The sequence below is a fragment of the Leucopleurus acutus genome (assembly GCF_964270905.1).
Source record: "Leucopleurus acutus genome assembly, chromosome: 18".
Classification (NCBI taxonomy): Eukaryota; Metazoa; Chordata; class Mammalia; order Artiodactyla; family Delphinidae; genus Leucopleurus; species Leucopleurus acutus.
This window is the reverse complement of record NC_139160.1, coordinates 15,708,069-15,847,089: the sequence shown is the minus strand read 5'-3', so window position 1 is coordinate 15,847,089 and position 139,021 is coordinate 15,708,069. Positions and strand designations below refer to the sequence as shown.

Sequence of the window (139,021 nt, the reverse complement as noted above, 5' to 3'; positions counted from 1 at the left end):
CAAGTTGACACTATGAGAAAGAGCTTCCCCTCTTTGGAAGAAATATCCGTAACTTTTAAAATAGGGACTTCCCTAGCGGTCCAGTGGTTGGGACTCCACCCTTCCACTGCCGGGGGTGGCGGGGGTTCGATCCCTGGTCGTCGGGGAACTAAGATCCCACAGGCCTCGCAGCGAGGTCAAATAAATAAATTAATAAAATAAAATACACAACCAAAATCCAACCGATCAGGTAGGACAGCAAATTCTCCCGCCCAGGGAATGAGGTAGCCCTGTAGAGGCAGCAGGTTGGGAGCAGAGGTAGATGCTCTGTCCCTTTGCCCCTAGTGCCTGAGTGTGGGACAGTCCTGCAATTTTCTACCATTTTGTTGCTTGGGAGAGGTCAGCTCCGGGGGTGAAGGGTGGGGTGCTGGCTGATCCTGACAGGACCTGGGGCAAACATCCTCACTTCATACGCAAAGTCCCTCCAGGAACCTGTCCTGAAAGGGCACAGCTCCATTTTCAAGCACACTTTTAGAAAGGCCTCATTGCTGGTACCGCAGAGATTTGCAGACCAGGGGACCGCGGCATTCGGCAGTGCCGCCCGCCGGCTCTCCCAGGTGGAAGGACCTGAGCGCAGCGGATGCTGGCAGTGAGTGACGGGATACGCGTGGAAGTGATAACTAAGGAGAAGAGCACACGGCCGGAGGCTGCCGCTCGCCGTGATTTCCTCCACCGCCGTCGCTCAGCGTGGGCCTGCCGGCGGGGGGCCACCCTGGCAGGCTCGCTCTGGCAGCTTCTCTCAGCTGCTGATCCTCTGTTAGCTCGCAGGCAGGGCGATTCAGCCAGTGCTTTCAGCTCCAGGGATTACAATGAGATAACGGAGCTTTTATTCCCTATCGCTTTGCTTCTAGGATGTGTCACACTCAGAAGCTGGCTTGGTATCTGCAGGAGCCCCTTTACAGCAAGTCGGAGTCGATGTGATGGGAGACGGGTCAGTCTGAAATCAGAGGCATATCCCCAGCGCCCTGCCAAGGTCTTCCACGTGTCACCTCATTTCGTCCCCCTGGCTGCCCAGGAGGCACAGGGAGAACCGAGATCCAGACAGTTCATATGCTCAAAGCTGCTTAACTACTGAGTGGTAGAACTGGGATTTGAAATGAGGCTTCTGTGACTCATTTGAAACCTGGCCTCTGAGACTTCCAAGCCCAGCCTGTCCTTCTTACCACCGAGCAGGAGGAAAGGGGAAGAAACCGAGAAAGGAAGGGCTTCCCAGGGAGAGTCAGGGGCTGCAAGGAGGTGGGCGCACCTTCTCCATCAGTCCTGTGGGTTTGCAATCGTGTTTCACCAGGTAAGGAGTATCGTGCCCATTTCACAGATGAGGACATGGAGCGCCAGGAGAGTTAAGAACGTGCCCAAGGTAACACGGCTAGATTAGAAGGCAGGGGTCGTAACATCTGTCAAGCCTGAGAAGCCTGCTCTCACTTGAGCAGAACTGGCTTTCATAGTTTTGAGTGCAGTGAGAAAACAGGACGCGAAGCATCCGAGCTGAGCACGAGGGTGTCACACGCCCTTTCTCCCACAGAACGCGGTGCTGGGCAATTCCCAGCTATCCCCTGATGATCCTGCCTCCTTCTGCTGCCTTTCCAGAAACAACTGTGGAAGACGTGCGTGCACAGCCCGTAGCAGGTCTTCAATACACATTTAATGAAGGATTCCGAGAACTACTGTTAGAATGTCTCTTCACGAGGATTCGTTCTTTCTACAATGTGCTTGCAAAACCTGTCGCCTTGGTGGCCCTACACACAGAAAATCAGGGGAACTGAAGCCCAGATTAAACAACAGCTTCCTCCCCATCACTGACTTGGCTTTTCACCAGGAGACATGAAACTAGGCCAGTTCCCTGGCCGGATGGGGTTTACCAGGTGTGCACCCTTTTGTCAAACAGAAAGGAGGCCCCCGGTCGTGGACAACTAGTTACTGAACGAATTACAGATTTTTTTTGTTGGTGTCCACACTTGTTGAGGTCGATGACCACAGGGGTACCACGTAAGCTAAGCCACTAAAACCCCATCTAGAAAAACAACTGTCCTGTACCCAGGGACAAACCCGGTCTCAAAGGGCAGGAGGGGGTTATGGCCCAGCAGGGCTCCTAAGGGTCTTTCCTAACCTCACTTTTCTAGATGAAGAACAGGTGTGTCCCTGGTTATGACGCAAAGCACTTGCTCCGGGCGAGTCTCATCATCGGTGGGGTGTCCGGGGGAGAGAAAGCCCCTCCCTGTGTCACTGGCAACATCACCGAACATGTCAGCAGTCCCCACACACCTCTCTTCCCGTCTCAGCTCCAGATGCTCCGCATCCTGCCCTCAGACAGCCCTCTGGAGTTTCAGGACTTGTAAGCTTCAGTAGCACAGGGAGCAGCACATAAATAACACTGAGAAGGTAGTGGAATTCTCTCCTCAGGGGTTGGTGTGGACTTCACATCTAGCCAGGGGCCAACACTTTCCTTCTGTGTCATGGAAGGGACATAACAGGGGGAAAAGAAGGGCAAACTGTTCATATTCGTGTGGTGGAGTTGCCACAAATGTATAAATTTTCTTTAAAACAACATGTGAATTGTTCCTATCATACCTACAACCCAAGATATTACACCTTCAAATCCACAGCAGCTTTTGTGGAAACCACCTGTATTTGTCTGTGTTACATCATAACACAAGCATTTGTACCTTGGGCCACTAACTGGGCTAAGAGGCACATGCTTTAGTTTCCTGTGAACTTTGAAGAAAACAAACAAACAAAAACAGTGTAGGGATACAGAGAGATTTAAAAAAAAATTTGAATATCCCAAATGGACTGCTTTCTTTAGTCACTAACTGCAAACAGTGGTAGAAACATCCATTTAAAAAAAATAATGATACCCTTATCGGTTATAACATCAGACCCAATGAGACAAACCAACACAGGGTACAGGTATTAGATCCATCTTATAAATGAGGCCATTCTTATTCCTTCAGGCTTTTACTTTATAAACTGGCAAGATGGATGAGAGGTAAAAAAGAATGATGTGCTGCTAATTCTGTCACACCTTAAAGAATGTTCCTTAGGAGACAGGTGGCTCTGATGTGGGCAACGAGCTTTAGCCCCAGCCAGAAGGAGGAGACAGAATTCCCGCATAAGGTCCCAAATGCTGGACAATCGACTTCGTAAATTATGTTCAACGTCACACAGTGATAAGGAATGAAGTGTTAATTAAAACAACCATGAGGTATCAGCAAAGATGAAGAACAGTTTAGGATTCCAGTGAGGGGGGGGGGAACAGCCAGGCTACGTCGTTGGTGGCACCACTTCTTTGGAGGGCAATTCGACACAACTTACCACAAGCAGAGGGGGCAGAGGGGTGTGTCCAGTACAATCTCATCAATGTAAATGATGTCCACATGTGTACCGACAGGCCTAGGACGAGATGCAGCACACACAGCAAGCCATGGTTAATACCCGTCACCTGTGGAGAGAAGCAGCCAGGTATAGGGCCACAGGGGTTGGGCCAGAGGAAAGTGCTGGAGTTAGGTGTGAGAAGTATGTTCATTTCTACTTTTTACCCTAATACTGCTTTGCTTTTTCACCCATGGGCAGGTTTATGTTTATAATTTAAAACATTCAAGAAGCGTCACTGGATTGAATTTTTAATTAAAAAAAGAGGAGTGAACCCTCTCTCCAGCAAATACATGTGTACACAAATGCACAATTAGAGAAAACTCATGAATTCCCAGAAAGTTGTTTTCTCCATTTCCACCAAGAAAATGTCATGAAGTCTCAATGCCAGTATTTTGGCAGAATTAAGCCTGTAGATCTCTCCTCCCTGGAGTTATGAAACATGGATCATTCATGTAAATTAATTTGAAATAAATGGATCTACTCCAAAAGAAAAAAAAAAGTGTCATTGAAAAGGAAACGTAAATTATTTCCCCAAATTCCAGAGCCAATAAGTAGCTTGTAGGGGCACAGATAAGCAGAAATAAGTCCCCCAAGAGGAAAAACAAAAAGAGGGGCTATGATGTGATGGCGGAGGGGAAATATTTTTTCCTCTTTTGTAATATTTTCTTTAAAATTATGAAAGTAAAGCAACAAAAATTAGGTCATAGAGAAAAGAAAACCATTTGTCATTATAAACAACTGCAGGACTCTAGCCCAACAACTGGTGGTATTTTGGAGCTTTTCTTTCAAGTATATATGTATGTATGTATATGTACGTGTGTACACACACACACACACACACACACACACATTTTAGATGGTTGTATTCATAGGGCACATTAAATTAACACTTCACATTTTTTTGGGGGGTGGGGGCTGTGCTACACAGCTTGTGGGATCTTAGTTCCCCTACCAAGGACTGAACAGGGGCCACGGCAGTGAAAGCGCTGAGTCCTAACCACTGGACTGCCTGGGAATTCCCTTTTTTTTTCCGCATTTTGACACAAGAATTCTTTCTATAACTGTGTGGTCTTTGTAACCATCATTTTAACACTTCTATCAATATCACATTCTACAGAGCAGGATATATCATACTATACCCAACCTATACCTTATTGTTGGTTACTTACTTACAATTTTTCACTATTTTGACTAATCCCAAGAGACATATCTTTCCATTAGAATAAATAATTTGATATGAGATTACGGAATTAAAAAGCATGAGCTTTTTTTTTGGTTTTTGAGGTAAAATTAATTTCCAAAGGACTTGTATCCATTTACAGTGTCACTAGCCAATATATGGAAGCGCCAGTTTCGCCGCACCACAGCCAGCATTGGGTGTTAGGAAGACTAGATCATTTAAATTACTTTCATAGGCAAAGATGAAAGTTAATTGTTATTTTAGTTTACATTTTGGATTACCAGTGATATTGCACATTCTTTCACTGATTGTTTTCTGGTTAATGTCCCCCTTTGTGAATTACATTTACGACCTTTGATAATGGATTTATTTCAATTCAAAGCAAAAATAAATGTTTTGAGTGCCAAACCCACAAAAAAGCTGCAGTTTGAGAAAATAATAGTCAATCTGCTTTTTTATTCACAGAACTCACTGTGTGAATTTACCGATTCAAATATGCTATGATAGGTATACACTTATTGTCATGCTGTTAATCGTTTTGACTGTTTTGTAGTCCCTCTGCTCCTTCCTCTTCTCTCGCTCTCTTCCTTTGTGGTTTGAAGACTTTCTTGAGTGGTCTGCTTATATTACTTTCTCTTTATCTTTTATGTATTTACTATAGGTTTTTGCTTTGTGGTTACCATGAGGCTTACATATATAACAATTTGTATCTATAGCAGTCTATGTTAAGTCGATAACCTAAGTTTGATTGCATTCTAAAGCTCAATATTTTTACTCTCCCCTGCAAGTTTTGTTTTAGATGTCACATTTTAGGTCTTTTTATTTTGTGCATCCCTTAAGTAATTATTCTAATCATAGTTATTTTTACCACTTTTGTCTTTTAACCTTCATACTAGCTCTCTAAGGGATTAATCCACTACTTTTACTGTATACTACCTTTCCAGTGGGATTTATTGTTTCATATATTGTCAATTAATTTATGACAAAAGAACCAAGAATATACAATGGGGAAAGGACAGTCTCTTCAATAAATGGTGTTGGGAAAACTGGACAGCCACTTGCAAAAGAATGAAACTAGACCACTATCTTACATCATACACAAAAATTAATTCAAAATGGATAAAAGACTTGAATGTAAGACCTGAGACTGTATAACTCCTAGAAGAAAACTTAGGTGGAAGGCTCCTTGACATAGGTGTTGTCAATGATTTTTTGGATCTGACACCAAAAGTAAAAGCAACAAAAGCAAAAATCAGTGGGACTGCATCAAACTAAAAGCTTCCGCACAGCAAAGGAAACCATCAACAAAAGGAAAAGGTAACCTACAGAATGGGAGAAAATATTTGCAAATCGTATATCTGAGAAGGGGTTAATATCCAAAATATATAAGGAACTCATACAACTCAATAGCAAAAAACAAACAATATGATTAAAAAGTGGGTAGATTTGAATAGTCATTTTTCAAAGAAGACATGCAGATGGCTAATAAGTACATGAAAAGATGTGCAACATCATTAATCATCAGGGAAATGAAAATCAAAACCACAATGAGATATCACCTCACACCTGTCAGAATGGGTATTATCAAAAAGACAAGAAATAACAAGTGTTAGCGAGGATGTGGAGAATAGGAAACTCTCATACGCTGTTGGCTGGAATGTAAATTGGTGGAGCCAGTGTGGAAAACAGTATGGAGTTTCCTCAAAAAATTAAAAATAGAAGTCCCATACAATCCAACAATTCCACTTCCAGGTATTTACCTGAAGGAAACAAAAACACTCACTCAAAAAGATATATGCACCCCCATGCTCACTGTAGCATTATTTATAAAAGCCAGATGTAGAAACAACCGAAGAGTCCATCAACGGATGAATGGATAAAGAAATTGTGGTATATAAAAACAGAATATTATTCAGCCTTAAAAAAGAAGGAAATCTTGCCATTTGTGACAACATGGATGGATTTTTCAAGGCCATTAAGTGAAATAAGTCAGACAGAGAAAGACAAATACGATATGGTCTATATATGGAATCTCCAACAACAACAACAAAAAAACCCCACAAGCTCATAGAGTCACAGAACAGATTGGTGGTTGCCAGAGGTGGCAGGTGTAGGGGCAGAGGAGTGTGTAGAAATGAGAAATGGGTTCAGGGAGTCAAAAGGTAAAAAAAAAAAAAACCAAACAAAAATACGCTATGAAAGATCTATTCACTATTATGCTGAAAACATGCAAAATTCACAAGACTGAACCACATGCTCCCCCTGGCCCTTTCACATGGAAGCTCTTCTAAGAGAGGGTGGACCCCTCATTCACAACAGAAGCTCAACAGAGTAGATCCATGATAATTATGGTGGTAAGGACCATTTTAGGCAATTTCTAAACTTTCCAAGTACTAAGAAAATGAATATGTTTCTTGCTGGGTAGAAAGTTTCCCTATTTGGTAGAAATCTGAAACAGGAAGAGATTGCGGGAGTGGGCTGGGCAGCCCCTTCTCTCCAGTGGGAATAAACAGTGACTTGTGTATGACAGTGATGGGATTGTTTGTCTCTCATTTGCTTCTGCATCAATAAGAGCAGTGATAATAGCCCCTGGTGTGTCCTCTCCTATAAGTTTAGTGATAATAAAGGGCATTAACTGATAAGAGGGAATTAACTGATAACAGTTACTGAATGACAATTCTTCACACACTTTCACTTTTCAATCCAATTGGTGTATCTCAGTGGTAAGCAACCAGGGGTAATTTTGCCTCTCAGGGGACAGCTGGCAATGTCTGGAGGCAGTTTTGATTGTCATGACGTGGTTAGTAACTAGCAGACGGAGACAAGGGGATGCTGCTAAGTACCTTGCAAGGAACAGGGCAGCTCCCCACGACAAAGCATTAGCTGGCCCAAAATGCCAGTAATTCTGAGTTTGACCCTTTTATAACTAACATTCCCAGTTTCAGTGTTCAATTTTATAAAATACTACTTTACCTTAAACCTCTGGTTTGTGTCCTAATTCCACAGCGAGACTGTATCTGCAGACATCTAAGTTTTTCTTAACATTTAGCACTTCGACAGTACTTAGCATTACCTATTTTCACCTCAAAGCTCCAATCTGAGCACATTTTTGACTTGGTGAGTGTGGTTTTTAGTGATTGACTTGGTAAATTACACTGTTTATTCCTAAATCAGATGTGATGGGAACCCCAGCTCATCACTTGGTTTTGAATAACGTTAAATGCTAAACATTAGCCACCTCCATACCTGTTCCTCCAAAGGCAGGTGTTAACCACAGTTGTTGAATATTTCCAACAAATGTTCTGGGTGCTCAGGACACAAATCCTTTACTATCTGCAGCTCTTTATGTAGCCTCTGCTCCATTTCCCCTCCTAACTATCCCATCCTGCATGAATTCCGTGGAGGTAACTGCGTATCTGTGTGCCAGAGTGACCCCACCACTTCCCTATGTGTCCTTCACTATTCGGTCCCTATGAAATGGAAAATGTACTTCCTCTGAGCTCTACCACACTTTTATAATGACCACGTCAAAGTCACCTGCTCAGAGACCCAATAGGGGATCCCTCCTCACTGCTCTGTAGTTACCAAGATGTTTCTAAGAGCCCAGCACAACTTGCTTTCACTCTGAAGTTCGTTGTTCCTTTACAACTGTTCTTTCCACGAGAAAAACCATTTTCCTTAGACTCAGTGAAGATGAATATTTTCTTTCCCTCCGCACAATTAAGAAAAGCACTTTCATAATGTAGTTATTTTCTTTCCAGGAAGCACAAATCAGCACATTGTCATCTTTCCCTGAATGACTCTGAGAAACCACCTGCTAGGATTCTTTCTCCAACTTGAAAGGCTGCACAGGGCTGTCCCAACTCACCTTTTGAGCTGACGAAAGAGCCAGATCCAGAACCGGGCAGAACTGGGCCACTGTGGGTTCGGGGTGGTCCAGGTCTACATCTTCCAGGTCTTCTCTTCGCTGGCGGGTCCCCCCCTCCCCAACGCACGCTTCCTTTCTCTGTTTCTCGTCTCGGATTTCTCGCCTCCTGCAGGACAGCAACTCCTGGCTTTCCCTGGGAGGGACGGATTATCTCGCGTTCCCACTCCCACGTGTGAGGAAAGCGCATCCCCATCGCCAGCTTCGACAGCCTGCAGTACTACCCAGGGCCGGAAGGGGGCAGCAGCGCAACCCCGGGAAGCGTTTGAAAGGTGGGCTGTTAAAATTCAGGGCCGAAGTTATAATTTAGTGGAGTTGTGAATTAGTGCTGGAAACAGTCCATCTCAGGGCCTTAACTTTAGTTGGTAGTGCAGGCGTATCTGGCAGCCTCTTCTCCTTTCTTGCTCTCTCTACGTGCTGGTGGATTGTGAGGAAGAGTCGACTGAACACCAACTGTTTAACTTAAAGAGGCTTAAGGTCCTTGAAGAGGGCTGAGGACCCGAGAGACACCTTAGTGCTCGAGGACTGAGATGCAGAAAAGAGATGAAACCTATACAGCGTCATTCCAGACTCTGGATCTGAGATAGAGTGAAGTTACAGGGAGACAGAATTGTGCCCAGTGTGATAGACTAACCGCCGTTTTTTTTAGATCTAAAACAGGCTACTTCGGGAGGCTGGGTAAGGTATGCTGTGACAGGTGAGCATCAAGGAGAAGCTCTCCACTGTTAGTTTATCAGAAGTGCCTGAGGCTCCTTATTAAAATGCAGGTTCCCGCCCCACCTCCCGAAGATTCTGAATCTGTTGGTCTGGGCTTGGGCCCAGGAATCTACATTGAAGACCCTGCTACGTCTCCATGGACCACATGTGGAGAAGCAGGGGAGTCCTAGGACATTAAAGGCCTCCTCCAACATTTTTTTTTTTCTTTTTTTGTGGCCGTGAAGCGCGGCATGCGGGATCTTAGTTCCCCCACCAGGGATCCAACCCGCGTCCCCTGCAGTGGAAGCCTGGAGTCTTAACCACTGGACCCAAGGAAGTCCTGCCTCCTCCAACCCTGACATTCTCAGTTTTGTGTTGTTCTCGTGGAAAAGGATGGTATAAAGGGGTGAGACCAGGTGGGGCAGAAAGGCACCTGTTGTCCAAAATGTAAGGAAGGGCTCCTTTTTCACGCTGACCCTGCACTTGCGTGGCCCTGAGGGTGACATCTCCTTCAGTCTTGACTCTCTTGTCTCACCATGGTCCTGGCCGTGCCAGTCTCCAGCCCTGAACCCACGCTGAAGACTTCACACCACGTGGTGGGTTGGTGGAACCTGTTGGAGGAAAGAGTGGCATGTGAGGTGACTTGAATCTTCTCTGCAATGTTTGGCCGCACCTCCCCCGAGCAGGTTGAAGTGGGGTGACTGGCTGTGAGCAGGGAGGACAGAGCCTCCCGACTCCCAGACCCACTGTCGTAGCCTGGGGCTGCCTGAAGGACAGTAGCCCTTTTTGAGCATGTTTTAGCCCAGGGCTCAAAACAGACTAAACTTCGGATTATAGGGCCGTCCTCCCAGGAGGTCAGTAAGGGAAGGAATCAGGGCTGGTCTCTCAGTAGCTTTTCCAGGTGGCCCTGCAGATGCAGCAAAGAGGGAATGTTTTCTCCCAAACCAGATGATACATATTTTAAGTACAGAAATAGAGGAATTTTTTGAAAAAGCAGGAGTCTTTGGAAAGTGATTATGAGGTTCAGAGGCTAGATGTCAGTAATAATAAAAATAGTTTTATCACTTAAGAAAACAGAGGGAATTTAATATGGGCAGTTAGTTACAAACGTGATGGAAGGAGGGAAAAGCTGAAAAGAAGACGTGGTGGTCAGGGGTGGGGGGCAGCCCAGAGATGAGCAACAGAGTGGAAGCAGCTACTGTTGGAAGTGAGTGGAAAACCACTGTTGAAAATACTGCCCAAAGCAAACTAGGTGCTATTATTATCCCCATTTCACAGATGAGCAGAGTGAGGTACAGAGAGATTAAGTAACTACCTAAGGTCACCAAGCTACCAAGTGTATAATGAACTTGAACTTAGGCAATGCAATCCAGAGTCCAAGCTTTTGGCCACTACAATCATTGCCATGTGAATAAAGGTCACGTGTTAGTACAACTGAGTTGCAAGCTGAATTCAGAGTATAGATTTTATTATGCATGTTGTTCCGTATAAGCCTTGAGGTGGCCTACTTAGTGGGGCTCTGCTGGTAAAAGTGAGCTCACTCATCCATCGAATAAGTAGTGCTCACTCCAAGCCAGACATTGTAAAAGGATTATTTTATAAAATCTAATGTATCCCATGAGGAAATTTAATTCAAAAGAGTAATGAGTTAATGAGCGTATGCTTGAGTTTAATTACAAAGGAGTCTGTGAGTTAATGAGGGTGCGCCTGACTTCTTGACAGAAGCCATGGAAATGAAGGGAGGTATCAAAGTCGGCCAAAGGCCAATCTGTGCACCACATGACAAGTGATCAGGGGACGAGTCAACACGGACTCCCCCGTTCCCAAGTGTTCCTTCCCACCGGCCTCCCCCAGACTGTGCAGAAGGCTGTCTTTTATTGTGTGTTATTCTCAAACAAATTAGTTCTGTGTAACCACTCTCATTCTCTTCAGGCTTTCCTTGGAGAACTTTCCATTCTCACGTTACCCTTCTATTTGAGTCATTTTTTTCTGTATTTACCATCGGCTAATCCTGATGGCTTCCTAACTGGGGAGAAACCGTCAGGGACCCTTCTTTCAACTTCCACCTGAATCACAAAGCATTTCATTTTCTTTTTGACTTTTCTCAGCGTTATAATTTTCCTGAAGATAATTTGAGAAAAAACAGAAGCAAACTATCTCAGTCCCGAACTAATTCATAGAAGGAGAAGAACGAAAACACAATCAACTCAAGCTATAGCCTGGATGAACCTTGAGGATATTGTACTAAGTATAATACGCCAGGCACAACAGTACGAATTCTGTATGATTCCATCTCTCTGAGGTATTCAGAGCAGTCCCAGTCACAGAGACAGAAAGCAGAATGGTGGTTGCCAGGGGCTGAGGGGAGGAAGGGATGGGAGCGCTGTTTAATGGGTACCATTTCAGTTTTGCAAGATGGAAAAGAGTTGTGGAGATGGATGGTGGTGTTGGTTGCACACCAGGGTGAATGTATTTAACATCACTAAACTGCGCACTTAAAAATGGTCAAGATGGTCAATTTTATGTTATGTATATTTTACTGCAATTTTATAAATAAAGAAACTCCTGGGTCTAGGAGAAAAAAGAAAAAAGACAGTCAAACTTTCAGATTCTAAGGGCCCTGTGGAACTGGGCAACCACCCCAGGTGCTCCAGGAAAATACTGGGGTGTCCCTGAGCCCCGGTTTCAGCGGTCCCAGGGGTTCTGGGGAGGATGTGAGGACACGCCCCGAGAGACTGGTTCCCTCCTCCCTGAAAGGTTTCCAGCCTCAGCCCTGCCACTCAGTTCTAGCTGGCGCCTTAGAGCGGGCTTGGGGAAAAGGAATAGTACCCGTCCTCAGGTCGCTGTTCTAGCTGCTGAGTCAGCAGTGTATCAGCATCCCCGGGACCCGGGTCAACGATGGGAAAGGCATAGCACCAGCTGCACAGGTTCTCCCCCCAAAACCCCACCTCCTCCCACCGGCTGTTCGCCTTTCTCTGAGGCCCTGGCCTCTGACAAGAAACAGTTGCCTTCCCTACCACTTGGGCTCCAGCCCTGGCAACCCGTTTGCTGTCCTCGCCTGGAATCCTGAGACCAGAGACTGGGGCCAGGCTCCTCGTTTTCCTCACATGTTTATTTTTCCAGATTACTTTTTCAAAGATGATTTAATCAAGTTTCCCCAGGGGGAAAATCCTGGGGTAATTTTGTTCCAGATTGCATTAACTGTACAAATCCCTGGGGAGAGAGCCGGCATTCTACGCTTATTTTTTTCTGAATAGTTATCAGTTCTAAAATTTCACGTTGATGCTCTGCCTCTTTTTTTTTAAGGTATAAAGTCAAATCATCTGCAGATAATGATGGTTTTACCCCTTTTTTCCTAATTATTTACACCTCTTGTTTTATTTCCTTCACAAAATGGTGAATGCTACCTCCTTTGTCCTGTTCTTGATTCTAATCATGCTTTCAGGGATGATATTTTTTAAATATTTAAAAACTAGACAAGGGCCCTGACCAGTCAGAATAGAAGGGACAACCAATCAGAACACGTGTCATGTGTGCAGTGACAGACACGACAGGCATAGTAAGCCCTGAGTGTTTTCTCACTGAGCATGACGTCATTTGTTGATTTGCAATAGATTTTAAGTAATATTTTAACTTTATTTTACCAAGAGCTTTTTCAGGAGAGAGCCAGGCTCTTCCTAGCCTGGTCTCAACCTATCTCCTCAGCCTGCCATTTCTCAACACGCCCCAGTGTGCACTTGCTTACTCAGGATTCTTCAGCAACCGTCTAGCATTCCTGGGGCGCTGTCTAGTCACACAAAACAAGGGCTTCAGGATCCCAGGGTTCCATTCCTTCTCGTGGGGCTGCTCTCTGTTCGGGCAACCCTCCCCACCTATAACCTGGGAAACTGCCTCACTTTTCAGGACTCAGCCCAGACATCATTTCTGAAGTCTTCCTCGACTGTCACCCACTTTCTGCGCACCTCCAATCAACAGTCAAGAGCTGGTCCCTTTCTGAACCCTCTTACACTGCTGGTGGGAATGTAAATTGGTGCAGCCATTATGGAAAACAGTATGGAGGTTCCTCAAAGAACAAAAAAATAAGAGTTACCATATGATCCAGCAGTCCCACTCCTAGGCATATATCTGGACAAAACTGTAATTCGAAAAGATACATGCATCCCAATGTTCACTGCAGCACTATTTATAATAGCCAAGACATGGAAACAACCGAAATGTCCATCGAGAGATGAATGGATAAAGAAGATGTGGTACATATATACAGTGGAATACTACTCAGCCATAAAAAAGAATGAAATAATGCCATTTGCAGCAAAATGGATGGATCTGGAGATTATCACACTAAATGAAGTAAACCAGACAGAGAAAGACAAATATCATGTGATATCACTTATGAGTGGAATCTAAACTACGACACAAATGAATATATCTACAAAACAGAAACAGACTCACAGACATAGAGAACAGACTTGGGGTTGCCAAGGGGGAGAGGGGATGAGGGAGGGAAGGATTGGGAGTTTGGGATTAGCAGATGCAAACTATTATATATAGGACGGATAAACAAGGTCCTACTGTATAGCACAAGGAACTATATTCAATATCCTGTGATAAACCATAATGGAAAAGAATATGAAAAAGAATGTATATAGGGCTTCCCTGGTGGCGCAGTGGTTGAGAGTCCGCCTGCCAATGCAGGGGACACAGGTTCGTGCCCCGGTCCGGGAAGATCCCACATGCCGCGGAGCGGCTGGGCCCGTGAGCCATGGCCGCTGAGCCTGCGCGTCTGGAGCCTGTGCTCCGCAACGGGAGAGGCCACAGCAGTGAGAGGCCCGCGTACCGCAAAAAAAAGAAAAAAAAAAGAATGTATATATGTATAACTGATTCACTTTTCTGTACAGCAGAAATTAATTAACACAACATTGTAAATCAACTCTATACTTCAACACAATTTTTTAAAAAAAGAGTTGGCCCCTTTCTCCTTTGTGCCTCCCCAGTGGACCCTACACACACTTCTAATGCAGTGCCTTTCACACTACACTTGTATCTGGTTGTTTCCACTTTGTCTCCATTTGCATACTGGGGGCTCCTCCACCCTTAACACAGAGTGAGTGCAGGGTTTGCCGCTTAATTAGCACTCAGTAAATATTTGTTGAATAAATGAGTGAATGAGTGACTCTTACTCTGAGCATGAAGATTTATCATGTAAAACAGATATATTTTTTTCAGTGTGAAACATGCATTTTCATTCCTCTTAACTTATGACGTCTTGTGAAGAGCAGTGCAAGTATCATTGTTCAGATTATCTATAATTGCACAACTGCTCCAAGTGGTGTAAAACAACAATGATCATTTATTATTGTTATATCTGGGGGCTGACTGGGCGCAGCAGACACACAGATGGTGGCTGGCGCTGTGGTCATCAGTAAGCTTCCTCATTCACGTGGCTCGTGGTCACTGACGCTCGCTGGAGCTGGGACCTCGGCTGTCAGCCAGAACAGCACACAGGGCCCTGGGCTTCTTCACAGCATGGAGACAAGGATTTAAGAGCACATGTACTGAGAGAAGGGGAACCCAAGGAAGCTGTACCACTTACGATTTAGCCTCAGAAATGGTGGTTTGCTGGTAAATGTTTAACAACCAGCTCGGTGTGTGCGTATGATTGTGATTGTAGCATGTGCTGGCTTCTGCAATATAAATAATCTCACCATGGCCGTCTTCAGGCTACTGACATGACTCCACTGGGCGTGGAGCTGGGGAAAATGTGCAAGATCATTGGCTCCCTGGCAGCAAGGGCTCCAGCACACGACAGCTCAGCAGTCACACAGCACCGCTCTCTCTGTGGCTTGTTGGTTGAAGCAATCCAAAGATCCACCCAGGTTCAAGGGGAGGAGACAGATTCTGCTTCCTGATGGGGCACTGGCGAGGTCACAGTGTTAGAAGAGAATATGGGATGAGGCGGTCTTGTTAAGGCCACCTTTGGAAAACCTAATCTACCCCAACCACCAAAACCAAAAAATCCCAAGAACTGCACAGAAGAAAGTGTGATGTACACAGAGCCTCCAGAGGATAGGCCGGTGAGGAAGTCTTTCTTCCGCTGGAAGAAGGTGGGAGGGGCAGGTAAGAGCAAAACCTCCCCTGGGATAAACAATATGATGGAGAGGAGCGAAAGAATAGAAACCACAGTTACACAGAGAGAAAATCTGCAAGTACAGATCTTTTCTCCTGCTTTGATTTAAAACTCTAGGAGTAGAACATTCATTCATTCGGTAACTGTGTTTACTGCATGACAGACACTGTTCTAAGTGCTGGAATGAAGCAGTAAACAAAACAGAAATCCCTACTGTATTAGTTTGCAGGAGCAGCCATAACAGACTACCACATCGGGGAGCTTAAACAACAGAAATTTATTTTTCTCACTGTCCTGGAGGCTTGGAGTCCAAGATCAAGGTGTTGTCAGGGTTGGTTTCTTCTGAGATCTCTCTCCTTGGCTTGTAGATGTCCAGCTTCTCCTACCTGTGTCTTCATGTGATCTTTCCTCTCTGTGTCCTAATTTCCTCTTCTTGTAAGGACACCAGTTGTATTGGATTAGGGCCCACCCTAGTGACCTCCTTTTAACTTTTAAACTTACCTCTTTAAAGACACAATCTCCAAATACAGCTACATTCTGAGGGGTTAGGACTTCACCATACGAAATTTGGGGGCACACAACACATCCTGTAACACCCACCTTCATGAAGGTTCTATTCTAGGACGTCACATGGTGCCCTCTTAGCAACACCATGTGGTTGTGGCCGCAGAAACGGTGGCATGGGATGCCCAGGGGAAGCCTGCAGGTATTGGCACGGACTTCAAGGTGGGATCAACTCGGGGGAACAGTTCACGCTCCCCAGCTACCCAGTGGATCAGGCTGTTGCTATTCTCCAACGGAGACACATTCCTACACAGTTTTGCCCCTGTCCTTTCCTGCTTCCCTCGTTCTCCTTCTCCCAAGAACCCTCCCCCAATAGACCTCAGGCTCTGCTTCTGGAGAATCTTACATATATAAGACAGTCACACTGCATTACACCAAGAGGCACGTGATAGATGGTCGACCCACACTTTGTGGTGTTAAATTAACCTCTAGATAAAGATGATAGACTGATCCCTCCACCATACAATGGTATATTTCACTTAGACACAGAATCTGTGGTGCTATTTGGGGCAATACAAATGTCTAGTTTCCCCATCAATCATTCATCTAGTGGTTTTAAAAACGATGAATAAAAATGCCAAAAATATCATTAGGTATGTGAAATAGTGGTTTCTTTCTGATTCTGTCACTTCTACATATATCAGCCAAGGTTCTTCTGCAAAGCTTTCCCACAACAACAGGGGCTGTTTGATAGCATGGTCTACAGTTTCTAAATGAAAGGCGGCATAAGTTGTTCATTCTTTCAACTGTCCTTTAATTTTCAAATATTCCTTTAATTTTCAAATTTTCAGAGAAGTTAGTTAATAGCCTTAATTGCACTTTAAATGGTGACAAGTGAGTTTTCTCTGTCTTTTTAAATCATTAGTATCATTGTAGATTCATGGATTTTAGAGATTGAATAGATTTCAATTAACCACAAACATTATTCTTTTTGATGGTCAAATTCTCACAGTTTTGGTCAGTGGCAGCCTACTCAAGTTGGCTCCTTTTGACATGACAAGAAAACTTCCTTGATTTCTGGAAAAACATGTCTCAGGTTCACTTTGTACCTTCCTTTTCCTACGCCCAGAAACAGTCACTTATCAGTGGAGCCCAGGTAGGGGATGGTATTAGCGGCTAAGATCTGTGCACAAGGGCGATATTCATGGCTCCTGGGATATTGTTGCTATTAGCCCATCACAATAAGCAGAAGTATGCATGCATATTTTTTAAAGTCATGAGTTCATTAAAATTTTTTAATTTAAATTTAATACTATATAGTATTTTATATAGCTTATTTGATGTTATAATTGTATCCCTTTTCTTTTACATTGAAAATCTTGATTCCTAATCTTATTAATACAATTACTTGTATGCTTTGTGATACAATAGAAAGTTTCAAAATAACAATACAAACACTACTAAAAAAATAAAACGACCAAGGTGAGATTCCAAATTTCTTTGTAGTTTTTTTATCCTTCAATTACATCCCACTAAGGAGGCAGAGTCAAAATACTGTGCCCTAAAGTCAGTTGAAATAACTCCTTCCTCCTCTGTGTGGGTACAGTACTATTAGATGTATGATTATGCTCATGCGTTTGTTTCCAATTTTAAGAATTGTTTTCAGGGTTATTCAAAGACCAAAACCTTCCAGAAAGGTATTCACAAAGGGGTCTTGCTTCTACCCCTGCTTCCTCTATTGTTTCCCTCATAAATAACTGTTTTTATTAATTTGGTATTTTTCTTCAAGTATTTCTTTGTGAAAATGTAAACAAATACCTAGGTATATATTCTTATTTTCTTTCTTACACAATATGTAGCAGTATCCTAGACCTTGCTGTTTGTTTCACTTCGTATATATTGGAGGTTTCTTCATATCAGCCATTGAAGCCTTTGCTCAATTTTTTACAGCTGCGTAGTACTCTGCCGTGCAGACATGCCATAGTTTACTTAAGTTATTCCCTATTGCTGGAAAATTGGATTCTTTCCAATCTTTTGCAGTTTCAAACAATACTCCAGTTAGTTGAATAACCTTCAGCAAGTATCACTTTGTACTTGTATAAGCGTACCCGTGGGATAGACGTCTAGAAATGGAATTGCTGAGTCAACAGGTAAATGCATCTACAATTTCACTAGTACTGGCAAACGCACCGCTATAGGGTTTGTAACATTTTGCATTCCTACCAGCACTGTATAAGGGAGCCTATTTTCTCACAGTTTTGCTAACAGAGGGTATTGTCAAACTTCTGCATTTTTGCCAATCTGATAGAAGAGAAATGCAATATTTATTTTCAACTGCACTTCCCTATAATTGATGCTGGAAATTTTTTCTTTTGTTAAAGAGTCATTTGCATTTGTCTGCAATCAATGTATTCATATCCTTTGGCCATTTATCTATTGGTTTATTAGTCTTTTTCTGCTTGATTTCAGAAGCTCTTTGTAAAATGAGCATGGTGGATATAGCAGGAACACAACAAAGTCTGTCTTCACGGAGCCAGCTTCCCAGGAATGATCCCTTTCTGTGACTAGTGCTGCCAGAAAGAATTCTCTATTTTCAACACGGAGACTGAGGCCATAGCAGTGATGATGAATTATGTTGCCATTGCCTTCATTTGTGAGCAATTTTCCAATTTGACCTACTCTTCCAGGAACATAATCTATATTCCTAATGGAATAAATCAATTTCCAGAAGTAGGGGAAAGTGTACTCTTGCAGTTGTAGAAAATCACATTCTCAGAAATATTTAAAGAAATGGGGAAGTTTTATGACATATTATTACATGAAAAGGCAAGACACAAAACAGTATGCACAGTATAAAACCAACTGTTTAGAATATACCTAACTGCAAGTGCAGGAAAAAGATTGGAAGACTATACGTCAAAGTGTTTACACTACTTACCTCTGAGTATTGGGATTACGGCTGATTTTAATTTTCTTCTTCATCTTTGTTCTATTTTCTAACTTTTTTTTATCATGAACATGTATTGCTTTGAAGACTAACAAGAATGATGACACCATTTTTAAAAATAAGAGTACTGAACAAAATTTAAGCTAAACTCTTATCTTGAGTAAAAAGGAGCTGTTGATTTGGTGCAAAGTATGGGAGAGGGAAGCTTGTCCTTTTCAATTATGTGAGCTCATTGATGTTGAAGTTCAATTTATTTTTAGTGCCCGTTCACATTTAGCAATAGTAATCTCTTACTATTTCTTTACTATTACCTATCTATTACTATCTAATACTCTTTCCTTACTATTTCCTTACTATTACCTATTAACTATCTTACTATCTCCTCCAGAGACTTTAAGATTTACTTGGAGTAGCAAACACGAATTGTGCATCACTGAGGATCCCAAGGTTTTATGTAAGAATACTCTACCAACTCATCTAAATCAACTCTATTTCAACGTCAAATTTCTAACTGGTGCACAGTTCTAGGCACTGAGACCAGGTACCTTAGCCCTGTCCTTGCTTCCTCTACCTTCCTCCCATGCAACCACCTGATCACCTGTTGAGTCTCTCTTTGAAATACTCCTTGTAGCATCTATTCCTCTCTGATTCCCCAGCTACAATACTACTCATGTCTCAGACTGTCTGCCGCCTCCATTATTAGATCAATCTTCTGCATTAGAAAAGAAGAACGGGGCTTCCCTGGTGGCCCAGTGTTTAGGAATCCGCCTGCCAATGCAGGGGACATGGATTCGAGCCCTGGTCCAGGAAGATCCCACATGCCGCAGAGCAACGAAGCCCGCGTACCACAACAACTGAGCCTGCGCTCTAGAGCCTACAAGCCACAACTACTGAGCCCACGTGCCACAACCACTGAAGCCCACGCGCCTAGAGCCCGTGCTCCGCAACAAGAGAAGCCACTGCAATGAGAAACCCGTCGACACCACTAGAGAAAGCCCACGCGCAGCAACGAAGACCCAACGCAGCCAAAAATAAATAAATAAATATTTTTTTAAAAAAGAAGAATGCTTAAAAAACAATAAATTAGGAATCTTAGAATGACTAAGTAAGGGCACAGGATGGGTTTAGAGCCCCCCTAAATCTTCATCTCCAAAGAACTGTTAACAGTTGACTGGTTTGGGCAGTTCACTGAAAAGCTCCACCCACAAAACTTGTCTTTATTTGACCTAACTTAATGCTTGGTTTACGCAAACAGCCCTAGCCTCAGGGCATTTGTCAAAAAAATGAGTGTAATTGTTTAATATCACAGCTGTCTGAGGCTGTGTTACCAGCTGGGGCTAATAAGAGGCTGACCAATAATTTAAGAATAACTGGGGAGTAAGATGGAAGCTTTTAAAAGTTCTAACATATTTCTGAGAATCTGGAAGGTCACATGCGTGTGAGTGTGCACATGCCCCAAAAAGACCTGAGGAAGCTGTCATTCCTCACTTCAGGCTGACCTTGAGGCCCTGCACAAGTAGGAAGTGAAGGCTCAGGCAGAATTGTAAACTGTCTGCCTGAGCATTGAAGGCATGTCCACACACACACACCACACAGACCCTCAGCAAAGGGAGACTAATCAGTTCAAGGAGAGCTCTTAGTTCAATCATTAGCTGACCACTAAGCTAATTAAGCAGACTTCAGTGGCCACACACAACAGAAAATACAGACTGTACAGAATTAGTCCGGGAAAGTCACTAAACAAACAAATAGTGATAATAACAAAACAACAACAAGCCTGAGGAGGGGGAAACCTCATTTCAAGAATTATCACATTATATTGTTTGCAATGTATTATTTAAGATTATATTATTTTAAATGTTCACTTTTAACATAAAGTTATATGACATGCAAAGAAGCAAAAAAGAATGGCTCACAATCGGGGGAGAAGGCAGGCAATAGAAACTATGATTCTGAGTTATTTTCTTTTTGGTTAAAAACTGTCTCTGAGGAACTACAAATGTTGACTTACTAGACCAACTAGCTGTTATAAACATGATCAAAGGACTAAAAGAGACCTTGCTTAAAGAATTAAAGGAAAGAATGAGAATGATGTATGACCAAATAGAGAATATCAATAAAGAGATAGAAATTATTTTTAAAAAAGAACCAAATAGAAATTCTGGCCTTGAAAATAAAAAAATAGAGGGGCTCACAGCAGATTTGAGCTGGCAGAAGAAAAAATCAGTGAACTTGAAGACAGGTCAATTAAGATTATCCAGTCTAAGCAACAGAAAGGCAAAAGAATGAAGAAAACTGAACAGAGCCTCAGAGACCTGTGGGGCACCATCAAGCTACTAACATAAATATAATAGGAATCCTAGGAGGAGAGGAGAGAATGAAAGAGGAAGAAAGAATATATGAATAAATAAACTTCTCAAATGTGAGGAAAATCTGCATCAAATCTGTACATTTAAGAAGCTCAACGAACTCTAAGTAGTATAAACTCAAAGAGGTCCACATTTAGACACACCATAGTCAAACTGTCAAAAGACAGAGACAAAGAGGGAATCTTGAAAGCAGCAAGAGAAATGATTCATCACATACAACCCCTCCCCGCCACACTGAAACACGATTCCCCGGAAGCCTGCTCCTGGACACAGTCCAGGTAGAATGTGAAGTAACGATCATTTGCGAGGCATCAACAGCACCAGCCTATTGGTGAAGTCAAAGACGGAAGATGAAGTCTTTCCAGCCTTTCACGTTCTCCCTCAACTTTTTAGAGTCTCTCATTTGGTTCCCTATCTTGGCCCTCTCCACCCTGTGACTCAGGACTGAGAGGGCTCTTTGCAAACAGTGTTAAAGGAGCCTATGAAAGTGACATCACTAGGGATCTGATGTGACAATGACTGCCGGTCCTCTGAGGGCTACAGGACTTGCCCAGTTGGGAAATATAGCTAAGCAGTAAGTAACTGTTGGCTTTAGATTGGAGAGGATTGGCTGTAAACATAGCTTGATATATAACATTTCCTTTAAAAATAAGTTCCTAGCCTTGAATTATAAGATTGAAGGTTAGGCATGCGTCTTTGACTCATGTTTTTATATCTATATAGACACACGTTTACAGTTTTATATTGTACTTTATATCTAAATAGGCATCAATGTATTTGATATTGTACTTATTTTATCTCTTTCTCAAAGATAATTTAAGTGGAATGATAAAAACTTTGGAGATAAATTTTTTTCCAGCATTCTAACCCAGAAGACTGCCATTCAGTCAATGGGCATTTACTGAACATCTATTATGTACCAGACATTGTGCTAGATGCTGGACATAGAGATGGGGGATGAAGTGTTCCTAGCGGGACAGGAGGGGTGTATGCTCAGTCTGAACTTGGTGGGAGAGTTTCAGAAGAAGCTGCCTAGGAGAGCGGACTCCTTATCTGAGTCTTGAAGTGTTAGTTAGCTGGACAAAGTGAAGTGGGCTTAGGCCAGACATCCAGTGAGAGAGAATAGCATGGCATGGAAGCGGGGAAAACTCGGCACATTTGAGGAATTCCAGGTGGCCAGAGCCTAGGTATCAGGGGTGATGGCTGAAAGGTAAGTCTAAAATTTGTAGGGGCAAGTCATGATTATCCCAGCATGCCATTCTAAGACGACTGAAAATGACACAAAATAGTAATTACAGTTATTCTTATTTCCTATTTATTGAGCACTTGCTGTGTGCCAGGCACTGTGCTAGGCACTCAAGATACCAATTTATTCCCCACAAGAGCCCTACGAGGTAGGTTCTGCTTTAAATGGATAAAGTATACTCTGTTGGGAAAAGGAGTCCACAAAGAGACTAGAACCAAAAGGGAAGTAGGAGGAGAACAGAATGGCCTGGCCTTATAGACGTCAAGAGGGATAAGGACTAAACAACTAGCGGCGAGTGGTGATCTTGAGAGGTACAGTGTCAGTGGAGTTAGGGGACAGAAGACCGCTGTAGGACAAGGGTACGGATGTAACACATGAATGGGGATAGTGATCGCCAACTGCTCTTTTAAGAAGACTATTTACTTTTTCCTTTTTTTTTTTTTTAACCACAAGGCGCAGCATGTGGGATCTTAGTTCCCCGACCAAGGATTAAACCCGTGCCCCCTGCAGGGGCAGCATGGAGCCCTAACCACTGGACCACGAGGGAAGCCCCTAAGAAGACTATTTAAGGAGGAGAGGGCTAGCCATAGGTAGAGGGAGTCAGAGGATTCTGTTTTGGGTTGGTTGGTTGGTTTTAAAATGAGACAGACTTGAGCACGTTTTTGTGCTGAGATGTCAGGATGAGCAGAGGGTGAGATGTGGATGGCCCATGAGTGAGGGATCACTGACGAAACAAGGCCACTGTGCAGTCAGCAGGAGATGGGGGGAAGGCCTGGCCTTGCCTGGGAGCCCAGAGGAGGACATTAAAGATGGCTGTGGATGCCAAGAGGGTGAGCTGCGAGTTTCAGCTCATGGACCTGTTTTCTCCGCGAGTAGGAACCCAGGTTCTCTGAGAACAAGGGGTGTCCCTGAATACCTGACTTACGATATGAGTCTTTCTATAATACGTTTATTCAACGAGTGCCATAAGCAGATCTCTCCTGCTGCTGCTCAAGTGGGGAGCTCGATCCAGGGGGAAAATTGTGTACCGTGAACCCTGAGTGCTCACTGACTTACAGTCTGTAGTTCTATTCTCAAGGGACTCCGTGGACTGGGCCAGCGACCTTGAATTGAATTCACTCATCTTTGCAGCTGTCTCCTCTTCATAAAGGCAGACACACTCTGTTTCTTTGTGGAGAGCAGCCCTAAAAGGAAAGGCCACTAAAAGCAACAACTGGTGTTAGACCTGCAGAAAGTGTGAAGCCACAAAGGGCCAGAAAATAATGGCTGGGGTAACGTGGATGGGGTGAAATGTAGAACTGGGTGATAGCTGGTATCTGTGGTAAAAAGGAAAGAGGAATTTATTAAACTGTTTCAGCAAGTTGTCTAGTTAGTGCAAACATTGCTTATGGAGTAAGAAATAAAGCTCTAGTGTAATTTGGAAGGTGATCACTTTCGGCACAGGGATATGTCCAGGAAACACATAGAAGAAAGTCAGAAGCCTGCACAAATGTTTCCTTATTGTGTAGGGGACACACTGGGGACAAACAGGTCTCACACAGGAAAGGGGACTTCTGTAAACCTTATTTTTTTGTTTGTTGGAAAATATAGTTATTTTCTTTAGTGATAGCGTTCAGTGTTTTTAAATTTGCTTCTTAGTGTGGGTGTCTGTATATTTTCCTTCAGTTGGAGGGTTGTATGAGGAGGGGAGGTTTCATTTGAAATTAGTGACCAAGTTGCTAAATGCTTTTACTATCAATCAGTCCAGTGCTTGATACAAACATCTCTTAGACACACACAAACACACACACACACAGCCATGCACATGCCAGCTATGTGTCCTTCCTTCTCCCCTACTGCCTGTTCCCAAGTCAGAAAGTAGAAAAACAAGGAGGAAACCTAGAAATCGCCTGAAGGGACTCACGGTGCTCTAGGGTGTGGTGCTCAGCGAGGCCCACGGAGTGACGCCAGACCCTGGCAGCTGCTTCCAAAACAGCTCAACATGGAAATCAATGCCCTTGCCTTGTGTACACACCCGTTGTCTCCCCTGCACTCCAACTGCTGTCCCGTGTCCAGTCCTTTTTCTCATCTCTCAACCCATCTTGGTTACCAGAATTTTGGGGATAGTTCTGAGATCTGATACCTCAGATAATGGCAATGTGTGGAGATCCTCCCTCCCTCTCTCTCCTTCTTTCCTTCTCTTCTTTCTTTCTTTCTGCCATTCCTTTCCTTTCTTTATTTCCTTCCTTCCTTTCTTTCTTTCCTTCTTTGTTCCTCCCTCCCTCCCCCCCTTCTTCCCTCCTTTCTTTCTTTCTTCCCTCCTTTCTTCCTTTGTTTCCTTCCTTCTTTCTTTCTTTCTTCCTAGCTTTATTTTACTGTGATATACAATGCATTTACTGGAGTAAATAGAACATTTGTATACAGCTTAGCACTTCTTAATTATAACATACAGGCAACTACCACCAAGTAAAGAAGAGGGACACTACTGGCCCCTCAGAAGCCCCTCTCATGTCCTCACCCAATCACAACCCTCAGTATCCCACCTCCCCACTCCCTCCCTCACACACAAGTAATTACTTTTTAAAAAAAATTTTTATTTTATATTGGAGTATATTTGACTCACAATGTTGTGGTAGTTTCAGGTGTACAGCAAAGTGATTCAGTTATGCATACACATATATCTATTCTTTTTCAGATTCTTTTCCCATATAGATTATTACAGAGTATTGAGTAGAGTTCCCTGTGCTATATAGTATCAATAGGTCCTTGTTAGTTATCTGTTTTATATACAGTAGTGTATATATGTTAATCTCAACTTCCTAAGTAATTATTATCTTGACTTAATGGGACTTACTTCCTTGCTTGTCTTTTTGTGTTGTCACTTAAGTATATTTCCTTAAACAACAGAGTTTAATTTTGCTTGTTTTGGAACTTTTTCTTTCAAAGTCTTTGATCCTGATTCTTTCTTTCAATATTACAAAGTTCATCCACACTGTTGCACGTAGCTATGCTCTCCATTGCATGAACAGACCACCACACTTGAACTCCATTCTATTGTGACAGTCATTGGATTGCTTGCAGTGTTGAGCTCTTGTGAACATAGCTGCTTGAACATTCCTGTACACGTAACCTGGACACAATTTAGAAGTTCCCTCAGGGAACTATCTGGGAGTGGAGCAGCTGAGTCATAATGTGTCCTCATTATTGTTCAATATTACTGGCTACCATGTGAGAATTCCTCTTTCCCACATCCTAGCCAACATTCAGTGTCATCTTTCACCTTTTGGTTTTAAACTTCTGTTCCCAAAATAGATTCTTCTACTAAACTCGACTCCTCCAGGTCTGTGGGTCTCACCTTCTGTTTCCCACATGGCTTATAACAGAAGATATGCACACATGTGGCCCCCTGCTGTGAGCACACCCAATAGGAAGGTTATGAACAATTCCCAAGTGAGAAAGCCAAAACCTCAGATGTATTCTGGTTGACGTAACACAAATAAATCACTTGGGGCTGTGGCACTTGATTATTTAAAAGCAAAACAAAACTGTGACTCACCTCTAAAGTGATCATGTCACACGTGTGTGTCCTGACACTCTGAGAACCATTGTCCTTGTTGTTTGATATTCTATTATTTCAGTAGCCTTGAGCTTGAACGTACTGACTACCTCTTCAGTGCAAAACCATGACCAGCCAGGGTCTTTCTCTACCACAGCTTATCCCTCACAAATGCCACCAAGGGGACAAAGAGAACAATGGTTAAAGTGTCCCAATAATGAACCCTCTTACACTGTTGGTGGAAATGTAAATTGATACAGCCACTATGGAGACCAGTATGGAGGTTCCTTAAAAAACTAAAAACAGAGCTACTGTATGACCCAGCAATCCCACTTCTGGGCATATATCCAGAGAAAAACATGGTGCAAAAGGATACATGCACCCCAATGTTCATTGCAGCACTGTTTACAATAGCCAAGACATGGAAGCAACCTAAATGTCCATCGACAGAGGAATGGATAAAGAAGATGTGGTACATATATACAATGGAATATTACCCAGCCATTAAAAAGAATGAAATAATGCCATTTGCAGCAACATGGATGGACCTAGAGATGATCATTCTAAGTGAAGTAGGTCAGACAGAGAGAGAGAAATATCATATGATATTGCTCACATGTGGAATCTTTACAAAATGACACAAATGAACTTATTTACAAAACAGAAACCGACTCACAGACTTAGAGAACGAACTTATGGTTACCAGGGGGGAAGGGTGAGGGGAAGGGTTAGATTGGGAGTTTGGGATTGACATGTACACACTGCTATACGTAAAATACGTAACCAACAAGGACCTACTGTATAGCACAAGGAACTAAACTCAATACTCTATAGTAACCTAAATGGGAAAAGAATTTGAAAAAGAATAGATACATGTATATGTAAAAAAAAAAAATTGTAAGATTAAAAAATCATTCCCAGTAATGGCACAGACTCCAGGGCTTGCGCTCTGGGATGTGATACTCAAGGGACATATTCTCTCTGGTGCCCCCACAGGGTTGGACCAGATGACCTGTCCTCCATCACAGTCACCCCAGCATCCTGGCTGACCAAGACCATGTTTCCCTTCAAGGTGAGCAAGTGGAAGGAGCTTGCCTGCTTCCACTCACTGGTGGTCTCCTCACCCAGCATTCTCCAGAAGAAATTAATCCACAAGCCGCAGGAACAAAAGGTGTTTCAGGAAGAGATGAGACACTTCCGTGAGAAGATAGAAGGCTTCAGGGAAGAGATGCGGAATTTCCGTGGCAAGATCTGCGCTTTCAGGGGCCAGATCTTGGGCATTTGGGAAGAGGAGAGACCTTTCTGGGAAGAGGAGAAAGCCTTTTGGAAAAAGTACCGAATCTTCTGGAAGGAAGATAAGGCCTTCTGGAAGGAGGACAATGCCTTGTGGGAAAGAGACAAGGCCCTGTGGGGGGAAGAAAAGGCCCTGTGGGAGGAGGAAAGCGCCCTTCTGGAGGAGGAGAAGGCCCTCTGGTGGAAGGGGGTGCTCAGGCTGTGGAGAAGCAGAGGCTGGCAGGGGGGCACTGCAACATCATGAGCACAGGAGACGAAGGGCTGGGGGGTCCACACTGCTGGATTGGGACTCGAGTCCGGGGTGACCCCATGTGCTGAAGAAAATATGCTCTTATTTGTCTCCTGGCTTCAAAAGATCTAATAAAGTTCTGAGGAGAGGTCTGGAAAACCAACTTCTGTAAGGAGCCCAGCTGCATTTTTTCAGGTTTTGTGATTCTCAGAGGTCGTACTCCCATCCTCCAGGCTGCACTGCTGTCCACAGAGCTTGGTTCCGTGAGCAGCTCCCCGTGAGCGCGGCATGTATGGGTAGGTGTAAGTGGAGACCCTGGACTCTCCTGAAAAGAGTCAGAACGGAGATGGGGGTGAGGGCAATGCCAGCGAGAGACACGTAGGGACCGGGGGTGGAAATATCTCTGCCTCTGCGGAGCTGTGGGGCAGTCATTTCTCCTCCACTCTGGGCAGTCTTGGAGGCTGGGAGCGGGCTGACAGCTTCCCAGAAAAGGCTGCAGCGCTGTTAACAATTCATCTGTGGTTTCCTCACCTGGCAGGCCATTTAGAACACAGAGGCAGCATTCCCCCCAACTCACTCACTCACGGATCCAGGTTTCCACCAAACTTCTCAACTGCCCATTCTCCGTAGCGTGCCATTAGGCTAAGGCTCTAGAGCTCCGCCCACAAGAGCACTGCCCTTCCCTGATGGAGTCCTGTGGACCAGGCAGGGCCATCTGGGAGGTGTCAGGGAGACCTCCCTGGCCTGATACTCCCATTCACGCAGGTCTCACATACCTGTATTTCTGCATTATCAATTCCCTCCTTTGTCTTTCCCTCATTCCATTCACTTAAAATTAAAATGCCCCAGGGAGGTAGTACATTAAATGAATGTACACTAATGTGGTCAGCAATTTACATGCCTAACTTCTCCTCTGGGCTTAGACCATCCATATGGGCATTGGTATGGAAGGCACCAGAATGTGGGCAGAAAGAAAGGTAAAGGCCAGCATCGCCTGCTTCCCCTTTTCTTGGGCCTGGCCCTCACTGTCATTCACGCAGCAACTTACCTTGCCTTTGTGCATCCCTTACTATTTGATAAACACGTTCACATCTGCCAACTCATGTAAGCTTCACCACAACTCTGTGGGTTGACAGGGAAGGTACATAAACCCATTGTACAGGTGAGGAAACAGAGACCTGGAAAAGCAGAGGGACTGCACATGGCCAGGCAAGTGGCAAATGGAAGGTCCAGGACTAGAGCTCACATCGTCTGCCCACTGGTCCCACTCCTTTTCTAACACAGCCAGGTCATGGGATGTGGCTTTAGAGTAGTTCAGCCAATGACGGCATCAGGGCTGGAGGAGCCTAAAGCGCTTGGGGATTTCACTGTGGTTTGGGGTGGTGGTCGACAAACAGGGAAAGGAGGGGACAGGATCCGCCTCGGTGTGCTGAGCAGACGTCCGGGTGCAGGAGAGTGGGCCAACTCCAAGAGCCGTCTCCATGGCTCCGTGTCACTCTGAGAAAGCTGGTGTTCCGTGCAAGGCCTCTGACCCTCAGGAGTCACGGCTAGGGCGCTGGGAGCCGCTTTCTCCTTTGCCACAAACCGAGTTTTGCATCCTCAGCTCCCAGCAGGCCCCTGGGCAAAGACGTCAGAAGCGGAGGGAACAAGATGCTGGTGTAGAGAATCAGATTTCAAGGGGAGACAGCTAGGGGCCCTCATGCAAGGAGACCTGTCCAGTGGACGGTGTGCAGGATGGTGGGAACCCCAGTGCAGCAAGAGCTGCAGATTCAGCAAGTCCAGTGGTTCTGCCCCAAACAAAAGCAAACAGATTGTTGACCTTAAGCCCAGGTGCAGGCAGGAACCGGGAATGTGCATTTCCCTCCCCCAACAGCATCCCACAGAAACCACTGGGAGAGACAGCTGTCATTTGAAGGACTGGAGGAGGACAGGTGGGTCCCTCTGTGAGTCCACCCTTCTTCCAGCCAACTGATATACACGTCCACTGTTCCAGCTCTGTCCTCTTAGGTCTCAGTGGTGAACACACCAGTGCATCCCAGCGTGACGTGCGTAGCTCGTCTTTGGGACTTGTGACATAGTTTTAACATCTAATTCAGAACCAGAAGAACAAAGGGTCATGTATAACTGATTACTGCTAAAAGTCATGCAAGTAGCATGAACTGATGAAACGGACTTAGCTTATGGTCCGACAGGGATGGCCAGGAGCCAGTGTTACCTCCATCATTTACCAGAATATGACTGTATGAGTTTCCTAGGGCTGCCCTCACAAATTACCACAAACAACCAAAATGTATTCGCTCGTAGCTGCGGATCACGCTGTTGGCGGTGCTGGGTCTCTCCGGGGTCTCTGAGGGAGAACCCATCCCATGCTACTGTCCCAGCTTCCACTGGCTACCCGCAGTTGCCGGCGACTTGGAGGTCGGCTACCACTAGGGTGGTGGGGACACGGTGCTCCTTGACTCTGTTTCTCTGGAGAACTCTGACTGATAGAGCACTACCCGGGGGGCCCCAGGACAGCTGACCTCTAGAGCCTTGCTGTCGGTCACCATGTGACACCCACCACAATCAAACCTCTGGAACAACTTCATGTCTCACTTTTATCCAGAAGTAGAGGGCCAAGGAGGGAAGGACTGACCAATCCTTTAACAACAGGTGGTCTACCGGGAAGCCCTATTTCCTCATCAGCAAACCCGGGGCTCTCTACTCTGATGCCACTGGCTGTCTGGCCAGCTCCTCACTCTTTGAATTTCTCAGGCATGACTCAGACCACCATGCTACCCAAACTTTAGGTGCCATGTTTTAAGCCTCTCAGTGATCTCCTTAAAGCCCTCCTCTGTCTTGACTTGGGGTAAGATGTAGCCCAGAAGAAGCAGGGATGAAAAGAGAAGAGGAAGGGATTTCCAGTTAAAGATCACATACAGATGCATTCACCAGCTTCTACTCCCTCCCCAAATCCCAGTAAAACACGGTAAAGAGATTGTTAAAAAGACGGAAATCCACAAGAATAAAGAATAGGAGAGAAGCCAGTTGCAACCAACATTTTGAAAGCAGAAAAGCAGATGGATGAATGGAGCTGACTTAGCAGAAACACAGCTGAATTTTCAACTGGCAGCGGCGGGGTGGGGGGGGTGGGGGGGGTGGGGGGGGTGGGGGGTGGGGGTGGGGGTGGGGGTGGGGGTGGGGGTGGGGGGGGTGGGGGGGGTGGGGGGTGGGGGTGGGGGTGGGGGGAGGGACAAGGACCAGCCCAATTTACACGGCAGAGCCACCTTCCTCCAGAAAGACATAGGAATTAGCAGGTCAAATACTTCCTGAGGCATAGGTAAAGGTGGAGCTGATAATGGGAAGACCGGATGAAAGTCTTTTTAAGAAGCAAACTCCTAGGTCCTCTCCCCAACTCAGTAGAGCCGGAGGCTGTTGCTCCTCCGTTATGTAGGAGGTTAGAGATTTACTCTTTGAAGAGGACAAAACTCAGGGTCTTAGAACTAGAGATATCAGGTCTAGCTGAAGATGGTGATACCTTGCTAAAAATGGCTGAAGAGTGAAGATGTACCTGAAAAGTGCTGAGACACCCCACCCATCCCTAGTGGTCGCCAACCTCTAAGGTGGCTCCCAGTGGATCTGCCCTCCTGGTATGCATGCCCTGGGGCAGTCGCCTCCCACAGTGAAAAGGGCTGATCTGCGTAACCAATGGGGTATTGTGGACAATGATGGAATATGACTGCTGAGACAGGTCATAAAAGACATTACAGCTCTGCCTTGCTCTCTCTTAAATCACTCACTCTAGGTAAGGCTGCTGTCATGTCATGAGGACACATGGGGAGGAAATGAGGCCTCCTGCAGACAACCAGCAACTTGCCAGGAATGTAAGTGAGCCACTTTGGAAGCAGAACCTCTAGACCCAGGTAGATGACTTTGGACCCAGCCCATATCTCACTGTGACCTCATGAGAGACCTGGGCCAGAACCATTCAGTTAAGCTGTCCTGGAATTTCTAACCCACAGAAACTTTGAGATGATAAAACTTTTGGAGTAGTCTGTTATGCAGTAATAGATTTATCTCTCTCTCTCTCTCTCTCTCTCTCTCTCTCTCTCTCTCTCTCTCACACACACACACACACACACACACACACACACACACACACACCATTTTTTCTCCACTCAGTTCCCAAAATGCTGGCAGCCAAGCCAGCATTCTGGGAGGGAGACGCAAGAGGGAGGAGATATGGGGATATATGTATACGTATAACTGATTCACTTTGTTGTACAGCAGAAACTAACACAACATTGTAACGCAATTATACTCCAATAAAGATGTGAAAAAAAAAGATGAAATTGGTGGAATACTTAAAGTGACTGAACGGATTGAGAGGATATTAACACTGCTGGGGGAGAGTCTGAGGGTAAATAACTAACTGTTGAGTAGGGAGAAAACTGAGCAACTGGAAGAAAGCAACAGTTGTACAGTAACGTGAAACAAAGACGTGTGCAGAAAAGGGAAAACAGCAGTAGAATGCTGCTCGCTCGGCCGTGAAGAGCATTCACATAGTTAGGTAAATGTAAATACTGACTGTGATCTATCCAAAATTACAATACACAATATTAGAATAAGAGGGGGGATGGGAACCTGCCTTTTTTCCTTATCGTGAGAAGTCAGTATGTAATGCCTAAAATTAAAATGCAAAAAGCAGGTGACACAAGCATATTATTTACAGCAGTGTTTCTCGCACTTTTGCCTACATCAGCCCCATCCTTTCTCCAGCCACCCAGAATGTCTCTCCTTCCCTGAACTTGACCTCCTTAGTGAATCTGAGCTCTTGCACCTGTCACACCTGTAATCAGAAGGCTTCTCCTTCCCTCATCCTTCACCTTTGCTGATAAGCTCACACTCGTCGTCAAGGATCAGCCTCGTATCACTCGCCCTAGGTTGCCTTCCCTGACGCTGGGTGGGGATCCTTCTGTGGTCCCTCTCGCACCTGTACCCGCCCTGGTCACTCTGGGCTGTCCCCTCTGGTGTATTTGCCTGAATCCTCCAGAAGACTGTGAAGGTTAAGAGGGCACAGACAATGCATGTCTGAAGGCTTTGTGGCTGCCCTGGGATCCCTGGATCCCAGGATCCCAGCACCTTTGGAATACCCTTCTTATGTCTGGGGAATTTCTCACCTTATAAGGGAAGGTCAGAAATTTATTTCCCAGCCTCCCTTGCAATCATGGCTCACACATGCGACCCAGGCTCCACCAATCACTCTCATCCATGCCGGACTTCAGTGAAGAAAAAGATGCCAGGCAGAAGTCATCATGTGACAGTGGCAGGAAACGAGTTCTTAGAGACAGCAGAGCTGAGGCCCCGGCAGAAGGGTCCCTGTCTGGCACAGCGGCGTGAGCCTCAAAGCCCAAAGCCCAACTGCAGGGATGACAGGAGCTCATCTGGGGTGATTCAGAACAGTGTTCTGGGCAACGTGCCCAGCTGCGTAGCCACCAGCCCCAGTTCTCTGACTATTGGGGAGATTCTGTAAGCAACCTATTATCTTTCAATAAATACTTTGATAAACCAGCTAGAGTGTGTTGTTTTGTTTTTTAACTAAGTACTAGGACAAGATGGAGAGTAACTGTCCCACTTTAGGCTTTATTCTCAGTGCTTAGCAAATCTTGGGCACTTAGTACTCAATACATATTTAATGATATAGATGAATGAATGAATGAGGGGAGAACACCTCCCCTGAAGTCAGTGGCCCTGACCCCTGACTTCCCGGAGGGGAGGAATGTGGATGGCTGTAGGTGTTTCCAGCCCTGCCCCTTCTCAGCTTGGAACCACATATCCAGGTTCCCACTCAGGCCATGCAACCCCAGACCCCAAGAGGTGAGTAAGAGATACTCCGTTGTTCTACAGAGGATACGACACTGAAGATGTATGACAATCTCTTTCACCCCAGAGAAGGGGAAATCATATGGGTGATTTCTCTCCCTCCAGCAGGTGGGTGCAAGCACACATCATCACTTCTTTTCTTTTTTTGCCCATTGTGAGCCCCTCCAGCTGGAAAGACTGGTTTTGCTCATGCTTTAGGACTGTGCTGTCTGTGCATGCCTCCCTCCTCCTCCACACTTGAAATGAGCCTTGGGTAACATAAAACAATGCTTAGCAACAGCCTGACTGGGGCTCAATTGCTAGGGGGTCACTACACACCAAGCTGCACTTTTTGCAGAACTCAGAGCTGGTTGCTTAGCAACAAAATGCGAGGCTGGTTTAACTAGTTCTAGATCTACATTTTCCTAATCAATGCAGGCAAAAGACACAGCTGAGCCCTGAGAAGAGCAAACGCTTGCTGATGTTGGTTGAGAGCTCACTCGGCTTTAGGCACTGATCTAAGCGCTGCCCACTGCATGTGTTACATCTCAGTTAATCCTCACCACAACCTGGTGAGGTAGCACCAGTATTAGCTTCAATTACAAATGAGGAAATTGAGCACAGGGAGTCCAGGGTGACACAATCAATAAGAGGTAGAATGGGGATTTGAACCCAGGTTGTCTCTGCTCCAGAACCCAAGCTTTTGTCAACTCAATTCAAATGGCCCCACTCGGTGGGCACTCCCAGAAGCCTTTCCCTTAAAACAGCTAAGGCAGAAAGCTCTTCCAATGGACCAGATGGGCATTCTCAGCCACGTAAAAAGTTAAGCAGATCTTGGGGACTTCCCTGGTGGCGCAGTGGTTAAGAATCCACCTGCCAATGGAGGGGACACGGGTTCAGGCCCTGGTCCGGGAAGATCCACACATGCCGCAGAGCAACTAGCCCCGTGCGCCACAACTACTGAGCCTGCGCTCTAGAGCCCGTGAGCCACAACTACTGAGCCCACGCACCACAACTACTGAAGCCAGTGCGCCTAGACCCCATGCTCCGCAACAAGAGAAGCCACCGCAATGAGACACCCGTGCACCGCAACGAAGAGTAGCCCCCACTCGCTGCAACTAGAAAAAGCCCGCGCGCAGCAACGAAGACCCAACGCAGCCAAAAATAAATACATAAAATAAATAAATTTTAAAAACAGAGTTAAGCTGATCTTAACATATTCCTTATATCTTAAGAACTCTCATCAATGAATGACCTGGTTTATTTTGTTTTGTTTTGCGGTACGCGGGCCTCTCACTGCTGTGGCCTCTCCCGTCACGGAGCACAGGCTCCGGACGCGCAGGCTCAGCGGCCATGGCTCACGGGCCCAGCCGCTCTGCGGCATGTGGGATCTTCCCGGACCGGGGCACGAACCCGTGTCCCCTGCCTCGGCAGGCGGACTCTCAACCACTGTGCCACCAGGGAAGCCCAATGACCTGGTTTTGATGGCAAGCCCCCTCTACCCCCTGCCACACACGCGCATGATATTCTAATGACAGTTCCCTTGACTCTCCACCACCTGCCCCTCTCCAAACGCAGTAGAGTGTCAACCAAATTCTGACATGGCCCAGGGGACATTTCTTGGCCCGAGTGTCCCTGGGGGATTTGACCTGGTTCAGGGTGATGGGAGGCTGTGGCTCCATGGGGGGGTGGTCTAGCTGGAGAGAGAGAATTGGGAGGAAAGAACCTCCTTGCAGGAGCTGCTGACCTGGGGTAACCACACGCCTCTCCAATGCCCACGAACAGTCTCCCGGTGAGACTCGGCCGGCACCCAGGACACCCCTCACTGAAGGCCCCAGGGAATGCGCCCTGTCTCTTCCTCCTCAGACCCCAACTCCGAAACCAAAGCCTTTTACCTTCAGCCCTGTCCTTCCTCCACCTTGGGTGTTTAGCCCAAGGCAATTCTGTTCTAGCTGCTTTTCAGGTCTGCCTTTGGTCACCTGGGCTGCTGCTTCCTAGCCCAGAACTCTTCTTCTAAGTTGGGGCTTCTCTACTTCTTTTTCATCCTCATCCCCGGACCCTCCTCCAGTTTGTTCTTTGCAACTCTCCTGGCTGGGGTGGGGATGCCCTCCGGGAAACAAGAGAGCAGGAGGGCGACCAAACCACTTGTCAGAGCATTGTTCTATTGGCTTCTGGAACATCTCCCACATCCTCCCTAGACTCTACCATGACCTCTTCCCTTTTGAAATTCCCTGTTGGGTTTTCCCTTAAAGTGTGGTCATCAGACCGCCGTTGGCCCCTTAGGTTTGGGAACCAGGGAGTCGTGAAATCATTTCATTAGCATACGTGTCACCAGTTTGAAACTAAGTTTAAGTGTGAGGACCAGAAATCCTGTCGGGTTCTTCATAATCATTACATACGTAGCAACTTACACAGGCTACAAAGATTACCCTGTTCGTGTCTTGGGTAACACTCAGTTAACTTCATTTCATATCATTTGCATACTTTCATTATTTACTGTTAAATTTGCATGTTTGATTTTATTACTGTGTTGTCTTATATCTTCATTTCTAAAATTGAGTCACTGGCTCCAAAGTGGCTCACTAAATGGAATGTGATGGAATGGAGGTGATGTTTTAGGGAGTAACGGGTGGTGAGAAAGTGGGTAACGAAGGGTCTGGAAAAAAATCAACGTTAAGTGTCTAAGTTTGTTATTAGGTATTGGAAAGCCATTAAAGGTTTTTGTCTGTTTGCTGGCACGTTTTTGTATGTGAAAATTTCTTTTGCTATTTATAATCCCAACTAGTTTACAGGAGATGGGATTCTGTCAAAAGAGTAACATTTGTTGGCAGAATACTCTGAGGAGTTTGAGATGCAAGCTGGAGGGCAGGGCAGGAAGAGAGCAATTCCTTGGGATGCTAACAGGAAAAACCTTTGGAATGCTTAGCTGGTGGTGGCTCTAGAATTTCTACCCTGCAGGGGATTAGAGATTTAGTTGGCAGGGAGCTCTGAAGCTAAAGCCCCTTCTTCCAGCAAAAACTTGTCACCCACCATTGTTCCCAGGGCTGACCTGAGAGGCAGGGAGTGAGGACCAGAGACGGACGAGAGAAAGAACGCGGCGCAGGCCGGCTCTGTATGAGTGGCGCTGTATGGCTCCTCTCTACTCTCCCTCAAGGGCTATGCAGCTCAGGACTTCAGAGGATGAAATGTGGTGATGTTTGTAAAATGCCAAACACATAGCTCCTCAATAAATGTCTGCTCCCTACTTTTTCTCCCCTCCACCTCATGTAATATGCCCCATTACACTGTAAGGCAGGGCAGAGAATCTGTCTGGTCCATGTTTGTTTCTTCAGCTCCTTCCACAGACCCTGGCCAATAGGAGGTGCTCAGTAAATGTTTGTGTGCATGACAGAATGGGACATAATTTGCTAAGTGCTTCTACCAGCATTGAACCTTATGTTTGTTTTAAATTTTTCTTCTTTATCGATATCACTACAATGAATATATTTGTTCCTATGTTGGAGTTGGACTCAAGGAAGTAGAAATAGCGAGTCAAGGAGTAAATTTCCCCAAATTATTTTCTGAAGTGTTTGTATTAATTGATCATTTTACCAGCCTTGTATAAATGGCATTGGTTTTTCTACCTTCTCAAGAACTTTGGGTATTTCCATTAAAAAAAAAAAGATGCAAATGTGTGGAAAATGGGACCTTGTTCCGGATTTTAAATTTGTATTAATTTGACTTGCGAGACTACACATTTTCTAATGCCTGTTTACTAGTTTTACTTCCTCTTTCGTGTTGATTGTCAGTTTACATCCTTTGTTTATTAAACTACAGGATTTTAAGGAATTTTCCTATCAGTTTGTATGAAGTTTTTTAAAAAATTTATTTATTTTTGGCTGTGTTGGGTCTTCGTTGCTGCGCGTGAGCTTTCTCTAGTTGCAGCGAGCGGGGGCTACTCTTCATTGCAGTGCATGGGCTTCTCATTGCGGTGGCTTCTCTTGTTGCAGAGCACGGGCTTCAGTAGCTGTGGCACGCAGGCTCAGTAGTTGTGGCCTGTGGGCTCTAGAGCGCAGGCTCAGTACTTGTGGCACACGGGCTTAACTGCTCCGCAACATGTGGGATCTTCTGGACCATGGCTCGAACCCGTGTCCCCGGCATTGGCAGGCAGATTCTTAATCCACGCCACCAGGGAAGCCCCTGTATGAAGTATTTACAGACTAAAGATATTAACTCCTATCTGGTTTGCTGCAAATTCTTTTTCCACTCTGCTGTTGGCTGTGTTATTTAAGTTCTGCTGTATGATTTTATTTCAGCTATACTGTGGTCACTTAATTTTTAAAAAACTTGCAGTTGTGTTTTTTGCTTTTCTGTGTTTTTTTCTGGAAAATTTACACTTAAAAACTTCTCCTCCGGAACTCCCCTGGTGGGTCAGTGGTAAAGAATCTGCCTTCTGATGCAGGGGACGTGGGTTCGATCCCTGGTCAGGGAACTAAGATCCCACATGCCGTGAGGCATCTAAGCCCGTGTGCTGCAACTACTGAGCTCGACTGCGAGCCTCAACTAGAAAGAAGCCCACGTGCCACAATGAAGACCTGACGCAACCAAAAAAAATAAAAATAAAGTTCTCCTCCATATACAGATTTGATAAATATTCACTTTTATTTTCTTCTGGTTTTTCTCCCTCCAATAGCTCATTGTTAAGTGTGTAACTCTTGAACGTATATGGAATTACATTAGTATCTGGTGTATGGAGAGAGGTCAGGGACAAAGATATGCTTCTGAATTGTCAATTAGGAATTCCTTCACAATGTATCAAATGACTCTTCCTTCTCTATGTGAAGCCTCCTTAGTTATATATTAAATTTATATATAATATGATGTTTGTGTCCCTTCTATTTAATGTTTTAATGCATTAGTGAGAATTTCTAAAAGGACATTATATAAAAATGGTAACACTGGGTTTCCTGGTTTTGTTTTTGGTACTAATAGTGGGTTGATCTGAATTTACTCAGAGATTCTGGGAATTTAAGCAAACCTCCCTTAGCTGGGCAAGAGAGGCCCCGAGCCCCACGGATCACAAATACCAGCCAACAAAATTGTTATAACTACGATTTTTCAATCTTGTTAGAATTATTTTTGAGTTTTGTGACTGCTTTGGTAAATGGGAGTTACAAAAGGCGAGCTATGAGCAGAACTGGGTCTCCCAGAGCAGGTGACGGTAAGCACCCCAGCCTTGGTCTGACAGAAGAGAGACGCTGTAAACTCAAGAGTTCTCCTGTTCACGTGGGCTGAGAAGCAGAGCCGACCAGCCTGCAGCACAGAGAGAAGCAGAGGGAGAGCCAGGGACAGGGACCCCCGGGTTCCTGGGAGCTCACTGCTTTCTGGTCTCTGACTTTTCATGACTGCGCTGCTCTATGAGATACTCTGGTGTCCTTACAAGACTTTCTCCTTTTTACTTACATTAGTTCAAGTGATTTCTATTTCCTGAACCTGAAAAAGTCCTAAGGAACAAGACCTCACCTTCGCGAGCGACCACAGGTTTTGCTGTCTCCACCAGGAACTGGACAAGCTGTCTCCTGCCGCTGTTCACAGAAGCAATCCAGCAAATCAGTGATTGGGAACATTGCTGGGATGACTCTAAGGTGTTCCTGCATCACCCAAACCTGCAAACAGAGAATGCAGTGATCAGAAATTTCTAAAATTCAGAGAAGACTTGGAACATGGGTGAAGTTACGATCAGCAGTGCGTATAAAGGCAAATGAAAAATGTGTCCTTCATCTTCTCATCACCCATGCCTCACCACACACACACAATCCTTCTCTTTCCATCAGGAATTTCAGATCACCTGTTTTGTGCCAGGCACTAAGGAGAGTGAGACTTAATTTCAACAGATTGTTACACAAGCTCAGGGAGAGCTTTACAGAGGGTGCTTTGGAGTGTGGAGAAGGGTCATTTAGCCCAACAAGGGGGTCAGGAAGGGCTTCCTAAAGAATAAAAGGAAGGATAAACAGGGCATCAGGTCAGCCTCACTGACAGCAGAGTCTGGTGATCCAAACAGCTTCTTGGCCACGTTGAACGTGCAATGAGGGGGGATGGGAGGTCAACAAAGCTGTTTTCAAGCTTAAATTTGATTTGAGAACATTAGTAATAGAACAGATATGGGTAATAAATAACAGAGTCTGGGGGGTGGGAGGTGGGATGAATTGGGAGATTGGGATTGACATATATACACTAATATGTATAAAACAGATAACGAATAAGAACCTGCTGTATAGCACAGGGAACTCCACTTCGCTGTACAGTAGAAACTAAGCACAACTTTATAAAACAACTATATCCCAATTTAAAAAAGAGAGGCAGGAAAAGAAAACAGAGTCTGTAGTCTTCGTGGGCGCTTATTTCTGGAAGGTAGTAGGCGGCTGCAATAATTCTGAAGCTCCTAGATTGTTGACTTTTAAATTCAATTCCTTCTACCCAAAAGAAGTAAGAATTCTACGTTGAGCTGTGAACAAAGAAGAACTGAGAATCAACTGAAACACTTGAAGAGACTGCTGTAGTTATTATCCTCCTCTGGATGTTATCACCCTGAGGCATGGGCTGTAGTAGTAAAATATTTGGAAGTAAGAATTGGTGGTTTTTTAGAACCTGACTGGGATGTCCAAGACATTAAGTAATGATGATACACTTAGGGGAATAATTTTTTTTTAAGTAATACTTTTTGTTGTACAAAGTTAAACAACAAAGAAGAAACAAAGAAAAAAGTCTCCACTCCGACCTCCACATAGCAATCCCAATATAGTGAAAAAACAAATACAGTCCTCCTTCAGTATGGGGGCATGAGGGCAGATTTAGAAACAAACCACAGCAGACTTCCTGGGCCAGAGGGAAGAGCTGGGAGAGAGAGAAACTGGGGGAGAGAGACTAGATTTGGGAGGCGTTCTTCCCCACTGCTCCTCCCAGGTCCTGTCCTCCACCTGGAGAAGAAGGAATCTTAGAACAGTATGAACTTGAGTCTGTGAAGCCTCCAGGAGAAGCCTGCGTCTCACAGAGAGAGGAATCTGTGTCTCACAGATCCTGTGCATGTCATGTCTCTTGGCTTGGAGGTGAGGGCCCAGGGGAGGTGTCACTGAGGCCACATCTCTTTCAGGAGGGCTCTACCGAGGGAAGTGGCCAGGTCACTGTTCAGACATGAACCTAAGTGATGAGCCTGTGTTTAGGGCCTACGTGGAACTCACTGGCATGTGTCACCCAGTGGTCATTCAGCCGCTTATATCAAAGTAAGAGCCCCCACTGTAATGTTCTTTCATGCTCTTTCTCTTCAATCTTCTTGAAAGTTTCCGTCAAGGAAGGAAAATTACCAAAGGAAAAACCTCGCTATCCGTTTAGAGTTTACAGTTTGCAAACCACTTTCAAATTGATTATTTCATTTGATTCTTTCCCACAAAGCCTTTGTCTAGTGCATAGGGATTTCTTGCCTCAGCTGTCAGATTTGCCAAAGGGCACAGAGATCTTAAATTTAGCAATGTTTGCGGCAAGCCTAATTTATGTTTTTTCTGTCTCCCAACAGTTTTGCTAAGGAGTTTATGTTATTTTCCGGATTGCCCTGGAGAGGAGTTTACAAAATCTGCTTGGCAAAGGCCCAGGGATTCCAAGACTGTGCCCAAGGGTCCCTGGGTTGGGGGGGAGGGGCGCTGGGGGTGGCAGCACTGAGGTTTCTGTGTCTTGCTTTGTGTGCTATTTTCCTTCGGGAGGTACCACCTGCGGAGAGGATTCTGCAGTGGTGGCTTGGGGAGGAGGGCCAACTATCATTACAGGGAAACAGAAGGGGGAAGAGGCAGGTGCCTCATTTATTTTCAAATCCCTAGCTTCAAGCCTTTAGCAGGTGCTCAATTAACATTTTTGGAAAGAATATTTGGAGGAGGAGAGGGTGAACTTGATCATCGTTGTTGAGGAGTCGGGCAGGGGACAATGAAATGGACCTGAAAGTCAAATGAAAGCTTTGTAAGGTCAATGATTTTTGAAAAATATTTGTAAACTTGGGCTAACCAAACTCTGAAAATCAGGTGGATTAGTCGTGTAATGCAAAAATCATTTTTAGGGATTTAGCTTTCTCCCAGTAGCAATACAGTCTTTTGTTTTTCCTTTTTTTGTTTTTTTAAGATAAATACTGTCTTATTTTCATGCCCAGAGGTGGAAGGGGTGAAAGAGATTTGGGTCAGGGAGGGGAGCTGAAAGACTATCCTTTTCCTGCCTCATCTGAGTCCCTGTAGCAGCTGCTGGCTGTGGGAAAACTGAGGGAGAGCAGGATTGTCTGACACGCTTGGGAAACGGGGCTTTTGCTCCCGTAAGCCGTCTGTAGATCTACTGGTTTGTGTCCACCGAAGCCTGGAGGGGGAGCCCCCACTCACCAGAACACTGCATTTGTCACCTCACCGCCGCCGAGCCCCCGCAGTACACCAGACTCGTGTGGTCGGGAAACAGCTGGCACAGGTGAGCAGCTTACCTGCTTACTTGCTTTCAGGCCCACCCCCTCCCTGTTCCTCTCAGATTGCGGGGACTGGCCAAGTTTCCAGGTTCCTGTTCCCACTCGCCTTCCATTAGGTTGGGCCAGTGGGAGGCACGGGTGAATGAAGGGGAGAAGCTGGCATACACCAGCCCATCCTGGCCACCCCCCTTTCCAGCCTTGCCTGGGGCAGTGGCTGCATCGCTGGCAGTGACCACTTTTCCTCCTTGGACCCAGGTCTGCCACACAGCCCCTGCCCTCTCCCTCCCCACTCTCCACCACCACCATGGCCTTCCCCTTCCAGCTGCAGCCGGGCAGCCAAAACCCTGGGGCCTCAGGCAGCCCCTACCCCATAGTTCCAGCTTTCAGTTCCTCTAGTCCTAGGAGTGGTAGCAGCTTCCTGAAGTTGTTAATCTCTGGGTTACCTCCACCGCCCCTACCTCCTCACATCCCCCCACCCCATTTCAGCTCTTGCAACCCCTTATAGCTAGCATGCTGTATTAATTCCTTCTCCTAAACTCCCTGCCCTGGGATCTCCTTTCTTGACAGCACCCAGACTGAAACATAGGATTAACCCAGTAAGTGTTCTCAGCTAATCTGTTCATAACTCTTTCTAATCTCTGACAAACGGTGTAAGTCCACCCTTCCTTCTCTTTGTTTGTTTGGGATTTTTTATTTGTTTGTTTTTGGCCGTACCATGTGACTTGTGGGATCCTAGCTCCCAGACTAGGGATCGAACCTGCGCCCTTGGCAATGAAAGCACGGAGTCCTAACCACCAGGGAATTCCCCATCCTTCCTTCTCTTTGAATTGTAGGCGAAAAAATTTTTTATTAAAAAATAAAAAAAGAATTGTAGGCACACACTCAGTAAACACCGACCCATCTTGCCACCCTGGCAGGAGCTCTGCACAAGGCTTCCTTTCTCCAAAGGTCCACAGAAGGGAAGGCCACCAAGGAAGACCTTCTTGAGTGGAGATTAGCTTAATCTGCCTTATTTGCATTTCTCAAATGTTTGCTCAGGAGATCAAGAAAGTTTAAACTGTATCTATTGTTTTGGCCATCTAAAAAGTATTTGCCTGTATTAAATGCATCAAAAGCTCTGTCTCCCTCAGTAAGAAAGTAGATGCAAAAACGGATCTCAAATCAGAAAATTTTGGCTTTCCATAGACAGACCAAGAAGACGTCAAAGGTTCAGCCATGGGTTCTTTCTGTGCCACCGACCTTCCCCCATCTCAGACCCTGCTCCTTTCTTCCAGCTGAACCAGGGTCTGCTGTCTCACAATCACTCTGGTCCTGCAGCAAGTCAGAAAAACAACGACGAACGTGTGCTTTACTGGAGCTTTCCAAAGACAATTTTCATTTTAGAGAAGTTGTGCAAACATCTCTTCCTCTGGCTTTTTTCCACATGTACCTCTGCTCAGCCACTCCACCCCAAGAATATGAGCATCAAATGATCGCCACCAGCCAAGGGCTTGACCACCAGGGAATGTGATACTGTTTAGAGGAGGCAGTGGGTTCGGTTCTATGTTTTGGAAAAATGTTTCTTATTTAATTAATATTATTTATTGAATATGTGTTCAGAATGAAGGTCATCTTGAAAGAGATGTTTTTAAAAATGTAAACATCATCCTGAAGAAGTCTGCTATCTTTTGCAGAAAACAACCTGTTAAATCATCAATCAGAACTTTATATGACTTTAATAATAATAATAATAATAATGAATGGCAAAGACAGCAATGCTGTAAGCAGAGTGAAGAAGAAAGGGTTCATCACACAGGACAGAGCCTGAAAGACCTGGGGGGCCAGCCAACATTTGTTTATTATCAGAGGTTAAATGGATAGAGACATATCAACACCTGCACTGGAGAACTGCATGGGGAACACGTTTGTATTAATCACAACTTTAAAGGTTAGAAATGACAGAAACAGCGCAAATCATTAAGCAGAGTGTGGAACTTACTGGTTCAGGTAACTGAAAGGGCAGCTACAGACGTGGCCTCAGGCACCACTGGATTCAAGAACTAAAGCAACGACTCAGCATATTCTCTTTTGGTGTCGGTCTCCTTTTCCCGCGTGTCAGGGGACAAGGACATGAGCTCAGGGAACCCCAGCTCGACGCCATCCCCGTTAAGGACGAGCCAAAATGAAAGAGTAGACAAAAAGGGCGGAAATTCCGTAGGAGGGCTCTGATTCGCTGGGTGTGGGTGACGTATTCAGCCCTAGAGCCAATTACTGTGGCTGAGGATGAGGTGATGGTGATTGGCCGAGTCTGCGTCACATGTCCACGCATTTGGCTCTGTAATTTATCGCCCAGTCCCAATTCCAGGTAGCTGGAGGGTGGGAATCGGATGACTGGTAGTGTCCTCTCAAAAGGCGTGAAAGGACTGAGAAATTGGCAAAAGAGCAAACCCAAATGTGTGGATGGTAGTTACAGCCACTCTGAGGGAAAAAAAGCAGGGTTGGCCTGGCTGAGATGCCTGTGGTCTTGGGGGCGGTTTGAGGGGAGAGGCCGACAGCCCATAACCAGCGTGGCCTTTGATAGCACTGCCCCCTTCAGCTGCAGTCTCGGGGTGGGAAGCTGTGTCTGGAGGTGGTTTTCTGGATCCTTCCACATGTGGGAGTGGTCGCCCTGCAGGTAGAGATCCCATGCTGTGATAACTGCTGGGAAATCGAGCCTCCAGACAAAAGATTCAAGTCAGATTCCCAGGTGGGAAATGGGTGGAGGGGGTGGAGTGGAGTGTTCACCAGGGGATCCACCTGGGGACAGTGGCACAGAGATCTGCAGAACAGGGCTGAAGCTAGAACTCCCGAGGAGGGGCAGGGGCGGCATTTCTTCATCTGCAATCTCTTCCCACCCCACCCCTCCCAGCTAGACACCTACACCACTGCCCACTTTCCTGATCCTCTGCCCTGGGATGGGGGTGGAAAGGGAAAACCGCTGAGAGGGCAGCTAATAATCGTCTTTATGACTACCACTATGGAGTATTTCCTACGTGTTGAATGCTTAACACACATTATCTGAAAGTACCCTGTGATGTTAAATATTCTCTCTGGGCTTCCCTGGTGGCGCAGTGGTTGAGAGTCTGCCTGCCGATGCAGCGGACACGGGTTCGTGCCCCGGTCCGGGAGGATCCCACATGCCGCGGAGCCGCTGGGCCTGCGCGTCCGGAGCCTGTGCTCCGCAACGCGAGAGGCCACAACAGTGAGAGGCCCGCGTACTGCAAAAAAAAAAAAAAAAAAAAAAAATTCTCTCCACTTTTCAGATTAGAATACAGGATCCCTGAGGCTCAGGACGCTCTTGGCATGAGTCTCTCTCAAGGGTTGTCTGATCCTCCTCCTTTCTGTAGTTATACCTCATCCCTTTCCTGTGGATGCTGCCTGCTTTAGAGAAGCTCTTTTCATCAGGGAGAACAAAGTATGTTAAGGTTCTAGGAGCATTCAGCAAACACTGGGACCTCACCACAACCGGCATAGGAAAAGTCCAACATTCCACATCCCAGGAAAAGCCAGCCTGTGGGAAATCTAACTCAGCACACAAGAAAGCTTCAGACGGACTTTGTTTATTCTCCAGCTCCCTGCAGCAGAGCCATCAAGGACAGTTTGGTGAATACAAAAGGTGTTCAAAGCATATAACAAGCCATACAGCTCGAGAGGGGTGTGTGTGTGTGTGTGTGTGTGTGTGTGTGTGTGTGTGTGTGTGTGTGTGTGTGTGTGTGTGTGTGTGTGTGTGTGTGTGTGTGTGTGAGAGAGAGAGAGAGAGAGAGAGAGAGAGAGATGCATATGACACAAATAGAAGGTTCTTGTTGTAAATATTGAAATTGTTATCATTTCAGAGACTGTTTTAAATTTGAGAGGCACGTATCAGCAGCAGAATTTCCAGGAGAGAGTCCTCCCACAGCTAAAATGCTCAGGGCCAAGTCCACGGTCAGCGCCATCACTGCCGTCTGGGGAAGGCTGTTCTCTGAGGAGCTGTGGATGCACATTCCCTACCACCTCACCCGAACGATGTTAGCAGGCAGAGCCCGCTGAGACTGTCAGACAGGCCCAGCTGGCCCTAGGCGACACCACTGCACCCGCCTTCTTACCGTGCAGTGTCTCCAGAGCCCTGCTGGGTACCTCTGACTGTAAACTGTTCCCTGTTAGCAGCTCAGCCAGCCTCCGAGGCCTGCCTGCCTGACCACCAAGAGAACAGTGGTTCCCAACTAGACACATGCATCAGAGCCACCCATGGAACTTACGTACACATATATAAGTATATATATACATATATATAACTTACACACATATATACTGAATCTGAATCTCGGGAGTCTGCCACAACTTAGCCACCACAGTTGCACGGGTGCCAGAGAAGAATGAGACTCCTGGGTCAGAGGCAAAGGACCTTATTACTCATGGCACGGCAAGCAACATAAGCTTCATGTTCGAGTTGGTCCCCTTGTTTCTCAAGTACTGCAGGGTAATACAGAGTGGCCAGGCAGATAACTGGGCACATACTGGGTTTGTGTCAAAGCAGAGGAACCCCAAGTTCAAGAAACCCACATCTTTTCAAGGGACTGCAAGCAAACCTACCCAACACTGACACCAGAGTGAGACATTATCTTCATTACCCTAGACATCAAGTAAATCTGCCCTCTGCCCTGGAAGGAGACAATATTTCTGTCTCTCAAGGCAATTTGCTTTATAATCTTCCATGAAAAGACAGTTGAAAAGATAGTCTGAACAAAAGTACAGTGCCCCCAGCTCACAAAACATGTCAAAACACAAGAGATCCATGGAGAATTTTCTCCTAAAACACTCCTGGTTAAGAATCACTGATGTAGGGTATTGTTTATATATCTATATGCTGTTCATTTTTTCAAACAACTAATTGACAAATGAGCTCTTTCGATCCTGTCTTATGACTGGGGAAATGGGCAAGTGCCTTATGGTTGAGCTACCACTACACAAATACAGTTTATTTGTATATAAAAAATAAACACCAATTCAAATTTGCAGCTGTAAAAAATACTGTGAGGGTTAAGCAATACATGCAAAATGTTGGTACACAGCAGGCAATAAAATTTAGTTCTTCTCTTCTTCTACGCTTTGCCTGCTTCATAGCCTTGCCTGAAACTATCCTGAACATCAAGAATGGCTTAGATTTATGTCTTTTTCCTGCCACTGGTGACGCAGCTGAAAGGAGTCCATTGAATCCTTTAAATGAGTCCCAGGAGAGGCACCCAGAATTCTATAAGGGCAATGAAACCGACTGAGCTGCTGACAACCAGTTACCTGTGATTTTATGACCTGCCACTCACCTGACTCTACCATTCCTCCTGACTTATTTTCCTACCTCCATCTGCATCCCATTCTGTTGGCTTCTCAAGCCCACCTTTGGAGACTGTCTCCACCTTATGTTCTTTACAGCCACAGCTCTTACTTGTTTATTCACTCAGTAATAATTTGCCGATGACATGATCTCTTATATAGAAATGTCTAAGGAATTCCACTAAAAGAATGATCAGAACCAACAAACAAGTATAGTAAGGTGACAGGCTACAAGATCAATATACAAAAATCAATTGTATTTCTATACACTAGCAATGAACAATCTGAAAATAAAATTAAGAAGACAATTCTATTTGCAATAGCATCAAAAAGAATACAATACTAGAGAATAGATATAAGAATTGCAAGGCTTGTACAATAAAACCCATGAAATATTGTTGAAAGAAAGAAAATAAAGCCTAAATAAATAGGAAGACTTCATGAATCAGAAGACTTAGGTATTGTCAAAATGACAATACTCCCCAAATTGACCTACTGATTCAACACAACCTCATCAAAATCCCAGCTGGCTTCTTTATAGAAATTGACATGTTGACCCTAAAATTCATATGGAAATTCAAGTGATCCAGAATAGCAAACAACAACAGCAAACAAACTTTAAAAAGAAAAAATATATATGTAAAAAGGAGAATAAGGTGTGGCTTCTAATGAATACCAGGGTTTTGGGGGTGGAGTCGGGGGGAGAGCTGAAAATGCTCTAAAATTCAAAAGTGGTGATGGTTGCACAACTTTATGAATATATTAAGAACCACTGGGGACTTCCCTGGCAGTCCAGTGGTCAAGACCGCGTGCTTCCACTGCAGGGGGCACAGGTTTGATCCCTAGTCGGGGAGCTAAGATCCCACATGCATGAACACAATAAAAATACTAAGCATTAAAAAAAGGAACGTGGGGGCTTCCCTGGTGGCGCAGTGGTTGAGGGTCCGCCTGCCGATGCAGGGGACATGGGTTCGTGCCCTGGTCTGGGAAGATCCCACATGCCACGGAGCGGCTGGGCCCGTGAGCCATGGCCGCTGAGCCTGCGCGTCTGGAGCCTGTGCTCTGCAACGGGAGAGGCCACAACAGTGAGAGGCCCGCGTACCGCAAAAAAACAACAACAAAAACGGAACGTAACTATATACTCAAAGGAGATTTTTTTAAAAATTAAAAAAAGAGAACCACTGAATTATAATCTTTAAAAGGCTGAATTTTATGGCATGTGCATTATATCTCAATAAAACTGTTATTTTTTAAAGAGCAAGGCTTCAAACTTCTGAGACTTGTGATATTGATGTAACCTCATGTGTCCTCACAAGGTTGTGAAGGAAGAGAATCTAGTTCTGTTACACACTTTAATGGGGTGTGTTTACTGGGTGCAGTCTCATTCGGCCCAGCCAGAAAACTGTGCCTGGTACCTGACCTACTAAGAAGTCAAGTTTCTGGCATTCAGTGCAGAAATACTCCTGGTTCTACAAGGAAACCCACTGCAGCTAGAGGGGATGGTGCCCTGGCAGAGCTGCTTATAGCCACCTGCTCATTCATGCCTCACACCTCTCTCAGCAGTCGATGGCCCTTGGAACAGGTACTTCTAGAAGTTAATAAAGCCAAGGAAGCTCAGAAACAAAGAATAACCCTCCCCCCCCCCCCGACCCGGCAAAAATACAAAAACACATGAGTTTATCCAGGTAAATGGCATCACTGGCCACCCAAGGAGGAGTCTTAGACACGTCTTCAGTGCCTCCATTTTCCTCACTCCCCTCCCCCGGTGCCCACTCCACCCAAAGTCCCCTCACTGAACCCTATGACAGTGGCTCTTCCAAGTCTGTAGACTCCACTGCTCCAGGCCAGGCTCTATCAACCCTCATCTACATGTAGCCTCCTCCCTGCTCTCCCTGCCTCCAGTCCATCCTGGCTACAGTCTACCCTGCAGAAGGCCTCAGAGGATTCATTCACATTCCAGCATTGCTCAGAAACTATGTACTACTCCACTGGGCTTATCCGTCTAACACAAACATACCACGCCTTTCTCATTCTGTCCTCCTATTTCAAAATCCAAGAGAGGAGCATTTTAAGAAGAAGTCAGTCACCTGGGTCAGAGAGCACAGAGAGGCCACGTAATTAAAGGACTGAAGTGAATGGCTTGGGATGGGGAGACCTCCTCTTAGGAAGGTCCAAAGGAAGGAGCTGTTTCAGCGATGAGGTAAGAAGCCAAAGTGCATTGGATGAAAGAATAACACAAATATACATGGATTCTTGGTCTTACGAGATGCTAAACTCAAGAGAGCAAACGAATAGAGCACTGGTGTTGAATATAGTTTCCACGCTGCCTTGTTGTATTTCCTCGGTGGGACCCAGGGAGGGTGGGGCCTTGCTTCAACCTCCTCAGACCACATTTTGCTCTTCCCTGGCCTTGTATGTAAAGACTTAGGAAACGCTGCTGCCGTGCCATCGAAGGCAAGAGGTCATCTCCCCACATGCCTCTGAACCAGAACTTCAAACCCTTCAGCTCCTGGATGGCTAAAAAGAATTGCTGAGAGAAATGCTGCAAATCTGGAAATTGGAGGAAAGTTATCATTTTATTAAATACTTTAGAACACAGGTTTTCTAAAGAATGTGCTGTCTCAGGTCGGATTCTCTAAAAGGTGAGCCCAAGATGGGGATTCTTGTTCAAGTGAGTGTTAGGGGAGGGCTCTAGGGAGAAGGAGAGGGAAGGAAACAAGATGAGCAGAGAAGAGAGCTAAGCAAGCATGTGGTCGCAGCTGGAAACTAACAACAGCCTGTCCCACAGGGAAGCTCTGATGTCTGTGAATTGCTCCATAGAGTTGGTCCCAGTCACGCTTTAAAAATATGTTCCAATTTCTTTGGCCCTCCTCCCTTCAAAAGGTGGAGCTTAATTCCTCTCCCCTTGGTGGTGAGCAGGACTTAGTGACTTGCATCTAAGGATACGAACGAGGCATGTGTCATGCCATGTGACTTCTGAGGTGAAATCATAAAAAGCTTTGCCACTCTGCCTTGCTCTCCTGGACTGCTCACTCACCCGGGGGGAAGCCAGTTGCAGCTCATAAGGATTCTCAGGCAGCCCTGGGAGAGGCCGCGTTAGAAGAACGGAACATCCCATCTACAAAGAGGGCCATCTTGCCAGCCAGGTGAGGGAGTCGCCCTGGAAGCAAGTCCTCCCTCCTTAGTCAAGCCTTCAGATGACTGCAACCTCACAAGAGACCCACTCAGAACCACTCAGCTAAGCTGTCCCAGAATCCCCGACCCCCAGAAACTGTGAGATAATAAAAGTCTATTGTTGTCTTAAGCCACTAAGTTATACTCTGAGGAATAGATAACTAATAGAGCCCTGACGGCAATCAGTCATTGCTTATGGATGCCAGCGAGTGGGTAACTCCTGAGCACTGTGCCTTCTGTTCTGCAGAAGGGGACAGCTACTGGGGCCAACGCTCATAGCAGCTGGGATATGAGGGAAGTAACAGGGACCTGGGCAGGGAACCAACTGCATCCACCATAGGTGTTGCTTATGAACTAAATATGATTTTGATAGTTCTGTGTGCACACACACACACACGATTATGGAAATATACTCTTTTGTGGGTCCCACCTCTTTAGCTGGTTAACCAGGAGGCACGCAATTAGAGTGGCACTGATGAAAAGCAGCCCAGAGATGGAGCAGATGGAGGCAGTGAGGTAGCGCAGAGCACTTCATGTGTGACTAACCGGGTCCTGAAAGGTCCTTGCAAATATATAACTCCATGTGTGACTAACTGGGTCCTGAAAGGTGCTTGCAAATACGTAAAGTGCACACAGAGATGATCAGTAATAACGAATTACAGTGTTTTCTGTTCATTACTAGTCAAGCCTTGCTTCCCAGTGAGACACTTCATAACTCATCCCTAAGTGTGTGTGGAGGGAGGGAGGGGCACAGGGGGAGGCGGACGAGCGGAGAGACTCCACAGCACATCATGGCTGACCACGCCTCAGCTGTCACATGAGCTTCCGGTTGCTTTCTCCACTGGACAGGCTGAGAAGGTCACCCAGTAGAGGGCAAACTGCCCTCCAAGTACCTGCCCCTCCCCCAGCACACTGTTTATCCCAATCCCCAGGGGTAGAGACAGGAGGCCGTGCTATCTCATGAGACAGAAGCTAAGTTAAAACACCCCAGAGTCTCACTTTCTGGAGGGCTAGAGGAAGAGGCAATGGCCAGGCTCTATTAATGGTAACTGAAAATTTTTTTTAAAAAAGCAGCACGTGTGTGTGTGTGTGTGTGTGTGTGTGACAAAGGCTGCTCCACAATGCCCAAACTTTGGCTTCAACAGGTTGATGGTAACCATAATGAAGCAGGGGCAGGGGCAGGAAAGAAGAACCTGAGTAGCTTAGGCTCTGGCAGAATCAGACCTAGCTGGGCAGCCAAAGCCTCTCCACCAGCCTGCCTGCTCTGATGTGCAGACTTAGTGACGTCATTTGAGTTTCTCCAACAGTCTTCCGTGTGTGTGCGCGCGTGCACATGCATGCTTAGAAAATAAGACCTGGTCACCAGGGGCTCAGATGCCAATAACTCCTTATAAAAATGTGTCTATACTGGGCGAAGTGAACACTCAAGGCCAGAACAGAGTGTCTGTGGCTTGTGGCCGCTGGGAGTTCAGTGGTCTCTGCAGAGCTGCTTCCTATTCACCATCATCATCATCCTCATCATGGACTTCAAGATTACTTGTTGGCTGGCTTGCCATGATAACAACAACGATGATGGTGATGGTGATGACGATGATGGGGATGAGCCCATGGACCGGTTTTAGTGCTGCCTCCTGTAGAGTTAAGGAATACACAGTGGCAGGAACTGTATTCAGTAGCACTGGGTTTCAGGCAATTGACTAATGACTGCTTGTTACTAGCATATATGCAGCTCTTACGATGACTATGAGGTCATTGTTGTCGATGATGGTGATGATAATGAATAACAGGTAGATCTGGGAAAACATCACCTTGCCTCCAGTAGCTAACGGATGGTGATAGATAGTGGTAATGGGTAATTCTCCCTAGGCTTGAATAGGAATTACAGGTCTGTGCATGGGGAAAAGGAGGCTCTAAATCAAAAGAGATGAAATAAGCATGGCCCGTTTTCAAGGTATTGCGGAAAGTACCAGTGCAGAGGGGGAGAATCTTGGACTTTATCTGCTGGGGGAAGGGATGCCATCATCAGCCAGGTTTCTTAACCTCATCACTGGTAGCCTTTTGGACTGGATCATTCTGCGTTGTGAAGGGCGGTCCTGTGCATCTCTGGCCTTTAACCACTTGATGCCAGCAGTTACAATAAAAATGTCTCCAAACACTGACGAATGTTTCCTGGGGGAGGTCAAAATCACCTCTAGTTGAGAACCGTAAGGAGAAAGGGAGACACTGCAAAGCACTTGGCAGAGAAGATCCCCTCGCAGAAGAAAAGTCAAGCTGAAGGTGGCTTGTGCAGGAAGAAAGAGATGGTTCCTCTCTGGAGAAAAGAGCCATCAGTAGGAGCAGGCCCCGAAGCAGGACTGCAGGAGCAAAAACCACAGAGGTTCAAGATTTCAGAGCAGCCTCGGCACCCGCCGTCCCCACAGCTGGGTGCGGCAGGGCAGCGGGGCCCCGCTCACCATGTGGGCTAGATCAGCACCAGACCCTTCCCCCCAGACAGGGAGATGCTTTTGCCCCCTTGGGACCCATTTGTTTGGACAGCATCTTCTTCAAGGTTCCGAAGGAAAGCCTGGATTCTTCTTTAGCAGCTCTCTGAGATTTTTTTTTTTTCCGGCTGGCAAGTTATCTCTGAGAGCAGAGCAAGGGGGCAAGTCCTAGTAGCAGAGTCACCATCCAAGCTGGAAATGGAATCCTGAAGTGTAACCCCTGCCTCTGGACCCCTCTGGGTCCCTGTAAGAAGCCTCTGAGTTCTAGGATGCACAATGTGATCACGGGCTATGCATTTAAAAGACTGCACTCTGGTTTCCAAAGAAACAGGATATCACGGTGAAAGACGGTCCTTATTATCCCTGGTTAATGTCCGTGCGCGTCTAAGGACAGGGGCCCATGGTGCTGCGCTAGAGAGTGACTCACAGGACTCAGCCTTCTTTTCTGGGGCAGCTTCACTTGTTGGGGTTCTGAAGCAGACAGGTGGGCATCTACCTCAGACTCTTAGAAGGAGAACAAATGACTCACCCGGATGAATCTACCGCTGTACCTCAGAGGTGATTAAGGGGTCTGGAGTTGAGAGCCAGTTTGGCTTTTCCCAGGCTGTGTTTTCTTGAGGGACTGAAATCCACGCCCGGCAAATGGTCAGCCCAGCTGCGGTTTTTGGAGCAAGAGCTGGGCAGAGCCGTGGGCAGGGTGGGCTATATCTGGGGGTGTCAGAGCAGGACCCCCAGCCAAGGAGAACTCCTCAGTCACTAAGGGGACTCTGAAGCATCTGATTCAAAGGGAGAAATAATCCCCTAATGAGTACAGCCTGACAGAAGAGAGGGTAACTGAGGACAGAACTGACTCGCTGAAGTCCGCATGTGAAACAGCAGAGGGTTTGTAGGGCTCCGGTGGCCTCACCCGTGGGCCCCAAGCCAATACAGACATCCCAGGGAATCCCTGAGACCCCAGCGCCTCGGTGTCCTCCCATGAAAGATCATATGAGAAAGTGCTTCACGGCCTTGAAGTGTTATGTGAATGCTGGCTAGTTGGTCCAATTCCACATGCTGTACAAATGGCACTTTTATAATAAAGCATCTGCACTTCTATGGGAGAAGTTACAGGGTGACTTTAACTCCTGATGAGAAGATAAGACAAGAGAGCCCGACCCTAAGGCATTCAAACAGTTGGCAAACAGGCCTGGGCTCCCGGCCAAAGCAGGCAGGCACTTTCCCGGGTTGCCAGGCCTTGAGGTGGTGGGAGGGACAGCAGCTCAGAGCCTTGCCCACCCTCCCCTAAATGTGCAAGAGTTCCCTGTGGGCTCCTGAGCAAACACCCAACTGCCCTTCAATGCTGGGACCAACTGAGGGGAGGGAAGTGACGCCCGGTCCACACACCAGCAAAGGCAAATGAGCTGGAACTCCACTTCTTTCTGCCCTTCCTCTTGGATCTGATCAATTCAGAAAGGCCTTGGTAACATTCTAGAACCAACCGGTCTGTGGCAGATCGTCTGCAAAGATGGCTACAACAACCGGCCCATCCCACAGGGTAAGTGTTCCTCCCCTCCCATCAAGAGCATCTGGGGTGACTCTGTGATTTACTCTGACCAAACGGAAGTGACGTCACACACCTTCCAAGCCTTAAGAGCCTTGTGGCTTCTGCTCTTGCTCCTTTTTTTTTTTTTTCGCGTACGCGCAGGCTCAGCGGCCATGGCTCACGGGCCCAGCTGCTCCGCGGCATGTGGGATCTTCCCGGACCGGGGCACGAACCCGCGTCCCCTGCATCGGCAGGCGGACTCTCAACCACTGCGCCACCGGGGAAGCCCTGCTCTTGCTCCTTTGAGCTGCCCCTGCCATCCTCTAAGGAAGCCACCTCTAGAGCCCTTAATGAGAGGCCCTGAGACCTAGATTGACCGTGTCTTTTGTTTTCTGTATCTGATGCTTTGACATCCGGGGCTCACTGACCAGGAGGGACTGCCCCTCCCAGGGCTGGCCAGTTCCTAGATATAGGAAGCTGCATTCCCATGAGTGTGCCTTTCATACACAACACCAACCAATCCAGGGTCCACACCCCAATCACCTCCTTTATTGGGGTCTCACACTCTGGGCCACTTTCCACCTGCCTTCCACACCCTAGACAACTAGGGACAGTCCCTAAGCCCCAGAGCCTGATGAAATGATTCAAACTCACCAATCCGAAACCTGCACACCCTGCCTCACCTGTTCCTTCCCATGGAAACCACAGGAAAGGCTCTGGTCCTTCACTCCCTCTGCCTCCTGCCTGACTCTAGAGTTTGCCCATGTGGCCCTGTGGGACAGGCGCCTATGCCTCCTTCTCTTGGGATCTGTGAGCAAAACAAACTCTCTTTTCAATGGCAATCATCTCCTGATCTGGAGATGCAGAGGTACTGGCCTCGCTGTACCTGAATATCAATAAAACCTATATTGTGAAACACTACTGCATAGAAAGGTCCAGATGGCCCAGCAAACCAGCTGTGCCCATCCCTGGGCTGAACCCCCTGCCCTGCTCCAGTTGAACACAACAGCATGAGTGAGCCCAGGCAAGACCCGCACAAGAATCTCCGAGGCAGCAGAATCACGAGGAATAACAAATCATTGTTTTCAGTCACTAAGTCCTGGGGTCATTTGTTAAGTAATGATCGCTAACTAAACCGCACACCACCTTATCACCTTGGTGTTCCAGTGTTTCTGGTCTGAAATCATTGATTTGGATCCTTGTCTGAGATTTCTCCCCAAGGCAAAGCCTGGTAGGTAGTTTTACAAGTAAAATTCAAATTTTCTTATTGACCTTTGCTTTACTGAAAAGATGTTTACTTAGCCCCTCCCAAAGGAAACATCATGCTTTCCAGATTTACCCCTCCAGGAACGGGCAAGTGGCTCGCCTCTGCCTAACACGATCCTCAACTATCCCACGTGCAACTGAAACACACTAACCCCACCCCCAGCAGGAGATCCAAGGTGCTCAGAAGGGTGTGGGCACATAGTGAGCGCCCCTCTTACCCGTTCGTCCTAGCATTCCCGCTCTGCGCTCCGTTTCTGAAACTCTGCACCTCCGTGAACATGTGTGACGTACCATCCTTCACTGAGTTGTCGTCTCCGTGCACGCTCATACCTCTGCTCACCCAGAGCGCTGGCTCCTCAGGATAAGGACCAAAGTACCCAGCAAAATGTCCTTCACGTACTGGTGTGTTGCCAGAGCTGCTCCAGGTCTGTGCTCGAAACCATCAACCGCCACTGTTAGCAGAAGTGTCCTTGCTCAAAAGCTGCCAAACCGGGCTTCCCTGGTGGCGCAGTGGTTGAGAGTCCGCCTGCCAATGCAGGGAACGCGGGTTCGTGCCCCAGTCCGGGAAGATCCCACATGCCGCGGAGCGGCTGGGCCCGTGAGCCATGGCCGCTGGGCCTGCGCGTCCGGAGCCTGTGCTTCGCAACGGGAGAGGCCGCAGCAGTGAGAGGCCCGCGTGCCGCAAAAAAAAAAAAAGCTGCCAAACCGCCACCGTTAGCAGGAGCGAACGTAAGTCTTAAGTTAAAGGGTCCAGAGATAAGAAACGAAGCTACACGCAAAAAAATTAAAAACCGGAGGGAACCAGCTGGGACCAAGATGGCGACGAATCTGACCCTCGAACAGACGCTGCGTCTCATTAGACGCTGATTTGACTACATTAGCATATTAAATGACACGCCCACCGGCGGCCACGACATTAAGGAACAAAAAAGGATAACAAGGGGCTGGCACCTCACACCCTTGAAAAGGCCCTGCCCCTTCCCTGGTAGATTAATGCATATGCCTGCCCGTTATTAGCCTCACATCTCCTCCCTTCGTCTTTACTCTTTAAAATTAAATCACTCTTGCCAGGTGGGTGGGAAGTTGATCTGTGAACTTAGTTCCCAATTCTCCATTCTTCGGCCGCTCAATAGAGCTTGTGCTGTGTCGCAGCTTCGGTTTCGTGTTTGTTCTTCACTACTTGAACCTGACAGAAAAAGAACCCTGCCCCGCGGAGGCAGAGAGCCTGGGCCAGGCTAGGGTCCAGGCAGAGGCCATAGATCTTAATTCGGTAACAGATGTTTTATGATATTTTTGCTTAATTAGTTTCCGTAGGCCCCTGATTTTTCCTTGCAAGGCACCAGTTTGCCGCTCTTAAGTGTGAGCCTGCACTGACCTGATAGTGGGCGACCCTGTTAAACAAAAGTCACGTGGTACCACTCTTCTGCCAGGATGCCACTGCACCTTATCTTGCTCTCACTCAGAGCGGCCCAGGCCCCTCTCCTTCCCACGCTCCTTCTTCCCAGGCCTCCTTGCCGCTCCCTGAACATAACAGGTGCAGTGCTGCCTGGGCGTTTGCACTTACCATTTCCTCCACTTGCGACCCGCTCACTTCGGGGATCCACATGGTTGGCGCCCTTGAGTGTTTGCTCCCCCCATCCCCACTTCACCCTGCACCCGCTGCCTCATTTCCATCATCTTTCTCCATCACCGTCTGACAGACCATAGATTTACTTGTCTGTTGATTGCCGCCCTCTCCCCATCATTACATACAGGCCCGAAGGGCAGCAATTCAATTGCTTGTACTCCCAGAGCCTGGACCAGTGCATGTAGCAGGTATTCAATGAATACTTAGAAGTGATTGAATAACTGAGGGGAGGCAAAGCTCCTGAGCCCTGGGTTTTCATGCTTCTTCTCTGTGCGGCTGCCTGTTACTGCCCTGCAAGCAGCCTTCTCTGCTGCATGTGGAGGCAGCAGGCTCAGGTGTCACCCATGCCTTTAAAGGTCAGCACAACCTATGCATCCCTGACAGAGCTCCCAGCCCACAGTGCCTTCACAGAAAGTGGATCTCCAGCTCCAGACTGTGAGATTGGAAAGAGGGTTTCCACAGTGCATCACTTGGCCATACTTTTAAAGAATCTCCCATTAAACATCTTCGTTCTTTCTCCGAAGTTCCTTTCTAGGCAGCCCCCAGTTATTTATTCAGGTCCCTTCCAGGGAGCCTGGTCTGTCCCCTCTCCCAGGCTGGGTAGGAGCCCCAGGCCATGGGCTTCCCACCAGAGTGGCATGGACCACGCTGTCTGCACATCTGCCTGCCGCACTGGCTTATAAGCCTCTGGAAGACAGTGACAGTATCCCCAGTGCTCAGTGCAGTCCTGGCACACAGTTCACATTTAATAAATGCTCGTTGAATGGATGAATGGATACCTGAGCAAATGAAGCAGAAGAAATACTTCGGAATCTGTAAAGCAGACTGATGGAAACGATTATGAGAAGGATGTTCAGAGTTATGAAATCCACCCTCCTGAGCCCAGGGTTCTGTCTGACATTCACAACAAACAGGTGTCCATTAAACCAAGCTTCCCAAGGAAAGAAATTTCACAACTTCCCCTCTTCCTCTCTCTGGCCACAAAGGCTGTTGATTCAGACACCAAATTAAGCAATGGATGAGTAGACAAAGTGCATTGCCAGGGCTTGGTCTGCGCTGTTGTTGTCCTGAAGCTAATGTTTCCATGGGATACAGTTGAGGTCATCTCCTCCCTCTGATCTTGGACTCCTCTCTTCCCCCAAAAGGCAGGGCCAGGGACCTCAATCTATTGCAAAACAGTTCTAACGAGATACATAAAATCCTAAACAAATAACCAAGGAGCTAAGGAAAGCAGTTTGCTTTTACCTGTAGCGTTTTGAAATTTACCAATGAGTTGTTTTTTTTTTTTTTTTAAATCATACTGGCACCAAAGAAATGGGAGGGCTGCCCCCTAAAGGGGTAATTCAGCAGAATGAATCTCTTGGAATGACTGTAATTATATTGTCTGCCAGCTCTCTCTTCGCCAGTGACAACATGTACTTATTGAGCTGTTCCCTGGTGAGCAGGTCCTGCGTTCCTCTTTCTCTGGATTTGCAGCTGCATTGCAGGGGCAGCTTCAGATAACCCACATCCAGGCCAGGCACTGATGTGGAAGTGAGACTCTCCGGGCTACAGAGCCTGAAGCAGGACCACCCCAAGTCTGCAGCGATTATAGCACATGTCCACCTGGGGGATGTTGAAGAACAGAAGCTTCCAGGGGATCAGGACATTTAGGAAACTCAGCCCTGTCCTATTTGTTGGCATTTTCTCCTGGAAATTGTATCCACAGGACAAACTTCTGAAGTCTCTGGAAAAAAAAAAATCCTACACGTGCTCTAAAGATGACAAATAAAATCATCGAAGCGTGTTGCCGTCAGGTGGGCCTGTGGTAATTAAGCGGCATGGCTGGGATTTGGGGTGCATTTGGGAGGATGGAGACAGGAGGAGAATGCCAGAGGCTGTTAGCCTCCTGTACAGCTGCAAACGCGCTAAGAGAGATAGTCAGGCAAAGCTGACATCTGCCGGGGAACAATTAGCTGCCGTCAAGCCCTGAGCCTCTGCTCTGCACTCTGCAGGGTTTGAGATCTCTCCAGATGTCCTCATGTTTCAACACAGTCTCTTTTTTTTTTTTAATTGTATTTATTTATTTATATTTGGCTGCACTGGGTCTTCATTGCTGCGCATGGGCTTTCTCTAGTTGCGGTGTGCGGGTTTCTCAACGCTGTGGCTTCTCTTGTTGCAGAGCACGGGCTCTAGGCACGCGGCCTCAGCAGTTGTGGCTCGTGGGCTCTAGAGCACAGGCTCAGTAGTTGTGGCGCATGGGCTTCGTTGCTCCACGGCATGTGAGATCTTCCCGGACCAGGGCTCAAACCTGTGTCCCCTGCATTGGCAGGCGGATTCTTAACCACTGCGCCACCAGGGAAGGCCAACACAGTCTCTACTTAACACACATCAGGAAGAAGGAAGCCAGGGGTACAAGCTGTAAAAAGTGCCCACTTGATTGCCAAGTTCAGCTTAGCCCAGGGACGAGGACCACTTCCAAGGTGCTATGGGCCAACATGAGTTGGATCATGGAACGCACCATGTAACACCTCATTTCATCCCATAAAACCCTATGCGGTGGGTCACATTAAGCCCCTTTAATGAGCAAGGAAACTGACACTCAGCGAGGCTAAGGAGCTTTCTCCTGAGGGGGAGAAAGCCAGGCAGTAGAGGTCAGCCAGGTTATATGTGCCACAGTGGGAATACCGGCGCTCCCCCGCTGTCTCGCCTCTCTTGAGGCTGCGTGCGGCATCCAGGGCCGATCCCACGGTGCAGAGGACCCTCAGACATGTCCACTCTGACACCTGAAGTGTTTGTGACAGCCCCTTGGTCCTCTCGTCTCTCAGGTCATCTGCAACATTTACTGCCGCTGACATTTCCCTCCTTAAAAATCCTTCTCAACGTCTGGATAGCTCAGAAATGCACACTGTGGTAGGGTGGAAAGACATGAGGTCTGGGATTTGCTTTAAACCACTTCAGCCAACCAAAACGGGGAAAAAACAAAAGAGGAAATAGAAAAAGCAAATTTGGCAAAATCGTGACAGTTACTCAGTTCGAGGAGAGGCTCGGGTGGGTGTATGGGGATCCCCCTTGCTATTTACGCACTTGTATACACTCGGAGCAGTTGACCGTTTCCATTATAATTTTTTTTCAAAAAATTTTTCTTTGCTGGACCTCCTGTTCACACATCCCTCCTGGCTCTGTTCCTTCTCTTTCTCTACCTCGTCCCTTAAAAATAAGTGTTTTCCAAGGTCTTTGCTCACTTCTTCTGTGTCACAACTCAAAGTGCAGGGCCTGCCTACTGCTTTACTTGAGCTCTCTGTGAAGATGCCCTGACTCTATAGCTTCAGTCATGGCTTCTCTCCAAACGCCACACCCACGTGTATTTTTAAAAATTTATATATATGTATATATATATATATATATATATATATATATGGAGAGAGAGAGAGAGAGGGAGAGAGTAATATAACAGAACTCATGTACCCACCACCCAGATTTAACCAGTGCTGTCATTTTGGCATATTTCCTTCATATTTTTAGAATCAACATGTTACAAATATAGTTGAAGACCCTAACACCCTAACATACCTCTCAAACACTCCCAGACCCAATTCTCTTTCCTTTCTCCTCAGAGGAAACCCCTGTTCTGAACTCAGGGAGTATCTCCGGACTATGTTTATACTTTGACTGTAGAAGTCTGTGTCTACAATATATGGAACTATTTTGTTTTTTAAATTTACAGAAAGCAATTTCCCTCTACGTGTCTGTCGGTAACTTTTTCCCCTCCACATTGCGCTTTCCAGAGTTACCCATATTGATACAGGATAGATCCGGTTCATGCATCTTGAATGCTGTGGAGTATTTCGGTACATGACACACAGCACAACTTTTCTCTTTATTTCCCTACTGGTGGACATCTTGGCTGTTTCCTGTACAAACAGTGTGGCAGTGACTGTCCTTTGTAGGTTTCCTTGTGTACACATGGGCGAGTGTGCCACTTTCCTCTGTGGGTCACCTACCAATGGCCCTTTAAAACGTTACTGTGGGGTTTCCCTGGTGGCGCAGTGGTTGAGAGTCCGCCTGCCGACGCAGGGGGCACGGGTTCGTGCCCCGGTCCGGGAAGATCCCACATGCCGTGGAGCGGCTGGGCCCGTGAGCCGTGGACGCTGAGCCTGCGCGTCCGGAGCCTGTGCTCCGCAACGGGAGAGGCCACAACAGTGAGAGGCCTGCGTAACACAAAAAAACAAAACGTTACTGTGCTTGTTTGCTTTTCTTATTGCCCCACTCAACACCAAGCAGCAGTACTTATCTTATCTTATCTCTATGCTATTAGCATATCATACCTAACTCTTAATGGCTTAACCTGAGGGGAGGGAGGGCAGGAGAGAGGGAGGAAGAAAAGAAGGGAGGGAGGCAGGCCATAAAGCTTTCATCATCAAGGTCAGGATCAAAGGACTAGGGAGCCAATGCATTATTTTATGGAAATACAGGTAAGAAGTTGGTAGTGACGAGTCCATGAGGCATTTTAATAGTGATTTATATGCCTGGGATCAAAGAACACATTCTCAGCATGCTTTATACTCAGTAGGAAAAGAGAGTTGTTGCCTATATTTTGCACTAGTGCTTAAACAGACTTCTCATAAAGGCCAGTTAAAGACTACTTTGTGTAGTTTTTCAGATGAAGTGAAACTACATTGTCTGAAGCAGGCTAAGACTGGAGAGTTAAAAGACAAGACTTTGTTAATTTTAAAAATAAAAGAGCCAGTTATCTTACCAGCAGAATGAATTTATTTGGGAATAGCCAAAGGAATTGCAATTTGAGAAGGCAAGCTCTGGCAGACCATAGGCAAATCCAGAGAACAAGGAAGAGAGCGTGCTTTTATAGAGGAAAGGGGAGAGTTGGAATGGGGGGGGGGGGCGGTCACAGGATGGAGATAAACAGGTGGGGGAGAGGTGGACGTTACATCAGTTAATCTTCACAGACCATCCAATCCGGGTGAGTTATCACTTGAAAAGGAGTTTCACAGTTAGAGCACCAGGACACCCTCTGCACACGCCCTTGTCTTGAAGCCTCACTAGACAGATACACACGTTAAGTGTTCTGAGACGTCATCTGCATTAAAGAGTCCTTTTTATACACCAGTGTTTTCCAGACTCACTCAGCTTCAGGGCCTTCTCTGGAGAAGCTTGGGAGGGTCTGGGCAGGCTTAGGCTGTCCCTCCCAAGACCGATCGGCCCAGGCGCCTGCAGAGACCTTAGGGGGGCAGGTTATTTTCCTATCGCTGCTGTAACAAAGTACCACAAACTCAGTGGCTTCAAACAACACACATGTATCGTCTTACGGTTCTGGAGGTCAGAGGTCCAAAATGGTCTTATGGGCTCCAATCAAGGTGTCAGCAGGGGTGGGTCCTTCTGGAAGCTTGAGGGGAGAATTCATTGCCTTGCCTTTTCCAGCTTCTCAAGGCCGCCTGTATTCCTTGGTCTGTGGCCCCTTCCTCCATCTTCAAAGACATGAATCTCGCTTCTATCCTCATACCTCCTTGTCTGACTCTGATCCTCCCACTTCCCTCTCATAATGACCCCGTGACTGCACTGGCCCACCCAGATAATCTGGAATGCCCTCTCCATCTCAAGATCCTTCACTTAATCACATCAGCAAAGCCCCCTTTGCCAGGTAAGATAACAGTCACAGGGTTGGAAGGTTAGAAAGTGCGTATTTTGGGGGGCCATTGCTCTGTCTACCCCGGTGTGTGTTGTTGGACGGAGGCACTGTTTGAATCCTGGATGGGATTCAGGTGACAGAACGTCACCTTGTGGAGCTGGTTGGGCAGTTTTCTTGGAGGAGCCTCTGGGTCAGCAAATCCAGATGAGTCCCCGGGAAACCCACACTGCAGCCCACCAGTGCCAGGAGGTGGGAGGACAATCTTTTGTCAAACCCACTCCGATTTTAGACTCTGAAGTCTGACCTGTGACTCAGGCCTCCCTGCCCCTTGTTTGGGCCTTGCATCAGAGCCATTCGATGAGGACTTTCAAGAAATAGGACCCGGGCTTCCCTGGTGGCGCAGTAGTTGAGAGTCCGCCTGCCGATGCAGGGGACACGGGTTCGTGCCCCAGTCCGGGAGGATCCCACATGCCGCGAAGCGGCTGGGCCCGTGAGCCATGGCCACTGAGCCTGCGCATCCGGAGCCTGTGCTCCGCAACGGGAGAGGCCACAACAGTGAGAGGCCCGCGTACCACCAAAAAAAAAAAAGAAAAGAAATAGGACCCAAATGAGCTAATGAGGAGCCAGCTTTGTGGATCTGACATGGCCTCTCCGTCCCCAGTCATGACGACCTGGGGCAGCGACAGAAACGGTGGCTTGTCAAGGTCAGGAGAAACAAAACGGTACCAGCTGTGCTGCACCCACACCGTCGGAAGAGCATCAGCCGGCGGCCGGAGCCCCCGTCTCAGGGGTCCGTGCAGGCTAGCAGCCCCCCTACAGCTGGCCCCGTCAGGGATGTGAGGGAATGCTGAGAGACAAACAGCTCCAAAGCTACCTGTTAAAAAAAACAGAAGGAAAGAAAAGGAAGGAAGGGAGGGAAGGAAGAAGGAAGGGGAGAAGGGGAAAGAGAAAGGGGAGGGGAGGGGAGGGGAGGGGAGGGAGGAAAAAACTCCAACCCACTTAGGCTCTGGGCCCTCCTCCTGCAGAGACGAGAGCCCCTTCCTCCAAAGCCAGGAGCCCCTCAGTTTTCACTGCAGGTGAATTTCCTTCCAAAGGCAGAATCCAGCCCGTTTGCATCCACTGGATGGATTTCCAGGTGAGCTCGTGCTTTGGGGCATGCTCCTGGAGGAAGCATCCTTTGGGGTTCTGCGAATCCTCTCTGAGTTAATGAATAAACATCACTCCCGCTCCCCGGTGGGGCAGGGTGGGGAGAGAAGGGATTCGTATTCCACTGGGGTTTGGAAAGCACACCTTCCTCAGCCTTGCCCCAGATGGACAAGTGTTCTGCCTTCCTTGCCTGTCACCCCTGACTGGGACTGTCACACGATCTTCTGGAGACAGGAGCCCCGCCCAGATGCTGTTTAAACTCTCCTCCGGGCCTATGGAGGGTCTTCACCATCCTGGAGCAGGGTTGAGGCCAGGAGGGGCCAAGGTTGGCACGTGCTCCTCTTCCCAGGACCCCTAGCTCTGCACTCTTGTGGCCACTATTCAGAGGAGGGGAAGGGAAGGGGCGGCAGAGTCTCCGGAGTGGGGGGAGGAGAAAAAAGGACCCCACCTCCAGCTGTCCCTGCTTCCCTGTCCTACACCAGTTACGCCTCCCTCCAAACAGTGCGGCCCCGCCCATCTCTTCAGCCCCTGTCCCCTCGTCCCCAGTAGCCAGTCCACTCTCCCCTCCACACGCACCACCTGGACCCAATGCCTTCTCCTCTCTCGCTGAGCAAACCCCTCGTACACTTGACCTTCACTCAGTGCTCACCCTCTCTGAGGAGCGTTCCTGGAACACCCTATGCCATCACGATCCTGCCTCTGCACCCACTCGCAATTGTATCGTGGAAGGAGAGATTCTGTGGTCCCTTCAGTATGCTTGGGAAACTCAGGTTTTCATGCTCAAGACTTCACAGAGACATTGATGCAATAAGAATTGGCAGGAGGTGGCCAGCCAGCCAACCAGAAGCTTCCTGTGGAGCATCCACTGGTACCCATCCCCCGGTACCCATCCCCCAGCCTCACATAGGCTTCAGCCAGCCCACCCTAGCCTGCACCCCACTCGGGCCAACCCTCCTACCTTCCCGACGCTGGCTTCACAAATCCTACCCTCTCCTTGAGACCCTTCCAGGCCACTTTCCTCAGTGGCTCCTTTGTAAATATCTCTTGTGCTTAAAAGGAGTGCGCCAGGGCTCAGCTCCTACTTAGTGTCTAATCCGTTCCCCCAAACTCCACTGCCTGTGTTCAGGTGACCCGGTGAAGCAGCTTGAGGACAGGGTTCCTGTGTGCGCTCCTTCCAAGGGCTCCTCTCTCCTGAGCACCTCAGCATGACTCCCAGGACATGACTGATTAAAACCACATGGAAATAGGGTCAGCCTTCTGATAGTTTCTCAATTGCTCTTACACCACCAACAACAGTATTGCTTATGAGCACTTCCAATAGAATTTGAAAGAAAGAAGGAAGTAATTCTAACAACAGATGTTAACAAAGGTAGAAATAACTTTTTTCTTTCCTTTTACTAATCTAGCTGTTTTAACAATAGCAACACACATATATACATATACACATATAGAAATATATATTTGCATATACACATACATGTATATGTACATATAATAAAGATACATAGATAAATGACAGATAGATAGATAGATAGATCCCAAATGTCGCTTAAGTTGAGTTAATTATAGAGAGATACAGAGAGACGTGTACCAGAACCTTCCTTTATAGCTCATAGCCTTTGCACGTTCCCCCTACCACTTGCCACACAGCTCTGACCAACCAGGCTGGCCACTGGCTTTGCCCTGAAGGCCCCTTTGCCCCTCCAGGCCTCTCCCTCCATGTTCTTCCATGAAATTACAACCCACCCTTCAATGGCCAGGTCACACGTGACCCTCCTCCCCAATACAGGGACAAGATGCAGCTTTCCTCTCCTCTCTAAATCCGTCTCCTAAGGCACAGAATCTCATCCTGCCCATTAGAGAGGGGTGTGTGTGTGTGTGTGTGTGTGTGTGTGTGTGTGTGTGGTGGTCGTGAGTCTCGCGGAGAGGAGGGGGCAGGCAGGCTGGTGGGGGGATGAACAGAGAGGAGAAGGAAGGCTGGAGTCATTTGCCCTGAATGTCCTTAGAGTGGACAGGGGAGAAATGATGAGTAAAGAGGCATGCACGTTAAAAATTACCTAGATGCCCTTCCCTGGAGGTCCAGTGGTTAGGGCTCTGCGCTTCCACTGCAGGGGGCACAGGTTCGATCCCTGGCCAGGGAACAAAGATCCCACATGCCAAGTGGCGAAGCCAAAAAAAAAAAAAAAAAATGACCTAGAAGTGGGTGGAGCTTTAAATGGAGAACGAAGTCCCCATCCTGAGGTATCTAGTATTTTTACTACTTTACAGGAAACCCCACTAGATCCAAATTTAAGTGTATCTAAATCCAGAGACTGGCAGCATACATCTCTTTTACTTTCCTAGAAGTAATACATTTCAAAATTTAGCTGTATTCTAAGCACATATGGAATTTAGCCTTAACTCTAACCATTAAGCAGGAAGGAGAAAACAGAAGTTGATACAACAACCGTATTCCTCCAGACCCCAGCGGGATTCTCCCAGTGCCCAGTGGAGGGCTGGTGACCCAGAGACTGAATCCACATGGTGTCGTGGCCACTCCACCTTGGTGACGGAAACACCACAGCTCTGTGCTGGGTGTAGATTTAGTCCCCAAGTTTGAGTCATCAGAAATAGCAGAGCAAGATTGTTCTATTTTAATCAAATGTTAGTGCATTTTTTTAGGAAACCATACCTGAGGTGACGTAATTCTACCCTGGAGAGAAGGGAAAAATGTCAAAAAAGACTGGGGGAAGTGATCACACTTCTAAATATAACGCAGATAAGTCGAGTGAGACAAGATCCTGCCTTCTAAACTAAACTGAACCGACACGTTCAAAAGAAACCACCTTACTTTTTTCACAGCTCTTGTTGACTGGCATCCTCTGTGGTCATTTCCCTAATTCCCACTGGGAACCAGCATCATTCAAACAGTCGGTAAATATCTTCTAAGAGGCTGCATCCCATTGCAGGACAATCCTGGAATCTCCTGGAGAGTCTTCACCAAGTGGTCCCCTCCTGGGGGACGTCACGTCAGTGTCATTCCAACGATAATTACCTTCCATGAGTGTCTACCGTGTGCCAAGCATCGTGCTAGGTGTTCACACCCACAGTTTCATTTAACCTTCACAAGCCAGTGAAGCAGGAGTTCTTTCCTGCTATGCTGATTTGGAAGCTCAGAAAGGTGGAGTGACTTTCTCAAGGGGTAGCAGCAGGTTTTGAACTCAGGTCTGCCCAACTCTGAGGCTGGTCCTTTTTCTTTTTTTTTTTTTTTTGCGGTATGCGGGCCTCTCACTGTTGTGGCCTCTCCCGTTGTGGAGCACAGGCTCCGGACCCGCAGGCTCAGCGGCCATGGCTCACGGGCCCAGCCGCTCTGCGGCACGTGGGATCCTCCCGGACCGGGGCACGAACCCGTATCCCCTGCATCGGCAGGCGGACTCTCAACCACTGCGCCACCAGGGAAGCCCAGGCCGCTCCTTTTAAAGCAAACTGCGAGGTCCATGAAGTCTCAGAAGCACACCCATAAGTAGGTGCTTCCTCCAGCTCAACCAGGAAACATACAAAGATGGTTTTTACCTGCTGGGGGTAGCAAGGCTGTGGGTTGTTTCTTCCTCCTAGGACAAAGCCACCATCACACATCAGTGACAACGACGGCAGCTAACATTTCTCAGGATGTGCTTTCCCCAGTCGACCTCATTATATCCTCACCACAGCCCTGGGAGGTAGAAACTACGATTATCCCCATTTTGTACAGATGTGAAAGCCCAGGCCCCAGATCACACTTTGGTATTTAAATTGCAACAAGGCAGGAAGATCTGAAGGAGACTGGAAGACAGACCCATTGCTGTTGAGGTTACCCCAGACCATGGGCCCCTTGCTCTCGCGTGGGTGTCCCTGTGGATGCCCCTTCCATCCTCATCCCGCCCGACAGTCGAGAGGGCAGTGCTGCTCATTGAATAGATGAGGAAACAGAGATCTGGAGCAGGTAAGCCCTCCTCAGGATCAAGCGGCCCCCTGGGGCCCTGGACACTGCTGGGGACAGACTCCTGCCAGGGGGTTGCGGTGAAGGCTTATAAGCCCAAGGCAAATACACGAGTCTTGGAACTTGGAGCTTTGGAGCCATTGAAAACACTGTGAGCCCTTAAAGCCTTTTTGTTTTTAATGTTCAAGCTTTAAAAAAAATATCTAGGGCTTCCCTGGTGGCACAGTGGTTAAGAATCTGCCTGCCAATGCAGGGGAACCGGGTTCGAGCCCTGGTCTGGGAAGATCCCACATGCCGCAGAGCAACTAAGCCCGTGCGCCACTGAGCCCGTGTGCCGCCAACTACTGAAACCCACGTGCCTAGAGCCCGTGCTCCGCAACAAGAGAAGCCACCGCAGTGAGAAGCCCGCGCACCACAACAAAGAGTAGCCCCCGTTCAACATGACTAGAGAAAGCCCGCATGCAGCAACCAAGACCCAATGCCACATTTCCCCAAAGAAGATATACAGATTGTCAACAAACACATGGAAGAATGCTCAACATCATTAATGATCAGAGAAATGCAAATCAAAACTACAGTGAGGTTATTACCTCACACCAGTCAGAATGGCCATCATCAAAAAATCTACAAACAATAAATGCTGGAGAGGGTGTGGAGAAAAGGGAACCCTCTTGCACTGTCAGTGGGAATGTAAATTGATACAGCCACTATGGAGAACAGTATGGAGTCTCCTTAAAAAACTAAAAATAGAACTACCATACGACCAAGCAATCCCACTACTGGGCACATACCCTGAGAAAACCATAATTCAAAAACAGTCATGTACCACAATATTCATCGCAGCTCAGGACATGGAAGCAACCTAAGTGTCCATCAACAGATGAATGGATAAAGACGTGGCACATATATACAATGGAATATTACTCAGCCATAAAAGAAAAGAAATTGAGTTATTTGTAATGAGGTGTTTGGACCTAGAGTCTGTCATACAGAGTGAAGTAAATCAGAAAGAGAAAAACAAATACCGTATGCTAACACATATATATGGAATCTCAAAAAAAATAAAAAGGTCATGAAGAACATAGGGGCAAGATGGGAATAAAGACGCAGACCTACTAGAGAATGGACTTGAGGACATGGGGAGGGGGAAGGGTAAGCTGGGACAAAGCGAGAGAGTGGCATGGACATACATACACTACCAAATGTAAAATAGATAGCTAGTGGGAAACAGCCGCATAGCAGAGGGAGATCAGCTCGGTGCTTTGTGACCACCTAGAGGGGTGGGATAGGGAGGTTGGGAGGGAGACGCAAGAGGGAAGAGATATGGGGATATATGTATAGGTATCACTGATTCAGTCTGTTATAAAGCAGAAACTAACACACCATTGTAAAGCAATTATACTCCAATAAAGATGTTAAAAAAAAAAAAAGACACAATGCAGCCATAAATAAATAAATAAATAACTCTATTTTTTTTTAAAAGATCTAAACTTGCAGGAATATTATATGACGCTAAGGCACACGTGACAACAAAGGAATGTCACTGCTGAGTCATCCCACTGATGTACTCTTCACGGCTAAGAGCAAATTTGAGAAGGCTCAAACCCTGGGCTGCAAGTACAGATATAAACACATCGTAGAGGCACCCAGTGCCAGAGCTAACTCCAGCCTCCCGCTCTGCCCCATCACCCACATTTTCATTATGATGTTCTCTATTTGAATTTCCAGATGCTTCCAAAAACTGACCAGGAGAATCTGGGCTCTGGCTGCAGACTGGGAAGTTGTTTTGGTCAGAGAGACACCTGGTGGCTCTTGAGATAAACCACACTATCCTGCCAAAGAACACTTCTCGTGTCCCAAGCCAGGCACCAAGGGGTGGCGAGGAAGCCCAGCCTCTCCTGCTAAGGAGAGTACCCAGCATCACCTTTGCAGGGAGTGGGTAGCCCAGAGGGGCACACGGGCTTTGTGGCTGGAGCAAATGGGCTTGAACACTCAGCCTGACTCTTGTCTCCTGGACAGTCAGCTTGACTGTTGAAATGGGGCAGGGACGCAAGTATCTCTTCACACCACTGTGAGGACCAGCTGGGCCAAAAGTGATGGACCCAACTGCGACACCCACAGTATTTGAACGCTGTCTGTCCCCTGAACTTATGGGTACCTGGGTGGCCATCAGTTCACAACAGGGCCCCTACAGCACCTCTGTGCTCAGACGGTTTTAACGTGGTCAGGGAGCTGGGTCCCCCATGGGCAGATAGGCTTCGCTCTCTCAGTGCTCCAGTGCTGTCCCCTCACAAAGGACACCCCTCCATGAAATCATGTCCATGGGGTTTCCTTTTTGGGGGTGGTGGTATTATGGCAGCCTCTTTCCCCCTTTATAAATTTCTGCATGCTTCAGTTTTTGCTACAAGCAGTTTCATGTTTATATAAAGAAGAAATGATTGCCATTTCCTTTTCAGTGGAAAAAAATGTTAAATTTCCATTAGCTCTTGTTTTCATCTTAGCCCTTAGGTGATTTTCCATCAGTTTATTTATTTTTTTAATCTTTTTGAACAGAGTAAAGGAGACTCTGGGATTTCACAGCGTTATTTAACATTCTCATATTCTATCCTGTAATTTCAGCCGTTGTCATTGTCTTTACACAAAGGAACACGGCAGACAAGCAGACATCTCCCTCTGGAAGGCACCAAAACAGTGGTGCTCATGTCTCTGCCCAAGCTGAGGTTGAAAATGAAGAAGGGAGGGTGGTTTCATTCCTAAGAGCTCCGCAATACTTTCCAATACCAACTCAGCTTTCCCACACATCAAGGTAATCTGAAGGGGAAACCGAGCGTCAGCACGACTGGCTGCCTAAAGCATTTCTTCGTGTATGCTACTCCTTACTTTCTTTTAAAACAAAAGATGCAGTGAAGAAAAAGTTGTATGCAAATAAAACTTTTCTCACTCCAGAAGAATTTTATACACATTAGGGAACTTAGCTGCTGAAGTATCATCATGAATTTTTCAAAGCAAAAAAAAAAATCCTTCTGTAATTCAAACCTTTTTCTAATCCACCTATTTGATTGGCTGAGTTTGGCTTACGCTGGATTTTCTTAAAATAAAGGTCATTTTTTTATTAGTCTTGGTTCCACAGTAAACCAGCAAAACAATTTGGGAACCGATTTTTGGACATGTCAATTTCCAGGTGCCGTTGTTTAAGAGAAAGAGAAAATCTAGAATTATTACATTCATTTATTTAATAGGTGATCCTATCACAATTCTTCACTAAGGTCTTAAAGGCTGAAAAGTTATCAGGAATGGACAGATGTTATGATTTATTCGGGTGCATGTGGAATCCTATCAGGGAAATTTGCTCAAGTTTTAGAAAACATCTATTTTCTAAAGAAATGGACTCAATCTTCCCTTTCCACAATGGGACGTGCATACGACATGAAATTCCCATAGCCATGCCTCCAGAAAAGGCGTCCAGCAAGCCGGGTGTCAAGTCCTAAGGCTGTGCTGGAGGGCACTTAGCGTAGCCCGTGCCTGGCTCTCCAGCTGTGCACTGACACCAAGCTGCCAGACAGTCACCTTAATGACTCTACAGAGAAGTGCTGGTATCAGGATGTGACAGAGGGGGAAATCTCTCAGTCTGATGAAGGATTAGGTCACCAGCATGTCTGTGGAACCTACAATCGGGGCAAAGTTCTGAAGTGTTACAGTTTGTGTTGGTGACGACAGCAAAATGTCTATTTCCCTTTTAAGGCAGGTGACCACACGTCCCAGTTTGCCTGGGTAGTCCCAGTTCAGGCCAGTTGCCCTGTCATAATTGTTAATAGCACCTCCTTTCACTCTTAAAAGTATCCTGGTTTGGATGACGAATGACACTGTCACTTCACCTCTAGGTACAGCTCCCCCCCCACACACACACAAGATGCCCACAGAGCCTTCCCAGCACAGCACTTTGGTCCAGACTTTTCTACTACCCCTCCCACCCGATTCCTTCAGGGCCAAGGATCCCAAAATATAGCCGTTCTGATTAAATGTGTGCATTTGAGACCAGCCATTTGTAGACAATCACCCTCAACCAGGGAAGTGCATATGATGGGGTCACCTAGGCCCGTGTCCGAACCAGCGGGACAGGTACCCTGAGGCGGTGCTTTCCAGAGCTCTCCCCACAGACCACTGAGGAAGGCCTTCGGGAGAGGGGCTCACACAGTGCTGGGATGGCCCATCAGAGGGCTCGGGCCACCCTCCTGGCCTCCACTGTTAAACCGCATTCTTTTCTCCCCCTGAAAAGGCACTGAGCAAAGCCAGCACCTCAAGGTTCTCACCAAAGATGGCGCTGCACTGGCTCCTACACGCTTCCCACTCGGAGCCAGCCAAAGGCAAATTTTTAGATGAATAGAAAAAGAAACTTTATTCTAATATAGCATGGGAAAGTTTCTGAAATAGGAATTCTTCTTTTCTGACCGAAACAAACTTATACTTTGAACATCTCTGAAAGGTTATTTTCTGTACAATTATATAAATATTTCCATGTCCCTATAAACATGACATCTATGGTCCTAAAAGCTTTTTGAAAAATCAATACAATTAGATTCTTTAGACAATGATTAGCCCAGTTAGAAAACAGGACACATTCCCCAAGCACAGCCAGGAGTAAAGAGAGGACACAATTGGGAACACAGAGCAGGAAGGGGCTGGGGAGGGGAGGGAAGACTGGAAACCATAAAAACACAACAAAACCCTGCACATCAACTTTGGAGGCTAAGACCCAGCAAAAACTAAATTATATGCAAATGGAAAGGAACCATCCAAAGGGAACATGACATGACCTCGCGGTCAGATCTCACCCCAAGTCAGCAAATATATCACCCGGCAGGTTCGGTCTTCCGGGAGCGCAAGGGCCTTTTTCTCGTTTATTCTTATCGAGCAAAATATTCAAGGTAGGGCCAAGTTAGAGAAAAGACTTCAGAGCCAACAGACATGAATTCACATCCCTCTTCTGCCACGTATACTGGCTGTGTGATCCTGGGTGGGATTCCTAGCTTCTCTGAGCCTGTTTCCCGCCTGTGAATTATCTAACTTTGCTGGCTCGTTGGGAGGATTAGAGGTAACTTATAAAAAGTGCTTATATCCCCCTGGAAAATAACTAACTAAAATGTGTGTGATAAGGGCTTCACCTTGGAACTTAGAACAGGCTCTGCACTGCCTAGTCTAAGATTCTGATAGTACTAGTCTACCCCGCGTGGTCTGCCAATCACCTCCAAGCTCTGAGTCCGCTATGGGCCCCACTGCTGCCCCTCCGATGCTGTGCAACCACAAAGGCCACTTAAAGTTAGAAACAGATGTTCTCTTGGGAAACTGTGGTCACCCCCTTCCCTAAGGCACCAGCTCTGCATGCAGAAGTCAATGCGTGTGGAGGACTGAGATTTCCTCTCTTGTTTGGGTATCGTTTCCCCGGAGTACTGTAGGCACTGGGGCAGCACTGACCTGACTCCCACAATGCACCACGTGGGGTGACAGTCACATAGTGGGCCATGTAACTGAAGCCCCTGGAACGGAGCAAGCAGGTTCCTGCACCACATGCCTCCCTGGGTCCCCCCGGACCACCCCCACCCCACCCCAAGAAGCCGAATTTCTCAAGTCTCGGGCTCTGAGACCCTCCCTCCAGCTGGGCAGCGACAGTCAGCAACAGCACTGGATTCGGCGGCGTTGAGAAGCCAGGACTCCACGGAGAAGAGGGTCGCAAGCAACAAAGACCTCTCCTCACCCCGAGGAGAAAGAAGCATGGCGGCTCTCTGGTGGCCGTGTGGGCAAGGGCTTCAGGAAGGAGCACATGAGCCCCCTGCAGAGCAGCCGCGGGGACGTGAGGACATCAGCCCGGCCCTCAGACGACGGGGTGCCACAGCCCCAGGGTCAAGGACAGAAAAGGAAGAGACAGCGCCAGCAGGAAAGACGGGGACACCCGAGGTAAGTGGTGGTCTCAGATACGCGATGCACGTGGGTGTCGTCAAAAAGCGTCGGAGGGCTTCCCTGGTGGCGCAGTGGTTGAAAGTCCGCCTGCCGATGCAGGGGACACGGGTTCGTGGCCCGGTCCGGGAGGATCCCACGTGCCGCAGAGCGGCTGGGCCCGTGAGCCGTGGCCGCTGAGCCTGTGCGTCTGGAGACTGTGCTCCGCAACGGGAGAGGCCACAACAGTGAGAGGCCCGCGTACCGCAAAAAAAACCCAAAAAAACAAAAACCAAAAGAAACAAAAAGCGCCGGAGCCCGAGGTTTTAATGAATTCTGTGGACAGGCCCAGCTAAGTTTTTGGACCCAACAAGATCGTCCTCGTTTCACAGGCAGTCATCCCAAACGCTACGGCACAGGATGCGAGGAGGGCTGGCTCTGTCCCTCCTCTTCTCGAGGCCAGCAAGGTTTCCAATGAGCCCGTGGGACCCCGGCAGCGTGGTCCACAAGCCACGGGGAGGGGTGATCTAGAACGTCCAGGGCTGGCGAGGGGCTCTGTCGCCTGCTGCTGCTGCTGTCAGGCTGGAGCCTCGGCCACACAGGGAGGGGGGCCGGGCGGGGGCCACAACCGCCTGCGGCTTTCGGACGCACGGCTCCTCGTCCCGGTCACTCAGGAGCGGAGGCCACTTGCTCCCCGCTCGTTGCCGGCCGCGGTGCCGTGCCGGGACAGCCCGTCAGACTTGAGGGAGGACAGGGACACTTGGCTGATGTAGCGGACCTGGTCCCAGGGCGCGGCCCGTGGGGAGTCGCGCCGCCGGTTGTCCATGCCGATGTGCACACTGACCTGGGACTCGGTCAGGGGCTTCATGCGGCCCTGCGCCTGCGCCTCATACCACGCCAGCTCCGGCTTCCTGTAGCTGCAAAGCAAGAATCCAAGAGCACCTGAGCCATTCTGGACACACAGCCTTTTTCTGTAAAGCCCGGTGAAGGCCTCTCATGAAGTCTTTAATAACACGCAGTATCAGGGCCTCAAGGCTTTTAAAGGAAAGAAAGGCCACCAAACTCCCATGGCTCAGGGCAAGTTCCCAACTTAGAAACTTTCTAGCCAAATGCCTGGTACATAGTGGGCTGTCATTAACTTTTGTTAACTGAAAGCATAAGTAAATAAAGATCCCTTTTAAAAAAGGAAAACTGATTACAGACAGATCCTACAGCTACCTCTCGACACAGACAGCCGTCGAGCAGAGTAACGGGAAGAAGCAGTGCGAGGTGACTGATCAGAGGCAAACTGTTGGCTCGCGGTGGACAAGCCGTTACACAAACACACGCCGGGCCCCGCTCGGGGCGCACAGCCACCCCGCCCCCCCGGGCCCGCCGCGGGGACTCACCACTTGAGCTGCAGTGACGAGAGGACCACGGACACGGAGGAGGCAGCCATGGCCGCCGAGCCCATCCACGGCTGCAGCACGACGCCGATGGGCATGAAGACACCTGGCCAAGAGGGGGACTACACTCAGGCCGCAGCCCAGGGTGGACAGCGAGGGGAGCCCAGCCTCGCCGCCCACCAGAAGCTCTCCTCAGGGCGGCTCGGAAGCCCCTGGGCTGGCTGCTGACCGCGTGCCCGTGGGCCTGAGGCGGGCGGTCTCAGAGCTGGGCGGGGGGGCGGGGGCACCGTCAAGGGGACTGGGGTCCCCCACCCACCCTGACCTTCCTGGGACCATCCAGACGTGCCCTCACCTGTTTGGGGGAAGCGCCAGGGGACAGGGCGCCCCAGGGACTTGCAGGTGCCACCATGCGGGGGCACCTCGGGGGTGTGAGCACCGGGGCAACACGCTGGCGACCACGGGCCCTCTCTCCACGGAAGGTCCTCCCTCAAGGGCGTCAAAGCACCTTGATGAGGGGCAACAAGACCAGGTCCTGGGACAGAGCCGCAAGCCCGGGAGGGGACCAGGTCCTGAGCCGGCTGCAGGGCAGGAATGCACCTGCCGGAGCCGGGCTGCAGTGGACGCGCTGATCCACCGCGAGAGGCAGTGCCGACCGCACGGACCCAACAGGGGAACGTGGGGTGCGGCAGTCACGTTTAAAAATAGGTCTTGGCCCATGTAGGTGCTTTCCTTGCAGGGGTCTTTGGAACAACTCTTCCCTCTCTGGTGACACAAGATACAGTCGGGGAGGGAGGACTTAGGGAGCAGACAATATCCATCTCTTCCCATGATTATTTCCGAGTCAGGATAAAACCTAGGCGGGATTAATTCTTAAGACAAAGTTCTAAAGCACTGATCCCGGGCTTAGCGTGTAACGGGTGCCCCATAACTGTTAATATTGATTATTTTTCAGACTGTGTGTCTTAATAATGTTCCAGAAAACAGGGCCAAGGTAAATAGGGTTGAGCAACTTGGCCAGCTTTTCAGAGAGGCCAGCAGTGAACGGAAGGCTTGGGTTCTCCCTGCAGTCTCTCATTTACCTTTGGAGACTCACAAAGCGGAACATAATAAAATCAACTCTTTCTTCAAGGCTTCTGGCCACAACTAGGGCCAGAGGCAACAGGGCAGCGAGGGCCTACCTGCTGCAATGGGGATCCCGACCAGGTTGTAGATCAGTGCCAGCACCAGATTGAGTCGTATCCTCTGGACGGTCCTCTTGGAGAGGTGAATGCTGGCCACCACGTCGAGCAAGTCATTCTGCAGGAGAGGAGCACACGGTGAACTGCGAGCTCCGCTCTGCGGCCCTCGGCACTCCTGCTACGGGCAACAGCGAGGGGAGACGCAGCAGAGCTCACTCTGATGAGGACGACGTCAGCTGCCTCGATGGCCACGTCCGTGCCCGTCCCAATGGCGATGCCCACGTCGGCCTGGGCCAGGGCCGGGGAGTCGTTCACACCATCGCCCACCATGGCCACTCTCTTCCCCTCGTTCTGGAGCTCCTGGACCTTGGCCACCTTATGAGAAGGCAGCACCTCCGCAAAGACTTTGTTGATGCCAACCTGAAAGGAAAGAACAGCAGTCAATAAAAAAGCAAATGCACAATAACATCCGGTGTTGCCGAGGGGCAGGAACAGGAGCAGAAGCCCAGGAGCCCTCAGCCTCCAGGTCCCGTCACCAAGTCCTGCAGATGCCAGGTCGCACGGCCAATGTACCCCCTGCTCCCATCCCAACACCCCGCGGTGGTCTGGGACCCTCGCTGGCCTCCTGCCCACATCCTGCCCTCCCAGCACTCTTCTCCAGATGCCGTCCCGGTGACCTTTCCGAAACAGTAATCATTGGTCACGTTACTCTCCTGCTTCAAGGCCTCCAGCGGATCCCACTTCCCTTAGGACAACGTCCAAACTCCTCTGCCTGCCTCCCAAGATCCCCAGGTCAGGTCCTGCCTGTGCCCAGCTCCCTGCACCCCACCCCCCGGCCCCAGCGGGCCCCGCCTTGGCCTCTCCAACTCGCTGCTACCTTGCACCCGCAGGCGGTGCTCGTGCTGCCTGCTCTGTCCTGCAAAGGTCACTTTTCCTGCCCCCAGCACCCCTTCTTCTTCATCTGACTCCTGCAGGCCTCCTCTCCCCTGGAAGGTGTCCCCGGCCCCCGCCAGGCTGAGGGGTAAGCTGGCAGCTCCCATGCGTCCCGTGCACTCTTCCACTGGAGCGCCCAGCACCTGGTTTACACTCAGTCCCTGGGCCACCCTCCCCACGGGGCCGTGAGCTCCTCGAGGGCGGTGCCCTCTTCACCCCTCTCTGTCACAGGGGTGGCACTTAGTAAGTGCTTGCTGAATGCAGGAACAAGTTTTAACGCGGGAGTGGGTGTACTCTCAGAAGGACGACTGACGGGGCACTGCCGCTCCCTTCCCAAGGAGCAATTCCTTCTCAAAAGCAGACAGCTTTACACACATGTCCGCAAGGGGTGGTATACAGTTGTCTGGAGTTTGCACTGGAGCCCTCCCCGCGAGGCAGGACAGGCAGGCATGCGGTCATGCTGCCCTTGTGGCCCAAAGTCAGACCCTAGCGCCGCAGAAGAACTGCCGGGACCCAGGGGCTTATCTGGTGCAGAGTGAGAAGAGCTGGGCCGGCAAAACACTCCCTTAATATAAAGGCTACAAGGTTGTTTATTTCAGCCCTCAAGCCATGGTCTTTTATCCTCAGTGCAGCGGCTGGAAAATAAAGAATGCTGGGACAGCCTTTCCGGGGCTGCAGCCACCGTGCAGGGATGGATGCTGGCACCCAGGCCCCAGCAGCGTGATCTTTGGGGCAGCAGCAAGGTGGTCCCCTGTGGGACGTGCACGGCTCGGAGATCAAAGCGTGTGGAGAGAAAAGCCCCAGCGAGGGGGGAGGACCAGAGCAAAGCTGAGTGCTCAACGCACTAGTGCTTACCTATCTTCCTTAAACTGCTTCTGCCAGCTTGAAATCGCTTGCAGTTTCAGATGTGGGAGACATCCCGGCCCCCGGCCCTTACCTGGGTGGCAATGGCTCTGGCTGTCTTGCGGTTGTCCCCCGTGATCAGAACCACATCCACGCCCATGCTCTTCAGTGTGTGCACGGCCAGGGCGGCCTCCTGCTTGACCGCATCTGCGATGGCGATCATGCCACAGAGCACACCTGTAGGAGACACCGCAGGTGAGCACACGTGGCCGCGCCCTGGGCAGCCCGAGAAGCAAGTAAGACTTCGTGATGCGGAACAGTTTTCCTAATACCATGTTACACGCCCAAAGCAAAACACCAAACTGTACAACAGAATACGGTTTTGATTTTGTTTTTTTTTAAAATTTACATACATTTCCAGATGCGTACAAAAGTCTGGAAGGACTGTTAAAAAGTTAACAGTGGCTCTCTGAGGGGTAGGATCATGAGGGATTCCATTTTTTTTACAGCTCTCGGAATTTTCCAGATTTTCTGCAAGGAACATCTCTTCCTTTGCAGAGTGCCTGACTCATAATAACTCAATACCTGTTAGCTATTAAAACATGAGAAATACAAAAAATGCTACTTAAAAAGTGACACATGTCCAAACAGCTAGAAAATCAATCCTTCCTTTCTGTCTCTTCCTACAGAAAACACTCTGTAGAATTTTTTTTTTTTTTTTTGAGTGACTCTTTAGGTGCTGACACAGGAAGGCATTCGAGGACTGGGGACTGAGGCGTGACGGGAGCAGTGAGGGTGAGGATGTGTAAGAGGCACTTTTAATTGAGCCATTTCCAGCTTGACAAGCTGAGGGGGTTGTGCGTTTAAAGGACTCGGGGGAAGGCATGGCAGTGGGAGCCAGAAAAAAAGAGAGGCGGGGAGGAGAGAGAGAGAGAGAGAATATGGGAAAAGAGGAGCATTCAAAATACAGCAATTAAATTATTTCTTATTTGCATGTAGTTTTTACTTCTATTAGCAGAAACTAACAGTAACAAAGTGATTCTAATCTACCTGAGATGTAAAGCCCAGGATATAACCTGAGTACTAAGATACACACAATCTTGAGAAGCTCTGTGAAGGCTGCAGGGGATTTCAGTGTGTAAAGCATCTTAGAGTTAAACCTCTCAGGAAGTCAACTGCTGTTTCGCCTGCAGTGATGAATGAGAAAGGATGACTTCCAACTGCCAACCTGGGCAGATGCAAACGATGGTGGGGAAGACAGTTTAGAATCCCAAGAGCAAAGAGGCTGAAGCCATCTTCACTCTGGCGGCAAAGATGGAGGTGGCCAGACGGGGCCTCAGGATTGACAATGAAGTGAAAAAAATGGCAAGACAGCCTTTTCGAAAATAGAACTAAAATTAACAGTGAGGAAGATTTACTTTAAAAAAAAAAAAAAAAAAAGGACTCTATTTCTGCCTGACGTCTCCAGCTTCACTTGAGAGCAGAGGACAGGGGAGCAGAGCAGTACCGTCGATGGCCACCAGGATGGCCGTCTGGCCTTTCGTCTCGTGATCGGTCATCGCGTCGCTGACGTCGCTGGTGACGGTCAAGCCGTTGCGCCTCATCCACTCTCGGCTGCCGATCAGCACAGAGAAGGTCTGCGGGACCGCATCTGCTCAAAGGAGTGTGTGCTTATTCCCAAAGAGGCCGAGTTCACTGGGAGAAAGCACTAAAAAGCATGGGATGGTTTCAACAGCAAAACGTCCACTTGACGGTTCTGGAAAAACCACAACCTAATAAACACCTCTTGAAAAACCATCCTTAAAGAACCAGGGGAAAAAGAAGAACTAACATGCAGAACCGCGGTATGAATTAAAACATGTAAAGATGTTACAAACATATTAAACACCGCATAGTGTACCTACTGGCCTTTAGGGGTATCTGCTGCTGCCGTTAGATTGGATTAGAATTAGGGTTAGAAGCGGTTAGTTATTTGGTCAGCGCCGAAAGCCAGTGTGGACTAGACCCATCACTGCTTGGTACAGATGATGCAAGGTGAATCAGCTAACAACCGGCCACCGTGTATGAAAGGTCTTGAAGTTATACCTCCTAAGAGGCCGGCTGAGTCCTGCACCTGTCACCTCTACCTTAGGTGTCACTATAGACCAGTCCCTGGAAGGCAAAGGAAAGGTCATCCCAGGGCTTTAACTTGCCATAAGGTGGTAATAGCTTCTAACAAAATCTACATCAAGATTTAACTACTAACATACTTAAGAGCAAACACTAGACATGGGTTTTTTGGTTTGGGGGTGTTTCCACTCTCTTATGCTGATGGCTAGCACCCTTTGAATAAGGAAGGCCGTTATTCAAAAAGCAGCTGTCCCTCCAGTGCCCCTCTTTACTTGGGCAGACCATTTCCATTCACTTTCCCTGATGGCTGCCAGCTCTGTAAATACGTCACGTCCCATCAGAGTTGACCACATGGAGGTTTCCTGTTTAGGAGGAACAAAAGGAAGACTCCCATCTGCCTACCCTGTAGCTTACGAGTCTTAGCCCAAGACTAACCCGGGCTAAGAAAGAGGAGACTCGAGACTAGGGAGCAGGGAAGCAATACTCCATGACTCTAAGTCACACACTGCTTTTGTCTGCCATTAGCGTCAAGATTCAGCCACATCGAAGAACACGAGAGAAGCTGCAGGCTTCCCTGGGAGACGGCGTGCGGCGCACCAGCCCTGAGCCACCTTCTCCGCAGTCGGGAACCACGGGGCAAGCCTGGCATGGCGCTCTCCATGGCTGGGCCCAGCCCCCGGCGGGCCAGGCAGCGGAAACCGAGGCCAGGGATACCTGTTTCCATGGGGATGCTGCTGACCCCGTTCAGGTGGGCGGTCGGTTGGCCACGTGGGCGCTCGCCCTGGGCCAGGATGCCCTCCACGTTGCTGACTTTACAGCCGATCCCACAGCCGGGCACCGCCTGGAAGTCCGTGCAGTATCCCAAGGTCTCTGTGCCAAGTTCCTGGGAAGGAACGTGGGGGAGAGGAAGCAGAAAACAGGTGAGTCGAGAGGGAGTCAGAACAGAGGTGGGGGTGAGGCGGGGGGAGAGCAGCAGACACCAGGAATTTAGAGGGAAGGGAGGGACGGGAGGAGAACTTCCGGGAAAGGCGGAGAGATCGACGCTCAAGTCAGCTACTCTTTCTCTCTTACAGGACACAGTCATTTAAAACAGCCTCAACCCTCTCCTAGAGTTTGGATGCCTGGGGAGAGTGGACAGGTTGCAGTCCAGAAAGGAGAAAGGCAATTCACATCAAACACCCCAAATTAAGGGCTGGGGTCGGCGGGTGGGGTGGCGGGGATGAAGATGCCAAAGGGAGGAAAGATTTTCTTTTTCTGTTGCAAATAATTTCATAAAAACGATGGAATAGGTAAGTGGCAACAAACTATTTTAAGGCCATCAAGGGATAATCGCCCATGGCCAGACCCTGGTGGGGAGGGCCGACGTGGCAGGAGAAGGGGAAGGGCTGGGTTTATTTGGGTAACACAACCCAAAGGAAGGATGCCTGGGGGTGAGCAGAATTCTTTCTGAAACATCAGAAGGATTGGAGGGGAAATAGCCGCACCCTACTGTCCGGGAAGACTTGTCAGCTCTTCCCCAAGGCATCCATGTCACCGTCTACATTTACTGATAATTGTCCTACTCAGACAGTTGACATGTTTTCAGGGCAGTATTCTGGCACATCCTGCTGCCTCCACGCGCAGACTGAAAACAGAGAAAGCTAACTAGGCCCTCTCACCTGCAGAGGTCAGAGGGGAAGGCTCCCCACTAACTGTGCCAACAACCCACAGTCCTCCGGTCACTTCTGCTGCTTCCTCTCCGTCTCAGGAGTCCCCAGTGGATGGATTTCTCCCGACCTGGCTCCGAGACCCCCTTCGTTCTTGTATCCCTTTGCACGAAGCGCTCGTGCGGGACTGAACACGCCTGTCTTCCCCACCCGACCATCAACTCCCAGCAGGCAGAGCTCGCATCTTATGAATTCTTACTCCCCTGAGCTCGGGATGCTCAGGAAATGCCTAATGAATGACCATTAGCTCATAACACTGAACTGCTTTGTGAAGATCTGGAAACGTGACGAGGGACCTGCCGCTGTGCGCTGCATCCCCAGGGGGCCCCTGCATCCCCAGGGGGCCTGCTCAGCAGTTTCCAGACCACACGAGCCAAGGCCTCTGTGGAGGCAGCTGACGTGGGGGCCAGGGGCAGCGAGGAGGAAAGGCGTGTGAGGAGGAAGGAGCCCGGAGTCTTCCAGCCCAGCTGAGGAGAGCGGGGGAGCCGGGGAAGCGAGGGCCCAGCAACGCCCAGTCCACCTACCTCTTTACAGTATCTGGTGACTGCCACGCCCAGGGGGTGCTCACTGCTGGCCTCCGCAGTCCCCACCACAGCGAGCACCTTCCGGAGGGGCAGCGTGGCCACGTCCACGAGCAGAAGGACCCGCATGACTTTGGGGACCCCGTGGGTGATGGTGCCAGTTTTGTCAAACATCACAGTCTTTATCTGCCCAAAAAACCACATCTCAGTGACCAAAACACAGATGGAAGGGACTCTCAGAGTCCTCACAATCTCGAGGCAGAACTTCACTCAACCCACCCCAAGCAGGTCACAATACACTCACTCCTTCATGACACGCTACAGAATCCTCTGCGTCCATCCCAAGGCTCAACCACTCCCTCTGCCAAAACATTGTTTCCCTCTCTGCCCAGTTAAAAAAAAAATCCACACTCCGGCTTAACCTGGACCAGGGTGAGCCAGAAGCTCTCACTCTGATGTAACAGGGAGGCATCACCGTGCAGTAACGCCGCGCGGCCTCCTCCTCGGGCCGGGTCAGGAGCGTGACCCTGAGGGGTCTGCCCACCTCCCGGTCCACCGCTATCTGCCGGGTCAACCACTGTTTCCTCCGGCCTGCATCAGTGCAAAAGCCTACGGAGAATAGTGTTCTCGAATTCCAAGTTCACAAAAGGAAGGGAGTGTTCCTTGGCCGTAATAACAAGCAACCGCAGAGCTAGTCTGGGGACCTGTCCCCTTTGGTCAGCGGCAGCTTGGCACTGGTCCCCACGGGTCTGGGCTCAGCCAGTCGGAAGCAGCCACACTCGGCGCCTGAGCTTGCGTGGCCGGAGCCCAGCAGTTCCCTCGCTCCACGCGCCCCTGGACCTGGTACAAGGTCAGCCCTTGTTGCAGTCAGACTGCGTGCTGCAGGCTCGGTTCTCCCTCATTTAGCAAACAACAGCTCACTTCTTGTTTCTGACTGAGTGGGGCCTCCTCACCACTGTTAACCGGGCTTCCTCTGACAGTCCTGGCCAGCTTCTAGGCCAGCCCCCGCTCCGCCGCCAGGACGGTCTTCCTGCAGGCGCTTCACCCCCGCCCCTGCCCCCGTGTGTCCCTGCTGCTCTTGGTTAAGCTCTGGACCGGGACTGAATAACCCTCCGAAGCCCTTCAAGGCCCCTCTCTCCCCTCCTTCCTCCTTCAGGACCCTCATCTCCTGTCAGTTTCTCTCTCTTTCTGGCCCTCATTTAGTTATTGAGAAAATAACTGTGGAGGGACTCCAACGTGCCAGGAGCAGGGCAAGACGCCGGGGACACAATGGCGGGGACATGTTCACGGTCTCCAGTCCTACGGAGTCTGGGACCAGGCAGCACGGCCCCCCCGGGTCCTTTCCACGTGCTGGTCCCACGGCCGGGACACCCCTCCCAACCTCTGTTGTCAGCTGACAGGTCTCAGACCTCCCCTGAGCACCTGCACCAGCGCCCACCCCATCCAACACACACGGGTCTACGGTTAGGCCCCTGAGGAACTGTCCTCACGGCATCGCACACTCTCCACGGCGCCTGCTGCTTGCTTGCTCCGTGTCTGTCTTTCCTGCCGGGCAGGAAGGTCCTTGAGAGCCAGGGCCCAGCACAGGACCCACGCAGAGTAAACGCTCAACAGACACCGAAGAAATAAAGGGAGGATGGAAGGCTGGGGACTGCTGGGCTGAAGGGAGATTCTCCATAGGCACTGCTACCTGCTACTCCACCCGAGGTCCCAGGACCCTCCCCGATCACGCGGAGACAGCGCAGCTCCTTTCCCCAGAGCCCGACCACCTGGCTGTGAGCCCGGAGCTGCACATTTTAGCTGCAGGCCTTTGGCAAGTCGCCCGGCCCACTCCTGCTGCACTTCCCTCACCTGTAAAGTGGAAACAACCAGCACCCGCCTCAGGGCTGTCGATGAGATTAAATCAATATTTATACAGCACTTAGGTCTTTGACCGTGAGCTGCTGCCGGTCCTGTTGTCATTCCCAGTTAGTCCTGGCTTCCTGTTTTACTTAATTAGTAGTGCTACCCTCAGTCCTCTTTCAGGTTTTTCTCTGAATATGAAATTTAAACAGGTACTATTTTCACTAGGACTCTCTAAGTCAAAAAAGAAAAAAAAATCATGCAGCATATACAGCTACAAAATCACCCCAGCCAAGACCTCGAAGGAAGCGGGGGCCAACCTTGTGGGCCAGCTCCAGAGGCTTGCCTCCCTTGATGAGTATGCCGTTCTGGGCGGCCACCCCCGTGCCCACCATGACGGCCGTGGGCGTGGCCAGGCCCAGAGAGCAGGGGCAGGCGATGCACAGCACCGTGATGGACGTCTGGAACGCAAACCGGAGGACCACCTCTGCCTGGGAGATATGCTTGCTGGACGTCTGACGAGAGGAAAGAGACAGAGGCAGGGTGAGAGTTAGAGGAGGCACCACACGGAATTCTGATCCTATGAGAACATTCCACTCTGTCGGGGCCTATAGGGGAGTAGTATCTAGAGAAGAGTGGATACATGTCACTGATTCACTTTGCTGTACAGCAGAAAATGACACAACCATGTAAATCAACTCTACTCCAAAAAAAATTAATTAAAAAAAAAAAAAGAACATTCCAGTGCAGGTGGGGGACCTGAACTGGCGTGATGAGCTGGGCTCCAGGAGACACGGTGCGGCCCGCTCTGCTTTGCAGGTATTGCGTGGTTCACTTTACTGTTCCAACCTGATCCTACAGGCTTTCCTCAGGGAAAGGCATTATGAGAGGAGAGAGGCACGTAAAAATCCCCGATAGGGGAAGAGCACAGGCTCTAGAATCGGACCACGTAGGTCTACATCCCGGCTCTGACACTCCGTGTCTTAGCTCCCTCACGTACAACATGGAGGAAATAATACCCAGCTCACAGGTTTTTGTAAGGATGAAATGAGGTAACATACATACAAATACATACAAACATAAATATACACAGTACAACACCTGACGTAGGAGAGAGGAGTCTGAGAAAGTATAGCTATTACATTACCATTATTATTTTTATTATTATGAAAGCTTTAAAAAACTATAGCTCTCCAAGGAATCAACTCTAAGGTAATAATCATGTGGGAAAAGATACAAGGATATTTCTCACAGTGCTTTTTCATAAAGGGAAAAAACTGGAAACAACCAATGGGGGATTGGTTACTTAAACTGCAGGTATGGCGTGCATAATGGAACATTATGCACATGTTAAAATGATGATGTATACATATTGACATGAAAAGATATCAGTAGCATTGCTGAATTTAAAAAAACAAGCATAAAATGGCATGTGTTGTGATTCAATTAGTGCAAAATTATCTGCCTATATCTCTAGATAGCCTTTCAACAATACTGGAAAGATGTTCACCAAAGTGCAGAAAAGTGCATATAGGGATGGGATTTGGAGCCATCTTTATTTTCTTCTATTTTCCACCACTGTTTCCTTTATAAAAATCCAAAACCAAAAAAATACAGGTCTCCTTCCCAGTTACCTGGTGACACATATTGGTATGATTATTTGCATCCTAACATCTTGAGTTACCTTGGTTTATCTTTCAAAATGGCTAGTATCTCTGGAGAACAACTGAGAGATGCTGTATTCACTTAATTACAGTAAAATGCATGTTTTCTAAATCGAGGATATAGACTACTATCTCTTTAGATCCATCTACCCTCTATTCTTTGACTTTGAAAGGCAGATTCTAAAATAAGCTACATGATTAAGGGTCATTCAATTTTCACAGAAACAGTTTGATTTCGGTAGAAGGACATGCTGTTTAACACATAATGTGATTTTGTAGAGGTAAGGATGAAGTCTTGTGTTGTGTTGTGTTTTGTTTTTAACCTCCAGAGACTCTTGTCAAAATCACACCTGGCATTCTGAGAGGAGTGGGGTGGACTTCTAGAGGTTGACACGAACCCTGTCCCTACAGATGACTTGTACAGAGCAGAGTGACAACAATGTCTTAAAGGAACATGCAGTACCTCATTTGTCCGCATCCTCCCTGATATTGCAGATAAAAACAAAAGAAGTGAAAGTAAGATGGAAAGGTAGGGAACAGCAGGAAGCCAGATATTCCAACTTGTTTAGGACTGAGTTTCCCACAGCCACATGCCAATGAGCTGCTCTCCCACAAAAGCCAAGATTGTTGGCGGTCAGGTGCCATAAAAGCCACCGGCAAATTCTAGGAATACAGTCATAGGCTACTCTTAAAACACTGAAATCTCCCTAGATGTCAGAAAGTGTTTCACTTGGACATTTTAAGATAGGAAGTTTGAGGGAGGAAAATCATATCTAAGTGAATGACAAGTACACCAAGAACATATGATATGCCTTTAACTACGGATAAAAATTTTTTTAAAAAGGAGAAAATGATCTATTCTGTATTTCCAGTTTCTGATTTTATGGCTCTAAGGTAAAATACATATTAGACTGTGCTAAGTATGAGATATTTTAAAAAATAAGGTAAAACATTGTTCTACTCACTGGGCAGTTATCAAATACTACTCCAAGTGGGCCATTAGCTTTTTATGTCTCTCCAGGTTTCTCCAACTCAGCACTATTGACGTTTGGGGCCAGATAATTCTTTGTTGTGGGGACCTGTCCTGTGTGTTGTAGGATGTTTAACAGCATCCCTGGCTCCTATCATACACACTAGAGGCCAAGCAGCACCCCTCCTCAGCCACGACAACCAAAAACCTCTCCAGAGGTCACCAAATCAAAACCACTCCCAGCTGCCAATCACTGATGTATGTGAGTTCTTACTGCCGAAGCAGAAAAGTTTTGTATTTTTTTTTGAATTCTGATAAAACTGTATTTCCTAAGATAGTATGCTTCATCCACTTTTTAAACTCAAAGCTATATATTCCATTGCTTCATCTATAATGTTTAATAAATAATTATTAAAAAGCTATTAGTGTTACTTGGGAAGCTGCAAGGTTAGATGGTCTATATGGAGGTAGCCAGCAAAAAATCTATTTTTCTTAAAACTGGTCAAATAATACTATCATGCTATTGTGACTGACGTGACCTATCTTCTGTGATGTGTGCCTCATCACCTCAAAAATGGCCAATAGTGCAAAATGTAAATGCTTTAAGCATTACGCCTGAGAGCCAGTGGTGTTTGAAATGATCTAACCAGAAAGCAAAAGGCATCTTTAGTGAAAACCCGCAGGAGTTGTGTAGTTGCATAGCCAGGATTGTCCTACCCTGGCTGAGGCTTTGCTGCCAATAAGTGAAGCAAGCAAATGAGATGTAATGGGTAATTAAAGCCCAATGAATTTAAGACATGAAAAAATAGGATTAATGGCAATCGATTATTTAAAACCCAACAAGCACGCTGCCCACAGCGTTCAACTTACAGGGAAGTATTTCTGAACAACACCGAAATCGATAAAGCCGATTGCAATCCATACCACCAACGTCAGAGTTGAAATGATGACGATAAATGGGACAAAGTACCCACTAAACCGGTCAGCCAGTTGCTGAATGGGTGCCTATGGAAACAAAACACGAAGACCGCGGGAAATTACAATCTCCAAAGACATAAACCGCCACAAGCATGGACAGGGACTGGGATTCCTGGCTCCCTCATTAACTACATTTATGAGTCAATCTCTCTACTCAGTAAAATCTGCCTGATTCTACGGGACTCTTGGAATAATTTCTAGAGAGAGGCAGCTGAAGTTATATTGCCTTTAAAATTCCTTCACGGGACTTCTCTCGTGGCGCAGTGGTTAAGCATCCACCTGCCGATGCAGGGGACACGAGTTTGAGCCCTGGTCCGGGAAGATCCCACATGCCGCGGAGCAACGAAGCCCGTGCGCCACACGACTGAGCTCTGTGCTCTAGAGCCCGCGAGCCACAGCTACTGAAGCCCACGCGCCTAGAGCCCGCGCTCCGCAACAGGAGAAGCCACTGCAATGAGGAGCCCATGCACTGCAACAAAGAGTAGCCCCCGCTCGTCGCAACTAGAGAAAGCTTGCGTGCAGCAACGAAGACCCAACATAAAAAATAAATGAATTTTTAAAATAAATAATAAATAAAATAAAAAATAAAATCCCTTCATTACCTTGGACATCTGAGCCTCTTCTACCAGCTTCACAATCTGAGCCAAGGTGGTGTCGTTGCCCACGTGGGTGGCAGTGATGAGCACGGAGCCGTGGGCGTTCATGGACCCGGCGATCACCGTGCTGCCGGGCTTCTTCGTGACGGGCATGGCCTCTCCTAGAGGTGGAGAGGAGACCAACGCCACGCGCTGAGCCCCGTCGGCATCCCTGGGGCCTGGCCAGGGTGCTGACGCCCACCCAGAGGGACGGAGTCCTCACCTGTGATGAGGGACTCGTCGGCCATGGTGCTGCCTTCCAGGACTCTCCCGTCCACTGGGAACTTGCCCCCGGGGACGACCTTGATGATGTCGTCACGCTGCACCAGCTCCATGGGCACCTGCTCCTCTCTGCAACAGACGCCACTCGGGTTACACTCGGGGACCGCTCACGGGAGCTCACCCTCCTGGCCTGTCACCCAGGTCGGGTTCTAGACAAACCGCCTGCTTTACACTGAGCGGCAGCAACCACTTTATCCGCCGTTTACAGACTGAGTCCAAACTGTGCAGCTGCTAAGTACCCGGTGCTGTCCTAGTTCCTGGGAAGCCGGCTGTGAGCAGGACAGCCGAGTCCCAACGCTCATGAGGGCAATTCTGTGGAGCTAACAGACAACAAGCAAGATAGTCCCGGGTCTTAAATAAGTGCTGTGCTGACAACGATGTGACTGGAGGGCTTCCCTCGGTGGTGGCGGAGGAGGAGAGAAGTGGGAAGGCCTCACGCGAAGATGACATTTGAGCCGGACGACAAGAGGGCCCCATATATGGGGAAGGAAAACTCAAGGGAGAGGAAACAGCTAATGCAAAGGCCCTGAGGCGGGACAGAGGGGGCCTCTGATAAATAGGAAGCCAGCAAGCATGGCTGGAGGGACACGAGTGAAGCAGGCAGAACCCGGACCATGTCGGGTCTTGCAGGGCAAAGTGCAGGCTTTGGGCGTGAAGGTTTTCAGTGGGAAAGTGACGTAAGCCGGTTCGCATTTTCAAGTCAGCTCTCTGGCTGCTGCCTGAGAATGGGCTGTAGGGGCAACAGCAGAGCTGACAGAAGAGTTCGGCTGTGGCAGCAGTGGCCTGGGCTGGAGACGGAGGGGAGAGAACTCTGGGGGGCATGACGTGTCAGCAAGATGTGTGCGCTGAGCGCATAAGAGGAGCAAGCATGAGCTCTTCGTTTCAGTTTGAGCAACTGGGTGGATGAGAAGTTGTTTGATGAGATGGAGACGCCTATGTAGAAGCGGCCATGGGAGGGAGAGGGAAGAGAAGGAGTGGAGAGGAGATGAAGATCTCTGTTCTCACGTGTCGGGTCCAAGATGCCTACTTGACTTCCACGTAGACATGTCAAGTCGGGAGAGCAGGGAGCTGAAGACTGGATTCGGGCTGAGACTAGAGGTCAAATGGGGAAGCTGTCACAATATAGATAGGATCTAAAGCCTGAAGTGGTACGAGCTTCCTCAGGAGTGTGCCTGGAAGAGACCTGGGCCCTGGGACATGCGCATGTTGGGAGGCTGATCAGGCGGAAGGGCCAGCGAGGGATGGGGGCGGAAAAGGAGAGAGTGGGGGCTTCAGGAGGGAGCACCCATCGCACCGCATCGCATACGGCGAGGTCGTTACCTAGACGCAGATACGTGTAAAACTCATCACGCCGTACACTTGGGATTCGTGTACTTCAGGGAAGGTAAGTTATCTCTTAAAAAAAAAAAAAAAAAAGGCGTATTTTAAAGGGACAGAAAAGGGGGTAGATGCTGGTGAGAGGCTGCAATGAGGATTAAATAAGAGCAGTGGTTGATTTGGTTCATGGAAATGACGTGATGTCTTTGGCAAAAGGGATCTCAGAAACCGGTGGAGGGACAAGGTTGGCTGGAACGGGCTGAGGAGAGGCTGGGAGGTGAGGAAACAAGAAAGCAGCCGAAGACAACGTTCAAAAGAAGTTCTGTGTGAAAGAGAAGAGAAAACCAGCAGTAGAAGAGCGTGTGCACTAAGACAGGAAATTGTGAATTGTGAGTATGTGTGAACTGCCTGCTGGGGAGAACGGTCCCACAGAGAGCGAGAGAGACAGATGGGGGGACAGGAGGGGACGACAGGAATAGAGTCATCCAGGGAGCGAGGACGGCTTTGGCAGCATCTCTCTGACAGCGTCACAGGGACCAAATTTACTTAACTGTATATGTAACGCTGGCTCATGAACCAATGGGGAGAAAGTCAGACAAGCAGGGGCGTAGAGCAAGCAGGGCTCTGAGGTTATTTTATGCCTTCCTTTCATTCTACAAAGACTACATTTAAACTATCACAGAGAGAGGGTACAAAAAAGCCACCTTACTTGAGAAGGAAAACCAGACATGTATTGAGTGCAGGTGCTGTGCTCGATATTGACATGAATCCTCCCCAAACCAAGTGAGGTAGGTGACAGTCACCCCTATTTGTTCCCAGGTTGACCTGAGATGCTGCCTGTGGGCACCGAGGGCAGGGCCCGCTGCACAGTCAGTGCTGGTGACTTTGACCATCACCTGACGGATGTGTTCACTGGTGACCGGCCTCTATGTACCAGGCACTGGGCTGGGCTGGGGTTACACACAGGACAAAACTCTCAGGTCTATGACCTAGTAACTAAAGTCAAGCTGGTTTATTTAAGTTCAGTAATGGCCACAATAAAAGAAAGGGAGCACGGAAAAGGAGAGACCTTTAAAGGGGAAGCAGACAGCAGCCTGAGTCTTGAGTGCTGGGAGCAGATGTGTAAATCTGTTTGGTGGCTGGGGGGACAATAAATGAAAAGAAGGGGAGGAGCTCTACAACCGAGAATATCCTCTGCTTCTTTTTAAAGTCTCCCAGAGATGGAGACGCCCAGGCTCCAAAACTCCCCTCCGAGGCCCATCTGCACAGCCTGGAGTTTACCGTCCACAGAGGTCTCCGCGGCAAGAGAAGCCTGTGTTAACGAAGGAGCAGCTGCTCCCGTAGAAAGGAGGTGACGACGGGGCTGTGGGCAGAGCCTCCTCTCCCATAACCTGACTCCTAAGCTTTAAAATGTTTGCTTAAAAATCGTGATTCTTGCCTCAAATGTCCACTGGGTGTCTTTCTAAGAAATCGTTAGTGAGGCTCATCTCCGCTTCATCTAACTTTGAATTTCCCCTTTGAATCTGAATTAACCATGTCTTTCTTACTCTGAACAGCTGAGTTTATGGGGAACAGCCCTCTAGGGGGGCAGGTGGCTCCTTCTGCTGAATTCCCAGTCGCATTTCTGCTTCAGAAGCTCATGTCCCCCAAACGCCAAGCTGTGGGAAACAGTTTTTTCCGAGCATTTCTTCAGCTCTGAGGGTTTCTGCCGGCAGCCTGCTCACCTCACCTGTCCCCTCTTCACTACTCTCCTGCCTCATCTAACACAAAGCAAAAAGACGAAGAAAAAACTTACAAGAGAAGGGCCACTGGGCTATATAACATGTATAATTCCGTTTTCCTAGTTATAAGAAACAGAACACTTCAACGTGGGAGATTGGGGACCCGCCGTGCAGGCCTCACAGTGTCAAGCACACGCACATGTACGATGCATTTCTTTAACATCTGACAGTCATTTCATGCATTCAACTAGTGAGGATCTGAGCGCCTGCTATGTAGTCCCAGGACGACTGGAGGCACCAAGGGCTCCAGGCCCCAGAGGACAAGGCAGTCTGACCAGGGGACAAGGGGTCAGGCAAAGGGGAAGGAAGAAAGGCATTGGTTGGAGGGCGGGGGGGTGGGCGAGTGCAGGGGCGCCTCCTCCTGGGACCCGCCAGCGGGGTGGCCGGGAGGAGACGGAGGGACGTCAGGACCAGAGGCTGAGCCCAGGAGGCACAGGCGCAGATGCCAAGTCTCACGTGCGCGTCTAGGGATGCGGACTTTATCCTAAACCTCCGAAGGACTGGCAGCTACAGAGTATCACATCTGTGCCTCCAAGAGCTGGATGGTTTGCATGTGGAAAACATCAGGAAGGAGACAAGGCTGGAGCAGGAGGCCAGGGAGGGGCTGATGCGGGGCTTTAGGGGAGAGAGCCTGGTGGCCTGAACAAGCACGGCAGTGGTGGGAGGGGCAGCGGCCGGGGCCACCAGAGCTTGTGGAGCCGGAATCAAGAGGACGGAGACAAGCTGTGTGGACGAGGGAAGGGAAGGGGTTGCAGAGGACGGCCACTGAGATCTGACGTAGGTTTGGGAATGAAGACACGAGGTCAGGGGACACAAAGACAACAGGGCCAACGCTGAAACCCCGACTATCGCCCACATTTAAGGAATGAGGGGCGCGAAGAGAGTGCACAAAGGGAAACGCAAGTAGCAGCTAGGGAAGAAATTACCACCGATCATCTACGCAGATGCTCCTGTCACCCAAGACTCCGGGCGGAGAGGAAGGACACGTGCCTCTGGCAGAGGGACAGAGGGAGGGACGGGCTGAGTCCCTCTGAAAGGAGCCAGCTGAGGCGCAAAGCCCCGGTGGCCTGCAGGGGGCGCCGCAGACCTGTCCACACGGGCAGAGGCCCAGGCCCTGCAGGAGGCTGCCTGGGGCCCCTGGCACAGCACATGCCACGTTACAGGAAGCGAGAGAGCGGCCCTGGCCCTGGCAGGGCAGGTGTGACCACGGCCCTGAGCACCCCGTCAGGAAGGTGGGGTAGGAGTGACCACTCCCACCTTTCTGACGGACACGAACTGCAAAACACAGGAGGGGACCCAGCTCCAAGCACGTGGCCTGTCTCAGGCAAAGCCAGAAGGAACTCTGGTCTTCTGGCTCCTAGCTTAAACAGTGATACCACCACACGTGATGGCAGAAGCCAGGCACACAATGTGGGAAAGAACCGGGAGATGCCAGGTGTGGCCCCGCCCTCCTTCCGCATCGCGGCCGGCCTGAGCCTTCTGGCAAAGACTCGCATCTCCTTGTACTCAGATCGGTGGAGCTGCCCGGGGGGTTGGCATCCTGCCGTCACAGGCCCTTCGAAATGAAAGGCAGAAAGTAAACGCAGCTGTTCATGGCTCAGTCCCCAATCCGAACGTCTGCACAGCTCAGGCACTCTCATGTCATTAATTTATGAGGAAAAAGGCAGCCAAGGTACACAACCATGAGAGCCACCAAAGCAGTCACAAGCCAGCCGCACTGTCACACGGGCTCCTCCCGGCCAGGAGACAGGGCAGCGGAGGCGTAGCAGGAGGCTGTGTCTCCAGGGGCCCAGCCCCCTCTCTGCTGCTCACCTGCCACGGACTCTGGACAAGGTACTTCCCTCCCGAGCTGGGCGCCCGAGGACAGGCGCCCCCTCACGAGGAAGCCATCAGGGTTACATTCGATTATCTATGCGCAGTGCTGGGTAGCATACGTGGCACATGGCAAACTCTCCAATCTCAGCCGTCACTACCATAATTCTGATTATTACTTAAAAACCAGTGTGCAGGCAAAGCCGGTGCTGCTGGGCTTGGTCAGCCTGAGCCTCGGAAACTTGCAGTCCTCACGTCTCACTCACTGGCCCACGGGCTCAACAGAGGTTCGCCCAGTGGCCCTCGGGAAGGAAGGGACCCGCCTTGGCCTCAGGGGCCTGTCTCTCGGAGACACAGCTAGGAAACCAGCAAGAGTGTGATGGACCGGCGGGTGCGCAGTGGGAGGGGCACCGATGGTCGCTTCAGTAGTGGGAGAGTTTGGAGTAGGTCGTACTGGATGGTAAGAATCAGCAGAGACGGGGACACTGGAGATAGTAAGAATTCGACAGAGGATGGCTCTAAGCAGAGGCCCCGGCGGGGGGATGCCTCTTCTTCCACGGGTGCGGTGGGGAAAGGCAGCTTTGCAGGCTGAGTGACAGGAAACTGATGGGTTTCCCATCACAGTTTCTATTCTCAAGTCAGAAGTGAGATCACGGGCTAAAGGGGAAAGTGGTGGGTCCAGAGAGGATTCAGGAATGCGAGGGAGGCCTAGAAATAACCATTGCCTAGAAGAGGAAAACGAGGCTGACCGGAGAAGCACAGACGCCTTAATGTGTAAAAATGCCCACGTTATTACATACGCTTTAAGAGTGTAAAGAACACGGGCTCTGCAACCAGCAGCGTAGGTTCTGTCCTAATTCCACTACTTAATACCTGTGTGACCCTGGGCCAGTTGCATAGCCTCTCTGAACCTCAGTCTCTGCATCTGTACAATAAGGGTAGTAAGAGTCCCTTCCTCATAAAGCTTTTTCTTGGATAGATTAAATGCAACCAGGTTAGTATAGCATCTGGCAAACAGTAAATGCCATGTAAGCCCCAGCAATGACGACAGTGAGCGTTATTGTTTTCAACGTCTGCCAACCTGATAGAGAAGAAAAATAGTTCTCCCATTTTTATTCTTTGGCAAGTTGAACCCCTATCTCTCAGCCTGTGCAAATCCTCCAGATCCTGCGGGCGAGACCCAGCTCATACTCCATGTTCTGTGAAGCTCTGCTTGACCACCACGAGCCTTCCTCTCCTAAGTTCCAGAAACACTGCCTGTACCTCTCACTCATCATCTAGCAAGCATACACCCCCTAGAACCCTTGCTCATCTTTTAGTATATAAATGCTTTGTTTACGTAACTGGACTGAGACGGGGCATCTTCCTAACATGTACTGTCTTTGCCGGCCCTCACCAGGTCTAGTGTCACGTCCTTCACACGACAGGTGTGCGATGTGTAGCACACAGGGCTGATCTAAATCGATCAAGGACGTGTGACGAAGACAACGCACCTGATGATTAAGTTGTCCTCCCCAAGGGTCACGACGGTGGCTTCCGTGGCTTGTAGAGACATGAGTTTGGCGAGGGCTTCTGAAGTTTTGCTCTAAGAAATAACCAGAAGGTAGAATGAGAGCGATACTAAGCTGGCCTGTGCAAACCCAGACCATCAATCACAAGGCTGGTGTTAGAGAAAACCCCGCAAGAAAAGGCTGCCTCCGTAACGCGGCCCCTCTGCACGCCTGCGGGCTCTCCCGGGATGAGTGTCACTCACTGCCCATCAACACGCAGCCGTGCCATCCCCGCGCTGAGTGTACAGTGCAACTGAGTTCTATGAATTACATTTCAGATTGAAGAAACAATGCCAGTCTGCCCAATGACTGTTTTCTTTTAGGTTCAATTTAATTTCTTTTAGGACCTGAGTCCCACTCTCTTATATTAGGATACACTGAAATCTGGGAACAAGGCAGGGTGCTAAAAATGGCACGACCCTATGGTGGAAATGTGGATTTCTAGACTAGGAAGCTACACACTCAGTTATGTACCAAGAGGTTCGGTACGAGCTCTGACCCGAAATCCAGGGTTCTTTCCACTGCACGATGCATCTGAACAAAGGTTTTAATAATTAACCAGATTAGCTGGGATTTCAGAAGCAGAGACCAGTTTGGAGATTGGTGGTCAGAACACCTAATTATACGTAGGCTTCATGTTTCTTTAACCCTTGCCCTAGATTGTGTATGATTAGTAATTCTAAACATGGTGCTCAGATAAATTAAGGTTTGTGTTACTGAGGAAACAGTTCTTCCTTTAACCCGAGGCTGCAGTTACCTTTGCCACGTGTTCCAGCCACCGCCCCAGGGCAATGAACACGAAGAGCATGGGGGGCGTGTCAAAGAAGGTCACCGGGCTCCTCTCTGCCTTCTCGGCGATGGCCACCACCAGGATGACGAGGGAGTAGACGTAGGCGATGCTCGTGGCCAGCACGATGAGCACGTCCATGCTGGCCGCCCTGTGTCTCAGAGATTTGTAGGCCTGCACGTAGAAGTACCAGCCCCCGAGGAACTGAAAGGTGGTGAGGGAGAGCGACCTTTGTGACAAGGGCCCTCGGGACTGTAAATACCCTGGGCTCCCCCTCAACGCTGACATGACTTTTTTCCTCCATAAGTGATGTGTACGAAATGTACTTCCTGATTCAGAGGACTTCTGACCACAGGAGTGGCTGATCCAGGGAGACCTTTAAGACCCAGAGCACTGGACAACCTAGATGTCCATCAGTAGGAGAATGCTGAAGATGGTGAAAGAAATCATGGTGCGTTCATACTGTGGACAGTGCTATGCGGTCCCTGAAGACAATGTGCTAGGCCCCTAACCGCTGGTGTGAGAGATGTACACAGTACGTGGTTAAGCGAAAAAGCCAGTTATAAATCAGTGTATCTAGTATTATCCTATTTCGGCCAAAAAAAAAGCCTGTGTCTATAGTATGTGAACATATACACACACATACATACGCACGTAAATATGTGTTTTTTTCTATGCAGATGAAGATCTGGAAAAACCAAATTGAGGCTATAAACACTTGCCCCCAGATAATCCTAATTAATATTAATTAATTCTAATATTAAGTCAGGAGTTTCATTTTCTATTCCAAAATAAATGGAAGGCACACTTCCCACTAGAAATACAGCTAGCTACTTAATGCGGTCCCCAGGGCAGAAGTAACACGAAGCCTGCCCCTTTTAAATCATGATTCCTCAGGACCACATTTCAGTCATTCAAGCCAAGACGTGGAAGAGAGCAGCATGAGCTCCAGGGTGGTCCAGCTGCTGCTTCTAACATCGAATTCAGCTGAACCATAAGCACACAAGACACACTGGATCACCAAGCCTTGCCACAGGGGGCTGCTGTTCCAGGGGGAGTCTGGTCATCTGTGGAACTGCCCGTGAAACCAGGCTCTCTGTCATCCCCCGTGTTAGAGGATGCCCCCCAGCTGGTCATAAGACAAGAAAGCAGCAGCTGGCTGGGTGGTGGGAAAGCGGCAACGAAGCTGCACTTGGAGCGCTCTGAAGGGCTGTGCTGGCCTAAGAGGACAGAGCACCTGCTGGCCACACACAGGCACGCTGGGCAGGTGTGCCCACCCCCCGATACGCACCTGGACAAAGGTACACAAGATAAAGAAGACGAGGTTCAGGATGGACAGTCCCGGGATGATGTTGTGGTCCAGCAGCATAGACTCGTGGGGCTCGTGGCTGGGTATCAACATATAGATCATTAAACCCATGACAGGGATGCCAAACACCAGGCTGCACAGGAAAGACTTCTTCCACCTGGAAAGAAACACAGCAACACCGACATATCAGGTACCGCCGGTCACCTGGCTTCTGGCCCCGTCCCCTCCCGAGGGCTTGGTTTGAGACTGGCCTCTGCCACATGTCTGGGACAGACCAGCAAGGGCTAAAGTGAAAGCAAGGCTCTCTCCCTACATCGGCCATCTGAGGGGAACATCAAAGGTCTAAACTTCACTGCAAGGATGCTCCAGAGATGTTTAGACACAGCCCCTGCCTGCCCGTGGCTGACGTGGCACCTGCAATCTACAGGTGAGGCAACCAGGGTCCAGAAACTGAGAATTCAGCCCCAAAGAGGTGGACCATCCTCAGCCTGTGGCTGCTACCGCTCTTTGTTCAAACCACAATCGTTTATAGACTCCCAAGAAAAAACCAGATAAAAGGAACATTTCATTAGTATAAACTTATACATTCAACTTTTAAACTATTACTTAAAACAGAGTCAGTGTGAACAGTGCAGCTGCCTGGATGAAGTTTGAAATCGGGGTCACAGGTGACAGCCATGGTCTCACATCAACCTCACCAACCACAAAATTCCAACCAAGCGCTCGTGGAAGCTGTAGGAGGCGTAGCCTCACCGCTGATCCGAAGACCACGGGCCTGCGAGATCGGAGTCTCACACTCCCAGGCCCCTGCCTCCAACTGCTCTTGGAAGCTGTAGGAGGCATAGCCTCACCGCTGATCCGAAGACCACGGGCCTGCGAGATCGGAGTCTTACACTCCCAGGCCCCTGGCCCCAAGCCCCGAAAAGACCTCGTTTCCTACCCCACTCCTCTCAGACCAACAAACTTCCACTCATTCTTTGAGGCTCAGATCGTGTGTCCCCTGCTTGTTAGCTTCCCAGACTCCCCAGAACCCACCTGCATCATTGCTCACCCACTCTTCCCAGCCCAACCAAGGGCCCCTCTAAGGTAGGGGTGACACCCTATTCACCCCTAGCACCCGGCACAGTGCCCTGCATACAACAGCGGGCTTGTGTTTGTTGAATGAATGAGTGAACATCTGCAACAGTGAACGAGCTCAGGTCTCCTGCTTCCCGAGCCATTTTCTTTCCACTTGGCCGTAATTCCTGTCCTCGGATCCTAGATCTCGACCCACTCCAGTAAAGTCTTGAAATACTATAAAAGAAAGAACCCACTCTTCCCTTCCTCCCAACGTAAGTGCTGTCCAATCTGTTAGTGACCAGCCATAGGTAACTATTTAAATTAAAATTAGTTAAAATGAAGGGAAATTAAAAATTCACTTCCTGAGTCACACTGGCTGCATTTCATACTGGGCAGTGCAGATATAGAGCGTTTCTGTCACAGCAGAAGGTACCGTGGAACAGCGTTGTTTTAGAGGATTAACGTTACGAGGGTAAAGGCAACCAATTCAGCAGAAGGCGCCGTGGAAGGTGGAGGTAGCAGGGACACCAATTAGCACCGAATGAGGTAGAGGTGGGCCAGGGGAGAGGCAGCCCTTAGAGCTACAGTTTATCTTCTGTGTTCTACCTACTGCTTTATTTCCAGCTTGTGGTCCAAGTGATGAGCACTGGGGTTCCTCTGGGCCAGGGAGACATGAAAGCCGATTTCCTTGTTATTAGAAAGAGGAAACAAGAAAGAAGGTACTTGGTTAAAACAGGCATCGGTAGAAACCATTTTACATCTTTGGAAATAAGAAAGTTAACCTAGGGCTTCCCTGGTGGCGCAGTGGTTCAGAGTCTGCCTGCCAATGCGGGGGATGCGGGTTCGAGCCCTGGTCTGGGAGGATCCCACATGTCGCAGAGCGGCTGGGCCTGTGAGCCACAATTACTAGGCCTGCGCGTCTGGAGCCTGTGCTCCGCAACAACAGAGGCTGCGATGGTGGGAGGCCCGCGCACCGTGATGAGGGGTGGCCCCCGCTTGCCGCAACTAGGGAAGGCCCATGCGCGGAAACGAGTACCCAACGCAGCCATAAATAAATAAATAAATAAATACATTAAGAGAAAAAAAAGTGTTTTTTTTTTTTAAAAAAAAAGAAAGTTAATCTAAAACCGCCTCAGAGGACTGTATTGGTTTTTCCGCTCACGACTTCTGTCCCCACGTCACTGTACAGATCCCGTCGGAGGTTCCAAGGCGACTGCTGCTCCTTCTGTGGGCAAAGGCAGCAGATGCCGGGAGGTAACTTAGCACACCCTGAGCTGATCGATGCTGAGTTATAAACTCGGGATCTGTGAGCTACGGACTCCCCAGTATCAAGAGTTATGTTGGAAGAAAGAGCATGTAAGGCCATCTAACGACAAATCCTTTACAACTAATACCGGCCTAATTACATCAGGAAAAGATGCCTCAGAGATGCAGGAATGGGGGCCAGACATTGGCAATACACCTCCAGTAAGAACAAGCAGGGGACTGCGGCGGGCTGGGCAGCTGGGTGGAGGCCAGCAAGGATTAGTGCCTCAGTTGACTGCTCTCTCTCATTAATGCCTTATCACTACTGTTCTGTAAGACCCGTGGGGTGGCAGAAACTGGATGCCCACTGAGCTTGGAACTAGGAGATCTGGGTTGGAGCACCAGCTCTGCAACCTTTAGCTGGGGACCAGGGATCAAAGTCTCCTAACCTCTCTGGGGGATCTCTCCTCATCTGATAAAGAAGCTGCATTGTCTGCCTCTAAGATTGAGGCACTGTTATCAACAGCAGTAGCAGTATTTGCACCTCAAAGAGCTCTGCATGGCCAGACAACAGACAGCATCTCTCTTAACACACACACACACACACCCACACACACACACACGAAAATTTAAAACAACTTGAAGCCTGCTATGAGATGTTTAATTTCATAAGCAGTAGTTTCTGCTAAACTTCACCATTCGTTGTTATGAGTTCATCTTGCTCGGTTTTGACCAGATATCTTGACCCATTCAGATCACCACTAATGCTCATCCTCTCCTGGTGTGATATGATACAGACCTGAGAGAGGACACAGAATGTCTGTGGACAAAGTGAGGGAACGATGGGGGTGGCAGTACAGAAAACTACTGTGATTGATTTTCCAAAGGAGAAATGACTAAACTCTCCACCTGTAAAGGAGGCCTAGTATAGTGGTCAAACGCAGTGTAATTCTTCCCAACACCAACATTCCTTTGGTCTGTAGATACGTGGCACAGATGTAAATATTACTTAAAAAACTTATAATTAGGCAATTTTTTTGGGGGGGGGGTGGTCACACTGCATGGCTTGTGGGATCTTAGTTCCCCAACCAGGGATCGAACCCAGACCGTCGGCAGTGAAACACTGGACAGCCAGGGAATTCCCACAATTAGGCAATTTAATACCATGTGCCAGGAATCTTGGCAATACTGCTGTTTCTCAGGGAATATCTGAAATTAAAAAAATAATAATGTCTTTTTCTCCCCATCTTTTTCTTATCCATTCACTGATTCCCTCTCAAATTATCTGATATTTTCTAAACGCTCACAAGTTGAGTCACCTTATTTCCACGGGAAATCTTGCAGGGTTTTAGATTAGGTGTTTTTTTTTTTTTTTTTTTTTTTTTTTTTTTTTTTTGCTTAGCTATAGTTTGCTCATTTTTCTATGATGATTATAAATCACTGTGTTTTAAAAGGTGGGTACAATAGTGTTTTGATAAATGATTTACCTCGATAATTTTGACAATATCCCGCGGACCGATAATCTCAGGATCAAACTTCACATGGGCTTTGCTGGTGGCAAGAGCCACAGAGGCGTAGGTGATGCCGTTTGTCCTTGTGAGCTTGGACTCTATGTTGTGAACACAGGACGTGCAGGTCATCCCCGTGATCTGCGGCAAAGGATGACAAAGATCCCACTGACCCAGAGGATCCCACCAAAGGCACACAGGGAGCTGGGTTAACAGGCAGCCACCAGTCTGTCCTCCTTCCCAGGATGCTGGACTCACAACCCCCAGGTGCAAGATTTTCACCCCGGACATTCCCGCAGGAGCCTCAGGGACATAAACAGTGGTTCTTCCTCAACTCACGTACAGGAGACCAATCGCTAAGCAGATGGCAAGGACCGAGGCCCCACTCGCAGCTCTGCTAACAACGGGCTTTCACAGCACTCTACGCCCTGTGTTGGTTTTGCATTTCTGCCACCCCGTGCTGTGTGCACTGAGAAAGAAGTTCCAAGTGAGCCAGGCACCCCTGTGCTATGCATTAGGCAAGCCGGACAACTCGCTCTTCTGAGTATCAGTGGTCAGCACTTCCCAGAATACAAATTAAATACAGACATGAAATGCCTGAGCATGTGACGACAATACAACTATAGGACACTGTAATAAGAAAAGAAAACATTGTTCAAAAAGATGTTTTCACCTTCCCCACTGATTGTCTCGCTCTAGATTTCCACACCGTAGTGTGCGCAGAGATGTGCACCTCGGGCCCTGGAGGTCTGACCCAGCGAGTACTACACTGTGCCCCTCTGCACACACCGAGGCCCAGCCAGAGCAAAGGATTTGCTCTGCAAAGAACTCCACTTCTCAGGAGCTCAAAGTGCCACGTGTGTCTGCAATACTTTTTCTTCAAACATTTACTTACCTACCACTAATGGCAGTGACTAAACATAGCAAGGAAGTTTTCACTTCGGTTAACAGCGTTATTCAATTCCTCGTGGATTCCTTCTAAGTCTCCCTTTATTTGCACAAAAAGAGCTTTGCGCAGAAGTGTTTGTGAACACGGTGTATTTGAAATACTAGAGCTATCTTCTGTCCTCGATGGTTTGTTGACTAGCGCCGCTGGCAAGAGTGGGCAGACAGGAAACAATACCAGCGCCTCATCTCTCCGCTCCCCAGCAGCCCTGGAAACAGCACCACCCCCGGCGTTCACCCCGGACTGAGCGCCTGGGGACACTCTGGTCACCAAGTACCTTGTAGACACACCTGTGCCTACAAGGTGGCCCCGACTGCCTCGCTCACTCCCATCCCGTCCCGGGGCCTCGAGACGCCTCTGGCATTCCAGCTTCCTCTCGGCCTCACAGGACGTGTTCCTGTTCGACTCCCTCGAGCCACAAGCTCAGGGCAGCTGCTGTCTCCAACGCCATTGCCTCCTCCTCCCGATACCCTGACGCGCCTGGCGGGACCTGGCGGGACGCGCGCCTGCGACTTTCTGACATAGTGGACATTCCTTCACAAAATGAGCAGGTCCTTGTCACTGGCTTCAAAGGAAAACCCAATAGCAACGAACAGGATACATACAAGAAGGGGGAACGTCCTGACCACAACCCCGGTTGCCGTCAGAAGGCCTCCGTGGGCTGTCTCAGGCCTGCACCCCCGGCCCCCGCTCCAGCCCAGCCGCTGCGCTTACAATCAGCTCGAGGTCGCCGTCTGAGCCCGCGCAGTCCTCCATCACCTCTGCCTTGAAGCCCAGGTCCTGGATGAGCTGCGCTATCTCCAGGGGCTGGATAACTTCCGGGTTATACTTCACCTCTGCCTTTCCAGCCATCAACGCAACCAGCACTGAGAGAATCCCTGAAACCAGCAGGGCACAGCTGGAACACTCCAGGCAAGGCCTCGGGGGATGATGTGTTCAACATAAGCTAACAAAGAAAAACCTCTGCCCCAGAAGCTTCTAGAACAGTGGTTCTCACACTTGGCTGTGCAGTAGGATCACCTGGGGTGGGGGGCAGGGGGGAGGGCTTTTAACAATCACCTGACTGGTGATTAACTCTTAACCCAGACCAATTAAATCAGAATCTCTCAGGGTGGATACCAGGCATCTTTTTCCCCCCTTTTTAAAGCTCCCCAGGTGATTCTCACACTTTATTGGGCATATGACTCACCTTAGGCCCTGGTTAAAGCAAAAACGCTGGTTCAGTGGGTCTGGGGAAGGTGTGAGGTTCTGCAGGCCTGCCTGGCTCCCAGGCACGGCCCATACTGCTGGCCCAGCGGGCGCCGCTCTGAGGCAGGCTCTGGGGGACACAGGTGCGGGCACACACCTCAAAGCAAGGGACAGTGTCTGCACCAGGCAACTGCTGTCACATAACGGGTGTACTTTTTTCTCCACTTCCAGACACAGGAGAAAAAAATCACTTTCAAAAGTGGTTTTCCATACTCTTCTTCAGTTTTTAATCACTTTCAGGAAAGAAAAAGAAATCCTACGGACTATCTTGCTACCACTGTTGTTTAGTTTAAGGGGGAAAGAAAGGCTCATTCACATAAATGAAATGAATGATGTGCTTTAGAAAGAATGTCATAAAGGATAAATATGAGGGATTCAAGTCGGGAAGAGAATCATGGGCCCTGTGAGACACAGGTTAGCTTTTGAGCCGCCAGCCCACAGGCGACAGAGGAGCTCCTAGAACACCTTGGTTTGACAGCCACCTTCTAGAGCTCCAGGAAGCTGCAGGCTTGATGAGCAGGAGGCGGGAAACATGTTATCCTTGAGCCGGAGCAGAAGGACCCACGTACGGAGCCACGGGAAGAGAGAAGGTGACCCCGGAGGCCGGCAGAGTCACGGTTAAGGTATTTTCCAAACAAAAAATTGGGACAGGATTTTCGCTGCACTCTCAGCTTTAAGAAACCAGATTGGTGGGCTTCCCTGGTGGCGCAGTGGTTGGGAGTCCGCCTGCCGATGCAGGGGACACGGGTTCGTGCCCCGGTCCAGGAGGATCCCACGTGCCGCAGAGCGGCTGGGCCCGTGAGCCATGGCTGCTGAGCCTGCGCGTCCGGAGCCTGTGCTCCACAACGGGAGAGGCCACAACAGTGAGAGGCCCGTGTACCGGAAAAAAAAAAAAAAAAAAAACAGATTGGCAATGTCGTTTAGAGGACAAAACTTTGGCATTTCCGCAACACGCTATGATTTACAATGACAACAGAACAGAATGCAGGCTATTTATGTGTTTGACCGTAAGAGGCTTTGGAAGGGAAAACCACAGACTACTACCAGGACAAGCTAGTTGGGGAGGCCACCCATGACAGTACCTTGACCTTTAAACTGGATTCCCCATGGCTAACTTACTCAGCAATCCATTTTATCTCAAACTAAGTACTTCTTAAAGAGCAGGACGCCAATTGCCCCAGAACATTAGACAAACATCTGTCCTATCACACAATGAGCCGCTGCCAGATGATCAGGGCTCCTGATAAATGCAGTCAGTGGAGATGCCCAAGGCCATCTTGTGCCAAGGGCACACCGCCCCACGTTGCTGACCATGGCCTCCAGCAGTCTACACGCTACCATCCACAGCAGCATCCCAGCTCAGCGCGGTGGAGACCTCTTACCAGCTTCTTTCTGCAGGTTCCTCTCTATGTTGGACACACAGGACGCGCAGGTCATGCCTCTGACCTGTAGAAAGCACTTCTGCGGGGCCACGGTTTCGGAGGCCCGAGGGGACTTGGACACGAGGCCGGGGTTGTGGTTTGTAGGGAGACCCCCGGGCTGGGGAGTCCCGTTCTGCACGGACACAGGTGCACCAGCCGCCGTGTGCCCCGTGGCGCTCCCAGCACTGTGGTTCCCAGCGTGGGTGCTGGAACAGTTTTCTAGGATAGAATGTCACAAATCATTCAAATTAGAAGAATGGATAATTTTTTTTTCCGGAACAGGAGGCTCAAGCTTGACAATGTTCAGATGAAACTTCCTGGAGAAGATAAAGGGGGGTTGGTGTTTCCATCACCGTCTCTCCCTCCCCACAACCAGACAGAGGCACTCGATTCCATACGTAGGAAAACACGCCGATACTGCAAGGACGGAATGTTCTGGGTAGACGAATGCTCTAATGAGACAATGACGGTAAAGCAGTGGTAAGAACGCACCAGGCACCCTGCTAAGCACACGTCTGGCCTCCTTTAACTGTTAACATAGCCCTGTGGCAAGTACTACTACCACCCCCATTTTACAAGTGAAGAAAAGAGTTACAAGAAATTAAATGCTTTGCCCCAAACCCCTCAGGTATGAAGCAGGGAATCGAGCTTCTACGCCTGGCCACATCCTGGTTAACAGAGGTCCTCTCCCTCCCCATGAGAATCAAAATGCCCCAAAACAACTCTACTGAGTCGCTGGCCCTTTTCTCGTCCTTTGTCTAGGTCCTACATACATTTTGGGCAGGAACCCTTTGTCAGCTGTACCCACTGCAAACACTGGCTCCCAGTCTGTGGTTTGCCTTCTCACCCTCATCTAACGGTATTTCTTTTGATAAAAGAAGTCCTTTGATGTTAATGAAGCCCAACTTAGAGTCAACTAAACCAACTTCAATGGTGAGTGCATCCTGTGCTCTATTAATAGATGTGTCTACCGCCACGCTGAAAATATCCATGACATGTTCTCCTGGCACCTCTGTTATTTTAAATGAACCTCCACATTCAGGCCACTGATATACTTCAAATTAACTTCCGTGTAGGTCTGAGCTGACAGCCAAGGGTAATTTCTTTCCATTTGGACTTCCAGTAGTCCGGCTCCAATGATGAAAGTTCTCCTTTGCCTACCGAGTACCAGGGGTCAGGGAGCAGACATCTTTGGGGGCCATTACTCCACCCACCACGCATATATAGACCAATGTAACTAACCATCGACCAGATCAAGATACAGAAAATTTCATCACTCCAAAAAGTCACAATTTTGTGATGACACAAAATACCTTGAAGAGTATGTAGGAAAAAATGACATCATTTGATGATGAACTCTCCTTACTTCAAAGTCCACAGCTGCAAAACATAGAAGCTCATTTTCTGGAAAGTGCTAAAACTACTTCCACTCACTTTAAGAGTGCAGTCGATGGACGAAGACCCTCCAGTGCTCTGGCCTTACAGCCCTCCACCTTCTGGATGCAGAGACCATCACCTCACCCAGCACAGCTCTGCTCTCCTGGACTTTGTCCTTCTTCAAAATGACTCCACCCCTTGGATGTCAGCTCTTAACATTCTAGCTCCCACCCCCACCAAACCCTCCTGCACCTGTCCAGCCCCTCCCTCTTTTTCCAGTCCATCACCACCTCCTGGATTCACTTGCCTTTCTACCCAAATATTGTTGTCAACAATTTCAGTAGTATTCGTTAGACCTCCAACACTGAGGTCTAACTCAACTAAATTCTGGGCTTCTGGAGATTGCTAAAAAAAAGTTTAAATAAATTAACAAAAACCCAAATAAGCCTACGCTACTGGGTCCTTTATCAACCTATGCCAACACTACGGGTGGGCATATAAATTGATTTGACTTTCTGGAAATCTATTTGACAGTATTATCAAAAACGGTACCTCTAATTGCTTGGCACTTAGTAGGGGCACAATAAATATTTGTGATGGAATGAAATAATGCTGATACCCTGTGACCCAGCAATTATGCCTTCAGATATCTATCACAAGGAAATAATTAAGGACGTGCACAAAGGAGAAACAAATCACGTAGTCTGAAGACTGTCTTGTATTTACAGTCACAACAATCCTATCAGTATTATTTACAATGACATCCACACAAAATAGATGGGAAAAATAAAGAGGAAACGAAGTTATGGTACACCCATATGCTGGGATGCCATGCGGCCGCTGAACATGGTACTGCGGACACACGGATGGACCCGTAAGTTATGTTTATGATGCGTCACAGGGCGAAAAAGAGATTACAAAACTATGTATGATACAAACCTATATATTTCTATATAAAAATGATATAGGCTCTGGGAAAAGTCCGGATGAGCAGCTATGAAATGAAGAACACTGTGCATTTGCAGGGAGAGCATTCCAGACACAGGGGACAGCCAGTACAAACCCTGAGGTGAGAACAAGCCTGGTAAGAGGAACTGAGTCAGGGCTAGAAAGGTGGTGGGTGAGGGAGCGGCTTAGGGACCACCATGAGGACTCTTCCACTCACAATACAAGACGGGATGGGCCAGGAGGGTCAGCAGCGCGACAGGATTGCTGTGAAAGCTGGTTGGGGACCGGGCTGGAAGGCAGGAAGCAGGGAGACCAGTTTGGACCCCCTTCCAGGATCCAGGAGCAGAGGACGGTAGCCTGCACCAGGATGCTGGCCTGTCTCCTCCGCCTGGCGTGCAGTCCTGCCCTTTCCTGCCTGTTCAGATCCTATCCATTCTTAAATCCTATCCACGCCCAACTCCACGGTCACCCCTACATCATGTCCTTGGGAGCCCCACAAGCGGGTATTGGATTCTCTCCTCTTCTGAATCCCAAAAGCATCTGACCTACACCTTCCTTGTTACAACATTTATTCTAACCTGCCTTGGATGATACAAGGGGCCTCTGTGACCTGCTTCCCCGGGAGAGCGTGAACCGCTGTGGGCGGGTGCTGGACTGCCGCTGAGCACTTCACGGCAGCTGGCACAGGACCCGGGCCCCAGAAGACCCCCAGCACGTGCAGGGGTGAGGGAACCGTGCCCTGAAAGTGACATCACTCACTTATGAGGGTGAGAGGAGCATGCTATACGTAACAGGTGAATTTCCTCACTTTGTATTCATGTATCCCATCCATCCATCCATCCATCCATTCAAAAACTACTTACCATGCAAACAAGTGAAGAAATAACAGCTGCCTTCTACAACCAGGTCTAAATGTATTTTAACTGTCAAGTAAGGGACTGAAACTCAATGCCTGTCTCTTGCCCGTATGCTCTCAGACCCTTTCCCTCCCTCCTTCCCCCTGCTCCACTAACAAGGGGCTGACCCCTGCAAACCACTTTTCCCGGGCTCCCTTGTCAACTGGTTTCTGATTAAATTTGGCACATGGAGGTAACAAACAGGAAACAACAGGACAGAAAGGAGGAGGGAGGACCCAAGTGTTGCCATCTCTCCACCGGGGCCCCGGCTCCTGCCATAGCCTTGCCCTTGGCCAGTTCCCACCAGGCAAGCTCAGCCCCTGGGCTCGTGTAAACTAAACACCTGCCTTCCCTCAGACCCTCGCATCTGTGGGTGGTTTTCCTGTTTTTTTAATTTCCTGTTTTCCCTCCCAGTTCCTGTTTGGTTTTTCAGCTCTGTAATCTCTCTCAAGAGTTCCCTCCATCGGCTGACCTGAGACCCTGCCTGTCCCAGCCCATTATTTCCTTTCTCCTTCGTTTCCTTCACAAACACCTACTGTGTGCTGGGTGCTGCGGAGTCAAAGGAGAAACAAATCACATGGTTTGAAGACAGTCCTCAAGGAGCCCCTGGTCAATCCAGAATGGCCGACCAAATACAAATAATGCCTTTTTCACATTTAAGTGGCTATAAAAGACAGTCACCAGCACACTTATGGTTTATCCTAAATTAAGACTGCCAGGTAAAATACAGGACATCCAGGTAAAATTGAATTTCAGATAAACAGTAATTTTTTAGTATGTCTCAAATACTGCACAGGACATACTAATAGTAAAACGGTACTCATTGTTTATCTGAAATTCAAACTTAACTAGGTATCCTGTATTTTTTTTTTTTGCAGTACGCGGGCCTCTCACTGTTGTGGCCTCTCCCGTTGCGGAGCACAGGCTCCGGACGCGCAGGCTCAGCGGCCATGGCTCACGGGCCCAGCTGCTCCGCAGCATGTGGGATCTTCCCGGACCGGGGCACGAACCCACGTCCCCTGCATCGGCAGGCAGACTCTCAACCACTGTGCCACCAGGGAAGCCCGTCCTGTATTTTTATTTGCTAAATCTGGTTCCCTAAATACCTCTTGGGCTAAACATAATTCTCATAATTCTGGCTAATAAAAATCCCTGTTTTCTCTCCAGGTTTACGTAGTCAATTATTCTGCATTATACAGTTCAATGCAAATTTCTTTTTACTGCTGATAACTTGATTCCACTGTTTTAAGACTTTAAACCTTATACAAATATAGCAGATGGCGACTACCTACTACATGTCTTAGCTTCTGAGTACAGGATTTACTGTTCCAGTTTCCTTATTGATTTTTGTTTAAAAAACCAAAACAAAACAAATCTCCTTCCTGAAACTTGGTACAAAGACAAAGCCCAGAATGGGGCCCAGTTGCTCCACATGACTCACCCGCTCCCCTTGGGGGTGGGTGGTGCAGGGGCCTAGGAAGGGCTCCTTGGGGTGGGGGGAGTGAGTGGGAGTCAGCCATGAGGGGCAGGACAGGGGGCCCGGCCGTGTTTCTGCCACCTCCCATGGCTCACTGGCTCACTCCCACCCTCCCCCCAAGAGGGAGCCCTCCCTAGAAGCCCCCCTTCCCCCTCACAGGGCTCACACCTGCTGCCCCGCGTGGTTTCCCCCTCCCTGCTACCACATAAGTTCTTGGGGTGGGGCTGGGGGAAGGTACCTCGCTGCTCAGCAGCCCACAGCTCACACAGACCTGGTGAGGGGCAGAAACACGAAAGACGCTAAGACAACTTGCTGGGCCCCCGAGTGAGGGCAATGGAGGGGAAAACAGGCAAGTGAGTGGCTGGCGGGTCAATGGGAGGGGGCCTGGGGACAGCCACCACCCTGGAAACTGTCTAGTGACGTGGCATCAAGGTGTGTGGGCACCTTGCTTTGGGAAGGCTGTCACACCCCCCCTCTTCTCACAGCCATGGTCGGGGGTGGGCGGGAAGGGAAACCATCATCATATCCTTCCCCTCTTTCCCACTTTCAACAGAATGGGCTCCAAGTGGTGAAACCAGGGTCCTGTTGTCTTTATTATTCTGTTTTGTTTAGCAGAGAAATCTCCGAGCAAATGATGATGTTTCCTTTGGAGAGAGAAGGGCCAGGTGTTCCCAAAGTACTCTTTTTAAAAAGAACACAGGGGCTTCCCTGGTGGCGCAGTGGTTAAGAATCTGCCTGCCAATACAGGGGACACGGGCTCTAGCTCTGGTCCGGGAAGATCCCACATGCCACGGAGCAACTAAGCCAGTGCGCCACAACTACTAAGCCTGTGCTCTAGAGCCCGTGCACCACAACTAGTGAAGCCCGCTCGCCACAACTACTGAGCCCACACGCTGCAACTCCTGAAGCCCTCGCACTCTAGGGCCCGTGTGTTGCAACTACTGAGCCCACGTGCTGCAACTACTGAAGCCCATGCTCCCAGAGCCTGTGCACTGCAACAAAGAGTAGCCCCCGCTCGCCACAACTAGAGAAAGCCTGTGAGCAGCAACGAAGACCCAACACAGCCAAAAATAATAATTAAAAAAAAAAAAGAACACAGAATCAGTGTTCTCTTCAGAAAAGAAGCTAAAAATCCAAGGAACTTAGCATCAACCACGTACCCGCCAGGACGGAGGCCTCGAATCCCATGTCCTCCACCGCAGCTCGGAGTTCTGCTGGGTGAGTTAGAGATGGATCGTAGAGAACCGTTCCTGTCCCTTCAGCCAAAGACACTGAGATACGCTGCACTCCCTCCCTCTGGGAAACCAGGCCCTCGATGGACTGGACGCAGGACTCACAGGTCATGCCAGTGATGGCCAGCACTGCAGCACAGCGCACGCCGGGCACCTGGGGGCTCCTGGTGTCTGTCCCACTCCCTTCCGCTCCATCGGGTAGAGAGACTTTAAAGTTCCCGGGTGGCAGAGCCTCAATGGCCCTCTGCAGGGTCCCTGGGGAGATGCGGGAAGGGTCGTACTGGACTTGGGCAGTCCCGTTCTCCAGGGACACTTGGATACTCTGAACCCCTGGCTGCTGGCCAATATTTTCTTCGATGTTCAGGACACAAGACTTACAGTGCATTCCATCCACTCTCAGATACAGGGGCACCCCCTGGCTCCCCGAGGTCTCTGAGTTATTGCCATTCTGGTTAATGGAAGCCTGAGGGGCCTTTGGGTGCATGCGCTGGAGCTGCCTGATGTCAATAGGTCCCAGGCTCACGGGGGCCACCTTGTTCTTGATGACGGCTTCAAACCCCATGTCGTTCACGTGGTCCCTGAGGTCTTGGGGTTGGATGAGGTAAGGCTGGTAAGTGATGACTGCCTCCTGGTTGCTGAGCGAGACGCGGACCCTCATGACGCCCTGCAGTTTCCCGATCTTGCCTTCTATGGAGCTGACGCAGGACTGGCAGGTCATGCCCTCCACCCGAAGCTTGACCACAGCCTCCAGGGCGGGCGAGAACCTGGATGGCCGGGAGGCAGCCTTTCCCTCCGCCACAGTGGCCTGGAAGCCCATGTCCTCAATCTGACAGCAAACCTGAGGCAGGCTCAGGACCGAGGGCATGTACCTCACCATGGCGCTGCCCTGCTCCAGGGAAACCTTAACGCTCACGATGCCTTTCAGACTAGACACCCTGCCCTCGATGGACTTCACACACGACTGGCAGGTCATGCCCACGATGCTGATGGTGCCGGTGGCCGTCTGAGAGGGGTGCACGCCATCTAGGCCGTCCTCGTAGCCATTGTTGTCAAAGGCAAAACTCTGCTTCATCGTTGGCTCCCAGGTTCGAGCAGGCCAGGAAATCTTAGGCAGGATCTAAAAGGAAGAGAAAGAACATTTTTTTATCCTTAAAACTAAACATTTTCTAAAATCTCCCAGCTTGTGTGGCACTGAGAAAATGGAAAACAATACCACTGGTGTCCAAACATCCCAAGAGTACGAGAACATTAAAAAAGGGGAGGAAATCTATAGACATTACTTATCATATGAAAGGGTTCAGAGGGGTTCCTTCTAGCTCTCTGACTTTCTGTGATTCTGAACCCAGAAGTCAACTGCCCACCTTGGTAGAAGGCATGAAGGTTTCTGTGGGAAAGGAGAGCACGATGGGGCTGACCCGCACAGAACAAGCATGGCAGGCCTACGACAGAGGCAGAGAGCACAGCAGCCCACAGCAGAAGGGCACAAGTCCCACAAGACCTCCCCGACTCCAGCTGACACCTGAAATCTCCCCACTGGACTTGGTCCTTTCAGCTTAAACTCTGGACGTCCTGCTGGAATGCAAATACACAGAATTAGGCCACACCCTAATTCTGCATCTCTTTCTAGGGGTGTCCATCTCATTCTCTTAGCAGGGGTTAGACTTAATAGCCATAGGGCACATGTTCCAAATGCAGACCTCCCAGCGCATGGGGCCAGACCACAGTGCCTGTGAAAAAAGGTCTCGAAGGACGCCCCTGGAGCCACGGAAGTGAGCACAGCAGTGCCAAGGGGACCAAGAGGAGGGGGAGGGGGAAAGCTGGAAGAACAGGAAGTTGGGCTGAACAAGGCACTTGCCTTGTTCTGCCTCGGCTGAGTCTCTGCCCCGCCGGGTGCTCAGGGCCGCTGTAGACATTACCTAAAAATGACACGTGCTTCACCAAATTAAACGGATTCATTTTCTTAGCGTATCACAGCTCAAGTGTAGTTTCCTGATGTCTTCTCATGATGTGGCCTCAGCCATTCTGTTAACAAAACTTCCCTTTCGCAGGGTCCCAGCCTCACCACTCTCTTAACTAGATATAGTTTTTATACCAGCACTATTACCTGCTTCAGGCATTTGGGCACAGGCCTTTGCATATGGCAACGGATAAAAAAGCATGTCACTCGACACCTACACAAGCCTACTCATGTTCAGCTGAAGCTCGATTACATGGATTGATCTTCTCTGTCCCTGTGCATAAAATGCTTATCTTTCCAACTTCAGATTTTGAGCAGCTTCACAAGATGAAAGTTTAAATAACTTTTAAAACAGACGATAAATATTCATTTGTATATCCACAGAGGAAATCACAAGCTAGTTTGGGATTAATAATTATAAGGAATTTTAAAACATATTTTAAAATAGAGAAAAAGGGATAATTAAGTAATTTATGAGACAGTGACTCAAAAATTTGATGGATTCAAAAAACATACTGAAATTATCTATGGTGTAAATACAGAAATGTATATGATAAGGATGACATGGCATAACAGTATTAACGGACGACTGGGTAGACACCTGGGAAACCTATTTGGAAAAATATAAATTTGGAATCTATATATCAGAAGACAATTCAGACAGATCAAAGATGAAGACGTAAAAAGGAAAATAATAAAAGTACTAGATGAAGACATAGGAGAATATCTATTATAATCTCAGAGTGGGGAAAGCCTAAATATGACAAAACAAAAACAAGAAAATCCAGAAGCTATAAAATAAAAGTTTGGTATATCTAACCACAATAAGAGGAAAACAAATTGTTCAAACCAAGGCAGAAGATAAACCGAGAGAAAAAAAAGACTTGCTTTCACCTTAAGCAAATTAAGAGCTAATTCCTTTAATATATAAAGAGCTCCTTTGAAAAAGAAAAAGGCCAACATTCCAACAGAAAAAAGAAGGCAGTTCATCAAAAAGGAAATGCAAATGGCTTCTCAATATATGAAAAGCAACATTAAAGGAGAAATATAACATTCCCACCTCACATGTGAGGTTGACATGGTCTTCACCATTCAAGTTGGCACCCACTGACTCATTCCCCAGGGTTAGTGGGAATGTTACCTCTTGGGAGGGCAACTTGGCAATATCTATTAAAATAACAAATTCACATATTCTTTGACCCAGTGACTCTCTAAGAATTTAGGCAATAAATATATTTGTTTGCATGCAAAAGGAAGCATGCAACAAAGATATTAGATGCTACAACACATTGAAAACAACATAAATGTCCATCAATAGAGGCTGATAAATTACTGCACAAATGTACAATGGAATACTATCTAGCTCTTAAAAAGAATGAGGCAACTCTATAAACAGTGAAATAGACTGGTATCTAATATATGGTTCAGTGAAAAAAGCAAGGCACAGAATATACAGCACATCTAGGAACTTCCCTGGTGGTCCAGTGGCAAAGAATTCATTTTACAATGCAGGGGACTAGGGTTCGACCCCTGGTCAGGGAACTAAGATCCCACATGCCACGGGGCCACTAAGCCCATGCACCACAACTACTGAGGTCGTGTGCCTCAACTAGAGCCTGTGAGCCGCAAACTAGAGAAAAGAAAACCTGCACGCCGTAACTAGAGAAAAGCCCACGCACCACAACGAACGATCCCGCATGCCTCAATGAAGAGTCTGCGTGCTGCAACCAAGACCCCAAACGGCCAAAAATAAGTTAAATAAATAAATAATAGATAAGTCTTTGACAAGAAAAAAGAATATAGAGTGCGTCTAGTATTTCGGTTATCTGCTGCTCAAGACAAACCAAACTTAGTGGCTTATGAAGACAGCTCACAGTTTTTCAACTTGGACAGGGTTTGGCAGGTAAAGCTCATCTCTGGGGTGGCTGAATGGGGCTGGAGGTTCCACTTGCAAGAAGATGGCTCATTCATCACATGGCTGGCAGGTTGCTGGTGGCTGCTGTTGGCAGGCACCTTGGCTCTCTTCCATGTAGCCTCTGCACATGGCTAGGCTGGGTACCTCACCGTTGGGGGTTTCTGGGTTCTGAGAGGGAGTGTCACAGTAGTTAGCATTCACAGAGAACAAGTCCCAGTGTGCGAGCACTTAGTAAGCCTCTGCTTGCATCACACCTGCTAATCCACCATTGTCCAAAGCCAGTCACGTGGCCAAACTCAGTCAATAAGGAAGAGAATTACATAAGTGCTTACATACAAGGAAGTGGAGTTCACTGGGAGGACCACCAAATAAGTCTATCACAGCATGCTAGCACTGTTTGTGAGAGAAAAAGAATATGACACACGCAGATGTTTATGCATGTATGGAGTTACCTTTGGAAGAACATATAAGAAGCTGGCACAGAGTTTGTGGACTGGGCAGCTGAAGGGGTCAGGCAGCTGGGGTACAGGAGTGGGAAGGAAGAGTTACTTTTCACTGTACAACTTACTGTACAATGTACACGTGTTACCGAATTCTAAAACATAATTAATTTAAACATTAAGTTAAAATAATGTGAGAATAAAGGAGATCCGCAGCAGTGACTTGATTGTAACTGGTATGAATTAAATACTTATTTAACTGAAAAAAGATGCAGGTCAGGGGGAAAGACTGTGGTTAAGACTGTGCACTTCCACTGCAGGGGGCCTGGGTTCAATCCCTGGTCCAGGAACTAACACCCTGCATGCCACATAGTGTGACCAAAAAAAAAAAAAAAAAAAGATACAGGAAAAACTAAGAAGATATTCTAAAGATATTTAGATACTTCAATACAGTATCTTAGTAAAGCAGAAATTACCTCCTTATAAGACATAACTCTCAATCACCCAGTCTGTTGGAAAGACAAATCCCTAATGATTTACTACCCAACTTATGTTTCTTGGTCCCAGGTCGAGCTACAACTCACCAAACCCAAGCCACAAAGCTGGCTCTTAATCCCTGGATTATCGATTCTATGTTCCTGCTAAAGGAGTCTGCAGAAGTGTTGGAAGCTATTTGTTTGTAGCAAATAATACTCAGAGGTCTCCCTTCTACACAGGCAGGCTTCTAAAGACAAGCAGTTACAGAGGACAAAGCTTTGCAAATAACATAACTTTATGAAACACCAGCGTACCTGTTGGGTTAGGAGCAATCTCATAACAGTTGTCGGGTATCTGGATTGTTTTTAAGTGTACACACATACTGTGCTTTTAATTCCGTTCTTCAATGAAGACAATCTCTGGGGTGGGGAAAAACTCCCCTACTGAGTTCAAAGAAACAAACATGTCTAGGTTTAAGGGCTCATCAGAAGCAATGGACATTGGAGAGTGGGCCCAGGGTACAGACTGTGTGTCCAGGGAAAACGTGGTAGAATTCCCAGTGTTGTCTACGTCCCACTAAATTATACACTCCTTGAGGACAAACACTGGGGACTTCTGCAGGCCCAACGTCAGGCTGCTGGCTTCTGAATTTTCAATAAACTATTAGTACGGTAGGCATGAGGTTGAGAAGCGCCTGGAAACACCAGAGAAGAGGGTAATTCCACAGAGAGGAACCCAAAAATGAATTGCAATTCTTTGCCACCTCTCTAGGCGGCCTGGTCACATGGAATTTGCTGAGAGTACCAGGGCTTTTAAACAAAAAGATAGGGAAAGGTATATAAACTCTTGATTTGCTAAGATGGAGCCAGGAAAGGAAAATAAGAGAGGCCAGTCTAGTATGAAGAAATTGGAAATGGGGTGGTATGTTTTAATGAACGTTTTCAAAGCCAGACTGAAATTGCAGAGCCCAGAAATGACATGCCTGGTAGAAAATGGCTGTGATCACAAATCAAAGAGCAATGCTACTACACGTACAAGGGAAGAACCACTCGCCACTTCTGAGCTCCCTTAGTTACGGGTGGATCCCCAACATCCTTAAACTGGACACCACTCACCCACTTATCCTGAGACTTCTTTCACTTTGTTTTTGTTTTTTTTGCGGTACGCGGGCCTCTCACTGTTGTGGCCTCTCCCGTTGCGGAGCACAGGCCCAGACGCGCAGGCCCAGCAGCCATGGCTCACGGGCCCAGCCGCTCCGCGGCATATGGGATCCTCCTGGACCGGGGCACGAACCCGTGTCCCCTGCATCGGCAGGCAGACCCCCAACCACTGTGCCACCAGGGAAGCCCGACTTCTTTCACTTTGAAGGATATGGAACACCTTAACAACTTATGAGGCAAAAATATTATACGTGCCTGCAACTTTTCCAGTATATGACCTCCACCCCATACAACCCTATACACCTGAACTTTCATGGAATTCAAAATACAGAAAGGTCCTGAGTTTTTCATATGTACACAGACCCAATAGTAGCAAGTAGTTAATGATTCTCAGCGTTACTTTATGAGGATGGCATTTCATATCCCTACTGCTCAAGATAATTCTGTAAGTAGATATTCTTATCACCATTTTACTGCTGAAACAGACTCAGAGGTTCATCCAAGGTTATTTAAATAACGGAGCTGGGATCTAAATCCAGCCCAAAGTCCAGCAGGCTTTCTATTTCTTTTAAAGAAATTCGAAGGTTACTTTTTCTTTTTAGCCATGTTAATTGGGGAAGAGACTACAATACTGAAGAGCAAAATGAAGAAAACAGAAAAACAGCCACATACTACTATAGGGGAGCAGAACTTACCACCCTAAAATGCATCTCTTTGGCATATTGTCTTAAGCGAGTTATTTTCTGGTAAACAGCAGACACTGAAAGGGCTCTGAAAACCAAGTAGGAATTGCCTTTTTGTAAGAAACACTTATATTTGTAAGGGAAATCTCCATTTGTAAGGGTATGTCCCGCTCTGTCCCTGGAAGAGGAGGCTGACCAAATCTCTAGAAACTCGATTTATCAACGGAGAAGGAAGTGACTGAAATGTGTACCACAATCACCCTTGTTTACTGTGCTTTTCCTGGTAACTTCCCCTAACTGACCCTCCCCACTCTCAACATCCTCTTCTGTCTTTGGCTGAGGATGGCATTTAAGGTGTGGGCTTCGGCCACCTTGGTGAGTTCATTTTTCTTGGTCTCTCCCATGTATTCATGTTATTAAACTTATGTTTGACTTTCTCCTATTAATCTGTCTCTTGTCAACTTCATTCTTAGACCAGCCAGAAGAACCCAGAAAGGTAGAGGAAAGCGTCTTCCTCCCAACACTACCTATCAGGTAACAACAGGCTACATCCAGGTGAGTGAGCACAGCATGGAGGTGAGGGTGTGGCTAAGATCACTGGTCGGCCTGGGTCTGGGCCTGGCCTGCAACCCGTAGTATCTGTTCTATTCTCTTTTTTTCTTTTTTTAAAATTTAATTTATTTTTGGCTGCGTTGGGTCTTCGTTGCTGCGCCCGGGCTTTCTCTAGTTGTGGCGAGCGGGGGCTACTCTTCGTTGCAGTGCATGGGCTTCCCACTGCGGTGGCTTCTCTTGTTGCAGATCACGGGCTCTAGGCACACAGGCTTCAGTAATTGTGGCTCGCGGGCTCTAGAGCGCAGGCTCAGTAGTTGTGGCGCACGGGCTTAGTTGCTCCGCGGCATGTGGGACCTTCCTGGACCAGGGATCGAACCCATGGCAGGTAGATTCTTAACCACTGTGCCACCAGGGAATTCCCTCTGCTCTATTCGTATCTGAGAATTCTCTGAGCTTCAGAGATACACAGGGAAGAAGGTTCAGAAGTGACTGACTCAAGAAAAGATCCCACCCAAACCACACCAGGCAAATGGGTGCCGGTCTCTAAGACCCTGAAAGACCTCCACTGAAGAAGAATCAATGTACCCATGTTAAACCTGTACTTACATAGATTTAAGCAAATACATACTTAGGTATTAATACATAAAATTGAGGTTATCTACGGGTGAGTTATGACGTTCTGATTTTTCACTATCTGTATATACTTTCCAATTAGTAAAACCTGAAAGAAAAAACAGACAAGTACTACTTTTTTTTTTTTTTTTTTTTTTTTTTGGTGGTACGCGGGCCTCTCACTGTTGTGGCTTCTCCCGTTGCGGAGCACAGGCTCTGGACGCGCAGGCTCAGCGGCCATGGCTCACGGGCCTAGCCACTCCGCGGCATGTGGGATCTTCCCGGACCGGGGCACGAACCCGTGTCCCCTGCATCGGCAGGCGGACTCTCAACCACTGCGCCACCAGGGAAGCCCAAGTACTACTTTTATACCAGAAAACAAATGTGGTTTTTCAGTTTCTCTAAGGCAAGGAAGAAAATGTTTTGTTAAACCACACTGACATAAGCAGCGATAACATTATCGTTGTGATAAAGATGACAGCAATGATGAACAGATGACATATTTCTACATGGCTTTATCCTCTAAAGAACGTTTTCACATCTATGTGTTTAAATATCGGCCATTCCGATTCGCTGTGAACTTCTTGAAGGGATGTCCGACGGTCTTGGGTAGGAGTTCCAGCCTTGGCTGAGCAAATCCAAGCCTCAGGTTTCTTAGGTGTAAATGGAGGTAACAATAACGCCCATCCCAGTTCTGCAGAGAGGTCTGAATGCTAAGAGGTCTTAAAAGGCTAACGCCATAAATGTTTGAAAATGACTGACTATGAAGACAAACATGGCCTCATTCGATCTTCAAAAGCGGTCCAGGGAAGTAGGCAGGGAACTTGTTATTCTCCACCGTTTTACTGATAAGAACTAATCACTAAAACCCGTGTACATATTCCCCCACGCCCACCTCAACCCCTTCTAACTGTCCTTTAACGCTGGCTCACAGAGGTCCAGAAAGAACTTCCAGTGAGAATTATTTACAGTTTGTCTACTGAAAAAACAAGCCAAAACTCAGGCATTAGTTCAAACACCGAAGAGGGCGCACAGTGCGCCTGGACTGTGTGGGCTCCAGCCTGACCTCTGGCCGCAGGGCCACCCCCAGCCCTGCTGTTCACTGTGCACTTTCTGGGCAATTCCACACAAATGACCATTTACTGCCTGTTTCTTTCTCTTGACCACGATGAGGAAAAATATAAACCCTCACTGAAAAACTGAATGCACTGCATCATTATTTGCCCAGGAGAAAAGAAGAGAATAAAATTAAGAACAAATAAAATTAACAAACCTCAACACATACAGACAACATAGCTTGTTTTCCACGTACAAAAAAAATAAAATTTAGAAATTCACAAACTCTAAGACCTCTCCAAGAAGCACTTCCCGATAGTACCTCAGAAACCCCGTTTGCAATCTCACTCCACACAGCTTCACTATCAGCCGTTTCCGTTGCTTTTTTTTTTTTTTACATCTTTATTGGAGTATAATTGCTTTACTATGGTGTGTTAGTTTCTGCTTTATAACAAAGTGAATCAGTTATACATTTACATATGTTCCCATATCCCCTCCCTCTTGCGTCTCCCTCTCACCTTCCCTATCCCACCCCTCTAGGTGGTCACAAAGCACCGAGCTGATCTCCCTGTGCTATGCGGCTGCTTCCCATTAGCTATCTATTTTACGTTTGGTAGTGTATATATGTCCATGCCACTCTCTCACTTTGTCACAGCTTACCCTTCCCCCTCCCCATATCCTCAAGTCCATTCTCTAGTAGGTCTACACCTATTGTAACAATTATTCCATCAGACATTTATCAATTAACGGCATTTTTTCTGCTTCAGAATCTTCTCTGATAACACTCTATATTTCAAGTCTCTCCCAAACAAACAAATTTTAAATACCAGGCCTGTCACTATCAAGCAACTGTCATCATCTTAGAACATTTTTTTACATTTGAATGAAATAGTCTGAGTGAGAACCATAAGGTCATAATTCCCTAGTCATTTCCCAGAATGATGGTAAGATCATGATATGACTTTTTCATGATATGATCTTTTCATGATATCAAAAGACCTACGTTAGATATACGCAATGTTATGACTGGTTAGAAGAAAATATCACACAAACAATGTTAAGTTAACTCCGGTATTTATATTATGTGATAGAAGTCAACGAACTTGGGATTATTCTTCTTGTTAATTATTATTATTGATAAATTGCATATGGTCATCAGATTTGATGAAATAATGCCATTATTTTATCACAAAGAAATGTATACTATAATGGTTAATGAAGGTGGTGGTTTCTACCTAGAATTATAGGTATGACCAGCTGTACAGAAAACAAATATTCCTTTGAAAGACTTAGGTATAAACTTAATATTTATAATTTATGCTAATCTACAAATGCACGACAGGAACTTGCTACTTAAAATAATCCTCAGAAAAAGAAATGTAAGTGGTTGATAAACCATTTCAAAAATAATAATAATATATGGTCAGTTAATATTTGATAAGGGAGCCAAGAATACTTAACAGAGAAAAGGCAGTCTTTTCAATAGGTGGTGATGAGAAACTGGGCATTCACATATAGAATGAAAGAATGAAATTGGGACCCTGTCTTACACCACTCACAAAGATTAACTCTAATGGGTTAGAGACTTACGTGCAATACCAGAAACCATAAAACTTCTAGAAGAAAACATAGGGGAGAAAAGCTCCTTGACATGGGTCTCAGCAATGAGTTTTTGGATATGATACGGAAAGCGCAAGCAGCCAAACAAAAAATAAACAAGTGGGACTACATCAAACAACAAAGCTTCTACACAGCAAAAGAAACAATCCACAAAATTAAAAGACGGCCTACAGAATGGAATAAAATATTTGCAAACCATATTCAAAATACATAAAGAATTCATACAGCTGGGCTTCCCTGGTGACGCAGTGGTTAAGAGTCTGCCTGTCAGTGCAGGGGACACGGATTTGAGCGCTGGTCCGAGAAGATCCCACAAGCCGCGGAGCAACTAAGCCCATGCACCACAACTACTGAGCCTGTGTTCTAGAGCCGGTGAGCCACAACTACTGAGCCCACAAGCCAAAAGTACTGAAGCCTGCACACCCAGGACCCGTGCTCCGCAACAAGAGAAGCCACTGCAATGAGAAGCCCGCGCACCGCAATGAAGAGTAGCCCCCGCTGGCCGCAACTAGAGAAAGCCCCGCGCGCAGCAATGAAGACCCAACACAGCCAAAAATAAATAAATAAAATAATTTAAATAAAGAATTCATACAACTCAATAGCAAAAAAAATTAATCCAATTAAAAATAGGAAGAGGAACTGAATAGACATTTTCCCAAAGACATACAAATAGCCAATAGATGCATATAAAGGGGATAAACATCACCAATCATCAGAGAAATGCAAATCAAAACCACAATGAGATATGACTTCATACCTGTTAGAATGGTTATCATCAAAAAGGCGAGAGATACCACCATATGACCAGCAATCCCACTACTGTGCATATACCCCGAGAAAACCATAATTCAAAAAGAGTCATGTACCACAATGTTCACTGCAGCACTATTTACAATAGCCAGGACATGGAAGCAACCTAAGTGTCCATCGACAGATGAATGGATAAAGATGTGGCACATATATACAATGGAATATTAGCCATAAAAAGAAAGAAATTGAGTTATTTGTAGTGAGGTGGATGGACCTAGAGCCTGTCACACAGAGTGAAGTAAGTCCGAAAGAGAAAAACAAATACTGTATGCTAACACATATATATGGAATCTAAAAAAAAAAAAAAGGTTCTCACGAACCTAGGGGCAGGATAGGAATAAAGACGCAGACGTAGAGAATGGACTTGAGGACACAGGGAGGGGGAAGGGTAAACTGGGACGAAGTGAGAGAGTGTCATGGACATATATACACTACCAAATGTAATATAGATAGCTAGTGGGAAGCAGCCACATAGCACAGGGAGACTAGCTCGGTGCTTTATGACCACCTAGAGGGGTGAGATAGGGAGGGTGGGAGTGAGATGCAAGAGGTAGGAGATATGGGGATATATGTATACATATAGCTGATTCACTTTGTTGTACAGCAGAAACTAACACAACATTGTAAAGCAATTATATTCCAATAAAGATGTTTTTTTTAAAAAAAGGCAAGAGATAACAAATGCTAGTGAGGATGTGGAAAAAAGGGAACCCTTGTGCAACGTTGGTGGGAATGTAAATTGTTACAGCTACAATGGAAAACAGTACGGAGGTTCCTCAAAAAATTGAAAATAGAACTATCATATAATCCAGCAATTCCACTCCTGGGTATTTATTTAAAGGAAATGAAAACACTGTATTAAAGAGATATATGCACCCCCATGTTCACAGCAGCGTTATTTACAATAGCAAAGACATGGAAACAACCTAAGTGTCCATCAATAGATGAATGGATATAGAAAACGTGGTGTATATATACACAATGGAATATTATTTAGCCATAAAAAAGGAAATCCCACCATTTGTGACAACATGGATGGACCTTGGGGGCATTATGCTAAATCAGACAGAGAAAGACAAATACTGTATGACCTCACTTATATGTGGATCTAAAACAAAAAGAAAGAAAAAAAAAACTCAGAAAAAGAGATCAGATTTGTGGTTACCTGAGGCGGCGGAGGGGAGGGGGAATAGGATGAAGGTGGTCAAAAGCTACAAACTTCCAGTTATAAGACAAATAAATACTAGGGATGTAATGCACAACATGACGGCTATAGTTAACACTGCTGTATGGTATATATGCAAGTTGTTATGAGGGTAAATCCTGAGTTCTCATCACAAGAAAAAAACACATTTTTTCCCTTTTTTTTAGAAAACTCTATATGAGATGATGGATGTCACTCACTATATGAGATGATGTTGGTAGAACACAACCTTTTTGAGAGCAATGAAGCAATATCTGTCAAAATATTAAATGCCCATTGCCTTTGTCCCAGTAATTCCACTTCTGGGTTTTTCATCATATAGATATACAATGACATGAGAATGTCCATTGGTACACTCACTAGTGAAAACGTGGAAACCATCTAAATATTCGTCTATAGGGAACAGGTTACATAAAGTATCCATCCAATAGAATTTTATGTAGTGGCTTTTTAAAAAAGGTGAATTTACATGTATTGACATGGAAAGACATCCCTGGTAGATTAAAGGGGGGAAAAGTTGCAGAACCGTGTAAGAGTATACACTGTTCCCTGTTTTTCTAGAGGAAGAGATCCACATTTCTATACGTTGTTATGATGTTTATATCCAGTAGACACTAACTTTAGGGGAAAATAAAGAAATACAAGTTCTCTAGAAGAGTGAATAATACTATAGTACGGTTGATGATGATTCCATGACAATTTGCTAGTGACATCTTTAAGTGACTAGATCACTCCCTTCAGCTATTTTTTTCCTTTACTCAGCAGGGGTACGCCTGTGCCAGCTGGGCTGTCTTGGTTTCATTTAGGCAAAAATAAAACCCAGCCTGACCACCCTCACCCAGCACAGACTCCTGTAGGTTGCTTTCTAAAATGGTTAAGCCCACAACCCAACACTCTCATCACAGTCATCAATCAGTTCAGTGTTTCCAACATCAGCCCTCCCTCCTGCCACAGAAATCACTTCCGGTTCATGTATTTGTTCACTCACTCAACAGCTTACTTATTACCGTAGACTAATACACTGCCCGATGTGGAAGAGAAAGACACATAACACGGCGGCCTAGCTTGGCAACAGCCGTCAGGAAGGCCATGGGTAAGAAGGCCCAGGCAGGCAGTGCTGAGCAGAAAGGGGCATATTCCCTACACCCTCCAGCTGGATCGAGGACCAGGAATCTCTGCTGCCCACAACTCCCCAAAGGGGTTCTGAGAGGTAGGAGCCTGTTTCTTTTCAGGCCATCGTCCCGGGCCTGAGAGGAAACAAGAGCCCCGGGGAGGCCTGCGGATGCAGGGCCAGAAGAGCCAGGCCAGGGCGCTGAGGCCCCCGCCTTCTCCTCTTTGGTGAGCGCACTCCTGGCGGGGTGGGGTGGTGGTGGAGTAACTGCCTGGGAAACCCACCAGGCATGGCCTGGCCCACAGAGCCTGCTCACACCAGCGAAGAGGCGAATCTAACATAGGTGGGAGGGAGGGATGGCCTCTCCAGACCAGTTACGCCTTTCAGAAAGGCACTTCCCCCTCTGTCCAAAACACAGAAGAAACTGACCCCTTGCCCAACATCACATCTTCATTCTAAACCGCATAGAACATACTCTACGTGGTATGAGAAATGTAAACACAAGCACACAAATCCGCTAACCACAAACACAATTTTGAAATGTTTTCTTCAGAGCAGCTACCTGCATCTTTTGTGAACAATGCATAACCTAAAAGCTAACTTTTCATTCACCATGGATTAGCAGCTCTGCAATACTCAGATGTTTTCAAACCCTATCTCACCCAACATGTTAAATACTTCCCTGTCCCAACAGAAAAGCAAGGGGCCTGTCCTCAGACAGACCTGGTATTAAATCCTTCAGGCAGATTAACTAACCTTTTTTTTTTAATTAATTAATTTATTTATTTTTGGCTGCGTTGGGTCTTCATTGCTGCACATGGGCTTTCTCTAGTTGGCGGCGAGCAGGGGCTACTCTTCGTTGCGGTGCGCAGGCTTCTCATTGTGGTGGCTTCTCTTGTTGCGGAGCATGGGCCCTAGGCACGCGGGCTTCAGTAGTTGTGGCACACGGGCTCAGTAGTTGTGGCTCGCGAGCTTAGTTGCTCTGCGGCCTGTGGGATCTTCCCCGACCAGGGATCAAACCTGTGTTCCCTGCATTGGCAGGAGGATCCTTAACCACTGCGCCACCAGGGAAGTCCCCAGATTACCTAACCTCTTGATCTCAGGTTTCTGTCTGTTAAAGGAGGATAGTGATTAAATGAGGTGACAAGTCCCTTCCACATACCAAGTACTAAATAAGACAGCTCTCAAGTAGACCCAGAGTTTGATTTATAGCAGACTTTGAGTCAATACACTGTAACAGTGAACAAATACTCAATTGTAACTGACATTTAGTTTGGTTCTTATCTTAAACCAGCTACTACAAATTTCCCATTTGAGGGTAATTAATTTAAATTATATAATGTATATGCATGTGTATGTGTATGTGTGTGTGTGTGTGTGTATGTGTGTATATATATATCCACAAAATATTAAGTAAAAAATAGAAGGTATATAGTACTACGTACACATACACAAACTCACGTATACACATTCACATGTGTAGTGGCAAAATGGCTGAAGTATGTGGCTGTTTTCATTTTCTTTACATTTTTCCATATTCCCCTTGCCTCATGTTAAATTTGTTTTGTAGAATGAGCAGGTGTTACTTTTACAATCAGAGCTTCAGAAAAAAATAGTTGCAATTGTGCTCAGATGGATTAACTGGCTGACAGAGTTCTACCAGACATTCAGAGAGCACCAAACACATCTCCGAGCTGGGAGTCCTGCTGAAGATCATTTCGGCAGAGATGATACCATTGTGCGTTTACACAGTACTCGACAAGGTGCTTTCATGTCCCAGAGAGGCAGGACTTCTCATTCCAGTAACCTGAAGCTGGAGGAGTCCAAGGCTCACCTGCCAGGTCCCACAGGCCAGCAAGGGTGCAGATCTGCACCCGACTCTCTTGCAGCCACAGCCTCTACCCAGAGCCCTCTTTCTGAAGGGCTCCCCGGCCAGGTTCAGGTTGCTTTCCTCGTCACATGAGGTTGGAAGTGGCCATTAAAAACCATTAGAATATTTCACATTCAAATACCTCAGACATAGGCTGAATTTTGTCAAGTAGTAGTTTGAACATTTTAAAGAAATGCTCTCAAAAAAAAAAAAAAAAGGAGGGCTTCCCTGGTGGCGCAGTGGTTGAGAGTCCGCCTGCCAATGCAGGGGACACGGGTTCGTGCCCCGGTCCGGGAAGATCCCACATGCCGCAGAGCGGCTGGGTCCGTGAGCCACAGCTGCTGAGCCTGCGCTCCGCAATGGGAGAGGCCACAACAGTGAGAGGCCCCCTTACCACAAAAAATTTAAAAAAAAAAAAAAAAGAAGAAAGGAATATTCTCAAGCATTTTACAAAAAAAAAAAATTATTTTGCTATCTTAAGACATTCAACTAGAAACATAAAAGTTGACTGTGTACTGCATAAATGGATGTTCAGAAATCTCCTTCAACATACAAATATCTCTTGTATAGTACATTTCAAAAATCTCTACTCACAAAATTTCCCTTACTTTTAAAGACTTTTTAAACAATTAACACCAGAAGAAACAAAAATAACTCTTCAAGGAGCAAAAAGGACTTACGAAAACTTCCCTTTATATCTAAGTAGTATTTTTTTTTCCATCTACTCATGTCAATGAAAAGGACCCCACACAGACCACCAGTCCTACCCAGAAATGCTGCAGAAGCACCACTTATACAAAGCGTTAGTTACACTGCCCTGCTTTTGAACATGACCTGACGTTTGGGTTAACAAACCTTACGTTTGCTTAAGAAGAGCGGGTTCATTGGGCAGCAACACTTTCAAAATGTTTATTTAGCTGAAATGTGAAGATTAACAAAATAAGGTAGACACATTAAAAAATAAAAAGGGGGAAAAGATCCATTTTTGTCTGATTTGCGTTTTGGGAAACTTGTGCATCACAGACGTTTACAAAATATCCTGAAACTAAGAAGCAACAAAACCCAAGATTTATCCACCATGAACTTAATCCCTGGAAAATTCCCCTGGACTCCTGGCTCACCCCCTACCCCAGAGCTGCTTGCTCCTGGCCCCTCTGACATGAGACACGCGGGAAACCTCCATCTATAACCTGGAGCTTTTATAAAAAGCCCTCCTGGCTTTTCAGCCCTTCTCCAACGGCACTCACCTGCTTGGAACTGACCTCCTGTGTTTTATTCAAAACTTTCTGTGAAAATTCTCCCTTCTCTGATGGGGGAGAGCATTCCTCCTCCGAAATCACTGGCCTGGAGGAGCCCGTGACCCTAGGGCTCCTCCTGAAGGACCACCGCTTGTGGACAGACAGCAGGGTCACCTGAGGGTCACCCAGAGTCACCAGGAAGGACGGCTCAGGGCTCCCGGGCATCTGGCCCCCAGCTCTCTCCATCGCTGTGTTCACAGTCACACCTTCACCTCGCACAACAGCAGTTCACCTTCTCCAGGCTATCTGATCATGTTAGAAGAAAACGCTCGAAAAGCGTCCCCCTAACTAGCAGAGGGGAGGCTAACTCGGAGGCCCAGTCGCGCAGGTTCCCCTCTGCCCCGAGCCAGCCCGGGAGAGGATGCCAGCCAAGCCTTCAGGAACTTGAGCAGGCTGCACACCGCTGTATAAATGTTTGCTCTTGTTTATTTACCCCCATCAAACCAACTGGCATCCTCTCACTCGTCCATGGCATCTGGCACTGGGGATGTTTGCACACGGCCCTACGCGTACCCAGTGCCGCTAGGACACTCGGCCGGCGCGTACAGGAGCCCAGCACGCAATCACGTCCCCACACTGAGCAGTTTCCTTTTGGCCCTGTGCACTCCCCAAGAGACCAGCCTGGAGGCAGGGGAGAAATGTCACTTCCTTTTACTACCAAACTTCGAGCGCTTTCTTGGAATAACTTCAGTTGCCTCTTCCATAGCTCCAGCGCTGGTGGGGTGCAGATCACTAGGGGAGAAAAGTATTTCCCAGGCAACATGACTTGCCTTTTCAAGAAGGTGTAAGAGAGTTCCATGTCTCCTGCAGCTCTGTTCTCCCTTGGACCAACAGCTTGACTTCACTAAGAGCTGACTGCAGAAACTCACGGGCAAACAAGACTCATCCGTATTTTATATGCGGCAGAACCGTCGGGAACTAAGTCACAGTTTAGGCTTCTGAGGCTACCCGCTGCTCCACACGAGGATTAAGGGTGGCGTAGACATTGGGGCAATCGGGGAGCCTCGTGCTGTGTGTCGGGCAGCCCCGCCTACCTTCCCACCCTCACCCACTCAGACACAGGAAGGAGGCGACCTCATCCCCCATGGGAGGAACAGCTCTGCCAGCCGCCAGGCCTGGCAGCACCTCCTGCGGCAGGGACGTGCAGGGTGTTCACACTGAGGACGGAATTCAGTCAGTTGGGAAAACAGTTACTCTGTGTCCTGGCTTACTCCCCCCAGCTGAATGTGCCCTTAGTCGGGGAAGAGGGGGTTGCGGGGGCATGCACCAGAAGAGGGCGTTTAGAACCACGCCCCCTTCCGCTCAAGGCCACTGCAGGCTCTGCCTCTTTATGGGTTGCCTACAATCACCCCTCCTCCCCCATTAAAACTGCCATCGCTGCCCCCCAAGAACTCCTGGCCAAGAGACCTGTTCTCTCTGAGAGAAGGCGGGCTCACCACGGGTCCATTCCTCACGGGTCAGTCCTTCAAGACTCTTCCTTATTCTTCCGCCTCTCATTTAGTCCGTGGAGATGTAACAACTTGTTTTCTTCCACTTCTGAAACACGCTCAGGGCAGCCAGCTCCCAACTGTGTCTGAGTTGCCTTATCTTCCATGTGTTCAAAAAAGAATCCACCTCCACTTCCAAGAAATGCCATTCAAATCAGTGACCCAAAAAGGAAAGGCATGCTTGATGCCAAGGACCTTGGCCCCCAAACCCATGCAGGGGTCAGCGTAGATGAGCCTGGCGTACCCGTGATCACTCAAATCCTACTTCCTTACCTATGGCTTTCATGTTTCCTGATAGGATCTGTCAGGAGCTATGTATGCCTGCTGACCCCCTCACATTTCCTTTATTAGGCATCATAAGTGTGTTTCCATCTCTTTGAACACCAGATTAAAAAAAATTTTTTTTACCATTTTGGGCGGAAATCCTCCTCAAAGGTCATTTATCTTTCTGTTATCTTTACAAATATGAGTTACTACTCTTAGTTCAATTTTTCCTTGGTGATACGGGATCGTTATCTGCTTCTGTGCTGTAGCTATGAATAGCTAATAAGGAAAGTATGTTGGCCTCATATGTTCTAAGTGCTTTTCAATAGTCTACCCTGTTAGCACAATAACTATGGAAAATTTGAATACTTTACTGCAAAATAATTTTAATTCTCCTAAATGGTCACTCAGACTCAGAACACAGCCAGAAGAAGGAGACTGGGCCAGGTTAGGCTGTAAAGGGTAGGAAGTTTAGACTTTATCCTGTGGATAGGGGAGAACCACCAGTTTTGAAGCAGAGGACTTACATGATTACATTTGTGATTTAGAAATAGGTTGGGCAGGCATGAGAACTCAGAGGAGGGGGGGATTATAGAGTTACAAGGAGCAGAGAAAAGGAATAGCAGAGCCGGATTAATAGCAGAGGAGGCCCTCAGGGCTCTGAGATCAAGAGATCACAGCAGGTGACGCAAGTTTGGCAGAGAGGAGGTGGAACTGGGTGGGGGGCAATTCTGGGGATGGAAATGGTGGATTCGCCCTGGTTCCTTTGGAATCTAAGGGACCCGCAAAACAGCCAGAACATGAGCCAGGCTCCCAGACTAGAGAATCAAGTCCAAACCCCACTTTCTGGCACCTCCCCTTTCCTCGTACCTGACCCCTAGGTTCCCGCCCCTTCCCCATCTAATCCTCCTTATCCCTTAAGTCCTGCCTCTCAGGGAGTCGCCTCCACCCAGCCTGGAGGGGCTCCCTCCCTTATCTGAATTCCAGTATCACTAAAGCCAGCACCACAGACCTGGCAGGTATTATTGGGGAACCAGTCTTCTCCCGCCACTGAGGATGCACTCAGCTAAGTCCACAGTTGGCCAAGCATGCGCTCAGCACCAGGTGTTTGTCGAAAGCCTGCTTTCGGTTTTAAGGTTCGTTGGATTCACTGGCAAAATAACTGCTCACTACACAAAAATAAACAGCTTCAATCAATTCTTTAATGAAAGGTGATTAAACTTAATTTTAATATACAATCATCAGAAAGAAAGCAATAAGAATATTAGAGACACACAACAGAGTACACATCACTGAATTGGGCCGACACCTACTTCCAGATCCAAAGAGCAGCTGGGAAGTCCCGAGGGACAGCAATCTGGAGCCCCAGTTGGGAAGGGTCCCGGGCGGTGCGTCCATCCCACGGGTGAGACTTCAGATTGGAGTTCTGGGGGCTTCCGTTTATAATCCCAGGCCGCAAATGGATATCATCAGTTTGCGCGCAAAAATGCAGCTCTGGACACACGTTGGCAATGCTGTTGGTTTCACCATGTGAGTCATGAGATTTTCCAGACCCCGCAGGGCTGGCCAGGTCCCCAGGGCTCAAGAAATTCCAAGACCCACTCCCTTTCTGATCATAAGGGCCACCTGACTTGCTAGCAGCAATTGTTAGGTGTGCAAGCAAGCACAGTCCAGGTAGGGTCACAGGTCGGGCAGAGGCCTGCTTCTGCCTCTGAAACCTGAACAAGACTACTTCATTAATTTTCCCAACACGAGGAAACATGTAAGCTCCTGCAAGACAAGGTCCTTATGTCTTATCTGCCCATACACTTAACGAGGTGATGAACAAGTATCCGATGTCAAACACACGCTCACTGCGTTGGACTACAGACTGGGTCTTCATGGTGTTCGCGCAGGACTTTCATCCGCAACACGATGCACCCCTTCTAGAACCACCAGGCTTCAAGTGTCTCCATGCACTAAAATATTTTGCCTCCCACCTGTACAAGGTTTTTCAGCAACTTTCCAAAGTAAAATGCATCTTGTTTCTCTCCTACCCACCTTCCCAGGCTCTGTGAATCTTTTCTGTCGCTTTGGCGTCCCCTAAGCAATCCTATTATTACCCGAGAAGCCTGGGCCCAGAGGCAGATGGGCGGCTCCTGTTTCCCTGAACCTCGGGGGACAAAGGACCCCGCTTGGAGGAGGTGCTTCTGGCTCAAGTATTTCAGCATTCACCAAGATTACCTGGCGCCACCCAGGGGGAGGCTCCTCACGAAGAGCCCTGGGTCAGTCCCCCCAAGGCCGCAGAGGAGCCGGGTGCCATGATGGGACAGGAGGACAGAACCTGACACTAAGCTGTGTGCCGGGAAGCAGCGGCCCGGAAGGTTCCCATAACACCCCAGAGGCCGACAGCCGGATATTTACGTGCTTCGTGCAAAGGAAGACACAAGAGACACTTTCTGCCCTTGGGAGTTTATTGGCAAGTTCGGAGAGAAGACCAGTAGCGGAGAGTGTTGAAGTAGAAAGAAACCACTCCGACATGAGGTGCTGGGGGTGAAGGAGGACTTGCCAAGGGAAGGACGGGTGGGCTGTGGGGTCTGCTCCATGCGCCCCCGGGAACTGGCCATTCTGAGACTGAAACAGCTAGCGCAGCGTGACAGCAGGACAGCAAACAAAAACAACTACAAAACCTAGGCAAGCTCCCCGGAGGCAGTGATCTTCAACAAAACCGCACGTGGCTCAACAGCCCAGAGGGAAAAAATGACAATAGCTCCACATTAGGAAGAGACTGCATGGGGCCAAAGCGAGAAACACGGAGACTCTATCAAAGAGTCAAAGCCAGCCCTCGGACTCCCGCAGGGAATCGCAGGGAATCACACGTACCTTCAACTTCCTTGGCTGCCCTCCTTACCTGGGGCCAACGCTGCTCACCTCTAAGTTCCCACACGCTCCAGGTCTGTCTCCTCGGAGCTCCACAAGGATAAAATACAACACGCCCCCAGGCTGGCTGGCCACGCTCTGATGCCTGACCACTAACCTGGAGAAGCCTTGGTGCCACCGGCAGTCCAGCTCCATCTCCCTGGTCCTCACCCTCCAGGCCCGGGTCTCACACCCTCCCTGCCCCTCAGACCTCCACTCCCACCCCCACCCTCCATCTCCAATGACCAGCCTGACCCCTGCTTCCTGAAACAAAGGATCAGAAAAGAACCTGCAGACATCTCAACCATCCACCCACCTGATTAGAGCCTGCTGAGCTGTGAGGAGCCCAAGGTCAGCCTCCAGGTACCCACAGCTCCTGGTTTCCCTCCTACCCACCCCCCAACCCCGCACAAGAGACCAGTCCCCAGACCTCGGAGGGCTGCAGTGGCTCCCAGCTCAGCCCTTGGCTTTCTTCCCTGTCTGTACTCCTTGTGATCTCATTCAGTCCAGTAGAAATACCACCTTACAGGGACTTCCCTGGTGGTCCAGTGGTTAAGAATCCACCTTCCAATGCAGGGGACGTGGGTTCAATCTCTGGTCCGGGAACCACATGTCGCACGGCAACTAAGCCCACGTGCTCTAGAGCCCACGGGCCACAAGTACTGAGGTCGCGCACCACAACAAAGATCCCACGTGCCGCAACTAAGACCTGATGCAGCCAAATAAATAAATAAATATTTTTTTAAAAAAGAAAGAAAGCAATACCACCTATAGGCAGTAACTCCCAAACTCCACACTTATGGACCCAAAAGCTTAACTAACACCTCCTGTTAGATATTTAATATGCATCTCAAATGTTAACTTGTCTAAAACTCAGCTCCCGATATGATGTCCCTAGAGAAAAAAAATGTCGCCTGCCATTCAAGTTCTAGAAGGATCAAGCCATAAGCAGCCGCACCGAAAGCGCCTGCTGCTGGGAATTCAGGCTGGAGAAAAACAGGAAACATGCTGTGTTCTGGATATGCTCGCCCGAGACAGTTAAGATGCATATCTAAGGAAAAATTTCAATGAGCCCAGATTCTTGCATCTTCCCGTACAAAGAAAAGCACTAAAATCATTAACTTGAGAAGTCTGTGCTCTGTGATTAGCTGTGACCTTTTTATATTTGACTACATGTTTTTTCCAGCAAAAAATTCATATATATATCCTGGCTCTTCCCTTGCCTCTTTGGAACAGTTCCTCAGAGTAAACTGAGAGGCTGTCTCCTGGTCTAGAGAATTCAGTATGGTCCCCGAATAACACTGCAATTCACTGCTCTCACACTGTGTATTTTTTTTTAGTCCACATACCCTCTTCCTGCTTCTTCCAGTCTTCCCCGTCTTAGTATATGGCAACTCCTTCCTTCCACTCTCTCAGGAAGGAAAACCTTGCATTCATCCTGGATGAGAATCATCTCGTCCTTTCAAATTCACCTATAAGTAAGTGTTCAGCAAATCCTGTCGGTTCTATCTCCGAAATACATTCAGCATCCAACCACTTCTCAGCAGCCCCACTACAAGGAGGTCCAGGCCACCACCAGCACATCTCACCCGCATTACTAAAATAATCTCCTCAGTGACCTCCTGGCTTCTGCTTTTACCTCCTAAAGTCAATTCTCAAAACAAAAGCCAGAGGAACCCTCTTAAGGTGGAAATGATGAGGTTCCCCTAAAAACCCTCCGGGGGTTTTCACGTACTTAGAGAAAAACCTAAAATCCTTACAATGACCTAGAAGAACTGTGGAGTTGGCCCCTCCCTCTCCCTTTCAGCCTATCCTCACACGCCTCACTCCTCTGCTAAGACCATTCTGATGCTGCTGGTCCTGGCACAAAGGCACGCTCCTGCCTCAGAGCCTTTGTCCCGACTGCACCCCCTGCTTACAAATATCCCTGCCCCAAACCCCTGTATCCAGATGACTCACTTCCTCTCCTTCTAATGTCCCTGCTCAAATGTCACCTTCTCAGGGGCTTCCTCAACTATCCCGGGTACAATTTCAAACATTCCCACTTCCTATGGTCCTTTCCTACTTATTTTTCTCCAGAGTGCTCAGCTACTGCCTGATATAATAACATATATTTTGCTGATTTGTTTACTAACTCCCCAATTAGGATGTAAGTTTCACAAGTGTAGGAATTGTCTATTTTCTTGACTCACCGCTATATACCCAGTACGAAAACAGTGCTTGTGTGTTAAAGTTTCTCAATGACTATTTGCTGAATGAATGAAATGACAGAGCGTACCAAAAACAGCTTACTTTATTTGCTTGCTATCAAACATGGACTGCTAAACTTTCAGACAGATATCCAACATTCAGAAGGCGCCCCATGCAAAGCTGGCTCTCTCCTCCTTCACTTACTCATTCCTTTTTTCCTCCAAGCCAGCAGTCTAGGCTCAAATACTACAGTTAAAAAGAAATAACAAGCCCCCTAATAAGAACCTGCTTATAAAAAAATAAATTATACAAAATTCAAAGAAAACCCCGAAGTAACAAGCCTCAGATGCAGTCATTTGCCCCCCACTGCAGCAAATCAAGACTTAATTGTAGTTTCAACCCCTCTCAGAAAGGTGACCTTTAAAACAGTCAATCTGAAATTTCCTAATCAACACTAGTGAGATAATCTGCATGATAAAGATCCCTGCCATTCCCTTCCCCCACCCCCCACTCCCGACAAATATGTCCTGGCCCAAAATAATTCACCCCCCTCTTTTTTTGGCTAATACCTTCATGCCCCAGCCTTCCACCCATAAGAGCCTTCCATTTTGTACCACTGCTCCTTGCAGCGGACTTCTAGTGCCAGGCAGGATGCCAGCCACTTCAAATTTACTCAGCTTTTTAACACTACCAAGAGCAGGCACTGACCCACATGAGCATGACAGGTTGGGTAGGGTTTGTGGCCACATGGAGAGCTCACGCTACACCTAAAAGAGGCAGCTTCTCCCAGCTCCCGTCAAATGGCCTGGGGTCACCAGAGTTTCCAAGAGAAGGGAAGTAGCCAGAGTTTTACACATTAAAAATCTTCTAGGGGCTTCCCTGGTGGCGCAGTGGTTGAGAGTCCGCCTGCCGATGCAGGGGACACGGGTTCGTGCCCCGGTCCGGGAAGATCCCACATGCCGCGGAGCGGCTGGGCTCGTGAGCCATGGCCGCTGAGCCTGCGCGTCCGGAGCCTGTGCTCCGCAACGGGAGAGGCCACAACAGTGAGAGGCCCACGTACCACCAAAAAAAAAAAAAAAAAAAACTTCTAATTTTAAAATGTTGAAAACGGATGCAAAGTTCTGGCGAATGAAATATAAGAAACAGTTGTTTGTCAGGGCTCCTGAGGAGAATCGTTCAAAGAGAGGGCGGGTTTGTCCGCACCCCTTCCCCATTTCTGCTGTGCACAGCGTGAATTAGGGGGTCGGGGTCCTAGCAGCCATCATAAGGCAACCACGAGAAAGCTGGTGTGGCTCTGCTAATGACAAAACAAAACTCGTATTTTATGGCAAGACAAGAAAAGTTTAAAACATAACATTGTTCTCTGCCGGTGTGGGCCTCCTCCCTCCCCTTTGGTGTGTGTTGTGTGTCTGCGTTAACCCGTAGGAGATACCATTCCTTCTCAATCCTGTGAGGGGTCACAACTCCTTAGGAGATAACCTTCCTTCTTCATCTTCCGAGGGGTCATGATGACCCACTACTTGCTTTGTAAGTGCAGATCGGGATTGTGTAAACTGTCAATATTCTGTCATTTGACATAACCTTTGCCTCAAAAACTTACACAGGACTGTGCTTTGACCTCTAATGGGCAGAGCAGGCCTCAGAGCTCTTTCAGAGACTGTCTTCTGGGTTAGAAACCTCAGGTTAGCTCAAATAAAATTCTCCATTTCTTTCTTAGGTCAACTATTGACTAATGTTTTTGTCGACACTAATATCAAACAAGATAGACTTCAAAACAAACACTGTTATCAGAAACAAAGGTACATTTTATAATGATAAAAGTCAATCCATCAGGAAGACATAAAAGTCATAAATATATGCATCTAAAAACAGAATACAAACATAGATGAACCAAAAACTGACAGAAATGGAAAGAAAGACAATTCAACAGTAATAGCTGGATACTTCACATCCACGTTGAATAACTGACAAAAACTAGGCAGAAGATCAACCAGGAAATATGTGATAGTATTTATAATAAGAAACACATATTTGGTCTTTGTTCCCTTTCTGGCACAGAGTTTCCAAAACCCTTGGAATTTCCAAAGTGATGAAAAAGGTGTCTTTTGTTATGGCTAATGAGGTGACTTCTGGAAAGACCCTAGATCACCAAAGGATAGGAGCTGGTTGCCAGGGGAACCAAGGAGGTGATTACAGGGTTACACCTTTCAGTCCCACCCAGACCTCTGGGGAGGGTAGAGTGCTGGAGAGTGAGTTCAGTCACCAACAGCCAATGATTTAATCGTTCGTGCCTCCATAAAAACCCAGAAGGACTAGTCTTCTAGAGTTTCCAGGTTGGTGACCACGTGGAGATCTGGGGAGAGTGGCATGACCAGAGAAAGCATGGAAGCTCTGTGCCCCTTCCCACGTAATTTGCCGAATGCATCTCTTCCATCTTGCCATTCCTGAGTTGTAACCTTTTATAACACACTGGCAATCTAATAAGTAAATGTTTCTGAGTTCTGTGAGCTCCCTCAGCAAATTAAACCCCAAGAGGGGGTTACTGGAACCTCCGATCTATAGCCGGCTGGTCACAAGCACAGGTGGCAACCTGGGCTTGTGACTGGTGTCTGAAGCGGGTGGGCGAAGGGGCCAGTCTTGCAGGACTGAGCCCTTAACCTGTGGGATCTGATGCTACCTCCAGAGAGACAGTTTCAGAATTGAGTTAAATTATAGGACACCCAGCTGGTACCCGAGAATTGCTTGGTATAGGGGAAAAAACCCACACATTAGAATTGGTATCAGAATCACAAGATAGAAAACATGGACACTATAAACCAACTAGACCTAACTGACATCTACAGAACCCTCCACCCAACAACAGTGTAATACACGTTCTTTCCAGGTAGGTGCACGTGGAACACTCTCTAGGCTACACCATATGTTAGATCCTAAGACAAACCTCAATTCATTTAAAATAATAGAAATAATGCAAAGTATGTTCTCCGACAACAATGGAATCAGAAATCAGTAACAGAAACAAATATAGGACACTCACAAATATGTGGAAATTAAACAACACACTCCTAAATAACCAGTGGGTCAAAGAAGAAATCAAAAGATTAGGAAATACTTTGAGATGAATGAAAATGAAGGCACAACATACCAAAACTTATGGGATGCAGGTAAGACAGTGCTTAGAAAGAAACTTATAGCTGTGAATGTCTCCATTAGGGAAGGAGGATCTCAAGTCTATAATCTAAACTTCTGCCTAAGACACTGGAAAACGGAGCCTCCACTAAACCTAAAGCAAGCAGGAGGAAGTGTGTCAGTGTCCTAGGACTGTGACAAATACCATAAACTGAGTATTAGAAATTCATTCTCTCACAGTTTTAGAGGCTAGAAATCAAGATTTTCCTTTTTGGGACTCTGAAGAAGAATCTGTTCCATGTCTCTCTCCTACCTCCTGGTGGTTGCTGGCAATCCTTAGCATTTCTTGGTTTACGGAGGCATCACTCCAATCAGTCTCTGTAATCATACGGCTTTCTCTTCTCGGTGTCTTCACATGGTGTCCTTATAACAAATTCAGTGATTGGATTCAGGGCCCACTATAATGCTGTAGGACCTCAGCTTAATATAACTAATTAGATCTGCAGCAGACCCTATTTCCATATAATATCACATCACTGGTACCAGGACTCAGGACTTCAACATATCTTTTAGAGAACACAATTCAACGCACCCAAAAGAAAATAATAAAGGTTAGAGTGGAATAGCGAAAAACAGAGAATAGAAATATAGAGGAAATTGTCAAAACCAAAAGCTGATTCTTTGAAAAGACCAACGAAATTGACAAACCTCTAGCTAGAATGATCAAGAAAAAAGAGAGAAGACTAAAATTATTAGAATTAGAAATGAAAGATGATTATTACTTACCTTACAGAAATAAGGATTATGAGGGAATACCATGAACAATTGTATACCAACAGATACCTTAAATGAAATGGACAAATTCCTAGGAGGACTCAAATTACCAAAACTGACTCAAGAAGAAATAGATACTCTGAATCAATCTGTAGCAAGAAAAGATATTCAATTAGCAATAATAAAACAAACTTCCCCAAAAGAAAAGCTCACGCCCAGATGGCTTCAACATTGAATTCTATCAAACATTTATAAGAAGGAAGCACTTCTCAAGTCATTCTGAGACAAGTATTATACTGATACCAAAACCAGAAAAAACATCACAAGAAAACTACAAACCAGTATCTCTTATGAACATGGACACAAAATTCCTCTACAAAATAGTAGGTAACCAAATCCAACAACATATATAAAAAAAAAAAGACTACATGACCAAGGAGGATTTGTCCCAGGAATCCAAGTTTGGCTTGACAACTAAAAATCAATTAAAGTACTTCACCATATCAACAGAATAAAAAACAAAAGACATATGGTCATGTCAATAGACACAGAGAAAGCATTTGACCAAATCCAAAATCCTTTCATATAAAAACACTCAACGAACTAGGAGTTGGAGGGAACTTCCTCAACCTGATAAAGAGCATGAAAAACCCACAGCTAACATCCTACTTAATGGTAAAAGGCTGAAAGTTTTCCCCCTGAGATCAGGAAGAAGAGAAAGATTCAT

General features: G+C 47.7%; 2 protein-coding genes across 2 annotated transcripts; one reads left to right on the top strand and one right to left on the bottom strand.

Moving 5' to 3' along the window:
* Nucleotides 1-26,997: 26,997 nt before the first annotated feature.
* Nucleotides 26,998-27,477, top strand: CCDC70 (coiled-coil domain containing 70; the record flags this gene model as incomplete). The annotated part of the gene is made up of 1 exon (XM_082859788.1): nucleotides 26,998-27,477. The coding sequence occupies one exon, from the start codon at nucleotides 26,998-27,000 to the stop codon at nucleotides 27,475-27,477; it is 480 nt and encodes a 159-aa protein (XP_082715914.1).
* A 41,951-nt stretch (nucleotides 27,478-69,428) lies between these two features.
* Nucleotides 69,429-128,054, bottom strand: ATP7B (ATPase copper transporting beta). Its single transcript, XM_082859506.1, is given in 22 exon segments — nucleotides 69,429-74,532; nucleotides 74,535-74,745; nucleotides 75,217-75,319; nucleotides 76,392-76,509; nucleotides 76,608-76,811; nucleotides 78,262-78,404; nucleotides 79,675-79,818; nucleotides 80,991-81,159; nucleotides 82,507-82,689; nucleotides 84,666-84,860; nucleotides 87,850-87,984; nucleotides 88,560-88,714; nucleotides 88,816-88,943; nucleotides 95,278-95,369; nucleotides 96,092-96,325; nucleotides 97,413-97,587; nucleotides 99,100-99,176; nucleotides 101,222-101,383; nucleotides 102,903-103,066; nucleotides 104,819-105,076; nucleotides 110,716-111,904; nucleotides 127,502-128,054. Coding segments are annotated over 22 exon segments (4,653 nt in total). The 5' UTR covers nucleotides 127,739-128,054; the 3' UTR covers nucleotides 69,429-74,355.
* Between the last annotated feature and the right edge of the window lie 10,967 nt (nucleotides 128,055-139,021).